The 144,179-nt window shown below is 38.4% G+C and overlaps 7 protein-coding genes and 2 pseudogenes across 10 annotated transcripts; 4 read left to right on the top strand and 5 right to left on the bottom strand.

Moving 5' to 3' along the window:
• Window positions 1-26,401: 26,401 nt before the first annotated feature.
• lipt2 (lipoyl(octanoyl) transferase 2) lies at window positions 26,402-28,814 on the bottom strand. 2 transcript variants are annotated; one of them, XM_036563059.1, is made up of 3 exons: window positions 28,275-28,814; window positions 26,857-27,328; window positions 26,402-26,773 (listed from the first exon to the last, which is right to left on the bottom strand). In XM_036563059.1, exons 2-3 carry the CDS (start codon window positions 27,299-27,301, stop codon window positions 26,520-26,522), a joined length of 699 nt encoding a protein of 232 aa, XP_036418952.1. In that variant the 5' UTR covers window positions 27,302-27,328; window positions 28,275-28,814; the 3' UTR covers window positions 26,402-26,519. The 2 variants fall into 2 exon arrangements, with proteins under 2 accessions (XP_036418952.1, XP_036418947.1); XM_036563054.1 differs by having other exon boundaries at window positions 26,857-27,331; window positions 28,275-28,810.
• A 4,789-nt stretch (window positions 28,815-33,603) lies between these two features.
• rnf169 (ring finger protein 169) lies at window positions 33,604-39,610 on the top strand. The gene is made up of 6 exons (XM_036563044.1): window positions 33,604-34,039; window positions 35,449-35,522; window positions 35,747-35,836; window positions 36,121-36,230; window positions 36,350-36,449; window positions 37,809-39,610. The coding sequence occupies exons 1-6, from the start codon at window positions 33,619-33,621 to the stop codon at window positions 39,006-39,008; spliced, it is 1,995 nt and encodes a 664-aa protein (XP_036418937.1). The 5' UTR covers window positions 33,604-33,618; the 3' UTR covers window positions 39,009-39,610.
• Window positions 39,611-42,062: 2,452 nt separating this feature from the next.
• spcs2 (signal peptidase complex subunit 2) lies at window positions 42,063-48,464 on the top strand. The gene is made up of 5 exons (XM_036563033.1): window positions 42,063-42,166; window positions 44,512-44,595; window positions 44,708-44,868; window positions 45,388-45,522; window positions 47,235-48,464. Exons 1-5 carry the CDS (start codon window positions 42,128-42,130, stop codon window positions 47,419-47,421), a joined length of 606 nt encoding a protein of 201 aa, XP_036418926.1. The 5' UTR covers window positions 42,063-42,127; the 3' UTR covers window positions 47,422-48,464.
• A 6,687-nt stretch (window positions 48,465-55,151) lies between these two features.
• On the top strand, window positions 55,152-83,607 carry abcg1 (ATP-binding cassette, sub-family G (WHITE), member 1). 2 transcript variants are annotated; one of them, XM_036563021.1, is made up of 15 exons: window positions 55,152-55,290; window positions 57,760-58,003; window positions 70,272-70,389; window positions 71,587-71,719; window positions 72,120-72,170; window positions 76,122-76,267; window positions 77,618-77,741; window positions 78,176-78,290; window positions 78,557-78,705; window positions 79,753-79,854; window positions 80,669-80,774; window positions 81,092-81,192; window positions 82,313-82,472; window positions 82,631-82,749; window positions 83,485-83,607. In XM_036563021.1, the coding sequence occupies exons 1-14, from the start codon at window positions 55,228-55,230 to the stop codon at window positions 82,699-82,701; spliced, it is 1,683 nt and encodes a 560-aa protein (XP_036418914.1). In that variant the 5' UTR covers window positions 55,152-55,227; the 3' UTR covers window positions 82,702-82,749; window positions 83,485-83,607. The 2 variants fall into 2 exon arrangements, with proteins under 2 accessions (XP_036418914.1, XP_036418912.1); XM_036563019.1 differs by having other exon boundaries at window positions 80,669-80,837.
• Window positions 83,608-88,193: 4,586 nt separating this feature from the next.
• Window positions 88,194-108,954, top strand: pgm2l1 (phosphoglucomutase 2-like 1). 2 transcript variants are annotated; one of them, XM_036563006.1, is made up of 14 exons: window positions 88,194-88,487; window positions 91,034-91,201; window positions 91,735-91,841; window positions 94,307-94,391; window positions 94,542-94,625; window positions 95,738-95,931; window positions 96,014-96,203; window positions 97,338-97,435; window positions 98,423-98,603; window positions 100,846-100,939; window positions 102,741-102,870; window positions 103,632-103,821; window positions 103,913-104,046; window positions 106,059-108,954. In XM_036563006.1, exons 1-14 carry the CDS (start codon window positions 88,386-88,388, stop codon window positions 106,159-106,161), a joined length of 1,860 nt encoding a protein of 619 aa, XP_036418899.1. In that variant the 5' UTR covers window positions 88,194-88,385; the 3' UTR covers window positions 106,162-108,954. The 2 variants fall into 2 exon arrangements, with proteins under 2 accessions (XP_036418899.1, XP_036418905.1); XM_036563012.1 differs by lacking the exon at window positions 88,194-88,487 and adding an exon at window positions 88,498-89,019.
• Window positions 108,955-110,120: 1,166 nt separating this feature from the next.
• On the bottom strand, window positions 110,121-111,074 carry LOC118826255 (olfactory receptor 1468-like). The gene has a single exon (XM_036597177.1). It carries the CDS (start codon window positions 111,072-111,074, stop codon window positions 110,121-110,123), a length of 954 nt encoding a protein of 317 aa, XP_036453070.1.
• A 6,711-nt stretch (window positions 111,075-117,785) lies between these two features.
• Window positions 117,786-118,734, bottom strand: LOC118826249 (annotated as a pseudogene).
• A 3,211-nt stretch (window positions 118,735-121,945) lies between these two features.
• LOC118827712 (olfactory receptor 4S1-like) lies at window positions 121,946-123,337 on the bottom strand. Its single transcript, XM_036599153.1, has one exon. It carries the CDS (start codon window positions 123,335-123,337, stop codon window positions 122,390-122,392), a length of 948 nt encoding a protein of 315 aa, XP_036455046.1. The 3' UTR covers window positions 121,946-122,389.
• An 11,371-nt stretch (window positions 123,338-134,708) lies between these two features.
• On the bottom strand, window positions 134,709-135,666 carry LOC118827701 (annotated as a pseudogene).
• Between the last annotated feature and the right edge of the window lie 8,513 nt (window positions 135,667-144,179).

Raw genomic sequence — 144,179 nt, 5'->3', positions numbered from 1 at the left:
TGAAACCCCTCATGCAAATATGAGAAGAATCCCAGTTATCAGCCAATTGGGTAGTATTAAGGGTAGTATTTGCACGGCTTTGGAGGAATGAGTGTTCACCCACTTAGATTCACCCACCACTTTAGATCAGATGCCCTGGAGCCAGACACTTTCAAAGTCAGAAAATATTTCCTGAAATAGCTCATTGACAACTAAATTCATGATATGCTTTTATGACAACCAGTCCCAACATGAAGTTAGTTGTCACTACAATGTTAAAAGGCTATCATTTTAAAGGACGAAGCATTTTAGTCGGGGAGAATCAAAAAATTAACCTTAACAGATTGCAACGTTCAGAGCTCTTGACAAATGGATGATGTTTGGTCAATAGGGCAATCATTTAATGTTACTGTTATTTTGAGAGTTCCCACACCCAGAAGGGGAGAGTGACTTAGATGTTAACACTGTGCCAAATCAATCCTGTTCTCCCATATGGGTATTTTAGTTGCTCTAAATTTTATTTACACAGCTAGAATTATAAATGTGTGCACCTCTTTGCTAACTAGAGGTGGAAATATATAGCCATCTCTAATAGATGTTAATCAATATTGGAGATGGAAAACCCCTTTTAGATAACATAACCTTGGGTTGTCATGGTAAAACTTGCAGTAATCTTTTTAAAACTGTGAATATTTTAAATATAAAGTGTGGTTTAGTAAAAGTAATGTATGTGCATTTAGTGGGCCACTTTTGAAAAAAAAACTCTTTCTTTGTTTATCATTAGCACAGAGGAAGCTTTTTTCCATTTCGCCAATCAGCAGTAGGACTTTCTGCTTCCTGCTGCAGTGTTGTCAGCAAAGGCTGTATTGTCTATGAATATCAATGTACACAGAGGGAACAATTGGAGAACAATATGGATTTTAGTCTGCTTGCTGGTCCCTAAGGATAGCAGGTCAACTGAGGCCAAGCTAAGAAAATGTGCTCTCAATTGCCTCACTGTGAATCTCATTAGGACCGAGACTCTGTTAGTTATGCATTTCATTGACTTCATGGCATATTGTATATTGAGCTATCACTTGAATTAGGGTAAAACAATAGCTTTCTATATTAAACTTAAAGTACAGCCTTATTAAAAAGGGTCTGTGTAGTACTGAAAAAGAATTCTTTGACTCAGTAGTGGAACCCTTTTTGTGCAATACACAAAGAGAATTTAGAAATAAAGGTTCTGTGTAGGTATATTTTCCGTTCATCAAGGTACAAATAATGTAAATAATCCCTCAAAGGTACAACAGTGGTTTTAAGGTCCAATTGTGAACCTTAAATACGTTTTACCAGGTGAAATGTACCTATTTATACCTTTTCATAACCTAATGTTTTTAAACAGAACAATAAAATAAAAGCCTCAATACAACTTAGAAAATATAATTTCAATGGATTATGGTACAGTTATGTTTCCTGACTAAAGGTACTGAGATGAATCCTTGAAGCTTCCACCCCAGTGACAAAAGGGGAACTGCCCCAGTGACAGTGTACTACCTTTATTTCTGAGAGTGTACAAAAGGGCTCCTTAAGGAACCATATACAGCTGTTTTTCATAGTAGAGTGTTCATGGTTTTATATAAAATCATGGCCTTTAATAAAGAACCATTAAATAACATTTTTTATGAGTGAAAATGATCATATTATGTAATGTACTGTAATATAATGAAACATGACTGGTACATGGTTGGTTTTGGTTTGCATTGTAAGAAAACCAGACTATTCTCATCATATTCTTTGCAAGTAATTCAGTATATTTGTCATACGATTTGAGCATGTTGGTGCTGAGAGACAGCCAGCAGCTTGCAGTGCTGCGAATGTGTGATTTTCTTTTTGAAGGGGAGGGGGTCCGTGTAATGGCACTGATGCCACAGGCAGCTCAGTTATGTCAACAGAGCTGAGATGGGATCTAATCAAGGCAATTTTCTCCACATACAAGCTTTCTAATGACACTGCAGCTGAGCATACGGCACCCAATCAACTTTAGCAAACTCAATAAGGATCGAGAGAGATGATTTTGACTTTTATGTGTCAACAAAGGCTGCAGCAGAACAAATACTCAGGTTTGCTTATGGAGGCCTGATGCACTGCTTAAATACTCTGATCAGTACCATTTCTAAACATTTGGGGGCCCTGAGCACTAACCTTCACTACTGCTTAAAAGTTTGGAATCACTCATTATATTACTAATTATTGCTATTTTACTTAAGAAAATAATATTTTTTAGGTATTTTAAGATGTTTTATTCATTATTTCAAAGATATTAATATATTAATATTAATATTTGTGAAAGTATTATATGACAAATTGAAAGGTTTTGTTCTAAAATTAGCACTGTCAAGAAATTTTTCCATGATATACATTGGCGGGAGTGGGGTTATATATAAAAATATCAATGGGCCTCAGTCACCAATCATTTCAAGAAGTTTTTTTTCTTAAATTTGTTTTTGAGAAAGGTCCTAAGAAAAAGTCTATATCAGATTCATGACGTGTCCTTAAACCACAGAACTGTTCGCACCATTGTGCTCTTGAATGTGTGCAGATTCTGTTCTTACCTAAGAACAAATCCTAAATAAGAAAACATTGGTGAATGTCAGAATCTACATAAAAACTGTGTAAGAGGATTTTTTATTTCTTTTTAAGAACGGTTGGTGAATGAGGCCCAATTCTATTTAGGATTAACACCACTTTTATGGATGGATGTATAGCATTTTGGAATGAAAATCTTTAATTATCTCCTGTAATTATTTACAGTAATTTCTCGCAGTTATCTGCCCAGATATTTGAATACCACAAGACATTCTGCACATTCACGCATATTCTGAATATTTTAGATTCACATACAGTCATTTTGCAACCATCTACAGTTCCATTCATTATTATGACTCTGATCATTAACTCAAGATACTCACTGAAAGCATTTTCAGTATAGATAGATAGATAGATAGATAGATAAATGGATAGATAGATAGATAGATAGATAGATAGATAGATAGATAGATAGAAGGAGGAGATGGTGATTTAATCGCCAGTCTCAGCCCTTTCTTCTTCTTCTTCTTCTTGTTCTTCTTCTTCAAAGCATTAGCATTAAGATCCATTTTTCATACATTTCATGTTTTTTCAGTGTTCCGTCAATTCAACCAGTGATTCACTGCAGACCGGCTAATTAATGGCCTATTAATATAAAGGCCATAATTGGACTTTTGTAAACAATGCATTCATTATACAATACAATTTTTATACATTTTTTATCATTTTTAAAAACAATTAAACGCAAAAGTTATAACAAGTAAATATAAGAAATAATATTGAAGTTTCTGTACTATTGCAAGTTCTCTATTCAAATTGAAGAAGGCTTTTGTACAAAAAATACAAGTCTTTGTACAAATTTTTTTAGCCTTATTTTTTCCATTAAAGCTTGTGTTCAGACAACTCCCAGGTGGATCTGATCTTCTTATCAGAGGCTTTTCTCTCTGTTAGTGGTCAGACTCATGACAGCTCAATGCACACTGTAATTAAAGGTGGACAAACACTAAGAAATTCTGAAATTCAAAAAATCTATTGTTCACTTAGATTGTTATTCTGATAATATACTTTGTAATGAAAAGCTTTGTATTAGATTAAAAAAGAATGCAAAATAGAAGCATTTTTACTAGCAGACTTGAGTAAAGACAATGCTACTATGCAATAAACTGTAATATTAAAATCCACTGAATTGTAACCCCAAAATGATAAGCATTCTGTAACAAGCCATTGTGAGACAGTGGCTATGCAACACTGTATAAAACTGGAAACTGCATTGTTTTTCATTGTCAGTCTCAACAGAAAGTTGTCTTCCCCAAAGACCCATGTTTGAAAAAGAGACTTGTGAGTGTGAATAACCATTTAAGTGTTTAAAGAACCTCTACATAATGTTATATACCAGTTTAAGAGTCCTTCCTTTGCATCATGTAGAGATTCTTCAGACTTTAAACTAAAAGGTTTGACACACTAATTTACAAAAATGGTTCACTAAAGACATATCCAATTGTTTTTTTCTATGACACTACACAAAGAACACTTTTTGGCACATTTATTTTTAGGAGTGCATAGCTGCCATTCTCAGTGACATTTTATTTACGTTAGATTGTTGTCTCCCTGAATGTATATCTCTGTATGTTTGCCCTGTGATGCTTGTCCGTGATGTTTCTTGCCTTCCAGCCAATGACCGATGAGACTGGCTCCAGCACCACTACCACCCCTACCACCCTCCGTGACCCAGGAAGATAAGTGGCTTTGATAATGTGTGTGGGGACATTTATCTTCAAGTTGTAATGTCTCATGTATTATTCTACTTTTAGATACTTTTAGATATGCCTATCTACAGTGTCAATACATTTAGTAATAATAAAACTATCAATATCGTAGGGCTCATACAAACTTGTATGCTTAAAGAAAAATACGATTTGATGAAATCAAACTTCAACACTATCAAACCCTTAGGTCATGCAAGGTTTCGAAACTTTTTAACATGAAGAGTGTTGTGAACTAAGCTCTGCTCTCACTCAGTTCTCACCTCACTCAGAATGGCTCTTCATTTACACTCTTTTCCCATCCCACTTCTTTTCAAGGGTTATGTTTAGGTACATAATTCATTCAGTGTGATCTGACGTAACAGCTTATTCTGGAGTAGACTTGACATTACCTCACAACAAGGCCTCATTCTCCCAGCATGCATCTGCCATTAACACTATATATTTTTAGTTTAGCAAATTCAAACTATCTTTTAACCAGTTAAACTGCAGGGACCTGTACATACTAAATAATTCATAGTCAATGAATTATGCTGTACTATGCAAAGGTCAGGGACTGCATTTCATTTATTTAATGTGTGGGTGAAAGGGCCATTAGGAGCAAGGTATACATTGTTACATAAGACAGAGAAAGAAACAGAATTCATGCAAGACATGGTAGACCATCAAAACTCTCAGTATCAGATAAACAAGCCGTTCTTTCAGAAACTGGAAAAAATCAAGCTCTTACTCTGTGGATCTGAAAAAATCCACAGGTGTTTTTGTCTATACTCCACTGTGAGAAGACAACTAAATGCTATAGATGTGAAGTTGCTTGTGTTCTAGGAATGATGAACTGACCACCCCAGAGTCCAAACGTCAACATCATTGAATGTGCTTGGGTCTACTTAGATCATGGGAACCAGAAAATGTAACCAACATCTAAGACTGAACTTTGTAGGTGTCTAATAATATCTCTGCAGATTGCTTTGAAAAACTGAAAACAAGTCCCTTCAAAAGAATGGAAGCTATAATAAAGGCTAAGGGTGAACACCTCCTTAAAAATGTCCTGACACTGAAAAATAACCTGTACTAAATGGCAACTGGCTGGAAATTAAATAAATGTGTCATGTCTCCCCCTCTGGGGAGACTCTACTTGGACTCTCCCTGAATCCACCCACTAACACACCTGCAAGTGATCCTAGACTCCCTTACGGCCTTTCATATACCCCTTTGTTTAGATTCTTTGCAAAGTCTGTTTTACAAACCTGATTTCTGAACTGTTTTTTTCCTTAGTTTAGTCCTGTGTTTTGACCCGTGCTTTATCTCTCTGGTTTTCAAATATGGATCTGCCTCTTATTTTGCCTGCCTGTGTTTTGCCCCCTGCCTGCTGTGACTGAGTATTGGACTGCCCCAAATAAAGCTACTTCGCACTTGCAAGCGACTTGCCTCCAACAAAAATAAAAGGAGATCCCTGACTTTTGCACAGTACCTACATCTCTAAATTAACAAATTAATAATACGCCTAAAGTTTAAGAGGTTAAATCATCTTACATGTAAATCATGAATTTAAAAAGTAAAATACTGTTGATCACTCTCTATCCCAGGCATGTCAAACTTGGGACCTTCTAGGCCAAAGTGCTAAGGAGATTAGCATTTACTGCTAATAATGCTCTGAATTCAGTTCATTAAGGCCTTGCTAATTAGCTGATGAGCTAAATCAGGTGTGCTTAATGAGGCACCGTGCTGAAGTTGGCAGAGTTTTGGCCTGCAAGGACTGGAGCCTGACACATGTCTATCCAGTCATTTGAAGCAATGCACATTACAATAACAATAACTTAGTTAGACATCAGTAGTGTCAATGCGCTCATTAAATGTTCATTTTATAAGTATGCATATTTATTTATTGTCCAGTGCACATACAGTACAAACTTACCGATACAGATTTGAGGAAATTTGAGAGGTCACCTAGAAACATGCACATGATGCTGTTATTTATGATTCATCACAGAATTCAGAACAGTGTATCATCTATTGATAGGTTTATTACCAAATAGCTATTATTTATATGATGGCCTGTCATAAACCTGATTTCTCGCATATTTTCCACACACCAAAAATATTTTACAATGACTATTTGAGACTGAATATATTCAAACAGTCATTATAGAATATTTTGTACTTATTACTATTCAGGCCCAGGAATAAATGTATTCCTAAGAGCGAATAGGGAAGATCATTATTCATCAGGTGTCCTTTCTTACATACATAAGCAAGTGCATTGCCATGGTTCACTGGCAGATGTGTAAGACAGAAACACTGAAGTAAATCAACCAAGACAAGTCAGCTCTGGGCCAATATGTGTAATTTCAGATAAATACTATAAAACACACAGTAGCTAGTTTGCATCCATGGTAGACAGCAGCCTGATTGAGATGCACTGCAGATATTGACAGACTGTTTTGGTACCTACACAGGTTAATGGGTTTAGTCTGTATGAAAAAGAAAGTTGGGTTTGCCAAGTTTGACTAGGGCTCATTAACCACTAGGACACCTGAAGATATTTATGCATATCCACTTAAGGCCTCAGAGCAATCCAAGGCCTGCTGAAATTGTAATCTATCAAGTGGTACACTTTTGTGGTTAATGCATAAAATATAGTAAGAACAAACTGTTAAAAGTAAAGGTTTCTAACCAGATCCTGATTTGGAAGTATGACTGTAGGAAAGCTTCATTTTGTTATTGCAACTTTGCATTCTGTAAACTTTAAAAAGGCTCTTCATGCTCACACATCTCAATTGCGAAACCAGTTCTATCCATCGAAAGGTTTTTTTAAGGAACCAAAAGTGAATGTTCTGTAGCATCACTCCAGACTAATGGAGATGAATACTGGTTGAAATTCTTGGAAGATTTGAATTTTGTCATAACTTTTATACCAGTATGCAACAAATAAGTGCACTATGCAGCATACAACATGTGAAGCATCCTTAAGTTTACCCATTAGGCTGAATGGATGAAGTCAGGGATGTTTTAGCAATTCCTCACCTCCTGCTGTGTTGTCAATTACAATCTGAGTTTCAGTTTGTTTTTGAAAGAGTGGGCAAATATGAAGAAATATGGAGAAATCTGGAAGAAAAGGACACTTTCTCTGGGTTAGCCTCTAGCTTAGCATGAACACCAGCCTGCTTCTCCAATCTCTGTGCCGCGTCCTCCGACTGGTCCTCTCAGCTGCTACTGATAACATGAATGTAATATGTAGCTAACTGCTGCAGTGTCTGATGGGTGTAGACGTAAGCAAGTATGAGGTTAATTATTTGAAAAAATTTGGACATGAACCAACATTTAGCACTATCTTTGCTGATCCCAGAGAAGCCAGTACATGCTTATTAGTATCCACTTTTTACCTTCTTACATTTAGGGCTACAAAGCAATATTTATTTTTTTCCCAATATGTTAAACCCAGCAAATAAATAGAAGTTGTGCACAAATATGTGCAGAAAATACTATATTCAAGTTTGTTCCCTGTAGAGCAGTGCTTACCAATTCCAGTCCTGACAACCCAAAACTATGCACATTTTTGAGGTTTGTCTCGTCAAGCACACCAACTCATTAACTAATTAACAAATTCCTTGTTGGTTGGGTAAGTTGTGTAGAATAGGGAAATTGCAAAAATGTCTGTCAGCTGCTGATTGGGCTGATTGTTGTTCCAGCACATCCTCAAAATGCTCGATCGGATTGAGATCTGGGGATGGGCCAGAGCAACACCTTGAACTTCTGGTCATGTTTGTTAAACCATTCTCAAACAATGTGCACAGTGTGGCAGGGCACATTATTCTGCTAAAACAGGCCACTGCCATCAGGGAATACCACTGCCATGTGGAGGTGTACTTAATCCGCAGGGAGAACATCACACTTCCTCCATTGACTTGTCTTCTTCCCACATACTAAAAAGAAAAGAAAATTTAAAAAAAAATGGAACTCATCGGATCAGACAACTTTCTTCCACTGTTCCAAGATCCAGTTCTAACGTCGGCATACCTGTTGTAGGCGCTTTTGGTGGTGGACATTGTGCATGGGTATTGTGACTGGTTTGCATCTATGCAGCTCCAGATGCAGCAGGGTGCAATGCACTGTGCATCAGTGAGCCTTTGGAACCCAACACCCTGTCAGTGGTTTGTGGCTGGACCACTTTCTGATACTAGGTACTCACCACTGCTGACTGGGAGCACCCCACAAGCCTTGCCATTTCAGAGACACTCCTACCCACTCAACTGGCCATAATGATTTGGACCTCAGGTCTTTCCGCCTGCCTATGTCTTCACATCCAACACATTGACTATGAAAACTCACTGTTTGCCTACTTACTACACGACTTTTACTCTGATTTTAGCCCCAATTCTCAGTCTGGCTGAGTCTGTGCTAGTTGGCTCTAGTCAGCAGAGTCAGTTGGAGTCGACAGTTGGAGAAAGAATTGAGTAGTGTGCAAGGGGTGCAGATTTTTGGCCTCCCAATCGCGTTTCAGACCAGTCAGAGCATATCAAACATGTTTGATTTTTTTCAACCCAACTGTGAGCATAATCTAGTACTGTAAACTGGTCAACGACTCAGTCTGAACAGATTCCTCCAACAGCCAATGAACACTAAGAGCGCGAAAGAAGAAAATACAGCAAGTAAACAAAGAAAAATGGTGAAAAGTCACTCACGTGCGCAAAGCTTTTTAATAAGCTGTGTTTAAGGCACAAGCACAATCAAGGTTATATACATCTAAAACTCTTCTTTAATATTTTGAAATCCATAACCATAACCATGTTTACCTGCTGCTTCTTCACCGTGTCAGTGCAAACAGCAGAGAAAACAGCAGCAGCAGCGAGCAGCTCCACCTTTGTTTATTTGCGTCTCCTATTAACCGGAGAAAGCGTGAGTTCGCGCGAGCTCAGTGAGCTCCGTTCGGTGCAGCAACAGCTTAGAAGTTGAGCAGTGTGTGATCCCTAATTGTTTAGTGTGTGATGCCCAAAGATTTAGTCACCCAAAAAAAACTGCAAAAACCAGACAGATAGTGTGAGATGCTTTTCATGATGTTTTTCATCGTGTAGTGTACCCAAGGCTTTACTTATAATATATCCGAGACCTTGACATACACTGCTGTTATGAGATATGATTATTTGCACCATTGTTATTTGCTTCATCTGTGTGTGGTCATATTGATTTGGCTCATCAGTGTTTATGAACTATATCATGATATATATTGAAGTCATCTGAAAGAATCCCTTTTGGTACCTTTATTAAGTGAAAGCTGCCAGTAGTTTATGTATGGCCTACGAATGTGGAGCAGAGTGCAGTGATATCACACTGTGGGAAAGCACACACTGAAGCAGGAGGCCATGATTTCCCATGGTACAAGAGCAATGAATGGAAAAATTACATTAGCTTTCCTCACAGCTCACTACATCAGTAAAGCCATTTCATTTCACATTTGTATAATGTTTTCTTCCTTGCTTGTCTGTGGCGATATATGCGTCAATCAAAAGAGCATTGCCTTGAAATAGAGGGAGATGTGCTACGCTATATTAGTAGTGGACATTACACCTTAATCGTTTCTGCATGTCACCATTTCCCTTTTGGATTGCTGCTGTTTTCCTTATCCGCTTATGATAGACAGGGGTGACACAAAGGACACGAGCGGGTGGGGGTCAGGCTCATATGAAACAAAAATGGATTATATACACCCTGGAAAATCAATAGAAGGACACAAGAAGTACATTATGTCTGCAAACTGGAAAGATCGTAGTGAAAGAGACAGGAGAAAATGTAGGACTTCAGGGGAGTAAAGTCTGAAGGCTAAAGACTCAATTGTCTTGGGGGATTTGGAAAAGAAAGACTGAGGCAGGTGAACTGTTCCAATATTTTGAGCTGAAAAGAAAGAGCAAAGCAAGGATTTTTTCTAGTATGTAGATGCCATTGTATCTAGAGGTCAGCCTAGAACAGAAATGTCATTAGCTCAGGTGCAGCATGTCCTTTTCTTCTCTTTACTGGAATCCACTCTATTAATCTCCACTGCAGAGAGGAGTCCTTCATAACAATGTTACTAGACGACTGTTTTCAAAGGACTGCCACTTAGCTTAATTGAACTGATGAGAGGAATGCATCACTTCGCTGCTGCCGCTGCCGACAAGAGATTGAGTGTTCGCACATGGACACGTGTTTTATATCTGTCTCTAGCTTTTCTCCTCCCTGCTGGTATCCATAACAACTAATGGTGTGTGTTAGGAAAATGCAGGCTTATCCATATGCACTAGGCTATTCCACTAAATTACACTTCACTCATACTGTCCGCTACTGGACAGCAAATTCACGCCTATCTTGTCTTGTCTGGCCCCAAACCTTCCTGTCATGTTCCAAGTCCTTCATTTGTTTTGGTATACCTTCACACTCTGTTAAATATGTCATGTGTTGTCTTGGTGTATTGTGAAAATACTGTTCTGTTGGGTCCAGTGATTTGAAGCTCTTCTCTTTCCCTCCTGATTTTTTTTTCCCTGCTTAGCATTCATGACTAGCTGCTAAAATACTGAGATCATTTGACTAAATGAGAGACACAAATTATATGAAAACAAAGCTTACTGAGTGAAAAAGTGATTAAGCTACCATTTTTCTCAGTATGATGTATAAAAATGTTAGTAAGATGTAACGAAAAATGTTGTTTTATGGCATTACTATTCTATTCTGAGAATGCTCGCTTTGTAGACGACAGTAAACCCCATCCATAAAAAAGCAGTCATTTTAGCTGAGCTTGAAAACAATATAAATCATGGGCCTGTGTCTCATTCTGAGGCTGGCAGCTGTTTCAGAATGTTTAGAAAAAGAACTGATACGCCATTGAACCAGTGCCAATGGGGAAGGACATTCTAGAACGGTGTGAATGGGGAAAAGTTTTTAGAACACTTCTAATGTGGAGAACATTCTAGAACAGTGTGTGTGAGGGGAAAGCATTCTATAACAGTTTGAATAGGGAGGACCTCTTATGCCAATATGGATGGGGAGAACATTCTAGAAGAGTGTGAATAGCGGGGAATTCTAGAAGAGTATGAAGAGTGAGGGATATTTTAGAAGACTGTGAATGGGGGGATATTTCAGAACAGTGTAATTGGAGGAGAACATTCTAGAACAGTGTAAATGGTGGGAAATATTCTAGAACAGTGTGAATGGGGGAATATTCTAGAACAGTGTTAATAGGAGGGACATTTAGAACATTGTGAATGGGGATTAAAATTCTAGGGGAACCATTCTGACAGTGTGATTGTTGAAAACATTCTAGAACACTGAAAACAGGGAAGAAGGAGATAACATTCTAGAACAAAGTGCATTAGGGAGACTGTTCTTGTATAGTGTGAATGGTGGGAAAAAATTCTAAAACAATGTGCATGGGAGAACATTCTAGAAAAGTGTGGATGAGGGAGAACATTTTGGAACAGCATAAGTGGGGAAAAACATTCTAGAACAGTATGAATGTAAGGGGAAACCATCCTGACACAGCATGATTGGGGAAAACATTCTAGAACAGTGAAAGCAGGGAACAGGGAGAGAACATTCTAGAACTCAGTGATTGGGGGAGACGTGCATGGGAGAACATTCTAGAACAGTGTGGATGAAGGGGGAACATTCTAGAACACTCTGAATAGAGAGAACATTCTAGAACAGTGTGAACGGGAGAGAACGCTCTCTAGAGCCTGGGTAAATTGGACATTAAAACCAGAAAATCAAGCCATGACAGAATTTCGTGGTCCACAGATGGATAAGCGAGTGTGTTTAAGGGTATTTTTGTGGGATTTGAATAATGTATCTGTCCTATTCAAGTCAAAATCATTCTTTATAGAGTGTTGTTTTGATAGCCAAGATCTAATGCTTTTGACAAATTACACACCTCACAGTTTCAGCCAGTTTCATACGGAATATTGATATGCAGCTGTGTTGCTTACATTCATATTCACAGCTTGCTGTATGTTTGGTGAGCGTTAGATTTCGAATCATGGTGCTATAACAAAATAAAGGGTAGGATTACGAAAAATTTGGCACATTTTAATGTTGTGACAGGTTCTGCTAAGGCAACGAGGAGGCAAGGGGCCCATGCATGAAATTTTCAGGTGGCCCAAAATTACTACCAGCACCTCTGAGCTGAGGAAAGTATTACTGTGCCAGAAGGTTCTATCGGACATGGCTTTTGATCCTCCAGCCAAACAAAAGGTGTGCGGAGTAGTATGTGAACAATGCTGCTCATGTAGCCACTATGTAAACACACACATACACCGTGGTTAAAATTCAATACACTGCAGCACTAAGAGTGAATATAGGAGATTAGACTGGGTGATGTCGAGCAAGAGTCTGAGACACATCAAGTCACACCACAGAATTCCATTCAAACTTTCTCTTCTGTGCATTGACACTTACAGGAAACTCTAAATGGGAGACATTCTTCTCTTTGAACTTTCCTTTACACCTCGAGACTCTCTGAGGGAAAATTCTCTCAGTAACACCTCTCTCTAGTCCTCATAGAGTCTGATTTAAGGCAGAGCCTTTTATCGATCACCCTTGAGTGAAAAAGTCTGCCTAGATTCACCAACATTAGAGAGGAACAAGATATAAACTTTCCTGCAGCAGGATACATTGCCTCTGCACTGCTCCCCCCCTCATCAGAGTCATCTCTCGCTTCATTTTCAGAGGCTGACAGACTTTATATGAGATCTACACTGCTTGACTTTTTTCAAGTAGCTGTAGAGCACCTCAATTCACTGTGACTCATGCTGAAGTTGCTGTATACTGATATATACACTAATGGTAGCGCCTAGTTTCTTATACCCATATCCATGTTTCAAAGAAACCCTCCCACAACTTTTAATCTAATCTCTATCTAACACACCAATAGCATATAGTCAAATGACACAGGCATTCAATTCATTAACAGTAACATATTTCTCTATACTTGGCAAAGAACAGAAGATGCGTTGAGTTGACAGACACCTAATAGAAATCATTGGGCAATTGCAGAATTCCATCACAAAATGTTTATGTTCGACATGCAAAACATGTCAAGTACTATTCGTATTGGGTTATTAAGGTAATTAAGCTGCTGACTGCTATTATTCACACTTTCAGAAGTGGTGAAGATAACCAGAATTGCTTCAAATATCTGCTGTTTCAAACCAGGAATTAGCAAAATTATCACACATGAAAGCTACAAAATGGAAGAAATGGATGCCATTGCTGACCATAAACAAGCAAAACAACAAATTTATTTTGACTTTGAGTTTTAATTATATGAAAATATCTGCAAACATCTGACAGCTCTTAAATAATTCAGGCCATCTGAATCGAACGATATGGCCCTCTCAGTTTATTATGTTGAATTTCTTTATGAGATTGGTCGGTATGCATCTAGCAGTCTTGCTGTTTTTTCTTGCTGTAACCAAAAAAGGATTAGACTTTAACTTAGTCTCTGCTCAAGACAATCAATGTAATTAGAGGGAAATTCAATAGAGCAAAACAAAACAAAAATATTTCAGTATATTTACTGGCATTTCCACTAAAACTGCTCAACAAATGGTTGATTAGAAATTGAAACACCTCTTAGTTAGCTACTTAGGTGAGCTCACCTTGTCTTATGTCTGAAAGCCACTGACTGCTCTCTTTAGCCACGATATTTACACGATAGATTTGCTCACCAGAGGACAGAACTACTTTTGCTTTTGAATCAATCAATTTATTTGCAATACTCTTGGAGGGCCCCCATCCAGGCAAGGCCCAGGTTAGTTAGGTCCAACATTACACAGGTTTGAAATAACTGTAATATGCAGTGTGTGTGTATTCACCTCATGCAGCCAGCTTGTTTTAGCTTACAATGACAATGGGAACACTAGCGTAGGGGTTTTTAATCATCCTTAAAAATATGTTAAAATAGGTCTATGTAGTACCATCTCATGCCCCACAGGTTGAGGTTGAGCTTCTGGGGATGTTTGATATTTATGCTGAGGGCCAACTTAATTTATCAGTTATGTAGCCTACTCTTTTCTTTGTAGATAGAAAATAATGTATTTAATATTTCAATAACTTATTATTTGACAAACAATAGTTACATTGTAAATTAATTTCTGAGCCCAAAATGACAGACTTAAAGCATTCTTAAGTTATTTAAACAGTAGAATTTTACCGATCTCCTAATTTAGCAGCAATGTTGAGAGTACTCTAAAGAACAAATTTTGGGGTTGCATCTTACAAGTGTACCTTGCTCCCCTTTTAAACACTTACAGTTACATCTTATATTCTCAGGTAAAGTCTCACATTTCAGAGCTGTAGCATATAATGTTAAAAGTCATAACCTCTCATCCAGAGCTAAGCATAGTGGGCAATAAGTCAATGGGCAAACCACAACTGCTTTGAGGTCAGTGAAGAATCAGTCATGTCACTACTGATTGGGAAATCTTGGAATTGAAGCTACACTTTGTCAACACATTACTATGATGGCACTCTTTCCACACTGAAATTCACAATTGGAGATTGTGAAGTTAAACAACCTTTAAAAACTACCGAAGTCCAAACCACGTCCAAATCACCTCACAGTAAATTACGGCCCTGACCCTGTATGTGTCAAAATTACTCTATGATAATCAACCATACAATACAGTAGCAGCAGATAGAGATCAGTTTGAAAATGCTGCAATACTTGCTTTACCATTATAAAAGAAGAGCATCTTTCTTCACTGACACTCAGAAACTTGCTAAAGTAATGATGAAGGATAAAGAACACTTTATCGGCTGGTATTGTACCTGTTCTTGCTAGGGGTATTTCTTCGGGGCACATTGTCTTAGTGGTTCATCAGAACTCACGTATTTTCCCTTTGACCTAATTTAAGCTTTCATTTTCTCAGTGAATGATAAGCTGCCACCTTGTCTGCATCAGTTTCAGCCTGTGATCCCAAGCCTTGATCCACATACCCACTGCCAATGCAGTCGAATACCGCAGGCCTACTGCTTTGACTGACAGGCCGCTCAACCCTGACCATTGCCGGTGGGCTCGGTTGCACCAGTCCAATTACTGGACCCGAGCTGACCAGAACCTTAATCCCACGGCTGGCTGATCTAGTACTGACACCTCGCAAACGTCACCTCACACAGGAGGGAAAAAACTGATGCAATGGTGGGGTCACCTGGAGTCATGGAATGAGTCCAAATTAAGTGAGACTGCACTTACTTTGACTAACTTTGCCAAAATGCATGGCAGGGCATTGCTTTAAAGGGTAACCTACAATACCAGAGTAAGGCTTTCATGACCTAATAGAAACAGAACATTGTCAACTCCTACCTGGCGTTCTAACTGTTACCTTGTAACAGACTGTGACACTCGAGGACATTGGCAATGTTGTGCTCTGCGTTATTTTGTCCTTCGTTGTGACCTCACAATACAATGTGTGCATGTACACTGAAAGTGCCCTGCTTTTCAAAACAACAGAAGCCTTATTTAGTACTAGATGAAGTGCAGATGTTATATGGACTTTAGTCATTACAAGAGCAAAACTTTGTTAATAGTAACTTTATAAGAGAAGGAAAAACATCTTAACATTAATGTGTGTTAAAGGGGAGTCCCACCAATTTTTCAAATTTGTAGGTGGTTACAATGTAAATAAAACCATTCAGAGGGGTTTAATGTGAAATGCTCCATTCTAGAGAAACTTGCCAAGTCAGCATTGTTCACAGTGGTGGTGATAAGAACCAGATGTCTGGAGAATTTAATGCCTCTAAAAGCTCCTTCACAGAACGTTATTACATGAAGTAGTTACTTAGTTACAAATATGCTTCCTGATGCCTGAGACATTGTTTTATGATAGTTTTGCAAAAAGCTTTTGGTCTAAAAGGAAATAAAAAAAAAAAAAATCCACGGCAGAGAGGTACATGCAGGACATTGTAAGGTAATATTCTTAGGCTCGGATCATCTCATGGGTTTTCTTGGCATGTGTCCAGGGACTTGAGCCATTAAGGGGGCGCTGCGAGCCATTATGAGAAAATTTACAGCTGTTTTGACTCATGGTGCGAGTAGCAATGGAAACTTTACTAGCACTAGAAAAAATGAATTAAATTAAAAATTTGCCTGCTCCATTTTCTCATTCCATCACTGCTTAACAACCATTCACCTATTTGCCATTCCTGTTTTTTTTATTTTTTTTTGCAGTGAGCTAACATTTGTTCCTTTGAAGGTACTTGAAAAGATGTTTAAAAGATGTGCCTGGGGGATCTGTAAAACCCACATCTGATACTGCGACAGAGTAGAAGATGCCCATTTCCAAAGCCAAATGTAAAGTGTCACCCACCCAAGGATGGAGGAAGGTTGTATTGTCCTTGCTGGTAGTGATGCGTGAACTGTCGTTAAAAGTAATATAAAAATGGAAATAAGCATTGTCCTTGGCTGCAGTGGTAGTGTGCTTAAGCTGCGATGCCTGACGGTATGGATTTTTAAGTTTGCTGCTTTTTTCCATCTGTATTATATACACTCAGCAGTCTGATTTTAATTTGTTCTCTTCACTGGGACAAATGTTTTATGGGGAAATGTTGCACTGGTTGTTGAGTTTATGTTCACATGTGCTCTCATTAATGTGGGCGGTTCCTTCTATTGTTTTGTCTGTAAAAAAATATGCCCTTATTATTATGTAGCCCAAAACTGGCGTTAGTATGCTGCATTCAAGGTGCTGCATAGCCCTCATATAATAACTTGCTGTGATATCTTATCTTGGTCTTCCCTGACCATCCAGAAAAGGAACCCCACCAACATTTGTGCCCAAGGGCTGATAACTTGATGATCTGGGCCTGAATATACTGCCCAAGGAAAACTCCCATCCCTCCAGTACAGTCCCAGAGACTATATCAAGGCACACTGACCCTGTCCTGGCAGCTGGTGATGGTCCAAAGCCTTACTAAAACTTATGTTTGTAATTCTGTTAGTCACCACCATACTAACTCCTATTTGCCTTGCATCACCAGCCACTTTCCAGCATTAAAAACAGCAAAGACTTTCAAAACTGAAAGAAAATAATTCAATGAGAACCACAGGATACAAATGAGGCACAGCAAAATCAGTGTGGAATATCTTCAAAAGCCACTATGTACTTAAAAACTGCCAGCAACCACTTGGCTGAGGAAAACAATACTGGCATCTGTAACTGGCACGCTCATTAAATTTAATATAAAAACAGAAGTGCAGAAACATCTCATCTGCTCATTTACGAGGAAATGCATAAAGACTCTCTGGATGGTGCTTTACTTTGTACCAAGACAACAACACAAACATGCTGCCGAGGTAACCAAGGAGGTCATCTGGGAAAAAGTAGCTACGGATTGGATGAGTCACACAAACATCAATTTAACTTGCCAAATTAGTCTGAAACCTCCCAATACAAAGAACTTAAATACCTTGTGCATAGGAACTGTACTGCAACATACACAACTTAAAGGGTCCATATCATGGAAAATGTTCCTCTTTTTTTTCAATAAAAGAGTTTAATGTAGTATGCATGGGAGAGTGGGGCACAACCTAACACATTTTGGTTTTTGTTGAATAACTTAAAAATATTTAAGTTAGAATAATCATATTGTTATACAACTTATAAATTTCACATACATAAACAAATACTCAAAACAGAAACTTTGTTTCTAGCACCTACTGTTCACTTTACAATTTCACTGAAAGTGATGGGAAGCACAGTGTTACAATTTACCCCATGGGTGGGGTTAATTGTAACAGAGGGTTAGTTGTAATACTTGCCAGAAAAGTCTGATGAATTAGTGCAAATAAAGTTAATTCAGCATAATTCTATGTTATAAGAAACAAAGATATTTTCCAACCATACCGCATTATATATCATGTATTTTTCTGTCCACTGTAGGACAGCAAATAAAGAACATCACACATCAGTAAACTATGGAACACTGTTTCTGAATCACTACAGCTTCATCAACTATTATTGTGAGTTTCATTAATATACTTATAGAAAACCAACATACTAACATCTGAAAGATACTAATAAAGTAGAAGAAAATCCCTGTTTTCAGAAGTTTTCTCTTGTTCATTTTAAAATCTGTGTAAAAACATAGAACAAGAAGACATAATTTACTTTATTTGTCTTTGTTTACTAAAGGTGGCTTAGTTGTAACGCTGTGTAACAACTAACTCATTGTTAACATGTCAAAATGTATTGTTCACTCCCCTGTCCATGCAGTCCATAATGTAAACTAAGCTGCAAAAACACCCTGTTTTGAAGTCACTGTTTCTGTGATGTCAAAACAATAACTTTCATGTGCCTATTTAGTCTACCACTGTTTAGCTACACCCATTTACATTGAAGTTACATGGACTGTTTCAGCCTGGACTGCTTTTTGAATAAGACATAATATAGGATAGCCAATCAGAACAGAGCTCATTTACATAGATCAGACTTTCAGGCAAAAACAGCCTGTTTAATAAGAGATAAAGAGAGGCTGGAAAATAATCATTAAAAAATGAATTATGATGGGTTTTGGTTTATTAGCGGCCCTCAGGGGCACAAATAAAATATAGATAATAATATATATAAAGATAAATGTAGGATATGGACCCTTTAAAGGAATACTGCAGTGTTTGTCAACCTGATCTCTATCTGCTGCAGTTAATTATTACAGACAGCAAGTTTGATGCATTTCCTGCTGACTTGACAAACGCTCATAACAGAAGCCAGTGGGCAGGTGCTGAAGTACCCATTGGCATCTGTTGCAAGTCTGTTGTGAGTCATCAGGTTTTCTGTTTTACTAAGTAAAAAATTAGCAAATTAGTGTCCATGGCAATTGGCTGTTTACTACAGAAGTGGCAGATAGAGATTTGGTTGGAAGATGCCTGAGTATTCATATATGTGAGAGAGCATAGCAACCCTTTCTTCCAGTCAGAAGGAAATTAGTTGAATTCTAAATGCGCATTTCATATAGCTATAATGCATATCTGTGTTTATTAATGTATGTGTGTGTGAGTGAGTAAGACAGTGACTCCACCGAGATGAGTCACTTGAGCCGCTCTGGCAAAAGTCCAGCAGTAAATCTGGCCACTGTCATGCATATCAATGTAAGCCAATATGTAAGGTCCATTTTTGACTGCTTCTTCCTGTCTTCCCCTCCACCCCTCCTTCCTTCCGCCACCCCGAACCCCACGGGAACCTCCTGTCAAAGTGCTGAAGCCACACTTCACTGCATCTGCAAAGTTGTTGGAAAACATTCATTCTCCTTCAACACTGCTTCATCTCCTCCCTTTTTCCCTCACTGCTGATAGGAACAGATGTTAATAGGTTTAATAGATTCTATATTAAAGGTAATGGTAACTGAAATTATTTGCCTACTGGGTTTATGTCTGGCATCTGTATGTGCTTCTGTCATGCACATGGAGTGCTGTGTGTTTAGGGTTAGCTGGGGGCTGTTTTGATGCACTGTGGCTGGATGCTGTCAGCATTAGGGGATCAATAACGCAGGCCACTCTTTCCACCATCCTCATTTAGCTCTTCAGACACAAGCTAAAACCCCCTTTTATCTCTTCCTGACTCTTGCCTCCCAAAAGCTATAGCACCACAGGTCTACTGCAGCTGCCTGCCTGTGTTCATGGGGGGACTGGGATATTTTCCCACACTCATCTCCATTCCCACTTCAATCCCTGGAACTGCTAGCTGTGGGCGATGTGAAGTTAACTCCTTAAAATCTCAGGCTTATTATCTACTAAGGCTTATTATTAAGTAACTACAGGGACTTCAATGCAAACTGGTTGAGCTATTCTTAGGTTATAGAAGTGTAATAAAACCTTGGGCCCACCAAAATAGTGGCAAGATATCCCCTCCATATTAACAATAATAACATAATAATGATATAACATGATACAACACAAATATATTATTATAATAATAATGGTCATTTTATTATGGTACGGCAGCAGTGTCCACCAGCTCTACTGGTTTCTCCTCAATTTCTTTTCCTTGGATCTCCTCTTTCACACTCATTTTAATGTTGCTCAGTTCAGCCTCTGCTAGAAAACCTTTCCCCAGAATGGTGCACAGCTGGAACACCCTGTGTTCACTCAGCAGTAAGAGTGAGGCTAGCTCTCCGACTAGATTTTGTGCATCCTCTATCTGCACCCTGCTGTGTCCTCCTCACACTTTGTTGATGTAGTATGCATACATGATACATGTTCGTCTTATTCATGAGTGTACTTGTTGGTACTATATAGGATGTCCTTTTGGCTCGTCCAAGCCCAGTATCCTAACTTGTAATGCCGTTTTTGTGGTCACTCTAAGTGGTGTAGTGCCACACCTCCTCAGGTGGTCAAAAGAGGCTCCACTGCTCTCCTCTGGCACAGGTAACTAATTCCTCTCTTCAGGCTGGGTGCAATAACTTGATCTGCAGCTGTGCAAGGGCCGGTCACATGTGTCTTGAATCCAGTTACTACATTTCATGATTGTTTCCTCACCTGCAGACTGAGTAAGAGGCAGGACAGAAGCATCCCTGCCAACTGAGCCAGATCCCTGTCAGTTTCCCCTGTCCCAGCCTGAAGGGATAAGGATCTCATGACCTGTTCTGTGAGAAGAGATGGTTGGCTATTCCAGTTTCCAAATTTCATGATGACTGGGCCAATAGAAATGCTCGAAATTGCTTTGAAAAAAATCTCTTTACATTAACTTAACATTAAAAGTAAGAAAGTTTGCACACTGTCCTGTGAAATTACTATTTTGGAGATTTTGGACTTGTTTTTCTTTGAATTGTGATGAAATGACGCCAGGTTTTTTTTTATGAAACTAAACATGTTGACACTGTTTGTACCTGAACAGCATTTTTACTTTTAGCTACATTATGTGATGACATAACTTGTTTCCTGTGTTACTGTGTTGAAATGTGTGGTTAACTGTCTTTGGGCTTACCACAGTACCTACGAAACGGCAAAATCTATAGTGCCAACAATTACATATCCGTATTTATTTTTATACCAGAAAATCTCCCGCCTCTAGTCACTACTAGGGGAGTTAGCAGTAGTGAGTCATTCACAATGCATTAATATTTACATAAACGTTGTCGGCGGGGTAGTAATTCGTCTCAGGGTCTCTAAGATTTTTTTTGCAATTATCTCAACTCATTGAAAAATTACAGCCCAGATGTTGTAGTTCTTTTGAGACAGAGAGAAACCTGCGGCCAGTGAGTGAACAAGGGTAACAGTGTCATCTCATTTACTCTGCTATATGACTGCTGCTTTGGCCTATTCACACTGCCTGCCTCATTAAATCCCTTCTGCTAAACTAACTGTCATGGTGGGCTTTTGGACATAGGCCCTATGACCGTAGGACACCACAATGCTTGTTTGATATTGAATTAGAGCCAGTCACTGTGATCGAGTGCCATTAGAAGATTCACGAGGACTGCCAAGCTACAGTAAGGTCATTTAAAATATATGTAAGGTTACTTTTTTCCAGACTACTCGTAACTACCCGCTCTAAGTGCCACTTTCTTTTCTCACGGTAACCAAAACAAAAGCCCAGATAAGACAATGGAAATACCACACAATGTACAGCTGTATCAGTAATAAGGAGCTGAACTGCTTTTTTGTCTTCAGAGCAGCTCCAGTCCCTTGTGGACTATTTTTATGGATGTTTGAACTATTTCAAGTGAAAAATTGGCCCATTCTTCACAGAAAACACACAACTGGGAGCAGCCAGTAGTTGGAAAGCTTCCTTTGGCTTTCTTAAAGAAAGCCCCCTTAAGATTTCCAAGGTATTAGCACTAGCTTTGGTTACAGGTGGCAACTCTATCATATCAGATTTATAAAGCTAATAAAGCACTGTCTGGGTTTAAAATGTAGGCTAGGAAGTTCCAGGACCAAGTTTAAAGTGTTTATACATATAAATGCCATCATGATTGAAATATACCTCTTATAGTCATATAGTCTTTGTGTTTTACTATCAGTGTCTGGCTGATGGTGTTAGTGTTGTATGATCCACAGTAAATGTTTTTGCAATACTTAAAATCTTCAATCATGGAGGTAGACATGTGAAACACTTTCAGACTAAGAGCAGTCAGCTCTTTTTCACACTATAGCTTGCAGCTGTATTTTATCCCGCATCACATCTTATATGTCTCCTTAAGGGGGCCTTCAGGCCTAAAACTACAGCTTATTAGGTGATTTGTCACATTATTGCACAGCATTACATTCCTCAGCCTCATTGGTTTGACAGAATTCATAAGTTTTCATTCATCAGTGTTCTCTCACTACAATACCCAGCATGCATTATGCAAACACATCATTCAACCATTGGGAATCCCTGCAGTATCAACCTATCCTGACAGACTGCTAGCCTAGACATGGCTCTATAGGCTGATAAATTCAACCAAGCTAGCATTACCTCTGTCACTGATTGGACAAAATGGACCCTTTTAGCCAAAGTAAAGAAGCCAAAAAGTAAGGTATCTAGATATTCAGATAGCTACCTTGCTAACTATAGCTTTTAGCTTATTTTTTATCAAAGAAGTCATTTCTGTCACTTGAGTAACCCAGTCTATATATATCAAAGCACCCCACCACTAAAAATCCCCCCCAAAGTAGTTGTAGCTTTTCAGATGTTCTTCCTCCACCTTTGAGAGACATCATCAGAAGCGGGTTTGTAGTTTTTAAAACCGGAAAATCTCACGTTAGATTCTACTGTTGCATCACTAGGCTACAAGTAATGTTTACAACAGAACTAATGATGGCTATAACTTATTATTAACTTTTTTTTTTTTACATAAGAGTTATATTCACTTGCTGAAAAGAGTCTGAAGGTTACAATTGCATCATTCTTTATGGTATACATGCAGCCTGAGTAGATAGTGTAGTAGTAGATATGCACGTGTAATAGTCACACCACATGCAGCAATGGCCAGGCCTGACCTTTAGAATTCACATTGCATGCTCAACAAGAGTGGAAAAACTCCAACTGACATTTTAGTCTTTCTCTGTTTTATTGTTTAACCACTGTACAATGGAGATGTAAAGTCTACAGCTATGGCTATTTGAAGATCAGATTATTTATAGTTTTATCCACATTGTAAAGAGTGATGATTAGTAGACAGAGGCAAAATCATAGGTATGGTTGTAGTGATACAGATTAGCTTTAGAACACCACCATCCAGTGGTTAAAGACTGTAAATGCGCACGACTGTATTCCTGTCACCAAGGTGCCACTGTTCTTTTTGAAAGGATGTAGCAATTTAACAGATGACTAGATTGTGTTAAATATTCTCAGTCTTTTATTACATTTAGTTACAATGGCAATCTGAGCCTAAACCCTATTATTATTATGCCACATGGAAAACTGCACACAGCAAGAAATATATCCTTTCATGAATTTGTGTCACATAAGTGAAGGTTATATTTTGGTATGGAATGCAGTTTGGGTTTCGTGTTCTATTTGATGACACACATCCTCTAAAAATGATGGAATATGTAAAGGACTCCAGTACTGGAGTGTGTGCTGCTTGTTTATTCTGCACAACAGCAGCCACCATGATAAAATCAGACCAATAAATCATGGCCAGTCCTGCTATGGAGCTGCCATTTCAACAGGCCTGACAGAGAATTAATCATGCTTACATAAGCAGTGCCTTTACCAAGAGCTACTCCAAGTGTAATTATAGCTCCACACATACTGCATCTCAATGCAAACTGAGAAAGTGTGGTGGAGGAGGAGCTGAAAATGCAAGAAACCTGATGGTATTAATATATTAAAGAAACTACAGATTAATATTCGGTATAGTTTATATTTTAAGATTAAATTAGCAGAGAAATAAAAACTGTAAGACTGCAGTACCAGTTAAATGAGGTGTTTGCCTTGAAAAACATTTCTCATGACATTTCATGACAAAGGTATTCCCCTCATGCAAAATACTATATAGTTTTGTAAAATGTACAGTACAGTGTATAAGTCAGTGACCCCCTTCAATATCCGCCTTTAATATCCTGTCAAAATAGCCATTTAAATACACAAAGGAAAAACTGGAATTTCCAAAACTGGAGTAAAAATGATTAAAAGATACAATGAAAATGGGACTCTTAACAACCGTGTAAGACCTGGTAGACCTGGTAGTCACTATCAGATAAACAGTGCTTAAAGCTTTCATCTTTGAGAGAGAAGAGAAAATCAAGCTCCACTCTTGCTGCAGATCTGAAAAAATCTACAGATGTTTCTGTCCATCCCTCCACTGTGAGAGGACAACTCAACACTATGGGTCTGAAAGGATGTGTAGCTGCCAAGAAGCCCTCACTGAGAAAATGAAAATAGACAAAAAACATAGTAAGAAAAAAATTTGCAAATGAAACAAAGAACTGACCACCACAGAGTCCAGACCTGCACATTACTGTGTGTGTTTTGGATTACCTGGATTGCGAGAAGCAGAAAATGCAACCAACTTCCAAGACTGAACTTTGGAGATGTGGAAAAATGTCCCTGTAGATTTCTTTGAAAAACTGAAAGCAAGTCTCCTGAAAAGAATGGCAGTTGTGAAGGCAACAGTGTGCTCACAGTAAATGCTTAAATATCTGATTATGTACTGATTGTTGAGGCTTCTGTGTAATGTGTGTAACTATGACTGTAATCTGTGTAACTGTGACTATTTAAAACTGAAGTTTTAAATATATTTTATGTTTTTTTCCTGATGCTGAAAAATGAATAACCTGTATTAGTTCATGACCATTTTGACTGGAAATTAAATAAAAGAAAGGCTCTGATTTTTGAACAGTACTGTATAGTTTTGTGCAATTAACATTTCTAGCAAACAGGTAAAGCTGTTTGCTTATAATTTATCCTATCAAGCCACATAAAACAAGTAGCACAGACGATGAGCAATGTTTGCTGAAATATATGGAAAAATTCAGTTATTCTAAAAAGCCATACAATTTTATTTTTTTTAAAACATTTATTTTCACCAAAAGCACCCTTAAAGTTTTAGACATAAAATGTTACATATATGTATATATATATATAGTCAATATGTTGCAGAAGAAAGTTTTAGTGGCAAAGTTCTCGTTTGATAAGACTAATAAATCCAAAACAATGTCATAGAAACCATGAAATATGGTTAATATTTTATGTTTGTGTTGCTGCTGCTGGCCTTGAGAATCATTCTTGACATTCTGGCCAGAATCCACGTTGTTTCTGGAAGCAGCACCTTTGTTGACCTTCCAGCATGACTGCAGACTCCAAAAAGGTGGAAGGAAAACATGAGAAAAAATACAATGTAGAGACAAACAAAAGTTTTGCAGAGTTATCTGAATGTACAAACTTAAGATCTGATTAAAGTAGTACTTTAAAAAAATGTAGGGATCTAATTCAGCCTGTTTCCTAAATTTTAGGAAACTTTACTGGTGTTATTTTTGTCAGTGAGTATTACATTAAGTATTAAAGAGCATTAAATAGATTGCCCATAATGTTGACAACAGTTTTTTTACAGGGAAAAATATTTGTGGCTTTAAAGGAGTTTAGAAGAACTGGTTTAAAATTAAAATTATGTATGGTTGCCATATATTTAGATATAACTTGAAGCTTGTTGCCTGTATTCTTATTTGCTCTTTTATACTCTACTGGCTGTGTTTATAGAGCAATCAAAGCTGGCTTTTTTCCATGGATTTTAGAGTAAATAAATAATCTGGTCTTTTCCTATCCAAATAGAAAACATTATACATTAACACAGCTATTTTGATAAATGGTCATATGCCAAATACATGAAAGACAGAAATTAAATAAAAGTAAATAAGACAAGGACCCACAGTGTCACTGAAGCGAAGCACCAAATGTTACTTGAGTGCTAACCTTGTGGAGATTCTTCAGCCTGCTAAACATGAGTGAGTGAGTGAGTGAGTGAGTGAGTGACTGAGTGACTGAGTGAGTGAGTGAGTGAGTGAGTTTTTACAAGCTAAGTCAAGGAGGTGCTTTGCATCTAAAGATTTTATAAAACCCCATTCAAAAAGGCAACAGACTATTAGTTCTACACACTAAAATGTTCATGCAGGACAGTCTGGATAAAATAGCAGTCTGTTAAGTCCATCATGATTCTGCCAAAACATTTAATCTTCTATTAAGGTTAATGACGCTGTAGTATAAAACTGCAAACAGGCCAGAATGCATGATTAGTGTTGTCACCTACAATTAAGTGGTACAACATTTATCAATGTACAGTCTGTTGTGTGTGATCACTAAAGCTCTGAGCTTCTGTCAGTGCGCAACTGAACTGTTTACTGAAAGCCTCTAATAACACTGGAGTTGCCTCTTCAATCGTAACATCACGTCCAAGCTCCCGACTGAGCGAAGTGACTCCTTTTCCCACAATGCCACAGGGCACAATGTTCTCAAACCAGCTCAACTCAGTGTTGCAGTTCAAAGCCAAACCATGAGACGTCACATATCTCCCACAATGGATGCCTGAAAAATATGACAGCAGGTACATTACAGTTCTGTTAATAAAGCTAAACTTTCAAAGGTGAAACAAGGCAAAAACAAATTACCGATTGCACATATCTTGTTATTTCCAACCCAGACTCCAGTGTCTGGAGAGGTAGAAGCTTTGATCCTGAACTTGCTGCACATCTCAATCACTGTCCTTTCCAACTCGCACACGTACCACCTTACGCTCTTCTTAAAGCAGCCTAGGTTGAGGATGGGATAACAAACCAGCTGCCCTGGTCCATGAAAAGTAATCAGGCCACCTCGATTTGCGCGGAAAAAGTCTGCACCCAGATCTTTCAGTCTTTGCTCTTCTTCAGCCGGATACTGCGCTCGCCTAATTCCGATAGTGTAAACAGGATAGTGCTCACAGAGTAGCAAAGTGTTTGGAATCTGGCTGGAAGAATCAAAATGTTGTTTAATATAATGCTGCTGTATCTGTAGGGCACTTCGGTAAGCAATCCTCCCCAAATTCACAACGCTGACTGGGGTCTTTCCAAGTGACATCTCGACTCTCAGGTTTGTACATCTGACCTGCTGTAAGTACAACAGTAAACAACTTTATCAAACCTGCTGAAAGTGGGGAGGCAGAAAGGCGTATAAATACTATACTATAAACAGGTGTATAAAAGAACATTTTAACAATTAAAACTGAAACAAATTACACTCCAATATCAGAGTATCCCATATGCAACGCCAACTTATTTGCATATATTTTTCAAAACAGAAGTCAAGTTTTTAAATAAAAGTTTTTGACACACATAAATTTTAATATACGCTGTATGTCCAAAAGTCTGGAGACACTTACTCTTCCAATGTTTCTTCTGAAAACAGGGGCATTAATAGGGAGTTTGTCCTAGTCTTTACACTAGATGCTAGAACACTGCTGTGAAAATTTGATTGCATTCAGCCACAATAGCATTATTGAGGCTGGGTAGTGATGTTGGATGATTAGTTCTGGATCACAAACGCTACTGTAACTCATCCCAAAGGTATTGGATGGTGCACAGTCACCACAGGGAATGCAGTTCCACTGTTTGACAGCCCAGTGCTAGTGGGCTTTACACTTCTAGTCGTCACTTGTCATTGAGCATGGTGACCTCAGCCTCACCTGCAGCCGCTCCACAGCGTTCTGTCCTACTGGCAATGCTTTTTTTGTGGAGACTATATGAGCTGCAGGAATGGGTTCACCTTAAAGCTGAAGTGTCCAAATACGTTTGGACACATGGTGTACATCACACATACATTTTAATTATGACAAATGTATGCATTTTTCGTTTATAGAATCTGCATTAGCATTTTCAAACTGACACTGGCTGTAAAATTTACACATAAAACTAATAAATCTATTGGAGATACAGTAAAATGCTGTACTTTGAAGAGACCCATGAACAACCCTGAGCTTTAACTCTTTACACCTTTAACTACAGTTATACACCTACAGTGGAACCATGACAGCGTTTGTATACGATCACAGTACCTGCAAGAATCAAACGCTATTTTCTTCGATCTTCTTCGTCGTGGAGAAAAAGAGACTTTAACCTGTTAACATGGAGCAACTTGAGTGAAACAGTGGGCAGCCATTTTGATCAGAGAGCTCATCAATACAGAGATTCGCAAGCGGACGAAACAACTTTGAATCGTTTTCTTGCTGCTCAATGTTGAGTAAATGTCTCTAAGTGTGGTAGATACGGCTGATACGGTTTCATTTTGTTAGTAAACGACTTTTTACACAGTCTCCGTAAATAAATCTGCATTATATTCGCTGAAAGTGTAGTTCTGAGGTTTGTTTTCAGCGCGAGTAAGTGAGGACCTCACTCTGAGTTGGACGTCTTCGTTCTCTAATATCTTGGATTTCTCTTTGTACTTCTGGGGCCGTTCAGGGCTTGTGTGGTAGCGGAGTGCCGCCTGCTGGCCTGGAGAGTGCTTTAAGGGCCAAGAACACAAAATGGCAGGGCTAAACAGAGCAAAACTCAAACCATCAAGTGCATCTGGTATCAGTCCCAGAATACCTGTTAAACCATTAGAATCCTTTACACTGTGATATCAACCCATCAGGAGAACAAAATACCATTGGTGACTATTGGACACCACCAGGAACCACCAGAAACATTTAATGATTTCTATTATTTTTTTTAGCAGGGAAGAAGGAAAAGTGAAAAAAGATGTTTAAATTCTGAATCTTACTGACAGAAAATTAAAGTTCCTCAGCTCCCAGTAGGGAGGTGCTGTTATGGTAATTGTGTTTGCCGATATCTGATATTTGTGCATATCTGCTGATGCTGATGCCAATACTGATACTGAAACATAAACATTCATAAAGTGTATAAATTGGAACTGATCTACCTGGATTAGCATTACAGAGAAATAGAACATTTCTTTCTGCAAGGTTACAAATGCAGATGTTTTAGCACAGGAACCCAGCATCATTCTGCTCTTCCAGAGGAAAATAAACACAGCAACAAATATCAGTTTGAAGTATTGATCAGATCTAAACAGCTGTCTGATGCTGATATTTTTAAACAATTATATGTCGATACTGATATGGTTTTGTTATCATCGTACATCCCTAATTTCCAATGTTAGATACAAGAGTGCGATTTTGAAAACAGTGAATGGTGTAAAACGTAACGCTGGACTGACCGTTAGTCCAGTGAAACAAATTTAATCTGCTTTCTCAGTCCAGGATGTCCCATGACTAGACTCCTCCCAAAGGAAAACCTATGAAGGTACTAAATAACATTATGCACAATGAGACCTATTCATCTCAATTTCAGTTACATGTAATTGAATTTCTGAGTGAATGGACTTCATTTGGAGCACAAGAATGTGCCCACATTAAGTTTCCTCCTCCTTTTTTTAGAAATAAGGATGCAGCAGCTGCTCAAAAATCCTGCAGCATTGAGATCTAAACAGATCTAAGAAAAGCCAGCAGCAGGAATGAACCATCAAAGGCTGATCGTTTTATGTCTTTTGGTCATGATGGTCATTGCCGGTAAGTACTTTTCTTTAAGACTGTTAAGTTATTTAATCCTCTACAGAGAACAAAATTGCAAATTTTAGTGCAATTTAAATAGAAAAAAATTAAACATACAATATAAAATGTGCCATATTTTTTGTAAAAATTTTGTTTTTCCCCCAGTGTTGCATTCAGCAAGTGAACAGTAATTGTACATTAAAATGTGCAGTAGTGTGTTCTCTGTACTGATGTATTGACTTACTTTCACTTACTTACTTTCAACAAAACATGTCATTGTCCAAACTTTTGCATGCGACTGTATAAAAGTGGTAGTGCTAAGTAATTAGAGTCTGTGTAATTAGAATGTTTTACACGTTTTTACACATCTTTTTTGAGAGCACTCCTTCACACAATGAATAAAATCATATTTTTCTGCATGGCAGATGAAGGAAATGCAGCGGTGGTGTTTCCATGGGGCTGCACGAACTACAGTGGAGTTTGCCGTCCAATGTGTCTGCCTACAGAGCTGCCCTTTGGACCTTTCGGTTGCGCAAAAGGATTTGTGTAGGTTTTGACTGTCGCTGTTGGATGCTGAAAACTGCCTGCATGTTTAATTAACTTCAGACTAAGTGAACAACATCGTTTTATAATTAATTTCCTCAAATCATCTCCTCAAACTGCTGCTTTTTTATTTCAGTTGCTGTGTCTCCCATATTATTCTCTGAAGATGGGACTATGTTCCACACTGTGATCGTTTCGTCACGTGTCACAGCTCACCTATTAATGTGCATCTACAGCAAGTCATCTTTATAGTTCAATATTGCTATGTAATTTCGCATTATAATATGTGAATATACTTCTTAATTAAGTCTATGATTTACACTGTGTTTATCACAATGCAGTCTGATTAAATCACTTATGACACAATTAAGTCAATACTGATTGATTTTCTTCATCTGACAATCAACTGCATCCATTACTTCCAAAGTAATACCTCAGTTGTCTTTGGATGTGCTAATGTTTAAAAGTATTCCCTTCCATCTATGAACTCTATTCATTCTTAAGCAACACTACTAGGGATGGACAATGATATTGAAATCATCAGTATCTGCAGATAATTGCTTCAATAATAGTGTTGTCACAGGACATATGTTTAAATTTAACCGATATTGCAAACTAATACTTGATTTATTTTATTGCTCTCTGGAGGCAACGAATGTTTAGCTGATGCTGGGCTGCTGTGCTAAAATCTAAATCTAAAATCCTAATATCTATATTTAATAAATGTTTAGGTATTGCTATTGGCAGATATGTACATGAAAATATCAGATATCAGCACCAGCCCACAATTTCTATATCAGTGCATCCCTTAACTTTACCACTAAAACAAGCTGCAGTGCTGTCTAAGTTTTATTTTACTGAGCAACTCATTTTACCATGATAGTCTACATAACTTAACGCTGTCTGCTTATCATCTCTGTCGGGCCACAACTTTCCCTCTCCAAAATGGTAACTTTTCAAGACAAGCAAAAAACATAAAAAAAAAACCAGTTGTATGTAATGCAATTCTATTTGTTGTTATTTTGGACAATTTCTATTGGTTCATTCTTCATTAGATGTTCACACAGTGTAAAGGAAACTAGCAAAATAACAAAAATATAGATACAAATGGTTTTGTTGGAATAGCAATGACATGCTTTAGCAGTTTTTTATACGTCTAATGAAGCACTGCACTCTTTTATACCAAGCAAAAGCACAAATACACTTTGTATTATTAGTGGTGGCTTTGTATTATTAGTGATCAGTGGTCCCCTGATTTTATACATGTTTTTTCCACTCCAATCCTGGGGACCCACTACCCTGAACAGTTTTCAGTTTGACTTGTCCCTGTTTCAGTTTGTCAGCCTGACCCACTGACCCCCTGACCCCAATCACCAACTAATCATCATACCCTATATGAGTTCGATTAGATGTGCTAAAGCAGGAAATGCTTGAAGCTGTGCAGGTCAGAGGGTCTCCAGACTACAGTTGAAAACCCCTGGCACAGGCAGACGGACACGGCTCCTAATCAATCAATAAATAATACGCTAGATCAGTGGTCCCCAGTCCTCAGGACCCCCCAGACAGTCCACATTTTTGCTTCAAACTAACTCACAACACAAAGGGATGAAGGAAAAATGTAGGCCGTCTGGGGGGCACACACTGAGGAAAGAGCTGAGAAACACTGCACTAGATAATACATTTTATCAGCGGATAACTGCTCAAATCACTTTATCAGTATTGTTTCAACCTGGAAGTTGCATACCTTTGCTTAAAACACACTCACATAGCAAAACTGCCATTATTTTACACACACTCTTAAAACAGATAAAAGAAAAAAGGCGTTATAAAAAACCATGAACACTCAGAGAACCCTTCGCATGATTAAAGGGTTCTTTGCATCATAAAAAGTGTTCTTCAGAATGACGGAGAATGTGCTGTAGATGTAGATTTTTGAAAATGGTTCTATGTAGCAGCAAAAAGGGTCCTGCTATTGTTACAAGCTTGACATGGTAACAATAGAAAAATGCTTTTGGGTACTACATAGAACCATTTTCAAAAAGTTTCTTTATAGGATCATCTACAGCACATTCTGAAGAACCCTTTCATGATGCAAAAAACCCTTTAATCATGCACCGTATAATTTACTAGTATTTGGAGAAACTCTAGAAAATTATAAACTTAAAAAATAAAGTGTGTCTGATAGTGAAACACACCTGATTTTCTCAATTATATTATATTATGGCCTTCTGAATTCAAAGGAACTAAAAGTTGGCATGCTAACCTCTGAGCTAGCCAAATGCCTCAAAGTGGTACCTATATGGTTACTAATGTCAAAAGTCTCTGTGTTAGAAAAATCATCAGAGATATCTAAGAGATACCTATTATGATACCTAAGAAGTTGACATTATAACTTGAGTGTGAACATTTTCAAAATGAGAAGTAAGATTCCTTCAGAGGGATTTGAATGCATTATAAATTTCATTGCCCCTGAAGGGATGGAGCTGCACAAACTCTCTTTTTGTGCACATTTTTGTGTTCATTTAATGTCAACATGTCTTAAAACAGAATAACTCATCTATGCCTGCTATTAAGGCTATTGCTTCATCTCTTGAAAATAGATGAACTGAAAATAGCAGCATAGATGTTCCCCAGTTTCTTAGCTGAGGATTTTGCTGATAGCCCTGCGGATCAAACCAACACAGACCAGCATGAATTCTATGCTGGACTAAGCTGTTTTTTGCTGGGCTGTGATGAACTGCTGCTGGTTTAGCTGGTCATCCAGCATGGTCATCCCAGCATCCAAAACATGACCGCCGCCCCAAACATATAGTCAACGCCTTTCATTTTCAAGGCTGTTTACTTCGGTGTATTTTGTCTATCTTTAACTAAAGACTACTGTATGTCTCCTCGTGTGTAAGTGAAAAAACAGTGATATGTCAGTTTTATTATAAAAAATACCCCAAAAAATACAGTTTTAAATCATGCTTGTAAAACGGGCGCTTTATGTCCTAAGTACTCGTGTGCTCGGAGTGCACTTGACTTACTAGCCAATGTCACTCTAAGTGCGCAAGTACAGTGATTGAAAACGGCCATTCGTGTTGACAGTCGCTGACTTTACCCTGCTATTTTTCCCTACCTGTATTCCGCTATGCTCCGCCTCCCTGCGCAAGGATTGGCTAATAATTCATACTCTTAAGCGTTCCCGCAGAGCGCGGGCTACTACTAGCCAATCATAGCGAAGGACGCGGGACGCGATTAGCCAATCCCAGCGCAGGGAGGCGGAATTTGTCGGAATACAGGTGGGAAAAAAACAACTTTCCTGATGCAAAAAAACTGGGCGGGGACTGTTTTCAAACCGAGCAGCGAGATACCAATGAAAATGGCGGCCACGGGGTGCGCCAAATCCACCAGTGGACTAGAGCAGAGGAACAAGCCGAGGCTTCACATACCTGTGCGGTCTCTGACTCTGGAGGAAGCCAGGTGTCCTGTCTGTCTGGAGATCCTGTTGGAGCCCGTCACCATGCCGTGCGGACACTCCGTCTGCCTTCACTGTTTCAAGCGGACAGTGGAGTTGAGCACTTTGTGCTGCCCTTTATGCCGGCTGCGAGTGTCCAGCTGGGCCCGTAAACAGTCCCGGGAGAAAAGCCTCGTCAACACCGAGCTGTGGGAGATGGTCCGCCAGAGTTATCCAGAAAGATGCAAGCGGAGAATAGAGCAGAGAGACGGAGCGACGGTTGGGGAAGGTAATGTAAACAAGCGATGTGGAAAGGTTTAAGTTTACTGTTCATGCCAGAAACACTTGCAGGTCAGTTAACGCTACACTCGCTCGGGCCCAACTAGCTAATGACTCGCTAAACATCTGACAGTGTTTTAGTGAAATCGTTACGGGTAAATGTGTCGGACAGCCTGTCTTATTTATCGCATTCGTCCGGCATATTGACGCTGAAGCAAAATATGTTTCCCAGTGTTACACTACGTCATTTTCAGGTCCTTACATTGCTGCACAGTAACGTTACACTGATGAGCCCTGAGTTAGTGGACCAGCGTTAGGAGGTAATGTAGGCGGCAACTGCTCCTCCAGAGGGCTGCTTACATCCACATTGGCCAAAAAGTTGTGACTTCAGCAGAAAGCAGGCACAGAGCCTGCTGTACTGTGGACCACTACTGGGACAATCATGTCGTCTGGCCAAGTTATGGCGTACTGTCACTTTGCCTCCTACAATGAAAAAAACACAGTGCTGATTAGGGCGCTCTTCTGAGTTTACTCGCCTTCCAAGTTGTTTTCATGGAATATGGCAACTGAAAAAATGTAACAAATTTTAACAGACATTCATGGTTAATCGCACATAAATAAGCACATCAGTCTTGGCCTACACACTTTATTCTGAAAAGGGCATTCAGACCTAGATTTCTTATATATTATTTGTTACTTGTACAGTGTTGTGTTACATTCTGTATGTAAAGCTGCACTGATGAAATCCTGACTGCTAGTCTAGCTGCTGATCTGTAGGCTGTTGGGTTGCTTAGCAGTCATGTTAGTCATCTGGCTTCCTTCTGCATTAGCCAGCTAGTGGAAAATATTAAAGCCTGAATTTTACTTTATTTTACTGTAGTTTTATTCAAGCTTTGGTTCTAAAGCCTGATCTTAAGTATCTGCCCTTGTAGTTTTTCAAAAGTTATTCCTGCCTTCAAGATACATCATCAGATAGAGGTTTTCCTAGACTTTAAACCAGAAAACCTCACTATAGAGACTACTGTGACACCAGGAGACGAGTAGGCGTGTTTACAATGGATGTAGTAGTGAGTAAATGTTTACTGCTGGCAAGAGTGCACTTTTAATTGGCTCTTCATTCTGACTTCACTGGCTGAAGCAAGACAGACTTAATGATAGTAATAAGCACATGCTGTAAATAAGCGAGCCAGCACCACTTTGTGTGAGGAACCACACTTATCAGTTTTATTCCTAGGAGGACAGTGGGCCCATTTTCTAAGCAGATGCGTTCTGCATTAGTTGATGTCCATGCCAACCCGTCAAGTTCCCCGTTTTGCTAAGTGTATTTCTGTATAGAAGCTTAGTTTGCTAAGTTTTGTTTAACCTGCATCTTTTGTATTTGCTTGTTTTTTTTAAATATGTTCTTTATCTCTCCCACAGATATTTTTCGTTCACCAACGCAAATATTTAAGGCTGGAGAAATGCGGCAGGAGTATGAAAAACAAAAGATTAAGGTCAGTTTCCAAAGTGTAAATGGAAGCATTGTGTCTGGGTGACCCAGCAGTCTCTCCACTTACACCTCAGACGCCTCAAAAATGCTTTAATAGGGAATATCCAGGGAACTAGACAACAAAAAACCTGAAGGATTGTAAAACATTGATAAAGTAATATATAGGCCAGATTATTTTGTTTTAAAATCCAAATGAACAGTATCTGAAGTAATGAGTTGTATTTCTAGGTGACTGTGGATGAAGAAACTGAGGAGAGGAAGAAAAAAATGCTTCACTGTAAAAAGGAAGAATCTGGATTGCTGCACTTCCAAGATCCTGTATGTTTCTACACTTTTTTTTGTTTCTGCTACTTTAATAAAAAACAAGAGGGTTTCTTTGTTTGGTCTACAGAGCTACTGCTGTGTGTAATGTATCCTAAACTGAGTTTTAAACTTAACAAGTCACTAAAAGTTATATATACTTAACTATTTCAGACCAAATACCCAGACAGAATATATAGAAGTGTTTGAGTGTTCATACACAGATTATGACTGTGTCAAGACTGCAAGAGACCTTTGATGTTGATGTTTTTTTTTGTTGTTGTTGTTTTTTTCCTTTTTAGTCTTTTGGAGTCCTGTCAGACTCTGAAAATGAAGAACCTATAGGCATGAGGACCAGGCATGTATCAGCATTTGTGCGGAAAACAAGGTTCTCCCCAGCGTTCAGCAGAAGGTATGCACATTTACCTCATAATCAGAAATCCACTTTAAACCAGTATTCTTTGTAAGCATGCCTTGAATTTGGTTTTGTATACCTTTAACACTCTCCACCTTTTTGTTGTCTCTGTTCAGTTTTCAGAACAGTGTTGTCCAAAGGAGCCGAAGCTGCACTGACTCTGAGGAAGGCAGAGGAAAAATCCGAGCACTATCACACATTTCTGTGCAAGAGAAGGTTTGACATAATTTAACACTTGTAACTAGTCTGCTCAGTTTAGACTGTTTTAGTCCTGATTTTATTCACATTGGTGTGTAACATGCACTATTCATATGAAGGTGGAAATTCATCTGTATCATTTTTTTAATCAGTTAGAATCTATTAGAACATTAGGATAAATTATAGTTATTTTTATTATTATATTATATATAATGAATTATATTTATATATAGTTATGACAGTATGTGAAATGCAAATGCAAAAACAAAGCAAAAAGCACTGGTTTGTAAATCCACTTGACCTGTATTTTAATGAAAACAGTACAGAGACAAACTGTGTTACATTTTTACTTTTATTTATTTAATTTTTTTTGCAAATATACTTATTCTGAAATTAATGCCTGTATGAGGTTCAAAAAAAAAGCTAGGACAAGAGCAGTTTAAGACTAGGAATGTTGAGATGATGCAATAATGCATCAGGTGTAAAAGGGACATTCAGGAAAGGCCTAATCCTTTATGAGCAAGGATGGATTGAGTCTCATCACTTCTCTGGGCTCAAGCTCATCTGAAATGGCGCTGTGGAAATGAGTATTGTGGTCTGGCCAGTCAGATTGTTTATGGAAATGAGACAATTGTGTTCTCCAAGCCAAAAAAGAACAGGACCATCCAGATTGTTACCAGTGTGAAGTTCAAAGGCCAGGGTTTGTCATGGTGTGGAGGTGTATTAGTGAACATGTTGTGGTAACTTGCACATGTGTGAAGGCACCATTAACACTGAAACATATATACACATTTTGAAGCAACTTATGCTGCCTTTTAGCTTATAACAACATGACAACGCCAAGCCATATCTTGCACGTGATTGATTATGTGTCATGGCTGCATAATCAAAGAGTGCAGGTACTTAACTGGTCTGCCTGCAGTCCAGACTTATCACCCCCCAAAAAAAACGTTTGGCTCAATCAATAATGGAAAAATGGCAAAAATTTCCCAAAATGGTTTAGTGTTTAAAGGAAAGTGATGTAACGGTGTTTTTTTTTTTGTAACACATCTTACTTTATTTTATATTCTTGTATTATTATGGTAACACTTTATTTTGAGAGTACACTGTAGATGCTTTGTAAATACTGATCTTTTCCTCATCTAACATTCAACTATTGAATGCAACTGAACTTTAAGGTAGATGTTACAGATTTTATTAATCTAACACTAACCTTAATCTCAACCCAAAACCTAACACTACACTTAACACTGGATAGTTTCACCAGATAGTTAGTAATTTGAGTTTCTATAAATGATCTATTGGGCACTGTCAGAAAAATGATTTTACATATTGCACTTTTTCATCAATACTAAGTTCTGTTTCTCCTCACTATAGGCCGGAGTTACTCATAGTTTCAACGCTGGAATCCTCCTGTCCTCTGAGAACAGTCGTTCCTTTTCAGCACCTGTTCTCCCTCTTGACAAGAGGCATCACTGGCGCTCCATATTAGCCTCTCCTGCTACCTCCCTAGTGCCTCACGCTAAACCAGAGAGATCAATCAGCCCTGAGAGCAATGATAGCATCTCAGAAGAGCTGAACCACTTCAAGCCCATCGTCTGCTCCCCATGCACCCCACCGAAGAGGCTCCCAGATGGGCGGCTAATGGAGCCCACTATTGTCAAGTCCACTCCAAGGAACCTGACCCAGAGCCTCCAAAAAACCACCACCTATGAAGCCAGCCCCACCATCCTGCAGAAGTGGAAGCAGATTGAAGTAGATCGTCAGTGCATCAAGGTCACATCCAAAGGCACCATCACCAGCCCAGTGGCAGACGATCTAACAGTCAAGCAGAGCTCTGGAGAAGAGGCGAAGAGCAAGTCCTGCAGTTGTGTTCCAGTGGAGAAGGACTTGCAAAGTCAGAAATGCACTTGCAGTCCAAATACAGATGTTCATGGAAAGAAGAAGCAAAAGTCTTTGTTGAGTAATAAACGGCGGTTGATTTTTGATCCGTGTAGCAGGGAGGGAGACACCCAATCAACAGTAAATGTAGTCCCTGCATTGATAACACTAGAGAGTTCTGATACTCACAAGTCACGCAATGCTTGTGAAACACATTGTTCATCTTCTGAACAGGGTGGAAACTTTAAATCGGTTGACAAATATGCTGGAGTAAGTCATTGTAATCAGGGTACTGAGGACCTCCGAGACTCAAGGAAGGAGTCCACAGTCAGGAGCTGTGTACCCAACAGACCTACCTCAAGAAAGGGCAAGAAGAGGAGCCAGAAGACCAAACATTTAGAATTGACTGGGAAGATAAAAATAGCCAGGACAGAAAGTTGTGACGCCTGCGAAATGCAACATGGGGAGAGTGATTTCTATGTTAGACGGATGAATCAAGAAAGAAAGGACAGAGAACTGGCACTAAAGCTACAAAGACAATATGACAAAGAATGCCAGATTATAGAAAGGCATAAGACAAGTTCTGATAAATATTCTCTACGGTCCTGGGTCTCTGTAGATGGTAGAACAGTGCATAATCCACGCAGATCAGGAAGAATTTCTAGAAGGGTCAAACACTTCAATTGTAAATCTTAAATCAAGATGGGAGAACAAAAGCAACTTGCAGAAGGACAAGTCTTGTTATCTGTAGGGCAGATATGTTTTGGAATAGTCCATGTTTGAAGACTAGCTATGCTTGTCATTTCATTTTCTCCCCATAAAATATTGCATGTTAAAAAGAGTTTATCTGAAAATTTTATATGATATGGATATAACAGGAACTTTTGCCCTCAACATATTTTGCTTCAGAGAGCTCAATTTACTGAAAGACATTAAAATCCCATCAAAAACTAGCAGTAAGATTTCCCTCCAGGACTGTTATTTTGATTTATTAAGGTCTTTGAAGAGGAATAGCCTACCTTTATGCAATATATATTATCTGTGTAAATCTAATGTTTTATTTTGTTAAAATCCAGAACGGCACTAATATGGAAATGCTGAATATCGGTTGTAATTTAACAACAATTAGCTCTTCATTTCTTTTTTTATTAACAAACCATATTTCTTAAGTGCTCAGTATGTATGATGTCAATGATACTGACTTGAATTCCTGGCCAATAGACACATACAGTGCTTTTATCCAAATTTGGATAGCACTATAAAAGCTTTATATACATTACCCAACTTGCCTCATTTGTTATCTCAGTTAAAAAGTGTTATTATCTTATGTTGCTTTAAGAGATTTTTTTTTCTGGTTTAATTTTTAATTTTGAATCAATTAATAGTTGGAGTTTTTTCCATATTGTGCATTATTTGTGCACACATTATTTGAGAGCTTTTATGCTTTTCCTTTTTCCTTTTCTTTCTCTGTTGGAACATTATTCACTACAGATGACTGTTTTGGAAAGTGCATACCATAAAAGGTTTCTGTTGTACTCAGTAAGTCTACATCCTTGAATTTTACTGAAAAAACACTTGCACTATATATGAGCAGGCTTACCTTGCTAACGATACATCACTGTAGACTGTTCTAGAAATAGAAAAATGTCTTTATGGCGTTTTGTAAATGTGCCAAATTTGCTGATCTATGCCATTGAGTCAGACCATCTAACCATGTTTTTCCCCTTCATACTTTCGAAGAATTTATTTTGTGTACACTTTGTCTATACAAAATGTACAATTAGACATTCTAGATTTCTAGTCAGTACTGTATAACAGGTCCTAAATAATACTGTTAAGGAAACTTGATGCAGATGTATGCACGGAAAGTGAAGGATTAGCCTGGCTTGTCTTGGCTTGGCCCGGTCTTTGACTGTTAGAAGTATTTGATATGTTTGGCATGTATGTTAGACTGCATTCAGAGAATGTTGTGTGTGCTTTGAAAATCATGCGAATAATAGGACCAAATGCACCCATTGTTTATTTTTGTAAACAATATTTTAATCGTTTGGTCTTTTAGGTGACAGGATTGTGAACTCTCGGTTTAGCAAAAACTATAAAGCAGTTCTGAATGACAAGCAGGAAAGAAATGTAGCATAACAATACAAGGGTTTTTTGTTGTTTTGCAGATTTTTTCTTTTCTTAATGTGCTCAAGAAAACCATGTAAGCGTTGTTTCACTGAAGAACTCAATATCTCATAAAACTTACATTATTGGTGTTGATATAAGAATTTGATAATCAAAATAATATGGCTGGTTTATGACTAACTGTAGTTCAAGATTCTTAATTAGTAATCCAGCTCGGCTGAAGTTTAAATCTCTTTTTACAATATATTTTCACATGTTGATATTTTCTTGTAACCCCCTGTCAGTTTTGTTCAAACTGAAGGAAAAGGTCTCAACGTACACCAAGAGGACTCTCTCTGACCATTTTATTCATTTAAGCGAAGTGAATAAAAGATAAATATCTAAGAAAACACCATTTTCTTACTGGTCAGTGAGTTTGTTTTCCATTACTAATTGTACACCATAAAGGTGCACAGCTCTAGTCCTGGAGGGAGGATGTCCAGCACAGCTTTGAGGTTTCTCTGTGCAAGCACACCCAAAAACCTGGCAATTAACAGATGAGTGTGACAAGGTGTGTTTGGACAGGTAAATCACCTTAACTGGACACCAGCCCTCCAGGACCAAAGTTGTGCTTCCTTGATCTGAATTAAACTGTTTCTGTGCATTTTTTCATTCAAATTATTTCTTTGAGTTGAGTAAAACCTGTTAAATTGCTTTTTACTATTACAATTTTTTTTAGATTGGATGGACAAAGCAATTTTTACAGTGTAGAGGCTTCCGTGGCATTGCTGTAGGATCTGAGCCAGCATGTTTTTGATCATGTTCTGATGAATTGTGCTACCTTGTCGAAATGTCCTACTGTACCGCATATTGTTAGGTAGTGCTTTACATAAAACTGTAGTTAGGATATTTTGATAGCCTATATCACCCTATCAGAAAATGCTACCAGCAGTGACATGTACAGGTAGGATAATGTGATAGCCTAAATCTCCTTATCAGACAACGTTACTAGTATTAAAATAATAATTAGGATATTTTGATCGCCTAAATCAGGGAGTAAGTAAATATTTACTGTACTGAATAGCATTAAAAACACAATAAAACGTTTGAAACATTAAGTTACTATACTATAGTAATGTTATGCGCAAGCTCAGTAGGGCCACTTGATGGGTAGGACAAATTGTTAGAACACCGGAGTGTCCCTTTAAGGCTGCCTCTGGCAGCAAGCGGAGCGAAAAGGCGGGAAAAGTTGCGGTTCGATGCTGAGGTCGTGCCAGATGTATTGTGTTCAACACGTCACATATATGAAAACAAAAAAAGCCATTTTAATTTTTATAAACCCCCTCGCAACACTGAGATGTCAAGTCAAAAATAATGCTACATCAAAAAGCAAAACACACTGTACTGAGGCTACAACTTTAAAATTAATAATTACTATTATAACTACAAATTATATATGAATGATAGAAGACGAGTACATTTTCTTATTTTATCGTAATTTATCCATGTCTGGTAAATATGTTGCACACGGTTCGTCTTCACGTAAACGTGTAAAAAGTAGAGAAATTCTGCTCTATTTAAGACAAGTCCGCAGTGAGAGTTCAGTTCAGGCAGCAGGCGGGGCAGACTCGGGTCCTCCGCTCGGCTGCGCTCTGTATGAGCGCCCAATCAGAGTGAGCCAGGTCACAGCAAATGACCAGGAAGGAACGATGGCTGCGAAGAATGCAAAGAATGGTTTGCTGGAAAAAGTAAGATTTATTAATTATATTGCTCAGTTTTACGGCTTTTGCAGCGGCGCGATGTTCACACGAGTCTTGAGATCTGTTCCTTTCTGATTCAAACGTTATGACCTGCCTCGCTGGGTCGTGAGAGCGGAGTAAGGTGAACTAACGCTCGGCTCGCTGACAGCCGGAGGAACCGTGTAGCTCTTATAAACCCGTAGATTGTGTGGCTGTATGATGAAGTAAAATAGACGTATTTGGATAGGATGGATGCATGTTTAAAGAGAGATTCAGCCGATTTTCTAAAAAGAAATCTGCGTAGTTCAAACCCTGAGATGTAAACAAAGTCATTCAGAGTGGTCTGGTGTGAAATGGTGCGCTAGCTAAGTTTTTTTTTCTTTGCAGTGGTGCTGGCAGGAAACAGGGCCCGCGATGTCTGCAACGCAGATAAAGCAATTTAATTTACTTTAATCGAGAACAACTAGTGCGACCTACACTTGTCTTTTGAGATTCTCTATATAACGCTGTTCATGGATAAATAGTGGCACATCCCAAACATAATTACGGGGCTGAAGCTCGGCTTCCTATCCGCCAGCCGCTTATTCGGGTTTTCCACATTAAGTGGTGCAGCAGTTGCATTGTGGCGCCTCAGGCACTTCAGACTCGCAATATATTTTTTGTTTGACTCTTTTACTATAGTTAGAACTCAGTACTTCTCAGACCTTAGTAGACAGAAAAATACGTTTAGGGCAAAACCGTAAATGTACGTCTGGCTGCTGTCACAGCTGCTGTGAACAATTCTGTCTCTGAAAAGACACATTTCACATTAAACCACTCTGTATTACTTTTTTGCATCTTAACAGTTTAATCATTTGGAAAACTTGGAAAAAAAACGCGAAAATGAATTCCCCTTTAAAGCGCTCTTAAGTGCTCAGTTCGTGTAGCTAACGTGTCAGTACCTGCGCGGGGAGAGTAGCACTAGGTTACGTGTCTGTGTGGCAGTTAACGGTTTGCTGGCTGATCTTATTATCCATGTTGCCAGATGATCCAGAGGAGGTCTGATAATTTTATTGAAAATATACGCTGATGTTTACGTTGTGTATATGGCTATCTGGGAAATGCTAGGATGACTAGATTACTACATCTTTATAATGTATAAAACGCTACTGTGAGCACGATTGGAGTGATGACCATATGTCCTACCATATGTTTATACACCTAAAGGCAGAGTATTTAAGATTCTCATTTCTGAATATAACACTGAGCTTTAAACAAGTGAACCTTCAGTTCAACAGGGTTCTTTTCTCATAAAATGCTCGGTTTTAACTTTAGCTGTAGCCTGACGGTAAAAGATTTACTTTGCAATTTGGGGTGAAAATAGCATCATTGAGTCTTTGTGCACATTGGTGACATTCATTTATAGCCTGTTGCTTAAGGCTCTGTGCACAAAAAGGCACGTAAGTTCTGTTAAGTTTAGTTTACTCAATGAATTAAGTTTTAAAAACTTTGAAGTTGTGTGGTGAGTTAAATACATGCACACGAGTAGCTATTACTCATGCTATAGTGTTTGTAAGTTTTTAAGTTGAAGGAACTAATACCTTGTAAAATGCATAAACATTCACAAGAAATAAACAGTTATACTTTATTATAATGATATGTTCACATGTAGGAGAAAAGTTTCAATAAGAAGAAAAAAACAGCTGAGCTGGCAGTAACTTAAGTTGTTACATCCAAATAAACTGACTACTAATCAGAGACACAGACACACTCATGGTTTGAATACCTGAACATCTTAAAAGGGTGTTCAAACTTGCATATAATCTAAAGGCTGTATAATGTGAAAAAGCTGTTTATGTGAAAACAGCATAGAGGGAAAAATAACTCCAACCCCATATTCTCTTGTAACTTTACTGTCTTTTCTTTTTGAGTTTGTCCTTTTCACAAAGATACACATTACAAATGTTAGTAATTGTAACTTGATTTTTTAAGTTCAAACAACGTCAGAGCTTTTAGCACTCCTCTCACGGTAAAAAGTGAATGATAAATGTCTTTTGTTGATCTTTTTAGAGTTAACCTGTGAGCAACATGTACCTCTTACTATTCCACATCCAAAGATCAATGTCTTTACATGTATGTTTAAATATCAGATGTTCAGCATTAACATTAAGACTTGCTGCACAGCTGTGTTCCACTGTAAAAGCACTTCCTGTTAACACTTTTCGGTTTCATTGCATGTGTATGCTTGTGAGTGTGGGGTGTGGAGGCTGCTTTAACAGTCGTGGCTCATTAAAAACCAATGCTGAATTTTGAAAAGTAGCTGTATTTTGAAAACTCAAGCTCACCTTAATGTGTGAATTTCTCCATGTTTTCAGTGGAGGATTGATGAAAAACCTGTGAAAATTGACAAATGGGATGGTGCAGCTGTGAAAAATTCTCTTGATGATGCAGCAAAGAAGGTAAGCAAAATGTTGTTGTTGTTGTTGTTGTTGTTGTTGTGTTGTTGTTGTTGACTAACAGTCATTTGGGGGACATTCCACTGTTTCACAACCTTTTCTTTTGTGATGCCAGGTACTCATTGAGAAGTATGGATACGCTGAGAACTTCAACCTTGTCGATGGACGTCTCTTCATTTGCACCATCTCTTGCCTTTTTGCCATTGTAGCTTTGATTTGGGACTATCTACACCCTTTCCCAGAGTCCAAACCTGTCCTGGCATGTTGTGTGATTTCATATCCTTCACAATATGTGTTCCTTATTTACTGTTTTTGTGAAAGCTAAACCAGTTTTCCTCTAGAAGATGTATTTCAGTGCAAAACTTGTCTTCTGCTCTGCACTTGTCATCTATGAGTGCAGTAGTGTTCAGTATAATTATCACTGTGACAAATGCTTGTCATCGTTCAGAACAGCATGTTTGAAGACTGACTTTAGACCAGACCTTAGCATCACTACCTTGTGATGGTGAAATTTGCATGTGTCAGGTTACATTCATTCATTCATGCATTCATTCAGCGCCTTCAATCATAATATGCTTATTGTTGCCAATTAGAGGAGCGTTAAATTGCTCTGGCATACCTTAATCTTACATCAAACCATATATCTGGTAAATATGGTATCTGGCATTCCCAATCAAAATCTGAAATTCATTCCAACTCGGTGTAATTCATTGAGTACTGCACCAGTGGAATATTTGTAAAAATGTTCATTTTTTTGTTGTCCTATTTTTTGTTGTTTCCTTAATTACGTAATACATATTTTATAATGATGGGCATCCTAACCTTGTATACTTCCTACAAAGAGAAGAACATCTTTCTCGTGGCCGTTCAAAAAGACCCAGCTGGCATGGACCCTGACCACATCTGGCAGCTTTCGTCCAGTCTTAAAAGGTATTTCTTTATTTATTTTACATATAGAAAAAGAGAAATAAGTATTTAGATACTTGTACTTAGATATTAAGGCTTTAAATGATTTGCATGTCATTGCATTCTGTTTTTATTTAGATTTGGCACAGCGTCCCAAACTTTTTTGGAAACGGGGTTGTACAAATTTACCAAATGCAATGATGTGCAAATCATTTAAACCCTCTATTTCATTGAAAATAGTACAAAGACAACAAATCAAATGTTGAAACTGAGAAATTTTGTTTTTTGAAAAATGTATGCCCATTTTGAATTTGATGCCAACAACACATTACAAAAAACTTGGGACGGGGGCATGTTTACTACTGTGTTTCATCACCTCTTCTATTAACAAAACTCTGTAGGCATTTGGGAACTGTAGAGACACTGCTGTAGTTTTGTAGGTTTCCCCTTTCTTACTTGACATAGGATTTCAGCTGATCAACAGTTTGGGGTCTCCTGTGTTATATTTTTCGTTTCATAATGTGCCAAATGTTTTCAGTGGGTGACACATCTGAACTGCAGGCAGGTCAGTTTAGTGCCCGGACTCTTTTAATACAGAGCAATGCTGTTGTAATACATGCAGAACGTGGTTTAACAGTCTTGCAGAAATAGGGCCTTCTTTGAAAAATACGCAAGCTGAGTGGTCTTTAGCCCAAAGGACACAGTCTCCATGATATCCAAAAAGAATTTCAAGTGTTCATTCGTCAGACCACAGGACACTTTTCCACTTCCCCTCAGTCCATTTTAAATGAGCTTGGGCCCAAAAAGGTGGCGGCTTTTCTGGATCCTGCTTATAAATGTTTTTTTCTTTGCATTTTAGACTTTCAACTTGCATTTGTGAATGCAGCACTGAACTGTTTTCACAGACAGTGTTTTTCGGAAGTGCTCCTGACCCCATGCAGTGATTTCAACTACAGAATCAGTCTGTTTTTAATGCAGTGCCATTCATGGCCAGCAAATACTTTTTTAGCCTTGTCCCTTGCATACAGAGATTTCTCCAGATCCTCTGAATCTTTTAACGATATTATGTACCGTAGATGATGAAAAGCAAAAGTTCTTTGCTATTTTGCGTTGTGAAACATTGTTCTTGAATTGTTGCACTATTTTCTGGTACAGTCTTTCACAAAGTGGTGAACTCCTCCTCATCTTCACTTCTGAAAGACTCCGCCTCTCTGGGATGCTCTTTTTTATACCCAGTCATGTTACTGACCTCTTGCCAATTAACAACCAGGTGTTTTTTCAGCATTACACAACTTTACCAGCCTTTTGTTGCCCCGCCCCAACTTTTTTGTAACGTGTTGTTGGCATCAAATTGAAAATGGGCAAATATTATTCAAAAAACAATACAATTTCTCAGTTTCAATATTTGATATGTTGTCTTTGAAGCATTTTCAATGAAATATGGGATTTAAATGATAGGCACATCATTGCATTTTGTTTTTATTTACATTTTGCCCAGTGTCCCATCTTTTTTGGAAATGGGGTTGTGCAAGATATTTTAACCCCAGTTCAATACAAAAGTTTGTATAGGTCTGTACATGTAGTTTAGTTTTAAATAAAGAAAAAAATAAAGTTAAAATAAATGTAAGTATATTAAATAACAGAAACAGAAGTGTCTGTATACTTGTTCCCCTTCACTCTACCTTTTTACTTTTTTAAGCCAAATATCCACTAATGGATTGAAATGTCTCCTGTAGGTTTGATGACCAGTACACACTGAAGGCCTCCTTTACAGATGGAAAAACCAAGCAGTCAAGGGAGACTGAGTTCACAAAGTCTGTTGGGGTGTTCTTTGATGAAAATGGAACATTGATGATGGACCACTATGAAAAGTGTGTTTCGCAGCTTCACGACACATTGACAAGAGAAAAGAAAACTAAGTAAAGCTGAGGTGAAGTGTGAGCGTACAAGCAGTGTTGTGACCTCAACACACTAATAAAGGCTGTAGTTGGGGTGGGAGGTTGTTCAGGCCTGTGTGTTTGAGAGGTTATTCTTCAGCTTTGAAATTGCATAAAGATCTTCATGGTATATTTTGTTGCTTGTATATTCATTGGTCCAATTTTATTTTCAGTAAGCATCACTTTTATAAAACATTCAGTTTGAGTAAATGTGTCTGACATTCTTTGTTAAGGTGCAGTAAGACGATTTTACAGAGGCTCCTTATATGATAGAATGGCGTGATCTTCATGTGTAGGGAGGGGCAGCATATTCGATAGAACATTGAATATGGTGCATAAACAAACGTTGAACCAGGATAGCAGTTGCTTTCCTTTGATAATCTGTAATGTGCATAGACAGTTTTTCTATTTTCATAGAACTGTATTACCCAGTCTACATCCATGGAGTCTATAGCTTGCTTTACACAGGGGTAGATAGTGATCTGCAGCTGAATTCCTTTTTCCCCTTCAAATTTTCTACATATGACACAACGCCTTTTTAAAGATTGGAGTGAATGTCTGAAACAAGTTTTCCTCCCTTTGAAGTTTTTACATCTAAGAGACTCCTGGGCCTTACTGAATAGGATTACTCGCTCTGACAATTGCAGATAGATATTTTTTGTTATGAATTGTACTGTGTTTATTTCTATTGGCTATAAAGGGCAAACAGTGATATAAATTATCCATCCGTACTGTGCAGGCTGTGCAGTCCCTGTAGGTCTTTACATTATAGCATAGTCTCAGGTTTAGTCTAGTGCAGGACTAAATTGCTTTAATAAGTGATCCCTAAAGGATCTAGTCCAGAGCAAACCCGTTCTTTCTGTTAAAACCAACCTTATGTCTGAAACTGTACTTCAAAGCATAAAAAGGTGTGAAGATCGATGCCCAGGAGCGCATGCTTTTGGGGTTAGTGTTTAAACAGCGTAATCACAAACACCATATTTTATTTATTTTGTAATGGTTAAACTTGTACACCTAGGTAAAGTGTTTTGTATGGACATCTGGATACTACAGAGTACTTGCAGGTTTTGTCAGTAGTTTTTCAGCTTTAGCTATCATCATTGTATGTGCCTGTTCTTTTTCTTCTTAAAAAAAAAAAAAGGTGATAAAATAAAGTTGCAAAGGCATTTGTAAATGTGTTTTTGGTGTTCTTTCATCTGATGTTTGTGATTAAAGCTTTTGTTGCTTTGCAAAACCAACAGTAGAAGTGAGAAAAGTAGTGTCTTCGACATATTTACATGAATTTCAGAGCATCTTTTTTTTTATGTCCCTCTTTTGCTTTGATGACAGCGTGCACTCTAGCTGGCATTGACTCCACAAGTCAGGTCTTTGGCAGTTGTTTTAAATGTTCTCCACTTGAAAATTATTTTCTGGACAGTGGAATAGCTGATTTCTACTTTTTTTGAGATCTTTTTAAATCTCTCTGACTCAAATGCATCTACAACCTTCTTTCTGAAGGCCTCAGAGAGCTTTCTAGATCTTACTTTGTATTCTTTAGGTGTAAGAGTAAAAGTAAAATTTGAGTACACAACTATTTTAATAAGTTTTATTTTGTACTGCAACTCTACTGTGAACTATGCTAAAAGTGAACTTACTGTTAGTATATACTGTATACTATTAGTTTGCTAGTTACATACTGTGGCAGCAGGATGGTGTGGGACCGAGCCACTTGGGCTTTGAGCCCATGGAGGTGCAGAGACGCACACATTCAAACCAGCACACATGAAGCAACATGAAGCTCTTTATTAGTACAGTAGTGAACAAAAACACAAACCGGACTAAACTTATCTCACTTCTTTCGAGCTCCTTCTCTTTGTCTTTAGATCAGACTCGCTCTCCCCTCCATGCTGAGCAAGCCAGTCTCTTAAAGTGTCCCTGCTCCTTCCCTGATTGGTCTCAGCTGTCCCCGATCAGGGAGAAGAGTGGCTCGCACTTGTGTGTGGGGGGCATAGTCATGGCAGCTCTGTCTCTCCACCCTCACAATACTTACATCATACTTTCTAGTTTATGACAGTACACATTTAAGTAGACTCTCAGTAAACTAGTTTTTATACTTCAAGTATGCTTCTAATTGTTTTTAATGGACTTAACATAATACTTATAGTTTACCACTTATGTCCTGTTCTTGTACTTTACAGTATTCTACCAGGGCTCTATTTAGGTAATATTTTTATACTTTAAATGTACCTTTAACTGTACTTTAAATAGACTTAAAGTTAACTAATATGAACACAACCAGTGGACAAAGTCAGCCATCTGTTTTTGTGAGGGCTAATAACACTGTGTACATAAAAGATCAGGTTCGGTTCCTTCTGAGTACTGTTTACAGCTATTCCATCCAAACTACAAGCTAATGTAGTGTAACAATGTATTATGCAACAATACTTAGTTATACTTTTCTTAAGTACATCTTAAATAAAAGATTGAGTACAAGCTGAATATACTTAAACTTTTCTGTATACTCATCAGTATAAGCCAAGTATACTTTGTAATTTTGTTTAGTAAATCTGTCCATTAAGTCCATTAAGGTATGCTGAAAGCATGCTTACTTATTTTCAGTCTAAAAGAAGTGTACAGCACACTTAAATAACCATCTTTTTTGTAAGGGTTCTTCCAGTCTTAAATAGTTCACTAGCAGTGTGTGCCAGTGTGAGCCTGTGTGGCCCTGGAAAGCCTCTTTTTCTGCCATCTCAGCAATGGCTTTCTTAGTCTTTCGTGCACAGTTGAAACTGAGACTTGCTTTCTTCGACCAGTGTCAAGGTGTTGTCATGTGAGCCAAGATGCTGACTCAGAAACTTGCCTTCTGATGCTGCTGGGGCTTTAGGCCTGCCAGACCTCTTCCCATCAGAGTTTCCTCCGACTGACTTTCTTTGCAATTTTGCTAAAGACCTACACCTTTAAGGGTTATAATGGTCTATCTGTTTTCTTTTGTTAATTGCCTTTTCCTGCTCATTACAATGGCAATATACTACATTCTGTAGTGCAGTATTGTCCAAATGCTGCCCTAGAGGGTCTATTAGCTCAGTCTGTCCTAACACTGCTTTAATACACACAGGGTTTGTATATGTTCAACAAAAGTTAGGACCCTTGTAGTAACTGTTTGCTTCAACTTTCAAAGCTTAATTCACTTCCATTGCTGAAGAACAGCTGTATGTTGTCAACCAATAACTTGTTCTCTGAAAAAGCCTTTTTTATAACCCTTTTTATAAGAAATTTACATTGTTTTTCAGTTCTTTTTTTTGTTCAGTCTTTTAATATTTGGCAGTTTACTGCTTATCTTTGTACCATTTCAGGTTATTCACTGGACTTGCACTGCTTAAATGTCAATAAAAACTGGAAAAATGGGGGCGTTCTAAAACATTTAACTGGTAGTGTCTGTTTTCTTGGGTTTAACAATCAGTCCAGTTACTGTCAAAATGTACTCAGTCCAACATCAGTTTCATTTCATTCTAACATCTTTTATTACAGCATTTCCTCAGCATTCAGTTGTATCACTGTTGTGTTAGTAGATGCTGAACTTGAGTTTGGTCTAATGGGTCAGTGGCTCTGCAGTGAAAGCTTATGTGGGTCAGTCAGCTTTGTTACTGTCCTGCACGTGCACAATGCAGGGCATGAGCTGAGCTGTTTTGACTGTGCTAATCCAATTACAGTACATTTGTATTATTGCAAATGTTTTCTCCCCTAAACAAAACTGGCACACCTTTTTAAACACTAATTTAAATCCACCAAACAATATATTTGGCAATTTTTGCAAAGTACAGTTCATAGTACATATATAAGTAGTGAGAGAAAGGCATGTTTTCATTACAACATGAATAAAATACAGTTAAAAACAGTTTTGTAAATCAGCACAGCATTCTGTATATGAGGAGATTAAGTGAATGCTCTTGCGGGAACCAAATTCAGGGTTAAAATCGCAAAGCACAGCACCTGGAAATAAGAAGTACAGCTGTTTAGATCATGTTTTAGTCAATTATAGCTTAAAAAGCCCTCAAACTGCTCAATTTCAACTTCCAACTCACATAATTACATAACATACATATTAATTTTAATAGTTGAATAATTTAGAATAGTTAGGTTAAGAATTGCATAATAGCCGTGTAGTTTAAGGGGTTAAATGTTAAGTGACTTTCAAAATTAGCTAACAGGGTTAGTACAGTGTGGATATTTTGGTGCATTTCTCTTTTTGTAGAGTTAATCTAATGTGGGACTGGCGGCCTGTCCAGGGTGTGTCCTGCCTTCCGCCCAATGATGGCTGGGATAGGCTCCAGCACCCCACCGCGACCCAGGGGGATAAGCGGTTTAGACTATGTGTGTGTGTGTGTGTGTGTAATGTGCATAATGTAAATCTAATCTTTAAAAGTTGTATTTATTGTATAGTACCTGTATCTGCGAGGGCAGCCATGGTAGCCCACCATGTATTCTTGGGCAAAGCAGTGCTTTCTGCAGAGCCCCCGATATCCACATGTCCAACCTTGGATGTCTATATCTTCTGCTGAAGAAATATAACCAACAAAATGTTAACAAACTGGAATTTTCCTGTTCCAAATGCTTAGAAAATAGTAGAAGTTAAGAGTAATTCTTTGTTAAAGAGCGGTAACTACTCTAGACTGACCTATGATCTGTTAATTTACTACAAATAGGTTATATCATACCTTGGCCAGCTGTCAGCAGCAGCAGCAGAGTGAAAAGGAGCAATCCCAGTGCCCTCATGCTGTTAGCCAAACTGTACCTTGTATCATCTCAGGCTTGGTAGCTGCCCACTAACAGCCTCCATTTATACACTATTACAACACCCACAGAGGGGAGGGGTAGGAGGGATTGGGCCTAGTCAATGTTGACCCCCTGCTATATGTAACACTTACAACAACTTTTGGCTTCACCCAGACATTTTATTACGTATCACTTGCTGCATTCTTACGTATAATACAGGTTGAGAGCATGTTGGCCCAAGGGTTTAGAAAGTACATTTCAGGTGAGAAAGCAGAGGTAACCGTGTAGCAAGGACAACAATACTGAAAGATTACATCCTGTTTCATGCTGACCATCAGTGTTTTAATATCAGCGTTAGAATCTATATGGTTTGGCACTAACGTCTACCTCCGCTGTCAGGATTTCACACTGTAAACCTGACTGAAGGCATTTGTTTGAGATAATGATTCTAAATGAATGTTGGCCTCCCTCCCCCTGCCCTCCATAGACACCTCATCATCATGTGAAGTATGATTTCACCTCTCTTAGCAAGTGTGTTGGCGAGTTTGAACTCCTGGATAAACATGTAGTGGTGCTGCTGTGGAGGACGAGGGGCTTTGTCAGCAAAAAAGATTCAGAACTCGCTGCAGCAACAGAGGCACATGCAAGCCCTTGTGACCAGCCCCACCCCCTCGCACACTCACACACACGCTTTTGAAAGCATCCGAGCTGGAAAGGGGGGGTGAGGTAAACCATGCTCACCTAAACTGAACTAAGAACGTTTTGGTCCTGCACTGTCAGAGAAAAGGTACAGTGTAGGTATATTTTTGGTTCATCAGAGTAGAAACAACGCAAATATACCCTCACAGGTATAACAATAGACTTGAGGTCTCACTGTGTACCTTAAACAGGTTTTTCTCAGGGGAAAGGTACATATGTGTACTTTTTCATGACCTTATGTTTTAAAACAGAACAATAAAACAAAAAGCTTGGAGACAAGACAAGGTATGTGAAATCAATACAACTTGAAAAGATATAATTGTAGTGGAATATGGCATAATTATGTAACAAGTCCTGACTAAAGGTACCTTTAAGGGGTACCACCCCAGTGACAGTGAGAGTGTACATCTATGGCTAACATGTTCATAATACTGTGTGTGGAAGAAAGAAATCAACAAATGAACTGTTAAAGGGGAATTCCAGAAATTTTCTGCATAATTCCCGTCCTTGAGAAGTCATTCAGAGTGGTTAGATGTGAAATGGTGCGCTGTAGAGAGATTTACTGACTTATATTTCATTGTAGTGGGTCTGATAGGAACCACGGGTCACAATGTCTGCCACACAAATAGCCACTTTTTTGAGTTTACTATCCAATGAACAACCAGTGAGTCATCTGAACTTTATAAATTGTTAATGATAAAATAGTGGTAAATCTGAAAGAGTTTGGGGTCTGTTTTTACTTACAAAGCCCTGCGTTTATCTGAATGTAGACCTGAATAAAAAAAATATGTTTTAGAGCAAAACCCTTTTTTTTTCAGAATTATCATAAAACAAAGTCTCAGGCATCAGGGAGCAAATTTGTGTAATAAAGCAATTAAATGATTTCTTGGAAGACATAAAATCATTTAATTATTCTTTAACTATTCTTTAATTCACCAGTTTTTCAAAATGTATGCCTAATTCAATTGTTGAAGTCATTCAGAGTGTTTTGGTGTGAAGTGCACTGTATAGAAAATCTGATTTCTTTACACTTGTGGTGATTCAGAAAATACATAGTTGTATGAACTTAATTCACTCATGCCACACATTGCCATTCTGTCAGATGGAGTCAATCTACGTAGGGGAGGGGTAGGAGGGAGTGGGCCTAGTCATTATTGACCCCCTGCTGTATGTAACACAATTGAAACTTTTCAGTGCAGTTTATTTGGGTTTTATTGGAATAGAATTGTCTTTGGATCATAATAAACAGTTTTCATTCATTGGAATATACTTTCATCAATTTTTGTCCATTTTATGTAACTTAAAACACAATTCATGTATTTAATGTTGACATATTTTCAATAAGCCATTTTTATATTAAAAAATACACTTTAGACCAAAAGCTTCTCTCAAAACTTTTCTCAAACTCTCATCAAACAATGGCAGCGTATTTCATAACCATTTTATATAATAACTTTCTGTTAGGAAGCTTCACAGACATGAATCTTTTGAATGTGTTTTGAATGTGACCACAGCTGTGAATTTGACGTGAAACCACTCTGAACAAGTTTGTTTACATCATAATAATTTACATACGCAAAAATTTCGAAAATTCTGTGGAATTCCCCTTTAGCTGGAAAGAGGGACTAACGTGATGCACGTGTCAGCGTGTGTGTGTGTGTGTGTGTGTGTGTGTGTGTGAGAGAGAGAGAGAGAGAGAGAGAGAGAGAGAGAGAGAGAGAGAGAGAGTTTGTCGCTTGTTTGTGTGTCTGTCTGTGGAGGTGAGGAGTTACTGTAGTTTATAAAAGCTTCATTGCCAAGAAAATCCACTAGAGGACGCTGGTGTGCTTGTCCCGCATTCCAGCCCTGTTGCAGTGGTTCCAAATCCTGAAGAAACTTATTATTACTGGCAATGTTTAAGCGGCTTTGCTTCTCTACAGTACCAGTAAAACACGTAAATGTCTGTGGATTAACGAATTATTTTTTTTTTCACTGCCAAACTCAGAACGACATGTACGCTATAGTCTCGAGTTTACGCCTCAAACGCAGCTCATTACCGCGAATCAAAGCAAACGTAAAGCCGTTATATTTCACATGTCAACAAACTTTCTCTCTGGCAACAGAATGAAATTTTCACAGGCACCTGTCTGACAGTCAGCATGTTCATCAACACGCCAGTAGGGGGCAGACAGTGACGTCACCCGATCAGCCGGAGCGGCTCGCTGGTAAACAGAGTGGATCTGTCTTAGGCAGGTTAGAGAGCAGCGCAGCTCCGAGACTGCAGGGATCAAACAGATGCACAAGATTGCTTGGAAGCGGCCAGCCACGCACGGTCCACTCCACTGCCTCACACTCAGAAGGAATGGCATGTCTTATGGCAGCCTTCTCAGTCAACAACACCTCTGTGACCAACTCTATCATAATGGTAAGTTTGTTTACTTCTGTGTTTTTTGGGTGTTTATTAGATCAGACCGTGTGGTACACACGTTGATGTGACAAGGGACAGTCCTTGTTTGGATGAGGTCTTTGGGTTTGTACATTTAAGTACCTTCTTATACACGGGAGCAATGCTCCTCAGAAGTTTGTGAATAGTTTCATTTGTCTCTGTCATTAAGGGGCAATGAGAGAAAAATGAGGCCCTGTAGTGTGTTATTACATAATTTACTTATACTGTTCTGTTCTATTAATTTGTTTATTTTCATTGTATATCCACTGTAGGCAGTATATGTGCTTAACTGGCAATATGACAATATTTATCACGATAAATGACATCACATTATATCACAATATGCTTTTCTGAGCATGTATATGTACTTAGAAATCACTTCCCAACTGCGTGTTTGATTACAAAGAGAGCATAAATATTCATGTTCATTTAGATTTAGTACAGCACACTGTATAATATGTTGATTATAAATGATTGAATTTATAGTTTTTGATAGTATTTTAAAATGTGGGCTTACTCTGGCTGCTCTAACTTATCAGAAAATTGTCAGCAATAATATTGTGACATATTGTCTATCATAAAAACTTCCTAAAGAATTATGATATGACATTTTGCCATATCGCCCACCTCCACTTTCCACAGAATAACTCTGACAGAACAACATTATCAGCTTGTTATCATCCTGGGATACAGCAGTGGATGCTATTCATGCACTTGTGAAACGCGACTGTCTTGAGGCTACTGCATGACTGCTTTCTTCAGACTCAGAATAAACTTTGTCCGATAGTAACCCCATCTGCCTTCTGTGGCCACAGGGAGAGGGATTAGACTGTCTCTTTAGCAGTGCACGTTCCCCTGAGTGTGTTCTGCACTGTTGTAGTATATTCCAACATGAGGAGTAGTTTGTGTTTTTAATGTTTGCTGGAAATCACAAGAAGTAGAACGTGTGAAAGTGTTCTGAAGAAATGTGACACGTACAGAATTGTAATGTTTCTGCTGTTTGTTTTATACACTACTGACAGAAAGAAGGATCTCAGTATTCAGTCCAATAGTATAGTTTGTATAAGCTTAACTTACAGCCGGTTGCTATGTTTTTGAAACTGCATGTGATTTCTGTCTGTTTTGCTGTCATCCATTTGCAAATATGTTAATTAGAGATGACGTATAAGTATTGATGGTTATCAGTATCAAGAAACTGCTGAATCAGATATCGGACAGAAAAAGATATTCAAAATTTCAGTATCGGCCTGTGTCTGTATCGACTGATACTCAGGGTTTAAATATTGGTATCGGAATAAAGAAGGGGTTTCGTGTCATGAATGCTCATCATAAAGATATGGAGTACACTCTGAAGAACAAGGACACAAAATGTCATTGATGGGAAGCACCAGTGTGTTCTACCCCATTTTTGGTTTTTATTGGTTTGTTTTTTTGCCAGTGGACATCACCATAATGCAGCTGATTTGTGTGAGTTGGGGTTTTTTAAAAATAAATAAATCAATAAATGTAATGTATTGAAGTTGAACACAGAAATATATTTCTCTAATAATAAAAAGTATGTTTTTAACACTCTCTGCTGTACTGTTGAAGAAAAGACAACATCATGGTCAGGGAAAAATTTGGGCTTCTGTTCCGCATGTACTGCCGCAACACACTAACATGTCACTATTACGTCAGTGTTACAAAAAATGACACTAGAAAGTCATAGAAAGCACGCACTTCTCACGTGTCCACAATGGTTATTTTAGCTAACACAACCTAGATAATAAGCTCAACATAATAAACAGTCTTTGGTAGTGCAGCAGGAGCACTGAATGTTCCCTGCATTTGCAAACTTAAGTAGGGATCGATTAGATCAATATACTTACAATAATGAAGGAAAGATTGGTTTGCAAATTCAAACATACATGCTGCAAACATTGGACATCCTGCTGGTCTGTCTGGATGCACACAGAAGTGCTGGTAGCCAGTAGCTCCCCTTGTGGACATTCTTGTTAAACTTAAGGAATTGAATGGGTGAGTGAGTTACAAGCCAGGTCCATGAGGTACTTCCCATCTAATTAAGGTGCCAAAAATAGTTCTTTAGAGTCATTTTTGGTTCTCTGAAGCAGTGACCCCCCAGACTCACAACACTCAGAGGACACATGTGGACATTTTGCAGGCTCTGATGATAACCACTGCTCTAAAGAATTTTCCATTAAGTAGTTTCAGTTGAGGTTTCTTTAACGTCCCATTGAAAGCTTTTTAAGTTAACCAAAAGTGGTTCTTTTTTGGCATTGATCCAAAGAACCCTTTGGCATCTTTATTTTAAGGGTATAATAATTCCTCTTTTATGTGAAAATCTCTTTTGTTCCTGTCCTTTTTAAAAAAAAATTTAGGAGCCCATTTTGTACCAAACATTTTTTCGTTGCAGTACATTACATAGCTTCTCTTCTTTTCGTGTCTCAGAATACCAACGGGCCCCCTGATCTCATGCTGGACCCAAGAACAGTGTGTGTGTCCATTGACGATGTAGTGGCCAATCACACTGGCAGCCCGCAGACGCCTCTTTTACATGGACACCTGAAAAAAGTGGAGAACAACCTGACTGAGGCCCAGCGCTTCTCCTACTTGCCCCGCAGACCAGCGGTCAATATCGAATTCAGAGACCTCTCCTACTCTGTTCCTGAGGGACCATGGTGGAGAAAGAAAGGTACCACTGAACATGACTCTGATCGGCCTAATTCACTGATAAAGTCAAATTCTCAATGGTCTTTTAAGGTCTTTGCTAAAGAGACCTTATCTCTGCACCTTCAGTGGTAATTATCAGCATGTCTCTCTTAGCAGGTACTTCTGTAACAACTATGTTGAAAAATGCTGTAGCACACCTTTTTACTGGCTCTCCAATCAGATCACAGATGTTTTGGCAAATGTCCCTGATGGGAATTATAGGTGTGGGTGGTGTGTGCCGAATTTTGTTTTATATACTAATGTTTATTTGTTCATTTATTGTTTATTTTAGGACATTTCATTGTTCAGCTACTGACAGATTTTTGTTGCACTGATCAAAAGGGGACCATAGATGTTTTTCGCTTTTAACCACTTACTCCAGTGAGTCTCTGCTTATGTCACTCAGAAAGTTACTACTCATGGAGGCTTGATATGCTGGAGTTATTTGTTATATGTAACTATAAAATAAATACTCTGAAAAAGATTTTACAGCATGCATTAAATGATGTTCTTTTTGGTTGTCCTTAAAGTGCTTATTTGTGAAGTTCTGGTACAAAATGTAAACAATTTTCCCAAATATTTCACATTAATAATAATAATCAAAATGTATAGCTATGGAGGCACACCCCCCCTGCTGAAGTAACCCCCCCCAGCTGGCTGCTTTGTCTGTGTTTGATTCAAGCCTTGTCTCTCTTCAGTTTCTAGATTTGTCAGGCGGCTTGTTTCACAGCTGGGCAGCTTTGGCCTCATTAGACAAGCCATCTGGATGTTTCCTTTTGCATCCATTAATTTATTCTTTTTTTCTTTCTTCCTCATAGTTTCTATTCTCTCTTTCCTGTGTTGTCTGCATAGCATTTATTTATTTATTTATTTGGGTCTCCTCTTCAGTGCCTTGCTGGCTGACTATGCTGAGAGAGAGAAACTTGCTTTTTTTTTTTTTAACCTAGAGGTCCCTTTGTGTCTCGCTTCAAGTCCCTCTGTGAGGACAGAGGTCATGTTAGAGGAGAAGCTTCTCATCAGAAGGATCAGTCTCGACAGACAGCCAAGAATAGCTGCCTTGATCTTGGCCCATACATTGTGGTCTTGTTTATGTTACACTGTGGCCAGTATTGCTATATTCTTATATTCTTATATAAGTCTTTCATTTTTCTTTCCAAGGCCGTTCAGATAGATAAGCATTTTCACTTGATGAGAGGTTGAGGTGTTGGGATGATACTATTGCGTTTTTTTTCCAAACCCACTAGTGCACAGTGATGTAATGCAAACTCAAAAAACGTTTTAGAGGTGGGCAAACGCCATTACATTTTGATGGAAAATTACAGGAAAACAAGAATTTTGTCTGCCAAATTATATATGATAAATTGCATTTAATATGACCAGGGAACTAAGAAATGATTTTGGTTTCGAGTTACTTTAAGCGCTAAGATATTTAGAAAGATCTTCTTTTTCTATTTGGTAATTTGGTCCTTCTTTAAGAAAGAATAAATAATAATGTTAAAAACTAGACTAGATTAAGCAATAGTGATCCTGTAAACAAGCTCCATTGTCATTCAGTTTGGTTGACAAAGGGTTTAACGAACACAGTAAACAGATTAAATGTTTGCACAATATAATGAACATTTGGTGCTTTCAGAAGATGAAGCATGGGTGTTTTGATGCGACTGGAGTGTAATGCTTTTATCATGGTATGTTAGTCCATTGCTGGTATGAATTTGTTTTGTTATAATGCATAGTCTGGATTTAGACATTGCGTTGCTGCATGCTACTGCCAGATGTTTGGAAGATAAGGCACGAACACATACATCAGGCACTATCAGTGATTTTGGTTGGCCTGCAGATTCAGACCTACGTGCTCCATGTTTGAATGTCTTTTGTTCCTGAAGTCCAGCTGTGGTTCATGTCCTAAAGCATATGTATTTGTGTTAGTCATATTATTCATGAGCACACCATGAAACATTCATGAGTGCTTTTCTGTGATTGGCTGGCTCACCACACAAAACAAGCTGACTGTTCCGCACCTCTCATACATGGCTATCGTTTTTTTCTATTTATTTATTTTTTTTCCAACGTTCCCTTCATAAAGGGTAATGACATGCTGCAGAGGCATGCAGCTGCAGAGATGTGGTTTTGGGCTGGAAACCAGCGGCCTTCCACAGAGTAGTGAACGTTGTCAGAAAATGGCCAGGAGTAGTAGCAATTAGCATGATGCTGCAGTGGATGCACATAGGTCAGAGGACCGGTTTGATCCTGTTGCATTGTGTGGCTGGAGTAGGCTTACACACTATAGAGGTCACAGTGAATAAAGCCTTTAGCTACACGCAGGCCAGAGAAATAGGACCCCTTACCCTCAACAACAAGCATGTCCTATTAGCTGGAGACAGACTTTTACAATGAGACATGATGATAGAAGCATATTAACTAACAAAAACAATTTAGCTCCTTAAACTGCACATTTATTGTTCAGTTATTAATCGTCAGATTATATCTTAACTATAAATTGTTCAGTATGTAAGTTAGAAGGCGCTTGCAGTTCAAGGGGTCAAAAACTGGGCACATACTGAGCAAATGCAATACAGTTGTTTCCTAGTGAAAAAAATTGAGCACATCCTCTATAGAGAGTGAAATTAAATATGGCGGTTTTCTGCATATTTGTGCACAGTTTCTATTTATGTTTAGTTTAACATGTTGGAGGAAAAAAAGTATGTTATTTAAAAAAATATAAAAGAAAATATATTATTTCAACACTGATATTGACAAATGAAAGTGAACTGAATACAAAAGTGTGTGGATGGAAGTTTACTCATCTGGAAATGACATACATTTCAGTCAGTTCCAATTCAATATATCACTTTTTCAGCGACAGCATTGGTGTTTTTCGGGTTAATATCTATAGATTCCTGCATCTAGAGTCTGTTTATGAATTTCAATTCACAGGTCCGTCACTATACTGTTGTATAATCACAGAACCTACATTGAAAGTAATGAACCTAACTTAATATGTGGAAAAATATTACCACATATAGGATGAGTTATTGCATTTCTCTTTTCTGGGTCCAAAAAAGTCAAAGACAGGCACCTTTCACTTGTTCTCTCATCCCTGACTGACTGCAACTGAATCCGGGGCCTGTGAGCTGTCCAACAAATCTTTGTAATCCATACTTAGTGGAAAGCGAGATCTAGCTGCAGCGATGGCCGTGGCCCTGATCTGCGCTAACAGCTCAGCCGGTTACTGTCGGTCAATAAACTGCAGTAACCCTGGTTTCTGCAGCACGGGGGCAGGACTCTGCAATCAGGATGAAATCATCAGCTGTGCACTTGTGGAGGTAAGGGCCGTGCACAGAGATGCTGTGTAGGAGGGACTGTTTTCTGTTGCCTGGTAACTTGGCGTTCACTTGGCTTGAATGAGGATTTTTGTGGCATCTGATGTGAAGTGCTACCAGAGTGCTTAAAGCTTTTAAGAGTTTCTTGTGATTAGCTGACACTGTGTCCAGTGTTTTCTGTGTTTTTTTAAATGCATGTACAATACTGTGCACAAGCCAGAGACTACCCTTCATTTATTTCCAGTCAAAATAACTATGTACAAGTTGTTTTTCAATGTCAGGAAAAATAACCTACCTTTCTTACAACTTCCACTTTTTTCAGGAGACTTTCAGTTTTTGAAAGAAATCCGAGTATATTTTTTATATAAGTTCAGTCGTAGAAGTTGGTTGCATTTTCTGCTTCCCGCGATTCAAGTAATTTCGAAGACAGTTAGTGGTGTTGAGGTTTGGGGTGGCCAGTCCATTGTTCAGAGAACATCAGCAGCTTCTTCAAACTTTCTTCTTTTTTGTTTCGTTTTCTGAGGGCTTCCTGACAGCTACACATCCTTTCAGACCCATAGTGTTGAGTTGTCTTCTCACAGTGGAAGGATGGACAGAAACATCTGTGGATTTTTTCAGACCTAAAGCAAGAGTGGGGCTTGGTTTTCTCCTCTCTCTCAAAGATGAAAGCTTTAAGCACTGTTTATCTGATGGTGACTTTTTTGGTGGACTACCAGGTCTTGCGCGGTTGTTATGAGACCCATTTTCTTTTGTATCTTTTCATAATTTTTTGAACTCCTGTTTTGGAAAATCTTATTTTTTCGCTTATTTATCTTTTAATTTAGTCTTCCTTATGCAAGTGGATGTTATATTGAATCTCTTCAGAAACATCTCCTGTAAAACCAATGTGTCATATAAAATGGCCTTTTGACTGGAAATTAAATAAATGAATGATGGTCTCAGACCTTTTCACAGTACTGTACATGTTGCAGTAACCATTCAAATTTCAAGGACTAATTTTTTAGACTTTTGCATGTATGTAAATGTGAGCATCAGTGATTTGCAGAGTGACCTAGCCTCCAAAGTTCATTGCTGCATGGTGACCTGACCTGCTCTTAAGACCAATCTGCTCCCAGGCCTCACAGAAAGGCACAAATATCACCCGCAACAGAATAAAATATACATGTGGTAAACATACACACGCACTTAACCCAAAGTGGCCTAGGGGTAGGCTTTATGTGTATGCCATTAGCACCACACCAGCTGGAAAAAAGAAGGATTAATACTGCAAGTCCTTAAGTTGAACTCTGTCACGGCTGGAAATAGCTCTTTCCTGTGGGTATGGGTCTACTCTCCAACCTTTAGTAACTCTTATTGAGCAGAATAATTTAAAAGGCAAGAACTCTTAGTTGTAGCTCGTATTAACACACAAGGCTATGTTCAGCCACTGAAGCAAGTAACAAGCTGCATCAAAGCCAAGCTGTTCAGCATCTTCTGTATGGATCTCTTTGGTGTTTTTACCCCAGCTGATCCCTCCTCTTTGAGGTGTATTCCCTGGACTAAGTGCTGATGTAAGAGCTGGCCCTGCTCCACTGCAAGGCCCATACTAGAATATTTAGACACGGCCTCAAGGAGGGTTGATAGCTGAGCAGTCTTTAGATTTGTCAGCCAAATTATGTCACACTTATTCGCAACAGATGCAGACGTGACAGCCTTTTCACCTTTCCGCTGCGTGTGGCTCACGGCTACCGTCTCCTGCAGGGTGAGATTCAGCAGACGGTCAGTGACACAGCGAGATAGATGCTGTGAATAGTACAGGAGAGAAGCAGAGAATATCCAGTGCATTGAAAGACAAATTCAGCATCATCCATTTTTTTGGACCCTTTAAGCCCAAGGCTTATTGATGCGAAGTCTAGTAAATTTTATTAATTGGTCTGGCATATGTATTACATAATTACATTTATTTGAGCTGATCACAATTATTTAAGCTGACGACAATAATTGTCCACAATTGTTAGCTTTCACGGTGAAAGTAGAATTGCACAGATTTTTCCAGTTTTTTTTTGCATAAATTAGTGGTTGAGACGTAAAACGTCATTCAGAGTGGTTTGATATGAAATAGTTAATTGTCGCTGTGGCAGGCCTAACTATGAAACTAATGTGCAAGTTCTGTAGTTGTAAGAAGTCTGAACTCAACAACAGGTTCTTAGAGTTCCGGTTCAGCACAGTTTCCCTATTCAAACACAGTTACCAAAACTGTCAATGAACAGAAGATTTGAACCAGGTGTTTTTCAACAAGGAATTCACCAAACGGTACTAGCCCTCCATGACCATTATGAATTTATTGTTCTACCCATACATTTGCAACAAAATAGAGATCTAATGTATTTTATAGTCCTACTGCATCTTCCCCTGTCAGATACAACACCATAAAAATAAGCTTGACTCTTTTTATAATTGATTGATTTATTTTGTGGCCATTTAAATTTAACCAGTCAGACCACTCTCAGCAAGGAGTTACAAGCTATCGTAACATTCTCTGTTCAGATTAAATGCATCGTGTCATCTTTTTAGCAGTGTAAGCTACGCTGAGTGACTGCTATGAAACAAATAAAATGAAACACCATAAAACAATAAACCACTGATTCTTGGCCCAACTATAAAAATACATAATGGAGAGCTCAGCTTATCAGATTGTGCTGTCACTGCTAATCACACTCCTGTATAAACTACATTCATCAGTGATAAAGTCCATTCTTGTTAGATCAAAGATGAGAACTAACAGTACATATAGTCATAATAGAAAAGACAAAAGATGAAACAACAGAATTCATGTTAATAATTATCAGTCCATAACAACCTGCTGTTAAATAATGTAATCCAAGCCAGATGTTGTCTATATCCTGTCTCTATAATACTGCCTACACTTCCTTTGCTGCAGTTCTTTGTAGACTTTGTAGACACACTTCTTATAGTTGTAATTCAGGCTTTAGTTCCATCTGTGTTATTAACAGTTATTAAATGCACTGCACTCCAGCATTTTGTAATAAATTGAAAATTAAACAATGAAACAATGATTAGTGCAGAATGTCTGTTTAATTCAAAGGTGTTTACATCTAGTTTTGGTTAACCACACTGCACTTTCTTTAAATACATGATCTGCTGACTTCAGAGGACTATAGGTGGATTTAATGTATTAATACGTAGTTTAACTCCTTACATACTTTAATGTTTGGACATAATGTCCTTTGTTTGTGCCTACTAGTAGTTTGAATCTTGTGGTAAACCCTCTGAGATCATGCTATAAAGCATATTTGATCTGTTCAACAGGAGTTATACATGGTTGACGGTATTCTTCTTTACTGTCACTCATTCACTACTGTGGTCTTCAGTGGTCTGCCACAATGTTTTCTATTGCTCCCAAATGCACTCTTGCTACTTAACAATGTACCAAACAGTTGATTGGTTGGACACACTGAATGTTTCAATGTTCTGTGTGCTTCACACATTACACGGCAATGAATACCTTCAGATTAAAAATGATATTCTACACTTTATAGTCATTGCTTCACTTGTTTCATTGTTTCAGTGCTGGAGTTCTGACGTAAAATAACAAAAACTGTATCACTGTTCAGTTAATCATGGACTGCACTATACTTTTATTCAGGATAAATTAGAGATAGAGGTAGACTGGTAAGAGAGGTAGACTCGTCAAGACTGGTGTTGGTTTGTTTTTGTTTTTGACACCCGTGAAATAAGAAGAAACTCAGCTAAATGCTGATAATAAGGGACTACATGAATGGTGATATTTGTATCAGTCATAAACGTTGGGAGAGGGCAGGGTAAATGCATGTTTGGAGTAGGGGTTATGGGATTGTTTTGGAGCAGAGGTTGTGCGCAGTACATCTCTCAAACACTGGAAGAAAGGGAATTGGAGGGTTTTCGGTCTGAATGGGCCTGTGGGCATTGGGCATTTCTTAAGCCGAGGAAAGGTCATTCTCCAGTGCAGAAGAACATTGTGAACCTTTGGAGGACGCCTCAGGTGGGGCAGAAATGAAGACACAAGGCCTATTGTTAGAAAATATGAATTCTCTGTTGTTAACATAATGTTTGTGGTTGTCTGATGGTACATCATAGACACTACTGTTCGAAATAGAATCAATGTTTTCAATAATATGAAACTAATATGACTGCAGATGGATGTATAAAATAATTATAAAATGTTAGTCCTATGCAACTTCATGGGTTTTAGATAATTAGTATTAACAAAGCTTATGAATAGTGAAATAGGAATATAATAGTAGATGATTCTAAAATGACTGAAAAGCGGTATGGCACTAATTTATAACTTATTGTTTTCCCAAAATATGCCAGCAAAATGCCCCCACAGTATAACATAGCCACCGGACCCCCTCACTATAGGGGTCGAGCGTTCCTCCGTGTACTGTTCTCTTGGAGTACATAACACATGCACTCACCCACTTGTTTAGAATATAGTAAAGGATGAAGCTCCTGTCATCCATCCCCTTATAAAGTACTCTCTTTTTAACTCAGTTGTTTTCCTCTTTTCCTCTATATTTACTGCATTACTGCATTTCATTGGCTCTGTACCTGCACTCTGCACAATGACAGTAAAGTTGAATTTAATCTGATTTAATCTAATCTATTTTCAGACATGCCACAGAGCATGGTGGGATGTTAATTGCTTAATTGAATCATGCAGTACACCTGTCTGGAATCATCTCTACTCTACTACTATTGCGTTTCTACAACTTACTAATTTTTCTTTTACTTTGTCACATGTCTGTATATATGCTCCTCTGATTATAAATGTAGTCTATCCTCGCTTAGGCCCTCAGGAATTATCAAGCAGACCCCTGTATATTATGAAACACTGTGTTTTTTTCCAGGGTCTTGCATAATCTGATCAGAATTTTCAGTCAAAGTAGGGATGACTCGCAACAGAATAACTCCTTGGCCACATAACATTCTTGGCATCTTCATCCTGGAAGAGGTTTACCACTGATCTCTGAACAGCTCAGGATATTCTCCTCTATCTGCTTTAGTCTGGGCTGGCTTTAAAACGGCTGGTCCTGGGCCAGCAGTGACTGCCCCCCCAACTCCTCCCTCCCAAAACACAAGCCTCTCTCAGGAGTGAGAGGAGCCTCTGATCCTCTGTTGACCACAACGCACATGTACTACAGTCCTTCTGTGCTTTAGCTACAGCAGCTGTCGCTGTGCCGTGACACGTGCTGCTGCGGCCTGCCTGAACTCTCTCTCTCCATCTTTCATTCTCTATCTTTCTCTCTCTCTTCAACTCTGTCATAGACAAAAAACATATACACTCAGACATGCTGGTCGCATGAGTATGACATACTGTGTAACCACAGGAAATTAAGATACTCTGCAGATATTTCCTTAAAAATGGAAAGATGTTAGGGTTTCAACCCGCTAGATTTGGCTGATATTTTAAACCAATATTTCATAACGCGTTTATTGAACTCCAGAAGAGCAGAATGTTTAGGCGATGCTGGTCTACTGTGCTAAAACATCTGCATTGTATTCATTTTACTGCATTTGTAACTTGTAATATTCCTCCGTAATGTTAATCCAGGTGGATTTAGTCCTAATTTCTACATTTAATAAATGTTTATGTATCAGCATCAGCAGATATGCAGATGAAAAAATATTACATATTGGATATATGCAATTGTATGCAAAAGTTTGAACACCCGCAGTCAAATTACATGTTTGGTTGAAACACAAAAGAAAGGAAACTTATATTGCAGTTTTTCTGCCAATTATAGTGCACAATTACTGGTTATTTGCTGAGTTTCATATATTGGGAAAACATACAACAAATAAATTGTGTCTTAGCAATTCAGCAAATAAACAATAATTTTGCATTAAAATGTGCAGAAGTGTGTTCTCTGCAGTGGATGTGTTAACTTATTATCTCATAGAAAATCATCAAAACATGTTTTTAAATTTTTAAAGGCTTCCTGGTTTGTCTTTTTCTCAAACAAACAATTCTGTAATGTTTTTGAGGTTGTTCTGACTACTTGTAAAAAAACTGTCAAAATGATTGGTAGAATAATTGGTAGAATACTTGGTAGAATACTTGGTATAATATAATATAATATAATTGATTTTGACAGTCTTGAAATAACATAATAATAACAATAATAACCAAATAAATTCATATTTAGAGATCTGATACCAGGTATCAATAACAAGTATCAGCAGACAATGCTAGATCAGATATTGGAGGGGAAAAAATCTGATTCTGTAATGAATGATGTGGCATTGCTACCTGCCTGTGGGCTGGTGGAGTGTTTGAGTAGGTTCGGCATGATAGCCTACTTTTAGATGCTCATTTTATGTGAACTTCTTCCAAAGGAAATTGCACTCATTTTAAAGCGTAATATCAGATTGGTATCAGTATTGGGCAGTACTCAGGAATTTTATATTGGCATCAGTATTGGAAAAGAAAGGTCGTATTTTGAAGTTGTATTCAGTTATATTCATTACCTTACTGCAAGGGCTATGTTACTAGGAAAGTATTAAAGTATGACTTTATATCCTAAACATGCCAAACTGTATCCATACTGACATGCCTAGTCATTTCAATTGATCATTCAAGTGCACAAGTGGTTACAAAGGATCTAAAGAAGATGGAATATTTGATGACCCGGCATTGCATATGGCAGGATTGTGTGCATGATGTTGGATTCTTAATCCACTGTTAGTACACAGGCAACGTGCCACTAACAGCTGTGTAAGACAAAGACGTTTAAGAAGGCTGCAATTATTTGAATACCGGTCCAACCTGTGTTCATTTTAATTCTGTAGAAATGTTTTTTTAGCCATTCAAATGATGGAGCCAAAACTCAGAACAAAACTCAAATCATCCCTAAAAAGAAGAGGAACACTGACCTGATTATTTTCTCTTTTAGTGAAATAGAATCATGCCAAAATAATGGAACATTTGTCCCAGACTAATACATTAGTAAGTAGTGACCTGCGTTTCATTGCACCTTAAAGCACACTTTAAAAAATAAAGGATCCCAAAGGTTCTTGTCTTGGCTGTACAGTTCTAATAAAAGCCTTTAACTGGTATAGCACCTCTACATTATGTTGAGAGTCTTTAAACTTTAAAAAGCTTCTTCATATCCACACATCTCATTTACAGAAATAGTTCACTAAAGTACCATGAATTAAAAAGTTCTTTAAGGACCCAAAAGTGGTTCTTCTGAGGAAAACCCTTTCGGCAACTCCAAGAGTGAAACTCCTGTGAACTGCTGCCTCAGAAAGCCCAGCTCTCACCACTGTTTATTTGATACATGAGGCTTGTATAGAATGAATGAGCCATGCTGTCTGTATTTGCGGTGAATCAGGTGTGGGATTCCCCTCTAGCTTCACTCGCCTATTTTAGTCCTATCATAGTTTCTTGTGTGTGGGAGTGAAGCTAAAAGAGTCCCTGCACTCTCTCTGAGAGGGACGCTGGGATCCAGCACTAAAAGAGGACAGGGAAGGTCGGAGATATTTGTGTATCGCACTGACGGATTGTGACCGCAAATCCAATTAAGCTGGCAGCCACTGCAATCAACTGGATTAGCATTTCAGCTTCAGCCATTAGATAAATAGCAGGTTACCATCGGACATATCTCTCCCAGCCCTGCCACAGTTTCTGCAGATGTTTGTTATTATTTGATCTGTATTTTGTAGTCGTCCATATATTAAGATTATTATTTTGATGATTAATTGAGCAACCATTTTATTACAAGGGTAACCAAAAAAAATTAATTTAATTGAACAGTAACTGAACAAAAAGCCCTTATAAGTACCTTCTTATTTCGCTGGTGTATGAGTTCAATGTGACACATCCACAAGCTCACAACTACAGCTTTAGTCAACCTGCCTGGAAGAAGGTGCACAGTGCACAGTGAGGAACATGATTAGAGATGCAAAAATCTCTCCAAGGATCACTGTTGCAGTTGACGGTTGTATTTTGTGGTCACCAACCCCCAAAAACTGAGATTAGAACCCACCTTCATGCCAGCAAGTCCTTGGGAACATTCCTAGGATGGCATCATGAACTCCATGAAGTACCAGATCATTTTTAATGTATCAGAGTGCCTCTGCCAAGAAGCTGCAGTCAGGTTGTGGCAGGACAGTGCTTTTCAAAACATACATAGGAATTCGCACAAAAATAGTTCAGTGACCTCAAAATCAAGACTTTCAAAAGGCCACCCCATCCTTTAATCTAACCTGTACGGAGGGCTGAAGAGAAGAATAACCTTGTCTTGAATTTTGATTCTTGAGAGGGCCTAGAACCCTGGAGAATCTGGAGAGATTCTGTGTTGAAGCTGTGTCTCAGATTTTATTGCTCTGTATTCTTTAATTAAGCATTATTGTTTTTCTTCAGCCAAGCATTATTGTCTAAGAGAAGATAACATTTAATTGAGTAATTGTGACATCCCTTATAAAATGTGTTACTCTTCAGCTTGAGGAATAGCTTAATCCTTGCCCATGAACACACCACAGAAAGGTCCTCACAAACAGACTGATCACACAAAGCCTTGGTTTAATTTGATCAAGAATGCATTGTGTGATTGGACAAAAGAAAGTGGATAGGTACAGCTGAAAAAAGCATAGGTTATAAGACTGTTGTTTGAGGACAGGTCAGTTGGAGGTGAGAATGAGGTTTCTTCTGTAATACACACAAAGGTAAACAGGAGCATTCATGCACAAAATTCCAGAAACAAAGAGGTGTATAACAAATACCTTCTTTCACCCCAATCACAAAGCAGCTTTTATGTGAAGGGAAGGTGCTGAAGGGATTGGTTTTATGCAGGGGTATGGTGTGACTTGGGCAGAGAAATGTCCGCTGTGAAGACTTTAGAGAGTTTCTCACAGAAACCCCTCTGCCTCTGTTCCCCTCTGACTTAGGTTACAAGACACTGCTGAAAGGAATCTCCGGGAACTTTACCAGTGGAGGACTGGTGGCCATCATGGGGCCCTCAGGAGCCGGGAAATCTACGCTTATGAATATTCTAGCAGGATATAGGTGACTACCAAGCCCCATCACTCATACACACATAACTAATGACATACAATATCTGCAATGTCTATATATATATATATATATATATATATATATATATATATATATATATATACAGCACCACACTTCGTTTATTTACTTTTCAGTCAAAGCGTCCACTACAATTTTTTTTCTGACATTTTCTGACATTTTTCAGTGTCAGAAAACATATTAAACAGAAATTCATACAGAAGCCTCAATAACTATATATGATTTTTTCAGTATTTAATGTGCCCACCTTTATAAGAGCTTCCACTCTTTTGAAGGAACTTGCTCATAGCTTTTCAAAGAAAGAGATATTTTTCCACATCTCCAAAGTTCAGTCTTAGAAGTTGGTTTGCTTTCTGTGCTTCCCACGGGCTCTGGAGTAGTCAGTCCATACACATCCTTTCAGACTTAAAGTGTTGAGTTGTCTTCTCACAGTGGAAGGATGGACTGAAACCCCTGTGGAGCTTTTCAGATCTGAAACAAGAGTGGAGTTTGATTTTCTCCTCTCTCTTACAGATGAAAGCTTTAAGTACTGTTTATCTGAGACTACCAATTTTGGTGGTCTGCCAGGTCTTGCACGGTTGTAAGAAATCCCATTTGTCTTACCCTTTGATAATTTTTAAACACCAGTTTTGGAAACTCCTGTTTTTTCACGTTTTCTTTTGACTTTGCCTTGCTTATGCAAGTGGATTATCTTATATCTAATTTCCTCAGAAATATAATTTAAAAAATGAAAAATTTGTACTCAAAGGCCATTTTGACTTGCAATTTATTAAATGAAGGGTGGTCTCTGCCTTTGCACAGTACTGTATATCTTGAACAGTTGTATGTATGTGAGCAAACTGTCACAATAGTGTTGTTATGTCACCCAGCAAACTTTTTATATACCTTCTTATGGCATTCATCAAATGCCCTTCAACTGTAAAATTTATTGGAAATAAATTACAACTCCATACAATACATTACTTTGCACAGTACAATACAATATGTACAGTACAATTTGAATCTAGAATAGAAAATAGCAAAATGAACCTGCTTTCAGTCCTCACTGAGGACCAGAGTTTTATAAAACACATTTTGATTTAGTGCCAGAAAACACCTTCAGAAGACACCCCAATTCATATATGTTCACTTTCAAATACATATTTTAAAATGTGTGCAATTATCTTGCAGGGAAACAGGAATGAAAGGAGAAATATTAATAAACGGCCAGCCCCGAGATCTACGCTCCTTCAGGAAAGTGTCTTGCTATATTATGCAAGATGACATGCTTCTGCCTCACCTCACAGTGCAGGAGGCCATGATGGTAATGAGCTAATTCAACATCAGTGTTTTTAAACAGCTCCTTCAGGAAGCTCATGTAGCTGAAACTCAGCCATCAGTGCCTGAAGGAAACATAAGGGAATAAACCATATTCTTACAGCACATGATCAAGGGATGAATGATCAGCCTCTCCTCATCATTACATTCTCAGAAGATTTTCACAGATAACCATATATATCATGGCTATATATATATATTATATCATTAATTACCTACAACACTGTAAATGGGTCATAAGTAGCTCTCTTAGCAGTTTTATTTGTAGTACCTTACTTGTTATCTTAGTTGTTGACCATAAGAGCATGCAAATCCTGTTGTTACCTTTAATTCTACTTGTTAATGCTTGGTGCACACAGTCTAAATCCCCCCTTTAACCTCCTCAGGTGTCGGCTAATCTCAAACTCCAGGAAAAGGAGGAGGGCAGGAGAGAGATGGTAAGAGAGAACCGTGTGAACTTCTTCACTCACGATATACGTGCAGTTTTTAACATAAGGTGCAGCTGTAGGAAGTACAGCAACTGGTTTTGTTATTACATCATCGGTTTCTGGTGGATTATGCAAGATGCAGTCTGGAAAAAAACAAGGCATTTTAAATGAAATATGCTTGTTTTTTTTCTGAACAGAGGAGTAGATTAGTGTGGTTCTCCATGTGGTTCTGCTTGAGGCAATATTGTTAGCTGGACATTGAGTTATTGATTAGTATACACAGTACCCTTTACAAATGTTGGCATCCCTGGTAATCATGAGCAAAATGTGCTGTCAAAAATATTCTTAATTATTATTGTTTTGGATCTTTCATTCAAAATATTAGCAAAAATCTAAGTATTTTAAGCCATAATGATACAAAGAAAAACCTCTTGTGATGAAACAGTATTTTTCTTAAATCTATGTGTGCCACAATTATTTGCAACCCTAGAATTTTTTAAGAGTGATATTTTATGTTTTTAGGTTCACCTGAGCATGTAGGAACACTTAAATAGGCAACCATGACTTCCTGTTTTAACTGGAGAATATGTATGAGATGAAACACAGGCCTTATTCTCTCAGTCATGCATCACTATGAAAAAGACCACAGAAAACAGCAGTGATGTGTGACAAAAGGTTGCTGAGCTTCACAAATTAGGAAATGGCTACAAGAAAATAGCTGAACAGTTAAAAACTGCCCATTTCCAATATCAGGGCAATAATTAAGCAGTTTAAAACAACTGGAAATGTTAAGAATCTGCCGGAAAGAGGATGTATGTCTATACTGTCCTCACACACAGTGGAGAGGACGGTTTGAGTGGACAAAGAATCTCCAAGGATTACAGATGTGGAACTGCAGACATTATTTAGCTCTTGGGGTCAGAATGTCTCCCAAACTACAATCAAACCGCAAGTTGTTTGGGGTCGGGGTTTGCCAGAAGAAAGCCTATGCTGTAAAGAACAAACAAACTCAGGCTCCTACAGTTTGCCAAGCATTACTGGCACGTTGAGTGGGACGGTGTTCTGTGGGCAGATGAGACCAAAATAGAGGTTTTTGGCAACAAACACCAGAAGAGAGTTTGTCATGGACACAAAGACAGTCATGCAAAGAAGTACCTCATCCCCACTGTGAAGTATGGTGGTGGATTGGTGATGTTTCGGGGCTGTTTTTCTTCCAAAGGCCCTGGACAATTTATTTAGATACATGGTATCACAGACTCCATCAAGTACCAGCAGAAATAAAATCAGCTTAAACTGGGCTATGGATGGGATCTTCTAGCAAGACATTAATCCAAAGCACACCTCAAAATCAACATAAAAATGGTTCACTGACCACAGAATTAAGGTTTTGCTATGGCCACCCCAGTTCCCAGATGTAACCCCCATAGAAAACCTGTGAGATGAGCTTAAGAGGAAAGTCCACAGTGTGGACCTCAGAATCTGAAGGATCTGGAGAGGTTCTGTATGGAGGAATGGTCTCAGATGACTTGCCTTGTGTTCTTCAGTCTCATTACAGGAGAATTACAGCATTACAGGACTGTTATATTTGCAAAGGGAGGCTGCACAAAGTATTAAATGAAGGGGTGCCAATAATTGTGGCACATCCAGATTTGAGAAAAATATTTATTTTCTGATAAGATTCAGTTTTTTTTAAATCAGTGTACTTCAAAAGGTTACAATTTTTATTAATATATATAATGAAAGATCAAAAGGATAAGTAATAAAGAATATTTTTACATCCTGTTTTGCTCATGTTAACCAGGGGTGTCAATATTTGTGGAGGGCACTGTATTAGTGTGAAGCAAGTTATTCAATGTTTAATGGAGGAACTAAGGATTTCTGTGAAAATACATTAAAGATTCAATCATTAAGGGTCAGTGTCCTGTACACACTTAAAAAGCTGGTTCTTCAAGCGTTCTTTAGTAAAAAAATTGGTTCTATATTAAGCCATGAACACCCAAAGAACCCTTTGCATGTTTCCAGGGTTCTTTGCGTAATGAGAATGTGCTGTAGATGGTTCTATATAGAACCTTTTTGAAAAGGTATTCATATAGTACCAAAAAGGGTTCTTCTATTGAGATTGGCATTGTGAAAAAAGAAGAATTCTTTTATGTGCTATATAGAACCTTTTTCAAAAAGGTTCTATATAGAACCATCTACAGCAGTACTAAAGAACCCTTGAAGAACCATCATGTTTATGTGTAGTCTTAGCCTTTAAATGTTTGTTTGGGCTATTTACAGGCACTTTGACCCATCAAAATGGTGAAAACACCTGCAAATATCTGGCAAGACTGACCTTCGTTTCCATTTTCCAAATTTGCTTTAAAAATGAATGTCTATCTTGTGCTGCTGAGCTAATCAATATAAATGAGTTACAGAGATTTTGATGAAATCTGTTTAACCACCATAGACAGATCAAAAGAGTACACATAGGGAGAGGAGGCATATTTTATTGTACATTGTTATTAGTTTACATAGTTATGATGTAGCTTACATATCATAGCATAATATGATATGGCCTACATATTGATTTGGTTGTGAACAGTTTAGAAGTAAATTCTTCATAATTTTGATACATAACATTATCTAACATTCTAATATTTGTAACTTGAATGATACTAAATGATATATTCTGCTTTCCAGCGCACTTCGCATGTCATGCTTCTGGCTTACAGTACTGTGCAAAAGTCAGAAACTGCCATTTGTCAAAACAGCCTTTAAGTACAAAATATTAATTTTTCATCAGTAAAAAACAAACAGAAACATATTTTAAACAGAACAACTAAATATGAAAATTGATTCGGTGTTTAGTGTGTCCACTTTGTCTTATCATAGCATACATTCTTTTCAAGAGACTTGCTTGCAGCTTTTCAAAGAAATCTGCAGGGACAATTTTCCACACTTCAGTTCAGTCTTAGAAGTTGGTTGCATTTTCTGCTTTTCAAAATTCAAGTAATCCCAAACACATTCAACATCCCAAATTCCACACCTCAGATGTCCAGTTTGGGTGTTCTAGTGCTAATTTTAGCTTTTTTTTATTGATTTTCTTTTCTCAGTAACAGCTTCTTGACAGCTACACATCCTTTCAGACTCATAGCATTGAGTTGTCTTCTCACAGTAGAAGGATGGACAGGAACACCTGTGTATTTTAATCAGATCTGAACCAAGAATGCAGTTTGATTTTCTTCTCTCTCCCTTAAAGATAAAAGCCTTAAGCACTGTTTTTCTGACACAGTGTTTGAGTGATGGTGTTAGAGCAGTGTTTCTCAACCCTGGTACTGTAGGCCCATTGTCCTGCCCATTTTAGTGTTTTCTTTGCTTCAGTATGTCCACTTCAGCTCAACAGGGGCTTGTTAAAGAGCTGATTCGTTGGATCAAGTGTTTCAGGAGCAGGGTAAACACTAAATATGCAGAGCATTGGGCCTCCAGGACCATGGTTGAGAAACGTGTTAGAGAGCACAGCAGTAACTGGTTGGTTATGAGACTGGAAGGATGGAAGAGTTAAAGTGGCAGTAGGGTACACAAGAGTAAAGAATGGACAAAATTACATATTGATAGATTGACAGAATAAACTTAGTGTTGGAAGCTGTGCAATTTTTGGTTGAATGTATGTTTCTTGCTTTTACTGACACTGAATAATCAATAACTTGTACTGCATGGCTGTTTGGACTGGAAACTAAATATATCAATGGGGGTCAATCTGACTTTTGCACAGTACTATATTACCAAAAAATGGAAAAACAATTCCTTCTTAAGTTCATTCATATCAAACTTCTGCTATAGCCATTTTAGACCCAATAATCAGAATGGGAATCTGGAGTAAGCAGCAGAATGCAGTAGAATAGTTAAAAAACCTAAACTAGTCTATGTGCTTTGGAAAAGAGTCGAATGCTTTAATAAAGGCTGCCTCTGTCTTTGTAGGTCAGGGAGATCTTGACTGCACTTGGTTTATTGGAGTGTGCTAAAACACGCACATCTAACCTCTCTGGCGGCCAGAGGAAACGCTTGGCCATTGCCTTGGAACTTGTCAACAACCCACCCGTCATGTTTTTTGATGAGCCTACAAGGTGAGCCTGTTAACACACACATACACACATGCCCTCAAATGACATAAGGATTATCACTTCAACCTCTTCGTGAAGCAGACCACGCACTTCTCGTGCCAAATATAGCTCTCGGAAAAAAAGCAAAACAAGACTCATTGCCCATGAGGTTTTTCTGTCATGTCCTTGTAGTGAGGAGTGAAATTGAATTATGGTCTACTAGGCTGCTTCCAATGGGGGTGGTGAGGGGTATGATAACTGTCTTGGGACAGAGGTCCCTCAGGACCCTATTAGGCAATCGGTTTGCTTCTCCCCTCGGCTTTCTGTTATATCCCCCGAGAGATTACCTCTTGGAACTAAAACAATACTGCCCTCTCTCTGCACTCAGCCATTTTAACATACAGCACGCAAAAGAACATATATGCATATCCTCACTGTCACTGAAGACCTTGCTCTGAAATAGTAACTTCATCAGAGAAAGAAAGCACTTTTATCTTTAATGAAGAGTGGTATGCCAAAGTTTGACCCATTGTCCACAGAGAACCCACTTACATATGTCATTTTTCTGCAAATTTTAGTGCTCAATTTGCTGATGGTTTTTCCAGTGTGTTAATATGTAATTTGGCTGACTGCATTTACTGTATTCCAGATAATCTGGAACATTTTAGTCAGTGTGAAATGGTCAGACAGTGTAAACAGTAGCTGCCATTTCCAAATTATACAAATAAAATAAAACTACAATGGATAAAACATATGTTAAAAGGTGTTAATATCACTGTGGTGATTTGTAATGTCAAGGCTTCAAGGCTCAATTGACTTTCTTAGTGCATTTATTCCTGCTCTGTCCTCCAGTGGTATTAAGATGGACACTTCATCCCCTTATTTGTCCATTGTCTCTGTCGTCTCTGACAGATTACAGCTGGCAAGCTAAGCAGACATCACCTTGATGGCCCAGCCTGGAGCACAGACATGACTGCTCAAACAGCTCTAGAGTCATTTTTGCATTGATTGCACTTGTTAGAAAATCTTTTCTTATGTCAAAAATGACATTCATTTTTCAATTGATTACAGTTCTTTAGGGGAAATACACGACTGTCATAGCTGATTTACACTGATTCTATTGCACATTGTTTAATGCCATTACATTTTTGTAAAGTTTATTGTGTAATGATTCTTCCTTCTGTCACAGAGAAGACCTTTTAAGCCTGTAAGCTTTGATGGTATACATACAGTAATTGGCATAGATTGTATTTGAACTGATCCCAATGGGAAAGCAATAGATTGGTGCTGACAAATGATCTCCTCTTTTATCTGCACTAATAGATAAGTTAGGCTTATATAAAGTGGAATGCTGTATTTTGTTTCCCCCTACAGTGGACTGGACAGTTCGTCCTGTTTCCAGGTGGTCTCACTGATGAAAGCTCTTGCACAAGGTGGTCGGACAGTCATCTGCACCATCCACCAACCCAGCGCCAAAGTCTTTGAGCTCTTTGACAAAGTAAATTCAGCATTATATGCTCTTAAAATATAGGCTCCTAAATAGTTCTTGGCTTGAGCTTACGGTTCTTGGAAAAAGCTTTGTTTGGAATAGAACCTTTACAGTATGTGGAGGTTCTTTAAATATTCTTCCCATTTATATTTACAAAATTTAAAGAGCAAATCACTGAAAAGTTCTGTATGTCCTCGTTGATCATCTTTTTCCAAAGAACCCAAAGGCGTATAAACCTGACATACTAACTTAATGCTAACATCATGTGCTATATATACAAATTGCAGCTAATTTCTAAGGAGACATATTCTGTTTCTTCACAAGGGATTATATGAGCCAAATCTGACATTTTGTGGCCTCCTGAAGTGAACACAGTATAGATATGTTAAAATATGAAAAAAATAATCATTTAATTTGACAGCTTTTTCTTTATGGTTTCACAGCTCTATGTTCTGAGCCAAGGTCAGTGCATCTACCGGGGAAAAGTATCCAACCTCATCCCTTACCTGAGGGAACATGGACTCAACTGCCCTACGTATCACAACCCTGCTGACTTCAGTAAGAAAACCATCCTCTTTGCTAAAAAAGCCTGAAACCAGTGTGCATCAGCAGGTGCAGCTGCTGAACGTTCAGATATGCATAGTCATAACAAAATCTGGGAAATGCTAGAAATAGATGTTTTTCTCAGTGTGTTGGGTTGCAAAACTCAGTTTGACTTTGTAACCAAATAACCTTATGCTGTGAATAATGTCAGTCTTTTTTTGGGTTGTACATTGTCTGAAGAGTTGGAGTTTAGTATATGTGAACTTTTCTTTTACCCCCAGTAATGGAGGTGGCTTCTGGAGAATATGGTGACCACATGGCTCGGCTGGTGAAGGCTGTTCAGGAAAGGAAGTGTGAGAAAGATTACAAGAGTGAGATGAATACAGATGGAGCCCTGAACCCTTTTCTGTGGCATAGACCATCTGAGGAGGTACAGCTTTTCTAAAGGCACTTATATACACTTTTATGTAGCCTATTGTAGAATAAGATGTTGTTATTCTGTGTGACTGTCATAGTTATTACAGAATCGTCTGAATGCTGTTAATTTCCAGAGTTGTTAGTTTTCATCATGTGCATAGGGTGTTTTTTCATCTGTTGGGTTGAGGCAAAAATACATAAATGAAAGAAAGCAGAAAACCCTTTGAGACACACTATGAGTCTTATGAGAAAAAAAAAAAGTTCCAACTTCTGACTGATGCTAAAACACCTTTAGAGGGCAGCAGTGAGTAATGTTTATTTTTTTTGAGTAGATGTTTATGTCTTTGAGACAGAGCTACAGTTGAGAGCTACAAAGTAGGAAGTAAGATAGCTAATCAGCTATTATTTCACTAATTCAGCCTCTGCTTGTACTTAAATAGTTATTAACAAAAATTACACAACTAACCAGAAGACAAATAGTTACTCACAAATATAACAATTCCCATCTAAAATGTTAAGATCATGACAGGCCTAGTGATTTTAAACCTTAACATATAGTTAATCATTCCTTTTTTAATTTCACTGTGTTACGTTGGTGACAGCCCCTGTACTGCTTTGCGTTTGGTGACACTGTTGGCATTGGAGCTTTAGCATTTTATTTTAGAGCAGAGGGGTCCCAGAGAGAAAAACGGAGCCTAACAAACTAGTCTTCGTACTTCTACTCAAGTTTGTTTCTAGAAAGTTATTTTACCTTTTACTCCAGTCATTATTTCAGTGACAATATTTTCACTTGAGTGCAGGTTTAGACCTCTCTTCCCACTTCTGGTCAAAGCATGTTTAGCTTGTGTTGCATAAACATTAGCTTGTGTCATATCATTCCCCATGCAAATATTTTTCTTAAGCTTTCTCTTTTAAAATTCAATTCTGTTGTGCAACACCGTAAAATTTGGAAAGGGGTATTGCTTGATGTATGAGCTAATGCGGGCTGCCTCAGTTAGGGCTCTTATCAGAAGGTTTAACTGTTAATTAGCATTGTAAGAAGGACATTTATTCTCTGTAGGATTCCTCTTCTACTGAGGGCTGCCACAGCTTCTCTGCCAGCTGTCTGACGCAGTTCTGCATCCTCTTCAAGAGAACCTTCCTCAGCATCATGAGGGACTCGGTAAGCAGCACTGCCACTCACTGGACAAGTGTAGTAATGCATGTAATTAATGCAGAAAGCGGTCAATTACGGTCAAGGGATAATTGTGAAATTCCCACAGCTACAAGTAAATAAATATAACGTATAATAAAACATTAAGTATCCTTGTGGAACAAACACAGTTACTTACTACATGGAAATAATGTAAACTAGCTAGCTTATACTCCAACTATAGAAGTGTGAGATGGACGCCTGGGCCCAATATTTGCACATTGACATTGACCAGTTGACAGTGAGGACAGGTAACTACAGCTGCATGCAAAAGTTTGGGCAACCCTGGTTAGTTTACATGTTTTGTTGATTTCTTTTAAGTGAACATAAGTTCACATTGTCTACAGAGAAAACACTTCTGCTCATTTTAATGCACAATTACTGTTTACTTGCTAAAATTGAAAAATTATAGCATATAGCAAACAAAGCATAAAATGTGGCTCGTGCAAAATTTACAATATTTTAGATTTTGTTTTACTTTTTCCCAATATGTTAAATTTAGCAAATAAATAAAAATTGTTCTCACTAGTATTTGCTTGGGAAATCCTGGTAGAGCCAGAAAGAAGAAAGTTTCTTGCTCTTATGTCCCTGTCTGTGCAGAGATGCCTACACTTAAATAATTCAAATAATAAGTATGACAATGAGACAAAACAGTGAAGAGAAGATACAGTGTTCACATCCTCTGAAAAAGTGCTACACTGAATTGAATAAAAAGTAATCATGTCCACATTAACATATATAGCCAAAAAATCATAATAATTATTCTCTTCTTTTTTTTAAACAGGTGTTGACCCACCTGCGTATCACCTCTCATATTGGCATCGGGATCCTGATAGGACTTCTGTACCTTGGCATCGGCAACGAGGCCAAGAAAGTCCTCAGCAACTCTGGTTTCCTTTTCTTCTCTATGCTCTTCCTCATGTTTGCTGCTCTAATGCCCACTGTGCTCACCTGTGAGTGTACTAAATTACTAACTATCTATTCATCTTTCTGTCTGCTTATAACTATGCCTAGAAACATGATGTTTTCAGCTGAGTTTTGATGGGCCCTGATAATCTTTACTGCCTCTAACATGAGTGTAGCTCTGTAGCATGAGTAACCTCTCTAAAATATTAATATCTCCTACATCTCAAGCTCAATATGTCTCAATTTAATACTGTATGCTTGTTGGGTTGTTAATTAAAAGAACTTTGCTTTTTTATTCTAGTTCCTCTTGAAATGGGTGTCTTTTTGAGAGAACATTTGAATTACTGGTATAGTCTGAAGGCGTACTATCTGGCAAAGACCATGGCTGATGTCCCATTCCAGGTAAAACCCCTGTTATGCATGGATAGGCCTGTCACAGTTGTTACATAATCACCTGATTGCAGTTATTTCAGCTGATCATTCTGTTCCTGGCCTTGGGTACTCTAACCTTTGTCAGTCGAGTTGATGTTGCAACAGACAGAATGTGAATTGGGTGCATTTTCATCAGTTAGGTTGAGGCACATATGTAAATGAAAGAAAGCAGAAAACTCATTTACTGAGACACGTCATGGGTCTTTAGACTTGATGTTATAACACTTTTAGAGAGCAGTGATGGGTGATGTTTGTTTATTTGAGCTCTTATATGTTTGTTGTCAGTTCTAAATGTGGACAGTTATAAGGTAAGACAGCTAATTAGCCAAATAGGCCACTTCAGGCTTGTACTTTAATGGCTGCATACAACGAACCAAAAAGACAGTTAAATTGTTAATCACAATTATTTATATGGCAGTTACAATCATGACAGGCCAACATATAGAAAGCACATGCCTTATGAAGACCAGACAGTGGGACTAAACTAGGAATTCCTAGGTCCAAGACTTAAAGGTTAAAGATCAGATTTTCACTTAGATTTTCACTTTAATTAATCATGTTAAAACAGAAAGGACAGATTTGAAGCTATGATGGCACAAACATGCTATAGAAGCTCAGAAGGGATTTAGAGCTCAGGTCAGAGCAGGGTTCTCCCAATTTAGCCAAATCCCACAATAACATTACGTAAGCAGGCCATGCTCCCTGTTAGAAAAGCTCTTCTCTGAGACCAATAATGACTAATGGTCCACACCGCTATAAAAGTCATTTTTAGCTGTCATTTTGTTATATTGTCTTAGTTTAGTCACTAGAATGCAAGCTTGATTTCAAGTTGAGGTCTGAGCTAAAGTTTAAGCTAAGATGGTTTATTAGTGAGTAGTTTAATTAATGAATATTTTTTATATGTTTTATTTGTTTAAATCACAATGCGCAGTTAAAAACATGAAATACTGAAGAAAAAAAAATCTAAGCATTATTTTTAGTAAAGTCAAAGTTCAAATTGGAGTACAGTGCTGGACTTTCTGCAATGGTGTACAGCTCACTGAAAAAACAGAGTGCAATTACAAAATGACCTACATTTTCTTCTTCATAGATAGTATTTCCCAGTGGCCTACTGCAGCATCGTTTACTGGATGACCTCTCAACCATCAGACGCTGTTCGTTTCATTCTCTTTCTGGCCTTGGGGACTCTGACCTCTCTGGTGGCACAGTCTCTGGGCCTGTTGATTGGAGCAGCATCTACATCTTTGCAGGTGATTCTAGGTTTAAATGCATTGTACAGAAATACTGATAATAATCTAATCAATTATTCATGCTATTGTCAAAACGATTAGGCTCTTTTTTTTTAATGCTGGCATGTTTTTAGCTTGACTGGGTAGCTTTTCTGATAATGTAATATTTTGTTTTCTAGGTGGCCACTTTTGTAGGTCCAGTGACGGCAATTCCTGTTCTGCTTTTTTCTGGCTTTTTTGTCAGCTTTGACACCATCCCAAAGTACCTCCAGTGGATATCATACATTTCATATGTCAGGTAATAGATATTTTTGTTAGTCCTTGATTATAAAACAATTCTGATAATAGCTGAGGTTGTTATCTAAAAATACATAATAATAGTTTTTTAAATGAATAGTTTAAATGAATAATTAGAAATCTGGTTAGCACTTTACTGAAGGGCAGTATTCATAAAGCTACACAATGCATACAGCTGTGTGCAAAAGTTTGAACACCCATTGTCAAATCACATGTCTAATGTCCTACAGAAAACATTAAATATGCATTAAATATAGCAATTTCTGTTAATTTTGCTGCACAATTTCTATTTATTTGCTGAGTTTAACATACTGGAAAAGGTATACCTAAAATGTGCCATAACTATTGCACAGGCAACATTTTATGTTTTTTTTTTTCTCTCAAAATGTTAAATTAAGAAAATAAACAGTAATTGTACATTAAAATGCGCAGAAATACGGATGTGTGAACTTATTTTCTCTTAGAAGATAAACAAAACATGTCATTTGACCAGGGCGCCCAAACTGACATATAGACATTATAGACATATAGACATTCAGAAAGGCTCATTTCAATCTGCATAAAAATTGGCAAAAGCTTTATTATAACTGAAACTTGTTGGAGCCTTTATAAACGTTTACGCAGGTTTCTGTCAGTTGTGATGAAAGGCTTATGTAATTGTACAGCCAGTTAATGCAATCATACATCTAATGTCTGAGTTTGTATCTGTGTGAAGCAGCTGTCTCTTGGTTTTCAGGTACGGCTTTGAAGGAGTTATCTTGTCCATCTACGGGCTGGACCGTGAGGACCTGCACTGTGACAAAGATGAAACATGTCACTTCCAAAAGTCAGAGGCCATCCTGAAAGAGCTGGATGTTGAAAATGCAAAGCTGTATCTGGACTTCATTGTGCTGGGCATCTTCTTTGTCTCCTTGCGGCTTATTGCTTACTTTGTCCTCCGCTACAAAATCAGTGCTGAGCGGTAGACGGGCAGAGGAGATGGTGAAGGGAAGACTGGCAAGACTCATGCATAGAGGACAACAGAGCGGGCTATCTTTCCTTCCAACTGCATAAAGGACCACCCATACAGGACAGGACTGCCACTGTGGTGGCCTAAACTGAAAATGACACTGCAGACACTAAGCTCTGGTGCATTACATAGTGAAAAAAAATACAACAGCGTAGATGTGGACACTGCATTTTAGTCTCACATCTGCATGAACGGTCAATGTAACATCCCCCAGGTGAAGAGAAATCACAACTCAGGACGGGCTGCGCTAACAAGGACGAGTTTCTGAGAAAATAGTAACGTTGAACTTTTTTGTGCCAGTTTGTTTGAACATTTGTCAGAGAGCTGGACTCATGTTTACAATTAAATGTAGATTATTTTTTTAAATCTTGTGTTATGTTCTGCTATGTAATACAAATGGTGGGTGGGAGCTGTTGACTTAGCCATTCCCTCTTCCCTAATATTGTGACTGTTTGCGTGTGGCATGGCTTTTCTCCTTATCTGTAGGATCCTTTTAACTAGGACAAGTCAGAGAGGAGCTTATACTTTATATTTCAGGGTTTCACTCATCTAAGAGCTGGTCTCCATGCAGTGAGCCTAATACAGTAGTCTGCTTTTCGTATTTTGCTGCTTAAAGAAGAGAAACTGTCTCATTACTGATAGAAAACTGTGTAATGCATTTTAATATTTATTACAATATGACTTTGTGGTAACATTTTATAATAACAAGACCCTACGAATAGCAGCTTAATCATTAGCTACTAGTTTGTTAATGATTGATAATAATTATATAATTGTTGTGCATCTTGTGCATTAATAAGTGCTACCAATTTATTTATTTACTTAGTGACATACAGTAATTATATGCAATGTAATATACATTATTTCATAAATTATTTTATACAATATTTAATGTAATCTTTTCATAATTGTATTACGTTTGAATTATATAAGTAATAAATCTATAAATAGCACCATATATCTTCTTAAATACACTGTAAAGTTGCAACTAATTATAATAATTATGGGGGGTACAATTAATGATTATTAATGTTTTAAAAAGTATATAATAGTCAGACTTAGTAAAGATTAACTAAGCTGTAAGGAAATGTTTATGAATCACAAAGTAGCAAGATAGTAAATAAGTACAAGATGATCATGAATTTCCGAGTATCAAATCACTAAATCATGATTAACATAATGATTAACTATAATGAATGACTATCATCAGTTTGTCATCATAGTAGATCATCATACATCATCATACATTCTCAGAAAAAAGGTACTAAACTGTCACTAGGGTGGTCCTCCTCTTGTCAGGGGGTTGTACCCTCAAGGGTACGTCTTATGTACCTTTAGTTGAGGAACATAACTGTACAATATTTCATTGAAATTACATTTTTTCAAGTTTTGACTTTGCACACCAGGTCTTGACTCCAGCTTTTTATGTTTATGTTATTTACATTATGTACAAATATGTACCTTTGCCTTGTGAAAACATCTTTAAGGAACACAGTTGGACGTTAAAACCACTGCTGCATCTTTGAGGGTACATTTACATTGTTTGTACCTTGATGAATGAAAGATGTACCTGTGCAGCACATTGTTTTTTCTCATGAACCTTTAACACCATGCAAAGCTAATGTGGTTCTCATATAGTGCATAAAAATAAATAATTACCAAAATGGAGAAACAAGGTTTTTGCATGACAGTGATGATGTGTAACTATTATATAAACATTAATAGTCAGTAACAAACTATTAAACAATGATTAAGATGCTGTTTATTAAGGCCTGTTATTATGAAGTGTTACCGAATTTGTATAATGTGTTATAAGCACTAGCTTTATAAAGTGCTCTAATGATGGAAATGTAGTGACCTGCAAACTACAGGGTGTTTTTATCTGTTCACTGATGCAAAATGTTCACAGTCAGAAAACTGAAACTGTGCTGTTAAACCAGCACTATTTTTAATGATCATGATTTCTGTTTATCAAACTGTCATGATGTTGATTTCTGGCCAAACCATCCATAATATCCATAATGATGCAGGTGAACCTGTCTGAAGTGGCATTTTTACAGGTTATGTGTTTGTTGGTTCACTGGGACCAAAAAGCACAGTTTCAGAAGTTTTGCTTTTTTTTATGAGTTTTGAATGTACAGATCTAGTTATTATAAACAACCTGGTTTCAATCAAGGTTTCCAAGTCCATATGAAACATGAAGCACAGCTGACTTGCTGTCAGCAATGGTTTTCTGGTATGTTTGTAATCATCTGTACGATTTATAGTGCCATGTTCTCTTGAATGACTCTAATACAGGCAGCTTTAATGTAAAACATGGCTTTTGTTTACCATAGTAAGCCAAATGTATCACAGACATAAGTAGTTTAGGAATCAAACCGAAGCAAATATGAGCACAGCGCATCTTACCTTCTTTACAACTTCATCCCTGTACATTTCTTATTATGTTAAATATTTAGTAACACTGGAAAATCTCATAATGAAATCTTGTGAATTATCTTTTATTTTCATGAGTGGTTTATAAGCTTTCAGTTGTTTGTATTTGTTTCACTGTTAAAAGCCTTTGATTGCCTGAACTACAACTTCATGATCCATGAGGCCACAAAGAGAAAGAGGATATCATACCCACTTACCAACTGTGAGCTGTGCAGTTCTGGGAAATTGGTGCAAATGTGGAAATGAAAGCTCAACCAGTTTTCTTTTAAATGTTGTGTATCAGTAGTTAGTTCCTATTACTGCCAGGTACAAGAGCATTACCTACTAAATATTGCTTTATGGGAATGCTAAGCTTTAACATAAGTATTACAATGATGTTACATATGCACATAGGGCATCAGATCTTTGCTGTGGATCTTGATGTCAAAATGTTTATGCATTCCTGGATTTTGAACATTATCAGGTAGATGTAAGATCTTACTGTAGATTGGTAAGTCTGTCCAGAATGCTCTGCAATTGTCTCTTTTGCTTTTTGTTTGTTTTTTCTTTGTATGCTACCTGTATATTACTTTATTCATTAGTGCTCCGTTCTTTGAAACTTGCACACACTATCTGAAGTATGGAAACATATAAGTTTTCATTGTCAAGGTCATTAGGGCTGTATTTTATTCGTCGTTTTCATTTTATCAGGGTACTACTACTACATGTTCAATCAGTTGTGTTTTTTCTGTAAAGAAAATGTGATGTAATGATGATAGAGCCGTAATAAAGTTTTGTTATTTTCAAAGTCTGTTTTTTTTTCAGATTTAGTGTACACCTTAGTAATGTTAAGCAAAATTGTTTTTGCATTCAATCATTATACAAACAGTAGTCTATTGATACCATTGATCAAATTGGTAAAACTATCATTATATCTTACATGATGACCAATTTTTTTTTAGCTCTTCAGAACAAATTAGATCACTTGGCAGTCATGAGCTTTAGTGAGAGTTTATCATGAACTCTTACAATCAAATCTTTACTGGAATGGCTGAAATTCAAACTCGTCTGTAGACTGACAGATACTTAAGCCAGTTTCTCAGATAGATGTGTCCATAACTTCCCGAGATGGTTCTGTAGCAGCAGGGATGCCCAGTCCTGGTCCTGGAGATCCACATCCAGGACAGTTCAGACACAGAACACCTGCCGCTAATGTTCAGATGCTCCTGAAGGCCTTCAATAACTGGATCAGGTGTGCTAGATCAGAGTTTGAGCTAAACTCTGCAGGGTGGTAGATCTTCAGGAGCAGGATTGGGCACTGCTTATTTAAAGCATGTCCAGAACTATTTACATGCAGGTTGACTTCGTAGTGATCAAACCATTTTTATTTTTGTGTATTTATCTGGGGTGGAAAAAGTACTAAAACTACTTAAATGAAAGTTTAGATGGAAAAATCTAGGTCAGATTAAAAAAAACATCAGATACAAATAGAAGTATGGAGGCAAAACTAAACGAGTGAAAGTAGAACCATTTCTGCATTCAAACATACTGAGCACACTTGAAAATTATAGTTCTTCAAGGGTTCTTTAGTAAGGAAAACGGTTCTATACAGAACACTCAAAGAACCCTTTGCATGATTAAAGGGTTCTTTTCATAATAAAAGGGTTTTTCTTCTGTTATTATGATATTAAGCTTGTATCTCTATCAATCTGAAGAACACTTTCACGATGCAAAGAACCCTTTAAGCATGCAAAGGGTTCTTTGAGTGTTAATGGTTCTATAATACAACCATTTCCTTTACTAAAGGACCCTTGAAGAATTCATCATTTTTAAGTGTGTAGGCCTATATAAAAATGAAAGGTAAATGTTTTAACTAATAATTTTTTGTTTGAAAACAAATGTATTTTCAGATATTCTGCGCAGAGAAAGAAACAGACCGCTTTGAACTGGATATTTCTAGCAAAGTCTGTGGGATCTTTGAACTCTCGCGATATTATCCGAATCTCGCGCTGCCAGGCGGCGGCTGTTCTCCGGCTAGCTGAGCTGAGGTGCAGAAGCTGGAGAGATATGTGTGCCTGGCTACCTGTCCGGTTTAAGTCGCTGAACCCACCTGGTGTCCCCGAATCAGCCAGTAACGTGTAAAGTAACGCTGTAGCCGAGCGTATGTGATCACGAAGACCGTATATCAGCGTATCGTTGTATCTGTAGCTAGTATGTGGTCAAATGAGGACCTCAACGCTAACACCGACTGTGTGTTGAGCACTGGAGATCCCACTTTAGACAAACTCATCAGCCAGTGGATCTCCTGGGATAAGGTTAGTGTGATTTCTGATTTCTGAAGTTCTCCTTTTGCAGAATTTCCAGTTAACCCGGGTTACTGTATGTCTTGTGCAGTCTGTGAGCCCCACTTCTTCTTTCACGCACTGCAAGTTCCCTTTAAAAGCAGCATTTCTGGAGAGTAACGTGAATGTTTTGACGGTTGGCGAATCAGCACGGCGCTCCTCAAACGCGCCCTGGCTCAATGGGTCGGTGTCAGCACTGCAGCTGTTTGCTTTAGCTTAGCTAGAGAAATATATGACGTTGGACCTTCTCAGTTTGTTTTAGAGTGACATTTAGAGTTACTTTATGGCAGATAGCCCTTCAAAAGAGGATCTTACGGATATTTTGACCTGCGAGAACATTTCTTACCCTTCTTGGGGCTCCTTGAGAGCCCATTGCTTATTTCTCAGAAACGGTGTAAAAGGAACAGCTAACCTAACCGTTAGGTCTAGGACATGATCTGCACAGCTGAACTGTAGCGTAGCTTCGCTAACCCAGGCAAAGTTCTGGATGAACCCCACTGTAAAGGTCAGTCTCACTAATTTAGTGTATGATATCACCCCCATTTTATTGTTGCTATTTCTCCACTACTGGACTCTATTTTGTGCAGAATAGTGGCTGCTGACTGTTCCTGCATGCCTGTAGACGCCTGTGTGTGAATTTGAAGGCCTCAGCATGTTTTAAAGTTCTTTGTTCTGCTTTTTTCAAGTACGAACACATATATTATCAGTTCTCAGGACATAGTAGGTTTAAAGGAAGAGCCGTGTACAGTTTGTGTCAGATGGTTCACAAAAAAATACAGATACAGATGCTTCCTGTCAGGAGAATATTTTACTCCACAATGTCTGTTTTTGGAGCCAGTTTGAATGTCATTTCCTCCCTTTTGCTGTTGACTAAGCAAATTAAGTAGCTGCATTTTATGTAAGATTTTTCTTTGGAAACCTTTTGGTGAATCTGTCCCGAGACGTTTATGAACAGTTGACAGTTTAGACTTTTACAAAGTTACAAAACATCATACCCATCAGATTATCTTGTCCATTTAGGTTGTTAACCTGATAGCGCTGCTGTACTAGGAGAGGTGTATGTCAAAACTGTAAGGTCATGATGTAAGGTTTTTCGTGATGTGCAGTGTGTTGCAATGTTTATTTTTTCTGACATCTGGTAAGCTGGAACAGATAAAGTAGTGCCACATTTAAGAACAGAATGGAAGGCATAAATACAATTATCTGTATTCAAGATTTTACCTACTGTGCTGCAGTGAATCTTATTAAATATGTCAGATTGTACTCTCTCTGTATTTATACATGCAGTAGAAAAGTTGTTTGGAAGTTGAGAAATCTTAATGCTATAACAGTATCCTCAGAAAAGCATATTGTGACATATTTTAGTGTATTTTATCACAATAACAATAAGTATCATTGTATTGCCCAGCCCTCTGTACTATTATGGTATTAAATTTGCGTTATAATTGAGGTGATTGGTTTTCTGCTTGCTAAATTTTCGTATTTAGTAGGCTTAAGCGAGCTCTGTGGACAGTGTTATAGGACAGAACCAACAAAGAGAAATCCAGCGTAATGGCAGTTAAGATGTTATCTGAGTCATTCAGAGTGGTTTGAGCTTAAATATTCCATTCTGGGGTAACTTACAGACTCAGAAATTGTTCATAGAGATGTTGATAGGAACCAGACATCTGAAGTGTTTAATGCCTCTAAAAGCTTCCTCACAGAAAGCTATTACATGCAGCTGTTACAAATTTCCTGCCTGATGTCTGAGACATTATTGTTCAGTAGTTTTGAGGAGCTTTTGGCCTAAAACATATTTTTAAAATCCATTCATGCAGAGAGGTGCATGCAGTGCATTATAAGGAAATATTTCAGATTCAGCCACTATTTTGCCTTTATCAACATCACATATAAAACTCTAGGTACACTAGGTTCGCTTGTCATTAAGACAATTACAATTACTAACTTTTTGTTGTGGATATCGAGACCTCTGGTTCCTATCACCACCACTGTAAAGAAAACCGAGTCTGTACATTTCTCTACAGTTCACCATTTCTCAGCAAACCGCTCTGAATGACTTTGAATGACCATTGACTAATGCAGACACTTTGAAAAATCTGTCCTCTTTACAGATGCATTTGCAGTCCAAACTTTCCTTATATCCTTTCGCATTTAATGTGATTGCAGTGTTCTGTTCCTGTGTGATACCTAATACCTGCAATCAAAATTCAGTATAAAGTTTGTGTTTGTGAAATCCATTGTGCATTTTGCTACTTATGAACCAAATCTACTTGCAGTACTCCCATTACTGCTGACTCACTGCTGACTCATCTTACAGAAGAGCAGATCAGTGTGTCTCCTGTGAATAAATAAAGGGGAATCTTCTTTTTCTGTTATTCTCTGTGTTGCTGAAACAGCTAGCAGTAAGGAAGTAAAGGATTTTAGTGATTCTGTGACATCACAACAAAAATCCCTAAAAATAGGTTGCTTTACCAGAACCTTGTGAGAAGGGCTGTGTTTGTGTTTTGTGGTGGTTTTAGAATGGAGCAACCCGAGAGCAGATCAAAAGCCTGGTGCAGGAAGGGCGGGTTGAGGAACTCAGGAGGAGGCTGTGCTCCAGGATGACTTTTGGAACTGCTGGACTGAGAGCAGCCATGGGGGCTGGCTTTTCCCTTGTCAATGATCTCACAGTCATCCAGTCAACGCAGGTTTGGCCTCATTTACAGTTTTGTATGTACAACAGACTTCTTAACATACTGCTAGATATGCAGAGCCCTTCATAAGCATTTATGAAATACAGAATACTGCATCCACCTTTTATCACATTTTTCTCTTCTGTAGTATGATAAATACTTAATCACATATCTGTCAAATCCTATAATAAACTACGTAATCTAATAATAGAAATTCACATACCTTTTCTGAGAAAGTTACAGTTATTACCACCTCTGAAATTACTACCTTGTGCACCTGCCATTTATGAGAATAACAGCAGTTACTGGATGGTTTGATGAGATGTGAAAACACAACAATGGATCTGAGACCATTGCTTCATACATAATTCATTTAGATTGCTAATGTCTTTATAGCAGGGGTTCACCTGGTCAGTCCTCAAGATTCCATACTGCGCAAATTTTCTACCTTTTTTTTTAGAGCTTTAAAGTTTCAATGTGCAGTAGTCTCTTTACACAATATCCTGAAGACACTTTACATGTGTATAACTTTCTGTATTATGTTATAGGGGATGTATATGTACCTGGCCAAGTGTTTCCCTGATCTGTGTAGCAGAGGCTTGGTGGTTGGCTATGACACAAGAGCAGAGGAGTGCAGTGGCTGCACCAGTGAACGGTAGAGCGCTATGCAAAGACATGCTCAATGAACTTTATATATTTTATCTTTAGTCTTTTACGTTTATGGATATTTGATGTCAAACTTTCATGATTAGAATTGTACATTTCTCATTTGTTTAAATATTTTTGAACATACTTGCTGTTTTTAACATTTTACACATTTTGCATAGTAGTGACTGTAGTAGCAAAACAAAAATACATACAGTACATGTTGTTAAGAAAACATTGTTCAGACATTTTTTTTTCATGTCTTTAAATGTTCGGTATACACCGATCAGGCATAACATTATGACCACCTCCTTGTTTCACCTCATTGTCCATTTTATCAGCTCCACTTACTATATATGTGCACTTCGTAATTCTAAAATTACAGGCTGTAGTTCATCTGTTTCTCTGCTCACTTTGTTAGCCCCCTTTTACCCTGTTCTTCAGTGGTCAGGACCCCTAATGGACCCTCACAGAGCAGGTACTATTTGGGTGGTGGATGATTCTCTGCACTGCAGTAACACTGATGTAGTGGTGGTGTGTTAGTGTGTGTTGTGCTGGTCTGAGTGGATCAGACACAGCAGTGCTGCTGGAGTTTTTAAACACTGTGTCCACTCACTGTCTACTCTTATTAGACACTCCTACCTGGTCAGTCCACCTTGTAGATGTGAAAGTTGGAGACGATAGCTCATCTGCTGCTGCACAGTTTGTGTTGGTAATCCTCTAGTCCTTCATCAGTGCCCACAGGACGCTGCCCACAGGACACTGTTGGCTGGATACTTTTGGTTGGTGGACTATTCTCAGTCCAGCAGTGACAGTGAGGTATTTAAAAACTCCAGCAGCACTGCTGTGTCTGATTCACTCAGACCAGCGCAACGCACACTAACACACCATCACTACATCAGTGTTACTGCAGTGCTGAGAATCATACACCACCCAAATAGTACCTGCTCTGTGAGGGTCCGTGGGAGAAACAGATGGACTACAGTCTGTAATTGTAGAACTACAAAGTGCACCAATATAGTAAGTGGAGCTGATAAAATGGACAGTGAGCTTAGAAACAAGGAGGTGGTCATAATTTTATGCCTGATGGGTGTATATTTATTCATCAGATGTATATATTCATCAAATTATGCCTAACAAAGTGCTAGATTGTACATGGAGTTTTTACACACCCAATGAATGTGGAGCTGAAGCTAAGCTAATTTCTAGGAGTTAATATGGCTGTTTAACTGACTAGCCTGTCTTAACTAAAATGTTGCATGGTCTGCTTTAGCCTTTTGGCAGTGTTCCAGTTTGGGACACGTGATTATGTTCTTCCTCTATAGAAACCTAACATGCCAACTTATTAGCATCAAGCACTTTGGCTAGAATGCTTCCCCTTTAAAAATGTTATCAATTGGTTTTAAATGAAACAATCTGTACAGTGGGCACAATGCTGTGTATTTTGGGAATGCTATAAATGAAATTGAATATTGCAGTTGTGGAGCCTGTGGGCTTTGATCTCAGAGCTTCTTTGGTCCTCTTCCTTTCGAGTATTATCACTCATGCTCACACTTATAAGGCTTGCATGGCAGATGTCTTCTATTATCTACTCTGTAAAAGCTGCTGTTGTGAGAGCTACTGTTATGCTTTATGATAACTTTAAAAAGTTACCACAATAAAAAAGAAAAAACAAGTCAAGCAGCATCCCAGAAATAAAAGTTACATAAATAATTACTGGCCCCATGTTGATAGACTAGTTTAATGTTGGATATCAGAAAATACTAAAGGGCACAAATAGTAGTGTCAGTGTTCATGTAGGAGATACAACTCCAGAAAAGGCACAAATGCTATTTTTGTTTTATTTATGTTGTTGTTGTTTTGTTTGTTTGTTTGTTTGTTTTTTGTTTTCCCTCCAAAGAGCACAGTTAACCATTTCTTCTTTGGAAGTTAAGGGTAGTATAGTCCTCTCTTCCTACAACTGTGGGTGTCTTACACTGAATTGAAAAATAAAACTACTGTCAGGTTATAGTTAGAGTTCAGCTCTCATACAGCTGTTCTCTGTGGCATAAATTTAATTCCATTTAAGATGATATAAACCACTGACAGCAAATACTTTTGTCAGTCTGAATAATGAAAATCATTTCAATAATAGTCATATTGTCATGCATTGTTGGCCATCTGATAACTACTAAAAATAAAATAGCAATCATCATGAAAGCAAGATTTCCTTTTTTTCTTTTTCTCCTTAACACTGAAATTGTGTTTGTTTCCTTAATTATTTCCATCTCACGTCATGATAAGGATATTCAGCAGCAAAAGTTATGAGCTGATAACAGAGATATGATAGCTAATCCTGCTTAATTGTCAAACAAAAATGTATTTAGCACTTATTTACACTGATAGTGAACTGTGTGACATCAGATTCATTTACTTCATTGCAGTGTTTATGCTTATCTCTCTTGGTTGATGTGATACTTTTCTTTGTGTATGCAGGCTTGCAAGGTTGACTGCAGCCGTCATGCTTTGTAAAGATGTTCCTGTTTATCTGTTTTCTACTTATGTGCCTACCCCATTTGTGGTAAGATAATGTGATAACATCATTTATGAAATTTTCTCAAACAAATGTTTCTCACTACATCTTTTTTTATTCTGCTTTTGTGTGTCTCATGAGACTTTTACCTAGAGGTGGATATTTAATTCGGTGTAACTTGTTTCCTTTGTCCTGTAGCCGTATGCTGTGAAGAAGATTGGAGCTGCTGCAGGTGTGATGATCACTGCTTCTCACAACAGAAAAGAGGATAATGGATACAAGGTGAGGAATGATCCTTTACTCTGGACTGTATAACACATGGATAACGACATTAAAGAACAGCTCATCATGTCCATGTGTTTTAACTGGGGCTGCCACAAATATTCTATGATGTCTGATAAGTTTGATAATTAATATTCCAACATGGAAAAGCCATTTGAATAACTGAGATGATTGCTAACATACTATTATGGGGAAAAGTAATGTTTGTTTATCACGCCAAATACTAAGTTAGTGTTATCACCAGTAGAATGCAGTTGGCAGCTCTGCATGCCGAACTCACTGGAGATTGTGATTCAACACTATCAAGACTCTGAAAATGCAAGATGGCAGTATCGGTCCCAAATCTCCAAATGTAGTTTAAATGAGTTTCGTACTGCTGTTGTACACTGTCTAGCTAACATGTCCTCAGTTTCATTTTTTACTGAGAATGTTGGGAAATTGTTTAGACAGCATTGGATATTAATGCAGCTAAGCTCATCTCCTGGTATGAAGTTGTTTTTGAGCGGAGTAAAAACTTGCTCATTCCCCTGTTCACTGAAAAGACCTAACCAAACAGTTCCTTAAGATAATGGAACCTTAAGGTGTTGAAAATATGCTCTTTTATCTGCTTTCCTGCATGTTCTGCTGTTCAAACAGAGACCGCAACCTGTTCAGGGTTGCCAGATTGGGCACGATGATTAATTTTCAGTGATGTTTTATCATTACCTTGTAGCATTAAAGCTACGTCCAATTAAAAAGCAAGATAAAGAAATAGAATGTTTGCAGTAGTGCAAAAAAGTAAATATTTACAATAGTAAAATATTTACAATTTGTAATAATAATTTATATTAATAGGGATAATTATTAACAAAACATACCACTATTTTTTCCATCAGTTATTAAAGTGAAACATTTTTTAAGCATATGATATTCTTACAGAATATTTGAATATTCAAAATAATATTAAACAGAATATTTGAATATTCAGAATAATATTAAACAGAATATTCAACAGTGAAAATATTCAGTAGTTGCTGGCCTATGTTTAATTCAAAGTCAAAGTAAATTAATTTTCAAGTAGAGGTATGTACTAATGTGATAGATTCATAATATGTTAATGTTCCTCCCTGTAGGTGTACTGGCAGAACGGGGCTCAGATTTCTTCACCACACGATAAGGAGATCCTGCGGTGTATAGAAGAGAATCCGGAGCCATGGGCTGAGTCCTGGAATGAAGACCTGGTTGAGAGCAGCCCGCTGAGGAGTGATCCACTGGAGGACGTCTGTCGCTGGTACATGGAGGAGCTGAATACTGTGTGCTTCCACAGGTATACTTTTACAAAACTGCTGAAAGAGTGTGCACATACTGTATATATCTTTACATATAGAGTTGTAACTCTTTCATTCTAGAGAGCTCAATGCAAGGTCTCCCTTGACGTTTGTGCATACATCCTTCCATGGAGTTGGCCATTCTTATGTCCAGCGGGCATTTCAGGCGTTTGGTTTTCCACCTCCTATCCCTGTGCCGGAGCAGATGAATCCAGATCCAAATTTCTCCACTGTCAGCTGCCCTAACCCAGAAGAAGGAGAGTCAGTTCTGGTGAGGACATAAAATCTTATAATTAATTCAACAGGAATGAAATTGTCAAGTCTGTTTTTTGCATGTTTGACTCTTTGGTTGAAGCTCTTTATGCATTACAGTAGTTGTTCTCAACTGCAGCAGTGGACACTGCAAAATTTCAAATATTTTTTGCCTAAACACTCCTGATTCTGCTTATCATGTAATTATCAAGTCATTCATGAGCTGGATTAGGTGTGTTGGAGTAGAAAATACTTGAAACTGTGCAGGACAAGAAGATATTCGGTCTAGATTGAATTTAACCGTTTATAGACGGTATTCAGTTCATGTCACACTTATCGCCGGCGCCACTGTATTGTTGACGTACCACTGTACAGTGGCTCTACAAGCACTGACAGCAGTGACAGCAGCTTTTGATGGTGTAGTTGATAGTACAAAAACTGACTTTTCCACAGAGGAAATAATTACATGATTCTAGTGATTTGTATGCTTTTAGCTCCTCTGCTGTGTTTGCTGATAAATGTGTTGGTTTCTGTCATACCACAGGAACAAGACAGGCTGTTTATATAGCTTAGTTTCCATATGTGGATTGAGGAGTTAACTTTAACAGTGTTTGAATATTGCATCACCACTCTTTATTATTTTTTTAAGTCAGGGAAATTAGAATTGGACGTAGTATTACTAAGTTAACAGAACAAAAGTCTGTGTCTTACATTCTGTTAACTTATTTGAAGTTCATTGAACTCAGAATTTTAAGGCAGCAAGTTCTTGAAAATAATTTGTTTTATTTTTGTCTGTACAGCTGACAATAGCAAAGGCTAGAACTAAGAAAACATATATTGACAAGATTACATTCAGTGCAGTCAGTGCAACTTGGGCATTCAGTGAATATAATGAGATATACATACAGCAATCACAGTTCTTACACACACCAAAAATCAATCATTGAAACCAAGAAAAAAAGAACATAACTCCAGTACAACATGTCTTCCCAATAACACCTATCATGACAATGTATGCAGCACAGATTCAATATGAGCACACTCTCCCAAAAAAATTAGAGGGTAGTGTATATTTTTGATGCCACATCACCAACCTTATCACCATCTTTGAAGACGTACGTCAAGTTATATTTTTTCCTACTCCTTCTTCCAGGAGCTGTCCCTTCGCCTTGCAGAGAGAGAGGAAGCCAGGATCGTGCTGGCCACAGACCCTGATGCTGATCGACTGGCTGTTGCAGAGCAACGTGACAGGTCAGTCATTTGTTTAGGGATGCACATAGTAACATGCAGTACATTATAATGATGTTTATTTAACATGAATTTTAAAAATTTTCTTTTGGTGAGTGCTGTTAGAGGGCTTTTCACAGACATTCTATGAATTCATAATTGCAGCAAAAATTTATGTAATTAATATTCAAACAAAACGTAACAGGTAATGGACCACTGAATCTGTTTCTGGAGGGCATATTTCCCTTTTTTATCTAACCTAATATTAGATTACTTAGGATGGTTGTCGCTAGAATATTTAACAAATGTTTATAGTGTTGATTTAAAGACAAATGTTTATGCACTTGGTCACTGTTTGTGTTTCACCACCCTGTGTAAATATTACAAAAATACGTTGCTCAGTGAACCCAAAAACATTGACTTTGTTCATAAAAAGGTGTATTAAGACATGTTATTACAGAACAACTTTGACCTAGAAAGCAGGTACTTAGTCAGCAGGTACTGTATAGAACTGTAAAGAACTTACATAACCCTTCTCAGGCTGTGTGTCTGGGTTCAAAGTGTCTTTATCCCTCCCATCAACTAGTGACATCTGGCAGTACTGATTAATATAGAGGAGTAAATTAAGCGTACTCAGGCCCTCACAGTATAAGTTTCTTTAAGATACAAGTTGCCTAGTGCTAAATAAGCAATATGTAAATAAATCTTTGAACTGGAGAGTTCATAAACTTTTTTTACTCAAACAAGCTTTTTCAAATTCAGGTGCCAGAGCCCTGGAATGAACTTTGGAAGCAATGTTAAGATATTATGAGATATTTATGAGATTCTTTTCATTGGTAATTGTTGATATGCACATTTTACTTAGGATTTGTAAGCTGACTTGATATTATTTCCCCCATATGTTTCCCCCATATTTCCCCCATGTGTTATTTAAATGTGTTGTATCATCTGGTTTAGAGCTCTTGAGTAGGTACAGTCTTGTGCTTAGTCTTATATATTTTGTGTGGACAGGTGTGGTTGGAAAGTGTTTACTGGGAATGAGCTGGCTGCATTGCTGGGCTGGTGGATGCTGTTTAACTGGAAGGAGACTCACCCAGACCCAGCAGAGACCGAGAGAATGTACATGCTGGCCACCACAGTCTCCTCCAAAATACTCAAAGCTTTGGCACAAATGGAGGGCTTCCACTTTGAGGTCAGTTAAAACCTTAAGAGCTTGGACATTGGTATGTGATTGGAGACTTCACTAATTTAGGCATCAAAAACGTCTTACCTTTGGAATACATCTGATGTACACAAAACAACCTGTACAATGCCCTGATTGAGGCTCCATACAAAATCTCGAGTGCTTTTTTACTATAAAACGTATTGATACAAATAACTAGGTCATTGATGTGAAATGCTGCATTATAGAGACACTTACCAGACCAGATTTCTTTATAATGGTGGTAATAGGAACCAGGAGCCATAATGTCTACAATGCAAATATAACCCTTTTATTTATAGTCCAAAATGTCCTGTGAGCCTACATGTGTCGTATGAGTTTCTAAATGTACTGTTGATAATGGTAAAATAGTGGTGCCTTACCCTGATCTGCTATGCTCCCTCATCTGCCATGAATGGATTAAAAAAACAACACATTTTATGCCAAAATTGTATCTCAGATTTATCGCTTTTTCACTATCAGGCCAAATGGTTCTCAGGGCTGTACTGGGCCATTATGCGCTGGTCCGGACTCGTGAGACTGGTTATGGTTTCTGTTTCCATCTGTTGTACCGCTAAATCAGAACCAGGAAATACCCAAGAAAACTACACAAATGAATTGCTAACTCCTAACAGACTAATAGCAACATGCACACCACCCACCACAAACACATTTGATACCATCTGTCACTCCAACGCTGTTCTCTCATCATGCTCTTATCTTGTCTTTCTCTAAACAGGTGGTATTTGAGCATGAGATATTGAAACAGACTGTAATGTGGTGGATTTCACCTGTAGCCGGATAACTTGCTACATTAGCATTAGCGTCACACAGCAGGGTACAACTCAAAGCGCCACAGAACAATTCAGTTTTTTTATCTGTCACTTCAATGCCAGTCATTTGAATTTGTGCTCTCAGATACGAGTCTTTATCCTCTAAACGGGTGTTTTTTAAGCATCTGTTCGCTAGGACTGAGCCAATACTGCAGTGGGAGGCACCGTACACTCACTTTAGCTTAGCCTAGCAGGTCCGATTTCGGCTTTCTGTCACTCCAACACCGATCAGTTGACTTTCGCTCTCGCTATTTTAAGTTTTTATCATCTTTACTTGATAGATAGAAGAGCAGTTAAGTTAGTTGAATCGAAGGTGCACTGTGGTCTTTGGATCTCTTTAGCTAAGTTAGCTAGGAGAGAAGAGCTGGCTAGCATTAGCTTAGCTAAGAGGCTCCAGCTTCAGACACCAGAGAAGAGGTTAATTTCAGCTTTCTCTCCCTCTAACATCAGACTTTGCTTCCTTAGATACGAGTCATTATCATCTAAATTAGTGTCAGTAAAGCTTTAGTTAGTCAGAATCTAATCTGTTCTGTAGTGAGCAGCGCTGACAGCATGCTAACTAAGCTAACGTTAACCAGCTCTCTCGTCTAGCTGGTTAGGCAGCACCGTTTACCATTTAGAAATTGGTTTTAGATTGAAGCTTTGATGTGTGTTGAATGATGGATTTAAAATCGTGCACTACTTTCATTTATTTGAGCAAACTGAATTTATTTAAACGCTTTCGGGTTTAAAATAGTGCAGCAGGATGCTGTGGCACAATGCCAGTATAAACATAGAACCAATCAGCGGACAGCTATGTCGTTACATCATCCCACCGAACGGTTCTGTGGCCCTGAGTAAGGTTAGCTAACCATGTAAAAAAAAAACAAAAAAAAACGGGCTGAGCCTGGTTTTTAGGCATTTCGTGTCAAACCATGTCAGTGTGGAAACGCCACTGGAACGGTTACCCTGCAGAACTGTTCGGCCCTGCAGTGGAAAAGGCCAATTTCTCAGATATCAGGTGACATATTTGTATCCATTTTGTTTGATATCTTTCTCTGAGGGGGCTTTTAGGAGCATTAAATGCTTCAGATGTCTGGTTCTTATTACCACCGCTGTGAACTATCCTGACTCTGTAAGTTTCACTCTGAATGACATTATATCTTAATGATTCAATTGTGCAGGAAATTTGAAATGACCTCCTACATCAAATGACATGTAATTACAAGTGTATCTAAAATCACTTGTAGTATAACAATGTACGTAACCGGTGAGTCAGTTCAACAGTGAAATCACTAAAACGTTTAGTTTATCAGTCTTGGTTGATTTGATTCATACTTGTTAAATCTTTGCGTTCTTGTTGATTGAAAGGCTGCCTGTGTCCTGTTCCATTTGTCCTGTTTGACGTTTCCTCATCTCAGGAAACACTACCTGGCTTCAAATGGATTGGAAATAAAATCCATGAGTTAACAAAAACAGGAAAGGAGGTCATTTTTTCCTTTGAAGAGTCCATTGGTAAGTAAAACTTTTGACTTATTTCAGGAATCAACAATTATCTGTCTGTTAATTCTGTTTTTAAGTTAATCCGTGGTGGTTTTCAGAATTATTTGCATCTTTGACAAAGATGAGCCAAAAAATGTCTATATAATGTCTTTACTGTTTATCAGCTTGGTCTTTAACTGAAATTATGAGAGAAATCTAAACTTTTAGTAGTGACTTTCAGAATGTAACACATTGTCATCAGTGTTAAACATTTAAACAACACGTCACACAGTTCCCTCAAAACATTTAGAATTTTTCTAAGTCCTAATCAGTATGTATTGTTTAAAACAATAACATGGAAGATGCCAAGTAATCATTGCAGCCCTATCATACTGAATGTTCAGGACTGATGCCCTTAAAACCTCTCTGGTTTGCATTGATTTTGGTGATCATAAAGATACTGCCAGATGACAGTAATAATGACAACACTTCCCATCTAGTGGCAAAAGCTGGCATTACAGCATGTTCATCTTAGAAACATGCAAGTTCTGTAGCCTAGTATGTGACAGAACTATCGCTCAGAGCACAAAAGTGAACAAAGACATGAGTTTAAGATGATTTTGCATAAATCTGTGGCTCATTTGATTTTGATTGTTTTGTTAATTGAGTAGTAATGCTTATGAATATGTGGGGGGTAATTGTTGTTATACTTGGCGTGTGACTGTGGCATATGGCATGTGGCTTCTAATATGTTCTAAAAAAAAACCTGACTACTGATTAAAAGCTTGGACAAGCCTTGTAAAACAGATTCATGTTCACTGTTTTCCGTGTTTTAAAATAATAGTGAAGACATCAAAACTATGAAATAACACATGTCATAATGCAAAAACAATTCCATTCAAATCCATTTTCCCTTTTAGATTGTTTTAGGAATTGGTCATTCTCTCAAGTGTCTTCATGAGATGCTTGAGGGCTGTTTTTGAACAGCAATTAGAAATGTAAAAATGAAAAATGTGTGTGTTGATAATAACTTCACATGTAGGAATCAACTTCACTGCTTATGCATAAGACAGACATTAGAAAGACATTTAAACCTTTGAATCAGATTTCCTTTAAGATCATGACAAATGGATATTCAGTTAGGTGTGTCCAAACCTTTTAGCTGGTGGTGTATGTGTGCATATTTTCTTTTTAGTAATGTTAAATACACTCACTGTGCTTGGAATATAAACATATGATTATATTGCAGCATTTTCAGATTTCATTTTGCATTTAAAATAGTTGTAAAGTGTTATCCCCTTTCCCCTTTTTCTTTTCATCTCCCCTTGTTTTTAGTCTTAAACACAAAGATAAACTTTTTTTATATTTTATAATATCTGATTTTACAGTGTTTGACCTGACTTTGGATTTGTATTTACCCATTCAACCTATTCTGCTTTATTAAAAAAAACAAACAAAAAAACAGGTCAGAGATCATGCACTCTTAATCCACAAGTGTGATGGATTTTAGGGAATAAAAGGGTTAAAGATTACATAGTGGCAAAATCCTGAAACATCTGAAAATTGAATGAGAGATATGACTTCTGTGGACAGTGTCTGTTTTATTTGACTAAATGAGTCTATTTGACTAGCATATTGGAGGCAGTTTTTTTTTTTTTGCATAAAAGCAGACTTTGAATTAAAGTATTGGTACAAGTGTTGTATCTAAACAGGCCAAAATCTGCAGGCAGTCATTAATGTTATTAAGGTTATTGGTCAAAATTGTCATTGACTAGTCATCAGTTGCAGTGGTCAGTTTGGTCTGTGGTTTTTCACCCATGTCCTGTATGGTCAGGATTTCTGTGTGGAAGCATGGTGCTTGACAAGGATGGAGTTAGTGCTGCTGCTGTTGTCGCTGAGATGGCAGCATATTTACATACCAAAAATGTAACTCTTAACCAACAACTTCAAAACATCTATGAAACGTGAGTGTTGCTTCTCATTCTTCCTGTTTTACTAATCTGCTTCTTGCCATCTTCACACACATGAACCTGTTCGTCACAGTCCACCTGCATATATCAATAATGCCTCTGGGGTTTTTGCAATTTTCACTTGTTTTCATGCAAAAACTGCAACCATCTTGCTGTAATCAGTGGGTCTCTCATGAAAAAGCAGCAGATGGGTGAAAATTCCTAGACATTTGAGAGTTTAGAATAGTTAATTATTGCTGTATGGTGCTGTGAGGTGATGAAAGGGGCTGTCAGGTTATGTATACTGTAGTCCAGAGGCATTTCTATAGCAACCAATTTAGTGGGAGGGATATTTTTTTGATGATGACGATTATGATTTGGGTGGAAAAAGAGAATTACAGCAAAAAGTCAGACTCAACTTACACATATAGTTGGAATATAGTTAGCTTAAGTACACTCATAATTGTGCATAATTTCTGAACCAAAAGTGGGATCCTATGGTCCAGGTTTAAGGTTCCTGAAGTGTTAGCATAGTAAGAAGCCTACAGAATATCAAAGCTTGGCAAAGCTTGGTAAAGTGGTGCATAGTTTGCCTGGTCGGAATGGTGATAAATACTTGCTTTTTTAACCTTACAGAATGCTAGTTGGTCATTGTAAATACAAGCATGCAAATGTTGGTTTGAGGATTTTTAAGATTGACTGTATTGGGCTGAGTCTGTGTGGATGTTGCTTTCTATGTGATGTCAGTCTGCACCTGTTTCACTGCTTTTCTCTAGTTATGGCTACCACATTTCCAGAACCTCCTATGTTGTCTGCAATGACCCTCCCACTGTCAAGAGAATATTCAGCCGCTTGCGCAACTTCGAAGGCGAGGGCGTTTACCCAAAGACATGTGGAGGATACAGCATTGCACACATCAGAGATGTGACTACAGGTTACGACAGCGGTCAGCCTAACAAAAAATCTGTATGTATCTTCTCTACTGACACAGCTGAACTTCAGCAGATACAGTGTGTGGTCGAGTAATCAGGAACATTTGTGTATCTTTTTTATTTAGGTTCTCCCAGTGTCCAAAAGCAGCCAGATGATCACATTCACATTTCACAATGGCATTGTTGCCACTCTTAGGACTAGTGGGACAGAGCCCAAAATCAAATACTACACGGAGTTCTGTGCACCACCTGGAAAGAGGTTTGTGTTTCACGGGTCCTCAAAGGGGTTGTGTAGCGCAGTGGTTCCCAACCCTGGTCCTGCATATTTTGTTGTTCTCTCTCTGCTCTAATGGTCCAGCTAATAAGCTAGTAAGTTGAAGTGGGTGTTGGAGCAGGAGCAACACTAAAATGTGCAGAACTGGGATACTCTAGGACCAGGATTAGGAACTCCCAGGCTCATTCTCTCCACATCAAAAGACCATTTTAACCAGAATGGTAACTACATACGAAGGGCAATTTGAAATCAGTTTTTCTCCTTACAGCCAAATATTCAGGGAACAAAATCAGATATAGACTGACTTTAAAAAATTTCAGGGTGAAAACATGAGGCCGGTCATGGTTACATAATTAAAATCGAATACTCGATTAGAAAAATAATAACAATTTATTGAAATGTATGTTATGGTAAACCGGCTTAGTAATTAGTTTGCAATTTGAAGAGCAATACACTGAAATTCCCAGTTAGAACTGAAATTCTGTTAGGGAAAATTTGTAGTTATTGTAGCAGGGGTACACAGGCTACATTTACACTAAAAATATACAGCAGTGTTACTGCAGTAAATCATATGCATGGCCAGGAGAAGCTTAAAGGTGCATTATAGATTTCTTAAGATTACATTAAAAATGACTTGAAGTGCATTCGATTTGATGATACCTGCAGATATGCTGATAAATCTTGTATACACAGATTCAGCCACCTTCCATGTTTACTCGTGACTTTTTGCAAAAAGAGGATGCTTTGTCCATGTCCTGAGGGCATTCTAACACTTTGTCGTCTAATTCCTTAACTGTTGTGGTCCTAATTTAAGTAAAGGAAGTGTCATGTTAGGCACAATATTCTATTAAAATATATTCCATCTTCTAAATAGTTACCTTATTTAATTTTTCATATCTACTTGTAATCCTATCATTGACCTTTTTGTTATGGATTACTGTAGTAGTCACTGTATTTTAAAAATATAACCCTATTACACTTTTGAGATTTGTAGCTTGAATAAATTAGGTTTAGGAATATAAGTTTAGAGCACAAAGCTGTAGTTTATTCTGTGTGTTGTATTTTCTACATACTGAAATGTATGAAACATATTGAATGTTAAAACATGCTGCTGTGAAATTTACAGTTCATACTTGTTAGCATTGGGGGGGGATCAGTATTTGTATATGTATGTATGTCATGCAAGTCCTACATTTGCAAATCGAGAGCTAAATTCCAGAAGTGTTAAGATTTCACACCTTATTTTAGACTAAAAGCAGACAATTAAAGATTGCAAAAGACATGCTCTTTGTTATTTGAAGCTTGTAGTGGACATTAACATATATTTTACCTTTTCAGCAGTTTTACAGTGACTCCCTGACTAGAGGGAGGCCTAGAGCTGCCACTGTTTTTAATTTCTAACATTTAAGTGAAATGCATTCGTCAGGCTACCACTTGTATTTACAGTTAGTGATTTATCTAGGACTTCCAGAAGCCCTGGAATAACTGTTTTTCTTTTTTTTTTTCCTCACAAAATTGGTCCTACTCATTAGAAAACAACATGTGATTGGTTGATTCCATCATCAGTTCCAAGTTATGTTGGTGATTAATCTGGCACGTCGGGTTAATCTGGCACATTATTTCCTGTGATGAACACTCTTCTTGCTTAGGCCTTCAGGAGCTGAACCTTCAGTAGAGGACCCTGCAGGTTGACCACAGGAAACAATGTGCCAGATATATTAATTGTGGCCTCCTCACTAACTGAATATTATTTTATCTATTATTTATTTATTGTAATATCTGTTATAGGGTGTTTTTAGGTAATAGTGGGTCATGATTGAAAAAAAACTAAATTAATTTCAGGTCATGTTCTTGTTTGCTGATTGGCTGCCCAGACCTTGTTTCAGGGAGCAATCAGGAGGGCATGTGTTTGCATTTCTGAAAAGAAATCAATTCTAGACTGTCTTGTGAAAGAATGCTTAAAAAGAATTGAAAATAACATTTTGTTTGCTTTACAGTGATATCTCCAATCTTGAAGAGGAGTTAAAGAAAGTGACCTCTGCTCTGGTGGAGGAGTTTCTGGAACCTGAGAAAAATAATCTGATTCGCAGATCAGTGTAGAAGTGTCTTACTTACAAAGATTGTTGTCCTTGTGGACATGCTTCATTCTAATAGACTTCAACAATTTGAATGTTATTTCTCACTGTGAAATGATGTCCATTGCTGCAAAGTTCTTAAGATGCAGATCAGTGCAGAGTAAATAAGCATGCTTGGTTCTGCCTTTGTTGTTTATGTATTATGAGTATTACAGTGGCATAGAGTGTCTGGTCAATCAAAATAAGCAGCAACTTTTTATTCCTCTCCGTGATGTTTTTGGTTTTGGTTAGTTATGAGGAGATTGATTAATTGATCATTTTCCACAGTGTGGAATGTCCCATCTTGTGTTATGATCTGTGCCCTTATGGATGTGATAAGAGAAAGAATGGATCAGTGGATCAGAGCTCACTGCCAATTCGACAGTCCATGAGAATATTTGCTATGATGTTCTTTTCACTTCCTTTCACATTATTTTCTGCCAAGAAATTCTGGCTAGCATCAGAAGATCTCCAGGCATGTCTTAATATGCAAGAACCATTTGAAAGACTTTTCACAAAGTTGTCTATCAGCATGTAACCTGATGGTTATCCTTGGTAAAAATATCTGACAAATTTGTATAGAAGAAGGAGGATAATACAAAGTAATATTTACATGTGATGTTTATTCTCTTCTCCTGTTATTGACTAAGCATTGTTAGGGCATTATTGAGCCATTAGAGTACTCTACAGCAGATTTCTCATTGTATCTGCTGTAGGTTTCCTAGATTGTGATATGGCCTACCTGAGATCAATTCTGAGCATTTTCTGTAGAGCTTAAGTGTCCCAGTAGTTTAGATAAGTTATAAAATTCTGAAAATAGAATACTTCATAGTTTCCACTGCTATCTTTAGCTGAATTCCAGAGCACCGGAAACTGTCATGTTTTTTGTGAGCCAAAGTAGTGATGAGCATGAAGATTCTGCACAAAAGAGAGCTATTTGCACTCAAGTAGCTTTTGTGTGCATCCCTGAAAGGGAGGAAATGATGGCAGTTATTTCAAAAATACCCAAAGGATTTAGCGTTGCTCAGTGTTATTTAATATTGACTTTCTTTTAATTCATTAATGCAGAAATGTCTGCTCAGAAGTGATTGAGAAATTTAAGTCTCTAGAGTGTTAAGCATTCTTGAGTGTTGTGCAGTGGATAGGCCAGTCAAGGGTTGTTCTGAGCACAATTCCAGACTGGCAGAATGTCAGCTGTAAAGCCTGATGGGGTGGCATTACAGTTAAATGCTGCTTGGCTGTTTAATGGTCTGGACAGCTTGTTATCACAGAACCACGTTATGTGTTGAAATGTACTAGAGCAGTAGACCTCAGTGTTTGTCCTGAACCACCACTGCCCTGTACAATTTAATATTTCCCTTATTTCCCCTCCTGTAACACCCAGTTCAAAGCTAGAAGCTAGGCTTGTACATTAGATTAAGGTTTAGAATTAGAGAGAAATTACAAAAATGTGCAGGGCAGGGGCACTCAAGGACCAGAATGGACAAACGCTGTGCTAAACAATGCTTGAGCTGTGTGAAAACTTCTGTCAGGGGAACATGGTGCACTTGAGAAAGCCATCAAACACTGCACAGATAAAGCAAATCTGTGTATAGTAGTGGACGAAAGGGTTGTTTTCTACTGCAAGAAATGTATTTCTTGCTGATTTAAATTTTTAGTTAATAAATTCAAAGTGTAGATTTTGAATGCGTTAATTATATCATATTGATCTTATTTTGCCATCTAAGTTGGTTTGATTACATTTACTTAAATTCATGTGTGCATAATAAGTCAAGAAGTAAGTATATAAATAACATAATACTTCTCCACTCCCACATTTACCTATAAAACTAAACAGAAGTACATCAGCGCTCTAATAAAAATTCATTGTTTACTTGGAACGCACAGTGTGGTGTCAGTGGTGCACAGAATCGTAGTCATTGCAGAGTAGAAGTTAACAGTAAATACTACATGATTGTTACTACTTAAAGACTAGGGGCAGTTGTGTATTGTCACAAATTTAATTCACTGTTCCAAAGTCAAAGTAGGGTTTTTTTTTTTACATAGAGGCAACAATGGAAATTAACTATTTAGTCAGAACCACTTTGCTAACAATTCAGAACAGGGGAAGAAACCAAAAATGGATGCTGCAGTCAAGGCTGCTGTTGAAATTTAAGTTTTCTTGTTAGAGAACGCTGCTTTGCTTTTCTCCTGCTGGGTATAACAGTTGCTACTTGTGATGAGGAGACACCTCCTTTACAGCTGCGCAGCTACTCCATCCATTTATTTATCCAAATATTTAAGCAATCTCTTTTGTATGTGGTGTTCTGTGAATCTTGGTTGATTTGTGGTTTTGTGTGCCTGTGTACAAGTGGCTTGCACAGTCGTTCATTACAAAGGAAAACATGCTGCTCTTTTCTTATTAAATTAACTCCTGCAGCAATGCAGGTGTTCATTGTATTTTTTGTTTTAGACCGTGTGATTTATCATTGTTAGCAGGAGATGGTGAAATATTTATTTTGTATGTTCTTAACATTACACCATGTATAACTTAAGTCAGGTAGGACATGACCTGGATTTTGAGAAGAGGTTATGAAAGAAAGCGCTTAATGTTGGTATATAAAGTAGTGCAAAGAGAACAGAATATATTTTAGATAAATGAGTTTTGAAAACCAAAGGAAGAATATTTTCTTTACAGTATTATTGTGTGTAAATCTAATATTTATTTGTGGTGATACTGAAGCTATATTTCATGCATTGCATTTGTTTTCTTGTACCAATAAAAGTTTGCTTTAGCAAATTGATGTAATGGATTTCTCAAAGAAAGAGATATAACAGCGCACTTGAGGAGCAGTTTCATAACCAAATCATTCCTGTCTAGCCATTCTTATGACAATTTAGAAAGGAGCTTTGGAAAGACAGCATTGAAATTTAACTTCTTATTTCTTGATATGTGCACAAAACGGTGAACAACAGCTACCAGTATTAAAATAACTATACAGTCGTGGGCACCCCTGTTTAAATGTCCTGTTTTGTTAATTTTCCAGGTGAAAGTAGGTCAATAACCCTCTACAGAGAACACACTTCTGCACGTTTGAATGCACTCTTACTGTTTTTCCACTGAATTTAACATGTTGGAAAAAATAAAACAATGTGTGGTCTGTGCAAAAGTTATGGCATATTTTACACACACACACACACACTATCTAGGCCGCTTATCCTTCTGGATCTCTGGAGCCTATCCCAGCAGTCATTGGGCGAAAGGCAGGAAACACCCTGGACAGGTCGCCAGTCCATACGCGGGGCAGACACACAGACATATACATTCACATCTAAGGGCTGTTTAGCATCTGCAGTTCGCCTAGCTGCATGTCTTTGGACTGTGAAAGGAAACCCATGCAGACACGGGGAGAACACGCAATCTCCACACAGAAAGAACCTTTCACTCAGCTAGGGAATCAAACCCAGGCACTTCTGGCTCTGAGGGGCACCAGTACTACCCACTGTGCCACCAAGCCAGCCATTGCACGTTTTTTAGATTCTTTTTTTCAATATGTTAAACTCAGTGAGCGTGTGTCATATTCAAGTCTACAGATCTTTGTAGAGGATGTATTAATTAATGTCACTTGGAGAATCAACCAGATACATTATTTACAATACATCATTTTTTGGTCAACATTTATTTCATGTTCATATAGTGGCTTGCAAAAGTTCAGCACCCTCTGGTTAACATGCACATGTGAATTTCTAAGAACACAAAATTAATCTGCAACTCTTTATTTCTTAAAGCATAATTACACATTTTTTTACACATTTAAAATGAACAACCTTAGAATTATTCATTAGGTCATTTGTGATGCAGCACAACTTGTAGTCTTATAATGGTAGTTTCAGAGTTCAGCATCTCTATACACACTTCATAAATTCTTTTTAAAAACTTTGTAAAAAAATAAAAATCCACAGGTTCTACCCTTGGTGTGCTACTGATGTAAGAAAATTAATTTTATGGCTGTACATTTTTACAAACCGGCTGCGAAACTGTGCCATCCTTATTCCATATATGATTGGGTTTAGGAGAGGAGGCACAACAAGAAACTCCATTCCCAAGATGTTACGCAGAGACTGCAGTCCCTGACCTTGTCCATAGCGAGCACACAAAGCATCAGACAGCAAAGAAATAATGTAATTAATGAGGGTGATTAAATGAGGCAGACAAGTCTGCATGAATTTAACCCGCTCTGTCTTAGAACGCAGAGAAGCCCTGATAATGCAAAAATATGAGACAGTGATAAATACAGATTGGGAAAAGTGAGAAAATATTAGAATATACCCATAGACATTGTTCAGAGTGACATCTATGCAGGAAAGCTTAACAACATCCCAGTTAAAGCAGTAGGTCTTCTCAATGACGTTACCACACAGAGGTAGTCGAGCTGCCAGTGCAACCCCAATAATTGTTTCTAGAAAGGAGAAGAACCAGGTAAAAACCAGCAAATTTACCACCTTCTGGGGTGTCATGATGCTGTGATAATCCAAAGGTTTACAAATGGCTACATATCTGTCATATGCCATGACTGTGAGACATGTGAATTCACAGAAAGCGTACCAGAAAACCATGACTATTTGTAAGAGGCACCCTCTGTATGAGATAACATAAGAGTCTGTAAAAAGATCAGCAAGAATCTTTGGATAGAAAGCAGAAGCACCACATAGTCCATTTACATACAAATTGCATATAAACAGGTACATGGGTTCATGAAGCATTTTTTCCAGAATGATTGTGATAATCAGAGTCAGATTCACAAACAGAGTCACAATATAAACAACAAGACCAAACGCAAAGTAAATGTGCTTGTTTGTCCTTGAGTCATTCAGTCCACGAAGCACAAACATGAACTCTGTAGAAGAATTTTCCATCATTTCTTCTCAGTACTTTTGAATTCAAAAGCAAATGTCAGAGTTTTAAAAAGTCTTGAAAGTGTCATTTCTTAGAAGAAAAATCAGAAGTCAGAATCCAAAATCAGAGTCAAACATCTTTATGTGACTTAAAATGTCCGGAGTGGTGTTGTCCGTTCCTTAGCCAGCAAATTTCTACACCTGGTGTTCTTACTTATATACAGATATTTGTCTGTACGGAGTCTGACATATGTTTACAAATGATGATGTTAGAAAAATCTCTGAGGATACAGCACTGAACAGCTCACCAAGTGAGTTTATACCTCCTCAGTCCACTTTAAATTAACCTTTTGTTATTGAACATGTTCTCTGCTGCATACTTTCTGAACTCTACCTGGACTTTTGCATGAATGGCTCCTAAAATATAAGAGATTTGTTATAATATTTTTATATAATAATAATGAAGAGACTTTTAACATATGCACTAATTTACATTACTAAATCTAAAATGAACAAATGGTTGAAACAGTTGAGGTCATTGATGAAAAAAGTCAGAAAACATTAAATAAGCTATGTTACATATTACATAGATTTATATGCCTATATAAATAACATCTCTGAAATACAGGAAATTTTTCGTTTTTTGCTTAAGTCTGTGCTCCTGATGATAATATCAAGGCCGTGATCCTCGTGTCCTCAGATGGCACTGCATTAAAAACAAACACGATTCTGTAGTGGAAATCACTGCATGGGCCCAGAAACACTTTGACTGTCTGTCAACACAGTTAGTCGCTGCCTCCAAAAATACAAGTTAAAACTCTACCATGCAAAGAAGAAACCATATACAAACAAGATCCAGAAATGCCACCGCCTGAGCTCATTTAAGTCATGGAAATCATGGATGCCGCAAAGAGGGACCATCTGGCTTATTATCAGCACACAGTTCAAAAGCCAGCATTCATAATAGTATAGGGGAGCACATAGCATGGGTGACTTGCACATCTGTGAAGTCACCATTAAGGCTGAACGATATATACAGGTTTTGGAGCAACATGTGCTGCCATCCAGACATCATCTTTTTCAGGGAACGCCTTTTTTTTTTAGCAAGACAATGCCAAACCACATTCTGCACGTATGACAACAGAATGACTCCGAAGTAAGAATCCAGGTGCTTTTTTACTGTTTTCAATTAAATATAGGGTTTAAATGATTTGCACATCATTGCATTCTGTTATTATTCACATTTTGCACAGCGTCCCAACTTTTTTGAAAACAGGGTTGTAGATCCACTTCAATGATTAATAGTTCACAAGGTGTTCTTTTCCTCAAATGCTGCTCTTTTTTCTGCAAACATAACTTTGATGATTTTAGCTCATGAGTTCAATTTTTACATGTTTTGCATAATTCAGACTTTGACTTTATGAGGAAGCCGCTGGTAAGGTTTCCTTGTGATGGCTTTTCCATGCAAGCAACACTGTACAGTAGAATAGTGCACCACCCTGCTTGTGTCAGCTGAACCTTTCTGCAGGCCCTTTACTGTCCTACGGAGGTTTGCTTTGCCTTTCTGGCAAGCATACAGGCGGATATCTTTTTATAGCCTTACCCTGCTTTGTAGAGGTCAATTAGCTTCACTTTCAGGGCCTCATCTAGCCTTTTAGAGGAGTCCATGGTTGTTGAGTGTTAGCACACAGCTGGAAGAGTCAGATAATTTATTACACACTGCAACTGTCATTAGTTGACAATTTCTATAGGCAATTCTTGACCTAAATAACCAGCCCTAAAGTGTCAATTAAGGCCGAACTAGTTCTGAGACATTGCAACTGGAAGGATATACAAACTTTTACCTTTTTTTTCTATTTTTTAAGTGAAACAAATATAATGTAACTGTGCTTTAACATTTGGTGGTGTAGTGAATGAATATGCAAAGTATGCACTTGCATATAGGCCCATGCTTTGAGGGGCCTGTGAATTGCTTTGGCTTCTTGTGTTTTCAGTGCATAATAGCCTCCGGTTCTGCAGTGCAGTTCCCAAGCCCCACTTCACCTCGTCTTGCTCTTCTTTTTGGAGCCCATGTCACGAGCTTAGAGCATTCACACAGACTGCTCGAGCAGCATGGCTGAGTGTCCCAGAAGCGACGTGGAATCGAGTTTATAGGTGCGCCATGCAGAAAAGTATGGTGATATAAACTATGAAAACCAATGAAAATGGAAGAATAAAACAATGAAAATACCAAAACATTCCAGAATCCAACAGTTCCACATTCCACAGTTCATGGCTATTATCAAACAAAATACTAGTTAAACGTTTCATGCACCATACACATTTTCTGGTAGATCTACAGGCTTAGAACGATTGTCTACAAGTCATAAAACTGTCAAAGGAAGTTTGGAACATGGTAAAAAACATACTTGCAAGACTGCAATATATATACACGTTGTAGTTTTTATCTACAACGTTCTAGTTTTTACCCATATCCAAGCCAAAACAGATAAAAAAGCTCTGGATTTTTCTGTAAGGTAAACCAAACACATTAAACAAAGACATTTCATAAATTGTTTTAGTCAATTACAGTGACATTTCAGTGATGTTTGCACTATCATGCAGTAAAATCTATAAACCATTATGATAATGACTTTGCCACTGTGCTGATTTTGTGTTACTATGGCTGGTCTTTCTAGGCTTGTCTCACGATTGTTGTATTAGGTCCAAAAGCTTTGCATACAGGCCCAGGGATAATTTGTTACATCACAATACATATTGATATATGTATATGTGAATATTCATACATTGAATAGATCAATACAGATTAATGCAATGTATATTGCATCTGTTAAACACTCATACAGAAAGTTAATTCGTTAATTTACCTTTATAAAATATGATAATGTTGAGGGTACAAAGTTTTCTTATGTAGGTCTGTCGATTTTATTTTTCATGTTTAATTGGTTGGTTTGTTTATTCACTGGGATGACACATTTGTTTTAACCTTACATCCTGATCCCCATTTTCCTTAAAATCCACATTCTATTGAGGTTGAGGTTAACCTTAGTTTCTTTGGTCAAATCCTTCACTGCCAAATGCTCACAGCAAATGACATAATGTCTCTTTGCAGGCAGAGGGAGACAAAGTCATGATTAATGTGCCTTTGTTGGTGTGCAATTAGTGCAAAACAATATATGATATACACATATTACATATTTACAAAAAATTCTACTCAGTTTGCAGAGCCTCATCATGCCTTTTGTGATTTTCAAGGACTTATTGAGCCCACATTGCAGGCTAAATGCAGTCTGACTTGTGGAGGAAAAAAATTGACGTATATAAGACCTATCGCAGTGAGCTCAGTAGTTAAATGTTTTCTTGCAATAAAAAAAAAATACGCAATGGACCACATGCAAAATGCAATTTATTTAATACTTTGATATATAACACAGATTATGCTGATTCTTACCATGCTGAATTTATTCTTACTGAATTACTTACTCTCTTCTTAGCATATGGCATGTGATTTTAGGACTTCCCTCATTAATCCAGCTATACCTACAAAATAATGGTCAGTAAAACAGTGTTTCATTATGAAATGCAATACAGGTAACACCACAAGTATGCACATTGGCTTAAAATGCACACAGGGTGTTCATGCAGGACAGACTCCTTCTTTACAGACATGGGTTTCTGCCTCTCTACTCATGGGCCCTCACAAGAAGAAGGGCGACAGAGACCAATGGCTTAATTTCATGCAGCTATTGAATAAATGTACTTCCTACATCATAAAATCTAAAGCAGATTTTTTTTTCCCTTTAGATATTTTCAAATTCATCTTCAAACTTCTTCAAATTCTGGAAGACAGTTCATTTGCTCAAAAACAAATCAATGCCTATTCCAACTCATATTGTTATTGATGATCAACAGATTTCTGATCAGAGCGAGCTCTGCTAAGCACTTAATAGTCACTTTGCAGCTGCTGGACAATTATTTGATAATAGTAATATGGAAGCACCTCTCAGTGAAATTGATACACCCTCTGATGTGAGACAGGCACAATTTACCCTTCTCTTCTTGTATAGTAGCTAAAGCCCTTAACACCAGCAACACTAAAAAAAGTACAGGAGAGGATAGTTCAGTTTTTCTGAGGCTTGTGATTATTTCAGAACACATTACATATATTTTAATCTATCTATTTTATTCCCATCTGGAAAACAGCACATGTAATTCCATTTCACAAAGGAGATAATGCCTCAGATCTTAATATAGATAGACCCATCTCAAAATTGTCATGCATAGCCAAAGTCTTAGAAACTTTAGTGAATGATCAACTTAAGACATTTCTCCATGTCTTGACATTTCTTGTCAACCCAATCTGGTTTAGAGAAAAGCATAGCACAATCTCTGCTGCTGCTCTCATCTTAGACGATAAGTGTCATCAATAGAAAGAAGTATTGTTCAGTAATTTTCTTTGACTAAAAGCTCTAAAGCCGTTGATTATTCCCTATTTTAAAAAGTCTACAAAATATTGTTTTTGACCACAGGGATGGACTAGAAATGATCTCCGATAGACAGCAATGTGTGGCCTTGGGACAAAGCTACTAAAATCAGAGCTACTACCAGTAACTAAGGGAGTCCCTCAAGGTTCGCTCCTCAGACCAATATTGTTTAATGTCTATATTAATGATATCGCCACCTCAGTTGTCATATGCAAAGTACATTTACATGCTGATGATCACCATCTTGACTATATTGGTGCTGCAGTGGAAAAACTGCAGCATTCTTTTAATGCCCTACAATTGGCTTTTTACAATCATAAACTAGTCTTAAATGTTGAGAAAACTACATTTATGCTGTTTACCAGAGCCTCTAACATTGATTTTAACACTTAAAATCACAAGCCTGAAGGGATCTAACATTGAAAGAGTTAGTGAGTACAAATACCTTGGCATATGGCTAGAAGACAAATGCACTTTTAAATATCATGTTAACAAGCTTACACATAAACTGAAGCAAAAGCTTGGTTTCCTGTATCGAAACAAAGTACTTCCTTCATATTTTTTAAGATTGTTGCAATTTTTTTTTTTTTTTTACTATTTAATGTATTATTATGAGTATTATTATTGCTTTTTTCAGCGTTTTACATGTTTTTACAATCCATTTTTTTTCAACCTCTGTGTATGGGCTTGGCCACATTGTAAATGAGGGTGAGTTCAAATAAAGGTTGATTGATTGATTATCAATTGAACTGTGTAAGAATTCTAGCTTGAGACCCCACAAGTAATACAGTAAGTACAGTAATTACATTAGTTAGTTAATATGTATATGTACATAATTATATATGTATAGTAATATAGTAATAATGATAACAAGATATATTACAATAACATACAACCTCTGTCCAGCTGGTGGCGGCCTTCGGTCTGGCTTGCGTAGATCATTCATATTGCAGATGGCTCACATGTCACATCACATTTAATTGTAAAGAATTGTGGGTAGAGTGGCTGGACTGTCAGCCAAAAATTGGGATTGTCTTTGGAAAATCTGAAGATCTCTTCTAATCTTTTTTTTTATTATTAAAATTTCTGCATAATTAAATAATTGAGATAATTCAGTGGTTTATTGTGAAATGCTCTGTTATACTCACATAAGTAATCCTAGACTAAAAATAATTGCCAATGCTGATTCCCCACTGGCACCACACATGTATTATTTATCTTTAATTCAAATTTCCATAAGTGGTAGTATTTTAGGTATCATCTGCTGTTTCCTGTATGACCAAATGTCTAGCCAACCATTGAACTATATCTTAAAATCACAAAAAAGCATAGAATAAATAAAAACCATTTGATGAAAGTAAACTTAAGCAAAAGTAAAAGAGGAAAGAGGCCATATTAGGCCTCGTGATGAAAAAGAATAAAAAGAAAAATGTGTTTTTCATATAATTTTATTTCTTTAAATCTTTATTTCAAAATCAGGTTGAACAACTATGTAACTTCAGCATTAGCAACTGAGGACACAGCAGACAGGGTAAAATCACTGTAATCTACAGCATGATGTTCAGTGATGCAACTAAAGAAGCTGCAAAATTTTATCTGTCATTTTGGTCAGACTAATAATATCAATATACATATATCAATACCGTTCTACATTTTTAGACATCTTAAGCTTAACACAAAAGAATTATAAATGTTGATTATGGGTTTAACAATATAATTCACTATAGCCTATGATTAAATATCATACTGGGTTCATGATTTATTACTGTTGCGATATTTCAAGCAAAATTCAAATGAAGGAAAATGACTATAATAATGTTGTTGCACAACTTGCTAATGACAGTAAAGCTGGTGGGCAGGAGGACTGCCGGAGTGAGTTGTTGGTGCTGATCATTTGTAAGCTTTGATTTTCAAACAATGAGGTTGCATTCAATTGCAATTAATAGAATGTCCGTTCCCCACAATGCATTGTCATCACAATGTTTTCACAATGTTCACATTGTTATACCCCTAATGTTGATGCTTATTCTTCCATCCAGGTTATATCACATATGCCAGACGTAAATGTTTAATTCTAAGGTCTGGAAACTCCCAGAGAAAACTGCTCTTTAGTAGTGGACACCTCCACTGCTGTATTCATATCTGAAATGCAGCTGTGTCATGCCATTCATATCAGATCTGTTCTTGTCTGAAGAAATTGATATCAAGGTTCCTCTACAGGACCTGCATTAAGACAACAATCTGTCTAGAATCAATTTAAGCTCTGTTCCACTGCTTTGAGTCTGTAACTGTACAGTTGCATAAACCGGAAACGTATCTGATTCATTTTTAACCCGTATATGATGGGGTTTAGGAGAGGAGGCACAACAAGAAACTCTATTCCCAAGATGTTGCGCAGAGCTTGCAGTTCCTGACCTTTGCCATAGCGAGCACACAAAACATCAAATAACACAGAAATGGTGAAGTTCATGAGGGTGATTAAATGTGGCAGACAAGTCTGCATGAATTTAACTCGCTCTGTCTTGGACTTCAACACAGCCCTGATGATGCAAATGTATGAAATAATTATGAAACACAGCTTGAAAAACCTGAAAAAACATTACAATGTATCCATAAACATTGTTCACAGTGACATCTGTGCAGGAAAGCTTAACAACATCCCAGTTAAAGCAGTAAAGCTTGTCAATGTCATTACCACATAAAGGTGTTTGCACTGTCAGTACAGTTGCAACAGATACCTGTAGTAAGGAAAATAGCCAGATAAAAACCAGCAAATTTACCACTGTCTTGTATGTCATAATGTTGTGATATTCTAAAGGCTTACAAATGGCTACATATCGGTCATATGCCATGGCTGTTAAACATGTGAATTCACAGAAAAGATAACAGTAAATTATGTACATTTGTGCAATACACCCTGTATATGAAATAACATTAGAGTCTGAAAAAAGATCAGCAAGAATCTTTGGATAGAAAGCAGAAGCACCACATATTCCATTCACATACAAATTGCATATAAACAGATACATGGGTTCATGAAGTGTTTTTTCCAGAATGATTGTGATAATTAGAGTCAGATTCACAAACAGAGTCACAATATAAACAACAAGACCAAACGCAAAGTAAATGTGTTTGTTTGTCCTTGAGTCATTCAGTCCATGAAGCACAAACATGAACTCTTTAGAGGAATTGTCCAGCATTTTCTTAGTACATTTGAATACAAAAATTGATGTCACGCTTTTAAATGGTCTTAAAAGCATAATTGTCCTGACCTAAACTAGCATAAAATAAGAACCACCTGACTGATTTACAGCAACGTCTGTACAGTTTTCTGTTCTTGACATACAGTGTCCACAGCAGGCTGATAGCAACTGATTGGACATTGTAAGTGGTGCGGTGTGTCCCTAGCCAGTCACTTTCTATGCCTGGCATCATTGCTTATATAGATATTTGGAGTCTGACAAGTGATGTTTACAACTAATTTTAATATAAGATAAAGACAACACAAGTAAACAAAAAATTCAGCTTTTAAATGATCATTCCATTCACTCAAGATAAAGATTTATTTAAAACCTATATCACCTATGTAAAAAAAGTTATTGCCCCCAAAACATAATAACTGGTTGTGCCACCCTTGGCAGTAACAACTGCAATCAAATGTTTGTGATAACTTACGATGAGTCATCGCTGTGGAGGATTTTTTTCTTTCTCTCTTCTTTGCAGAAATGTTTTAATTTAACCTGCCACAGCATCTCAATGGGATTCAAGTCAGGACTTTGACTCGGCTACTCCAAAACCTTAATTTTCTTTTTTTTTGAGCCATTTGCTTTAGCTTTATATTACAAACTGACTGGCGGACATTCTCCTTCAGGATTTTCTCATAGAGAGCAGAATTCATGGGTCCATCAGTTACGACATCCAGGTCCTGCAGAAGCAAAGCCACCCCAGACCATTACACAACCACCACCATATTTGACTGATGGTATGATGCTCTTATGGTGGAATGCAGTGCTAGCTTTGTAGCAAAAGTTCCACCTTCGACTCTGTAGGCCGCAGAATATTATCCCAAAAGTCTTGGGGGTCACCTAGATGTTTTTGGCGAATGTGAGAAGAATCTTTGTGTTCTATTTGGTCAGCGGTGGTTTGTGCCTTGTAATTCTCCCATGGATGCCATTTTTGCCCAGTGTCTTTCTTATTGTGGAATCGTGTACATTGACCTTAAAGGGGAGCTCCACCGATTTCACAAAATTACTCAATCATTCAATGGTTTAGATGTAAACAAAATCACTCAGAGTGGTTCAGTGTGAAATGCACCTTTCTAGAGAAATTTACAGAGTCAAAATTGAGAACCAGATGTCTGAAGCATTTAATGGCTCTAAAAGCTACATCCCATTAAGTTATTATACAAAATGGTTATGAATGTGTTGCTTGATACCCGAGACATTGTTTTGCGATAGTTTTGTAATAAAGTTTTGGCATAATTGTATTTTATATATAAACTATTACTCCAGAATCACTTCCGTGTTTCCTCTCAAAACCACATTCTCACCTGAGATCAATGCGCATGAACGGAGGTCTGTTTCTAAAATGTCATAGAGCCATATCGATTTGAACCAGAATACACAAATGAGTTGCTGAGGCTTGAAGAAGAGAGATCAAAAAAGGAAGAGAGAGACTGATCTCACCGGGGCTGAAGCAGAACAACCCAGGGCGAATGGAGACTGGTGGTGTCAAAAACAAACTATGTGCTACTCTGTTTACCAGTTTATGAGGTAGGAGAGCGAGGCAGATAGTTATTTTATTGTGTGGCCCACTTTAGACAGTCTGTTGTAAGCTAACGGCTAACACTGATATGTGTACGGTGGCTAACAATGACTAATTTATTTCACTCACAAATGTTTCTCACCTTGATTCCAGTTTCTGTAGTGGAAAATACAACAGAGGCCACAGCAGATTTCTTTAGCAGCCCACATTTGAAGAAATCTGCTTTGCATTTTTTTTTACTGGTCTTGAGTAAGTTAGTCTTTGTCAGTGAAGTTGTTCGACTTTGGTATTTATGTGTAGCTTCAAAACAAGTAGCCACAACTTTAGGATTTCTGGTACTTGTAACGGCAACTGAAAAAAATGCACCGAACTGTGTTTCTCCATTTATTTTTGCATCCTGGTACGGCGCAGTTCACCACCACTCTGAACAATAAACCAGCAAGATCTATTGCAGCTCCTCTGATGAATAACGTTACTCACATCAGCTGTGAGTTTTGTTGACACTGTGTAATGCCGTCAATCCAAACAACACAAAAGGTGGAGAGGTACATGCAGGGCATTGTAAGGAACAAACAGTACCCAAAGAAAACATCAATTTTGAACTTAGCACTGTTTTACCATTATCAGCGTGATTTATAAAAAAATTAAGACACATTTAAGTTCACTGATCATTTTGGATGGCAGATAAAATTATAATATTTGTAGTGTAGACATAACAGTGTGGTTCCTAGTACTAAAATGGTGAACAATTTCGACGTGGTAAATTTCTCTAGAAAGGCACATTTTACACCTAACCACTCTGAATGATTTTGTTCATATCTAAACCGTTGAATGATTAAGTCATTTTTGCAAAATCGGTGGAGTTCCCCTGAAACTGAGGCAAGTGAGGCCAGCAGTTCTTTAGATGTTCGTCTGGGTTCTTGAGTTACCTCCTGGATGAGTCATTAATGTGCTCTTGGTGAAATTTAGGTGGGCCAGTGACTCCTGGGAAGGTTTTGACTAATCTTAGACTAAAAATAATTGCCAATGCTGATTCCCCACTGGCACCACACATTTAATATTTATCTTTAATTCAAATTTCCATAAGTGGTAGTATTTTAGGTATCATCTGCTGTTTCCTGTATGACCAAATGTCTAGCCAACCATTGAACTATATCTCAAAATCACAAAAAAGCATAGAATAAATAAAAACCATTTGATGAAAGTAAACTTAAGCAAAAGTAAAAGAGGAAAGAGGCCATATTAGGCCTCATGATGAAAAAGAATAAAAAGAAAAATGTGTTTTTCATATAATTTTATTTCTTTAAATCTTTATTTCAAAATCAGGTTGAACAACTATGTAACTTCAGCATTAGCAACTGAGGACACAGCATGATGTTCAGTGATGCAACTAAAGAAGCTGCAAAATTTTATTTTGGTCAGATTAATAATATATATATGATATATATATATATATATATATATATATATATATATATATATATACATACATTTTTGGACATCTTAAGCTTAACACAAAAGAATTATAAATGTTGATTATGGGTTTAACAATATGATTAAATATAGCCTATGATTAAATATCATACTGGGTTCATGATTTATTACTGTTGCAATATTTCAAGCAAAATTCAAATGAAGGAAAATGACTATAATAATGTTGTTGCACAACTTGCTAATGACAGTAAAGCTGGTGGGCAGGAGGACTGCCGGAGTGAGTTGTTGGTGCTGATCATTTGTAAGCTTTGATTTTCAAACAATGAGGTTGCATTCAATTGCAATTAATAGAATGTCCGTTCCCCACAATGCATTGTCATCACAATGTTTTCACAATGTTCACATTGTTATACCCCTAATGTTGATGCTTATTCTTCCATCCAGGTTATATCACATATGCCAGACGTAAATGTTTAATTCTAAGGTCTGGAAACTCCCAGAGAAAACTGCTCTTTAGTAGTGGACACCTCCACTGCTGTATTCATATCTGAAATGCAGCTGTGTCATGCCATTCATATCAGATCTGTTCTTGTCTGAAGAAATTGATATCAAGGTTCCTCTACAGGACCTGCATTAAGAAAAACAATCTGTCTAGAATCAATTTAAGCTCTGTTCCACTGCTTTGAGTCTGTAACTGTACAGTTGCATAAACCGGAAACGTATCTGATTCATTTTTAACCCGTATATGATGGGGTTTAGGAGAGGAGGCACAACAAGAAACTCTGTTCCCAAGATGTTGCGCAGAGCTTGCAGTTCCTGACCTTTGCCATAGCGAGCACACAAAACATCAAATAACACAGAAATGGTGAAGTTCATGAGGGTGATTAAATGTGGCAGACAAGTCTGCATGAATTTAACTCGCTCTGTCTTGGACTTCAACGCAGCCCTGATGATGCAAATGTATGAAATAATTATGAACACAGCTTGAAAAACCTGAAAAAACATTACAATGTACCCATATATATTGTGCACAGTGACATCTGTGCAGGAAAGCTTAACAACATCCCAGTTAAAGCAGTAAAGCTTGTCAATGTCATTACCACATAAAGGTGTTTGCACTGTCAGTACAGTTGCAACAGATACCTGTAGTAAGGAAAATAGCCAGATAAAAACCAGCAAATTTACCACTGTCTTGTATGTCATAATGTTGTGATATTCTAAAGGCTTACAAATGGCTACATATCGGTCATATGCCATGGCTGTTAAACATGTGAATTCACAGAAAAGATAACAGTAAATGATGTACATTTGTAACAGGCACCCTGTATATGAAATAACATGAGAGTCTGAAAAAAGATCAGCAAGAATCTTTGGATAGAAAGCAGAAGCACCACATATTCCATTCACATACAAATTGCATATAAACAGATACATGGGTTCATGAAGTGTTTTTTCCAGAATGATTGTGATAATTAGAGTCAGATTCACAAACAGAGTCACAATATAAACAACAAGACCAAACGCAAAGTAAATGTGTTTGTTTGTCCTTGAGTCATTCAGTCCATGAAGCACAAACATGAACTCTTTAGAGGAATTGTCCAGCATTTTCTTAGTACATTTGAATACAAAAATTGATGTCACGCTTTTAAATGGTCTTAAAAGCATAATTGTCCTGACCTAAACTAGCATAAAATAAGAACCACCTGACTGATTTACAGCAACGTCTGTACAGTTTTCTGTTCTTGACATACAGTGTCCACAGCAGGCTGATAGCAACTGATTGGACATTGTAAGTGGTGCGGTGTGTCCCTAGCCAGTCACTTTCTATGCCTGGCATCATTGCTTATATAGATATTTGGAGTCTGACAAGTGATGTTTACAACTAATTTTAATATAAGATAAAGACAACACAAGTAAACAAAAAATTCAGCTTTTAAATGATCATTCCATTCACTCAAGATAAAGATTTATTTAAAACCTATATCACCTATGTAAAAAAAGTTATTGCCCCCAAAACATAATAACTGGTTGTGCCACCCTTGGCAGTAACAACTGCAATCAAATGTTTGTGATAACTTACGATGAGTCATCGCTGTGGAGGATTTTTTTCTTTCTCTCTTCTTTGCAGAAATGTTTTAATTTAACCTGCCACAGCATCTCAATGGGATTCAAGTCAGGACTTTGACTCGGCTACTCCAAAACCTTAATTTTCTTTTTTTTTGAGCCATTTGCTTTAGCTTTATATTACAAACTGACTGGCGGACATTCTCCTTCAGGATTTTCTCATAGAGAGCAGAATTCATGGGTCCATCAGTTACGACATCCAGGTCCTGCAGAAGCAAAGCCACCCCAGACCATTACACAACCACCACCATATTTGACTGATGGTATGATGCTCTTATGGTGGAATGCAGTGCTAGCTTTACATCAAATGTAGCAAAAGTTCCACCTTCGACTCTGTAGGCCGCAGAATATTATCCCAAAAGTCTTGGGGGTCACCTAGATGTTTTTTGGCGAATGTGAGAAGAACCTTTGTGTTCTATTTGGTCAGCGGTGGTTGTGCCTTGTAATTCTCCCATGGATGCCATTTTTGCCCAGTGTCTTTCTTATTGTGGAATCGTGTACATTGACCTTAAAGGGGAGCTCCACCGATTTCACAAAATTACTCAATCATTCAATGGTTTAGATGTAAACAAAATCACTCAGAGTGGTTCAGTGTGAAATGCACCTTTCTAGAGAAATTTACAGAGTCAAAATTGAGAACCAGATGTCTGAAGCATTTAATGGCTCTAAAAGCTACATCCCATTAAGTTATTATACAAAATGGTTATGAATGTGTTGCTTGATACCCGAGACATTGTTTTGCGATAGTTTTGTAATAAAGTTTTGGCATAATTGTATTTCATATAATGGAATTATGACATAACTAAAGTTTGAGGAAAGACCACGCCTAAACTCCTCCTTCCCAATTTCAGCTTCCTATTAATACCAGTCCTTCACTCCTCCTACTCGTGACGAAATTTCACACCCCTCCTCCTCCCCTTCTCCTCCACCTTGTCCACGCCTGCACTTGATCTTTGATAGGGGGGTCGGCCTTCTCGTGATCCACAGAAGCCGTTCTGAACTCCAGCCCAAAATTTCCTCAGAGTTCCCCTCCTCTCATTATCTCACTTACCAAGGCATGGTCTGCATTCGCAAATAAACTATTACTCCAGAATCACTTCTGCGTTTCCTCTCAAAACCACATTCTCAACTGAGATCAATGCGCATGAACGGAGGTCTGTTTCTAAAATGTCATAGAGCCATATCGATTTGAACCAGAATACACAAATGAGTTGCTGAGGCTTGAAGAAGAGAGATCAAAAAAGGAAGAGAGAGACTGATCTCACCGGGGCTGAAGCAGAACAACCCAGGGCGAATGGAGACTGGTGGTGTCAACAACAAACTATGTGCTACTCTGTTTACCAGTTTATGAGGTAGGAGAGCGAGGCAGATAGTTATTTTATTGTGTGGCCCACTTTAGACAGTCTGTTGTAGGCTAACGGAAGTGCGATTCCCGCTCGCTCAGAGCCCCAACATATGGATAATTAAACACTAGTCTGTTCTATAACTATATTTCAGATCTTTAATAAATCTGATTGCTTGTTCTCATCAAAGATGCAAAATGAAATAAAGTTCAGTCAAAAATAAAAGAAAGTTGAATAAAAGACTTCAGTCGTTGAGTTCTTTTTGGAGGAAGGAAAAGGCCCTCTTCTTTTTTTAAGCTTCAGGTGGCAAGATGGCTTCCGGACAGCCAAATGCAAAGTACATTACAGAAACATCATTTTATTTTGATTTATATTTGCATTTACATTGATTTATATCCTGTTTCTCCCTCTCACCTTTTCTCATATCATTTTGGTTCCCATTATTTCTTAAGTCTACACTTCAGTTGGAAACCCTTATTTCCATCCGCACCTGTCCTTGATTTTGTAAAAACTTTCCATGCTCAGCTATCCAAGCTGCCCCCATCCTTTCAAGGCTACCAATTAGCTCTAAACTGGTTCCAAAACTGATTATGACTAGTTCCCTATCAGCTTACCTCACTCTTTGGGGGTAAGCTTGCCCTCACAACAAAATACACTAGCTTCTAGATGCTTCTGAACTTCAGGGACTCTCCAATGCAAAATCCCCTAACCTACACACAGCAAGGCCTATCCTTAGTGAGAGGATTTCTTGCGTCCTTCTTCGTTAGGGCCGTGTCGATGAGCCTCTCCAGAAGTCAGCTAGTCCTGTAACAGCATCTCTAGTGTAATTAATGAATCGCTGTTGGTTGTAATAGATGGAATTGATCCAGTCTACATTCTTGTTAGTAGTAGACCACCACAATAAAACTGACTCAAAGCCTGCTGCTATTTGATTTCTCGCTTTGAATTCATCAGGGACCCCTCTAGGGACCCCAATAGCATAAATGTAAATGGTGTTGTCAAAACTGCCAGGAACAGAAGCTGATCTCTTGCGTCTATGGTGAGCTGTATTGTCATGTAAGGTGATTATAGCTACAGACATAGTAAGTACTGCAAGGGCGCATGTGCCCTTCCAATTCTTGGGCAGGGTAGGCCTTAGGGTGGTTGTTTTACAGTACCACCAAACATCTGCTCTAGCAACTAACATAGTGGAAAAATTCATAGTTGGGATATCAGTCGTATTGTAAGTGAGTGCACAGTGGGGAAAGCGTCCTACGTCTTTACCATCTATATCATGTCGAGTGAAACGTGTAATTCCCTTTACCAGGTTCGAACCGGGGTGGGATATGTCCCATCTTTTTTACTAGTGGAAATTTCCAATGCATATCAGCACAGTCAGAGTCGTTTGGAAGTACCCTACTAGACAGTAAAGTCAACAAACAAAGTGTACAGTTATAGTCATCTATCAGTGCTGGAATGGTGATGATGTCAGCAATGGCTTAGCTGTGGAACATGCATAGCAATTTTTTGCACCTAGGGTGAGTGCAGTGTAATGTATCCAATCAGTCCATTTATTTGTATCTTTAAATCCAGTGTCTACTGCTATCACATCATCAGAGTCTCTAAAGGAAAGAGTCTTGATTTCTGGAACAACTGTAGGTGAAGTAGTGGTGTTTGGCTTAAGCACTACAATTTTAAATCTACCTATTGGGTCTCTGCCTGAGACATCCGCTCCTAGGCCGAACGTCCCATTCATCAGTGCAGTCGCATAGTTAATGGTGAGATATAGTGGATTACAGTTCTTTGAGCATGGGTGTGTGCTACCACCTTGAATAAGGCTATTCTGGAATTGTTTCCATTTGGATGTAGACTGTCTGTAAGTGTAACCATTAACACCTGTATTCCACCATACTTCATCCCATCGCCTACAGACCCAAGAAGGGTCATGCTGATATGTAGGGCTTACACACATATATTTATCTGCAGTTATCAATTGTTGGGCATAAGTAGCATCTGGGCCCTCAGTAATTGTCAACGTTAACACCGTGCAACTGATAAGGGATGTGATGGCTAGCAATGAAACTGAAATCTGCAACATGTTTGTGGATATGTATGTGCTAATGTGTGTGTGTGTGTGTGAAAGATTCTGGCAAGCAGGGGGAGCATTTACCCTTCTTGTAGTATATTGGTGCTCAGAGTGCAGGCATGCCCTATCAGCACTCTTCCCACCTCAACTGGGCTCCTGCACACCCTCCTTTGTCCTACCTTAGTCTGTGTCTGGTGAGTCTGGTTCTGACAGTGGATCTAAGTCTTCTGGCTCAGAATCCGGGCCGTCACTGTCCTCTCTATCAGGAGGCCTCAATTCCTTGCGGGCTGCTGCACTGGTTCGCGGTCTTGAGAATCCACTTGGTCCTTCCCCTGCAGAGTCGTCTTGGCTGTCCTGTCCCTCTGGCTGGACTGGTTCTGAGGGTCTGAGTGCTATTGGAGCAGCTGAACAATGATTCAAGTGAATTCACACTTTTCGGCCTTCCACTTTAACTGCAGTTGGGGTAGCAAGGATCACCTTGAAAGGACCTTCACATCGTGGTTGTTGCCAGCCTTTTTTGAAGGTTTTTATATAGACATAATCACCTGGAAGCACTTTTTTCAGTTTCTCCTCTCTAATCTCTGATCTTCGTCCTTCAGTAGCACCTTTAACGTCACGAAAAATCTCCCTATGAATTTTAGTCAAATATGTAACATAATCGTGCAATTCATCTCGCAATTGCTCGAGCCGGGGACCTTTAGTAGGTGCCCTCAAGTAAGTTACTGGCATTGGCCGTCCAGTAAGCATCTCATGCGGAGTCAGATGCGTATTACAATTAGTCGACATTCGCATGCTCATTAGGGCTAATGGTAAGGCATTTAGCCAATTAATTTTCTGTCCACTCGCCTCACATAGCTTAGCAATTTTGGCCTTAAGAACACCATTTTGGCGTTCAACCATACCCTGTGATTGTGGATGATAAACACATCCAAGTCTATGCTTGATGCGTAATGCCTGTGTGATTGTTGCAATAACTTTATTAACAAAGTGTTTGCCATTGTCAGAACTAATTTTATGCCATATGCAAATCATGATCCATCCACAAACAAAATTAACTCACTATTTGATAGTGGTTCACTATATAAATCTTCTCTAGGCTTTAAGAAGGTTGTGGTTAACTATTCACAATGATGTGGTATACCTTGATCAGGCGTAGCATTGTTATGGATGTTGCTTTCTCATATGTGAATGATGCCGCTTCTAAACCTGATACAATACCTTTAATTAACAAACTGAAACGTGTTACTTCTTTCTTTTGTTATAACTTGGTTGATGTGTTTCCCATAATATATTTATTTTCCTTTAATTAGTAAAATAATCTGCATTGTAACCTCTCTGTGCAGACTGGGAGCTGCCTGTGTGTGTGTGTGTGTGTGTGTGTGTGTGTGTGTGTGCTGCAGCTGTACTAGATTAATTGCTGTCCTTGAAGTGCTTGTGTGTGTGTTATCTCATAGTCCGCTGCTAAGAGCCCCCCCTTCCTTGCTTCTCTCTCTCTCTCTCTCTCTCTCTCTCTCTCTCTGCTGCAACTTTTTACCTGCCAAGGCGACAGGTTAATACTCATACATTGATAATTTCCCTTATTTTCCAAAAAATCCTCTCATTTTCATTTACTTTCTTTTATTTTTACATATCAATCACTATTTGAATTCCATCTTATTTTCCTTTCTTCTCTCTTTCTTTTCTTCTTTCCATTTTTCCTTCTCCTTATCTCTGTTTCTCTCTCTCATTATCTTTCTATCTTCTCTCTCTCTTTCATTCCATCTCAGTCTCTTCTTCTTTCACTTTTCTGTCTTCTCCTTCTATCTCTTTCTCTTATTCTCTTATTCTTTCCATGTTCTCGAATTCTTCACCAACCATGTTTCACACACAGCAATCTTTTTTTTCCAAGGGAAATCTTTAAAGTAATCTCCTTTAAACAGCTCATCTCTTGAACTTCTAAATACATGTTGCACTAGCGTTGAGTTAGGCCATAAACTCTTATGCAAGGGGTCAGTTTCTCGTAATTTTATCCAGTGTAGTGGAGCGTGCCATCCTAAAGTAGCTGCCTTTTCTCTCTCCCACAATTTTTTCTTCCGTTGAACCTCTCTTTTTTCGACAGTAAGGTGTATCTCAAGCTCTCTGCATCGCTCAAATTTAATTTCAGCCACTAAAGGGGTTTGACTATTTAATATTGTATTTAACAATGGAGCTAGATGTTTTTTGCTCCAAATCAGTTTAATTCTCCCTTTCAACCTATGGAGAGGAACACAGTTTGCACTTAATCCCGATTAAGCCACTTGGGTCAGCTGCCATAATTTTTCACTAATCAACACTGATGATTGCCAACTCTCTGCCTTCTGCATCTTTGTAAGTTTTTTCAAGCCAAAATTGAGTTTGAACACCTTGTGTCTCCATTACAAATTGATTATTCATAAAATCACTGTGGACAATATTTTAATACAATCACTTTACTCTCTATTGATGAACTGTGAGCTTTTTTTTTATATATATACTTCGTCAGCCACGCTTTATTTATGTAAATCAAAGCAGGTCCTATCCATATCTCAAATAACTTCCATTATATCATTGATACGGCTGTTATTGTCAGTTGCTTATATTTGACCTTACTTTTAAGTTTCATCTGTATTTTTAAGTTCTCCTATATTTCAGTCATTTAGTAGTTTACAGTTTCCTTTTTTTTTCCAACAGCAATTTTTTATAGCTTTGAATGACAGCACTGGCACGTACTCACGCACAAGTGCGGCTGGTATTAAACTTATCTGGTCCTCTCTAACAGATCTTCTCAATGTTGTAATACACACATCTACACTTATGTAGAGAAGGAGCCTGTCTCCTAGTTTTCACATACCACTGCAGTCATATCTTCAGAAGTTTTTCTATATTTTTTTCTTTTTACGATTTTTTGTATGGCCACACTTTCAGACAAAACACACAGACATACACATAACATTTATCTCTCAGCGCTTTTCTCTCTGTAGCATGCTTTTTGTTCTCACTTTATCTCAGTCTCTGTATTTCTCTGGCGCGCTGTTTTTTGTCAACCAGCGGCTCGCTCCAATCACTATATTATTTTCACACACAACATAAAACTACTTAATTTGTCCACTCTGTCTTTTCTAACTATTACTATCCTTTTTATTATTTTTTCTTTTTTCTTTTACATTTTCTCCCTTCTAATACGGCTCACTACTCTTATCACTCTATTATCTCTTCAACACAGTTAAAAATCTGTCTTTAAAATATTTTCATTTAATATAAGCGACCACATAACCCAGTAAGCAAAGCCTGTCCACACATATATAGCAGAACTTTTATAACAGGTGTCTGCTTACTTTTTTCTCTCAAGCGCGCGCTGTGGACAGACTTTTGTCACAGAGTCACATGGTGGCCCACGATGGCAGTCCTAGCAATCTGGTGCTGATAACGATCTGTCAGGTTTATCACTGGTACCCGTAACAGGGCCGCCAATTTATGTCGGGACTAAGCGCGATTCCCGCTCGCTCAGAGCCCCAACATATGGATAATTAAACACTAATCTGTTCTATAACTATATTTCAGTTCTTTAATAAATCATATGACTGGTTCCCTATCAGCTTACCTCACTCTTTGGGGGTCAGCTTGCCCTCACAACAAAGTACACTAGCTTCTAGATGCTTCTGAACTTCTGGACTCTCCAATGCAAAATCCCCTAACCTACACACAGCAAGGCCTATCCTTAGTTAGAGGATTAATACACTTTTGTTAATCAACTTTTTAGCATATGATTATAGATTTCTTATTGATTATAATAGTAATATATTCATTACAATACCACAGTGGCTAACAATGACTAATTTATTTCACTCACAAATGTTTCTCACCTTGATTCCAGTTTCTGTAGTGGAAAATACAACAGAGGCCACAGCAGATTTCTTTAGCAGCCCACATTTGAAGAAATCTGCTTTGCATTTTTTTTTACTGGTCTTGAGTAAGTTAGTCTTCGTCAGTGAAGTTGTTCGACTTTGGTATTTATGTGTAGCTTCAAAACAAGTAGCCACAACTTTAGGATTTCTGGTACTTGTAACGGCAACTGAAAAAAATGCACCGAACTGTGTTTCTCCATTTATTTTTGCATCCTGGTACGGCGCAGTTCACCACCACTCTGAACAATAAACCAGCAAGATCTATTGCAGCTCCTCTGATGAATAACGTTACTCACATCAGCTGTGAGTTTTGTTGACACTATGCAATGCCATCAACCCAAACAACACAAAATGTGGAGAGGTACATGCAGGGCATTGTAAGGAACAAACAGTACCCAAAGAAAACATCAATTTTGAACTTAGCACTGTTTTACCATTATCAGTTTTATTTATAAAAAATTGACACATGTAAAAAAAAGACACATGTAAGTTCACTGATCATTTTGGATGGCAGATAAAATTATAATATTTGTAGTGTAGACATAACAATGTGGTTCCTAGTACTAAAATGGTGAACAATTTTGACGTGGTAAATTTCTCTAGAAAGGCACATTTTACACCTAACCACTCTGAATGATTTTGTTCATATCTAAACCGTTGAATGATTAAGTCATTTTTGCAAAATCGGTGGAGTTCCCCTGTAACTGAGGCAAGTGAGGCCAGCAGTTCTTTAGATGTTTGTCTGGGTTCTTGAGTTACCTCCCGGATGAGTCATTAATGTGCTCTTAGTGAAATTTAGGTGGGCCAGCGACTCCTGGGAAGGTTCACAACTGTTACAAGTTTTCTCCATTTGTGGATAATGGATCTTAACGGTTCCACCTGGCCTGGCATGGTCTTCCATTTATGGGGCCGGTAGAGGGCATGTCTGTACCTAGGAACTACAACAGTCCACTGCCCCACCTGGACCCAATATGCTTCTTAGCCTAGGCGTTCTTTTGCCACACAGGGACACAATCAGGGTGACTGATGTACAGACTGTTGTACAGCCACCCTCACATTCCAAACAACAGCGGTTGCACTTGACAGCGCAAGTCATATGCCCATTTCTGATGGGCACTGGCCTTGCCCTAATGCCCCGTGGCAAGCTGGTTTACTGCATAGAGACAGTATTGGAGAGCTTGAGTGAACCCAGATGACTCCTGCACAATAGAAAGGCAAGCCTGCAGGACCATGGGCAAATGTCAGTCCCAATTGTACTGGTGCTGGTCAGTGACGATGGCCAGCTGAGTAGTGAGTGTTTGCTTAAAATGCTTAACAAGACCATCACCCTGTGGGTGGAGCAGTGTGGTCCGGGTCTTCCTGATGCCCAACTGGTTGCAAACCTCAGCCATGACTGTTGACTTTAACTTGCATCCCTAGTCATTGTAACGTTTCTCTGGCATGCTGAATTGGTAGAAAACTTGTGGCTGCACTCTGGTCCAGGACCACATACACCTCGCCATTCAGTGAAATAATGCATGACCATGCATGTCGCGGTTCCTAGCCTCAGTGATGAGAAAGGGTCCTAGGACATCCACGGCTACTCTTTCCTTTGGGAAATGAAGCACTGGAGCAGAAGGACTTTAACAAGTTGTGCGATGGCTATAGGTTGCAGCAGTGTACATAGTGCTTCAAGTTCAGGCAGCAGCCCAGCCAGCAGAATCTCTTCTGGAGCCAGTTCAGGCTCTTGAGCAGGCTAAGATGCCCCATGCCAGCTCTCCCATTCACTGCACTCAACACTGCTTTATGCAGAATGTGCAGCACCAGTCACTGCCAGACACATTTACCGAGCACCTGCTCCTATCACATGTGGTATAACAGCCCTTCACATAACCAGAGGCTGTCCCAGTCCACTCCAGCGTCCATGATGGTGGGTCCCTTAGGTGTTACTTCTGTCCATTCTGGTGTTTGCCCCTATTAAGGCACATTCACACCAAGTATATATATATATATATATATATATATATATATATATATATATATATATATATATATATATATACATATCTTTTAACAAAACTTAAAACTTTTTTTTTGCTGCATACACTGGGTGCATCCCATTCTGCAAAAACATTAACATGGGGAGTTCCACCACCTCTTACAAGAGCTAGATGAAGCAGCATAATGAGCTATTCTGCAGGTATTTCCTTGTTTCAGTGGGGGAATTCGAGGCTCTGCTCCTGCTTGTTGCTCCTCTCATCAAAAAGGATAGAATGAACTATGGTTATATACAGGTGCTGTAATGTACTCACCGTCATTCATAGCTGTGGTCTGCCACATATTTTCTTACACATTTTTTAGTCAGCATGCGCTTGTCATATAAGCTTTTATGCTCGGCTACAAGCAAGATTAGCTGTTCTGCCACCATCCCGTGCAATTTGCTCTCTCTTTCTGATGTAAATATTTGTATATTAGCCAGTGCACATTAAATGAGCTGTCTGGATTCGCTTTTAAATGTGTTTTTACATAATCTGAAAGTGTTCATTCATTATTGGCTTTTATGTAAAAAGAATATTGAACAGCAAAATAGTTTAAGCATTTAAAAGGCAGAGGAAACAACAGGCTATCAACCACATGAATAAGATGTAAAATCACTCTAATCCATTTCATGGTATAGCATGATGCAAATAAGACAACTGAAAAAGTTGTTTTTATCTGACATTTTGTCAAAACCAACTTGATAATATAGACATGCTGGTTACGCTGTTCTTTATATTTGTGATCTAACTCTGCATTTACACTGCTCAGGCATGTTCACACATGTGAATGCATATTCCCTCTGCAGTCGGCTGCATGTGGGTTTTACAAGAGAGTTCCCTGTGAAATTCAACTGAAATGTAATCTTGCTAAGGCAACATTTATATGATTAATGCTTTTTTAAATTTTATTTATATATATATATGTATATATACATTTTTAATAATCAGAAAGTCAGCATAATATGGATCATTTAACCAAAACCTAATTTCATGAACAAATAAAAATCAAACTTGGACAGATTAATATTTAGGTCATTGATTACAGTCAACATCAAGTATTTCAATACATTAACATCCAATCATTTTCCTGCTTGAATTTCACATTTCTGGGGTAATCAGTCACTTTTAAATATATGAGCTATTGCCGGTGGTCTTCCATGTTGTATGGAAGTATTTGAAAAACAAAACTTTATTGATCATGCACCAGAATCAATGCTTCCCCCTGAAAACAAATGTTATTTGCTGTGGTGCATTGATGTGCTGGAACAAAGCAAATACAGCCTTAGACATCTTAAGGTTTTTAAAGTTTTCCCTTAATGCTGACATCTAGTCTCCTAATCACCCCTGATCAGATAGATCAAATGTAAATTTTCAAATTTATAAGGTCTGTTTAGCAGTGTAAACCTCGACTTTCATTCTCAGATTTGCAGTATTCTTGTGTCATGCCAGACCCTGAATACTTGGAAAAAAAGAAATGAAAAAAGGAAACGACCTACATGAAGATGAATTATTCTAGAATCAATTTCAGTTCTGTTGCACTGCTTTGAGTTTGTGGCTGTACAATTTTACAAATTGCCGTCGTATCTGGGTCATTTTTAACCCATATATAATGGGGTTTAGGAGAGGAGGCACAACAAGAAACTCTATTCCCAAGATGTTCCGCAGAGCTTGCAGTTCCTGACCTTTGCCATAGCGAGCACACATATGATCTAATAACACACAAAACATCAAATACCATAGAAATGGTGAAGTTCATGAGGGTGATTAAATGAGGAATGCAAGTCTGCATGAATTTAACTCGCTCCGTCTTGGACTTCATAGACGCTCTGACGATGCGAATATATGAAATAATGATGAACACAGCTTGGAAAACATGAGAGAATATCACAATGTATCCATAAACATTGTTCACAGTGACATCTGTGCAGGAAAGCTTAACAACATCCCAGTTAAAGCAGTATAGCTTGTCAATGTCATTACCACATAAGCGTAGCTGGCTTGTTAGTACAGTCCCAACAGATGTTTCTAGTATGGAGAAGAACCAGATAAAAGTCAGCAAATTTACCACCTTCTGGTGTGTCATGATGTTGTGATATTCCAAAGGTTTACAAATGGCTACATATCGGTCATATGCCATGGCTGTTAAACATGTGAGTTCACAGAAAATATAACAGTAAATGATGTATATTTGTAACAGGCACCCTGTATATGAAATAACATTAGAGTCTGAAAAAAGATCAGCAAGAATCTTTGGATAGAAAGCAGAAGCACCACATATTCCATTTACATACAAATTGCAAATAAACAGGTACATGGGTTCATGGAGTGTTTTGTTCAGAATGATTGTAATAATTAATGTCAAATTTACAAACAGCGTCACAATATAGACAACAAGGCCAAATGAAAAGTAAATGTGTTTGTTTGTCTTTGAGTCATTCAGTCCACGAAGCACAAACATAAACTGTCCGGAGAAATTTTCCATCACTTCTTCTCAGTACATTTGGATATAAAAGCAGTTGGCAAGGTTTTAAAACACCTTAAAATTATTACCTTAACTAAATCAATCCAAAGCAAAATAAGAATACCCTGAATGATTCCAACCTTCTCTTGTGCAGGTATCCCTTACTGGTTTAAAATGTTCACAATCAGCTATTTAGCAATTAAGCAAACATTGTAAATCATGTTGAACATCCTTTAGCCAGTTTCATTCTATGCCTGGCTTTTTTACATATATACAGATATTTGAAGACTGACATGTGATGTTTATAAATGAGAAACTGGGGATGACTCCCTAAAGGCACAATATCCTGAGCACAGTTTCCTAAACAACTCACCAAGTGACTTTACATCTATTATAATATGACCTCTGTCAGTGTCCTATGTGAATTTACAAGGTTACAGTCTTCTCAGTAATGTCTACACTCACATTTTAATTAAGTAAATTAAAAAGGGACTTTTGCACAAATTTTCATACATATTTATATATGTACAAAATACAGTACATGTTATACTGTATATTTATTACGATAATCAATGATACTTTTTTCCCAATCAGTATTTTAATTGCAAATGTACATACTCAACTGCTCTAACACTTTTCACTGCTAAGATAAGGTTTTTTGTATCTGCAACAACAACATTGTAACAACTTCGGTAGATCCACCTTCCCTAATAGCAAGAGGATAGTGGACCACTGTCTGCCCGCTATCGGTAATTCACTGGCGTTTTGCTCAGTGTTTCTGGGCGGCCCACAGATGTTTATTCAGAATTTTATGTTCTGAATATTCAGGTTTTATGTTCAAGATGGCGCCGAGTATGGCTGCCGTGTTGCGAGCTCCCGCTTACTTTTGCAGTTTTTTGTTGTTTTTGTGTTTGTTTTTCACTCTTTTTGCACTAAATGTTACTGGTTTTATCACCTACGACCGACAAACACTTCTGGAAATCAGATCGTCGATCACTCACCGGAAACCGGACTTTGAGTTCCATAACGCCGATCCTTTGTTTGCTAACACTGGAGAGGCGCCACTCATATGGGCCGCCCGGCCACGCACCCGTCGAAGACGCCGGAAAAGAGGCAAGAGAGCCGGCGTGCTCGTCAGACTCAGACGACGTGCCCATCGGCCGCCTCTTCCCACCATATTACTGGCTAACGTGCAGTCCTTGGAAAACAAGTTGTGTGAGCTTCATGCACGGGTCGCCTTCCAGCGAGAGATCCGGGACTGCAGCGTTATCTGCCTCACAGAAACGTGGTTATCCGATGAGGTCCCTGATAATGCCGATAGAACCAAGCAGCTCTCCGGGAAAAGCAAAGGAGGAGGTGTATGTTTTCTGATCAATAACGCTTGGTGTGATCGGAGGAATGTACATTTCATCGAGTCTTTCTGCTCGCCGGATTTGGAATATCTCATCGTGTTTTGCCGGCCGGCGTGGCTGCCCCGTGAGATAATGGGACTCTGTCTGGCCGTGGTGTACATCCCCCCGCAGGACCTCGCGCTCGGGAAGCTACACGAGGCTATCAGCAAGCAGATGACCGCGCGCCCGGAGGCTGCACTTATTGTTGCGGGGGACTTTAATCGGAATAACCTGCGAACCTACTGTCCGACATTATTCCAGCACGTAACATGTTTCACTCGGAAAGACAGGATTTTAGACCATGTTTACTCCAGCATCCGGAACTGTTACAAATCCCTCCCCCGACCCCCGTTCGGCAAATCAGATCACTCCTCCATCCTGCTCCTGCCCACCTATAGGCAGAAGCTGAAACGGGGGCCGGTCACTACCAGGGAGGTGCGCCGCTGGTCTGACCAATCAGACGCTATGCTGCAGGATTGTTTTGATCATGTGGACTGGGAAATGTTCCGTGATTCGTCGGGCAGCGTGGACGAGTACGCAGACACAGTCACCGCCTTCATACGCAAGTGTGTGGATGACGTAGTGCCCTGCAGACAAGTCTGCGTTTACCCCAATCAGAAGCCCTGGCTGAACTGTGAGGTTCGCTCCGCCCTCAGCGCACGCAGCGCTGCATTCAGAGCGGGAAATACGGAGGAGTACAAGCAATCCAACTACGCTCTCCGTAAATCCATCAGAGCAGCTAAACGTGCGTACAGAATGAAAGTGGAAGCACAGTTCAACACAGCCAACACACGAAGCTTATGGCAGGGGTTAAATACAATCTCTGACTATAAAACTGCCTCTCGCACTCTGCCCAGTACCAGCGCTGATCTGCCGGATGAGCTTAATAACTTCTACGCTCGCTTCGACGGAATTCCTGCAGCACCACTGGAGAGCACCCCGCCCACCGCTGATCCCAACCCCCCCTCCGTCTCCGTAGCTGATGTGTGCAAAGCCTTCAAGAGGGTGAACCCACGCAAGTCAGCAGGACCAGATGGCATTCCCGGGAGAGTGCTTAAAGCCTGCTACAGGGAACTAGCAGGAGTTTTTGCAGACATCTATAACACCTCACTGTCTCTCTCGGTCGTGCCAGCTAGTTTCAAACTAGCCACCATTGTGCCAGTTCCAAAGACAGCTAGTATTACCTGTCTGAACGACTGGCGACCTGTTGCCCTGACCTCCATCGTAAGCAAATGCTTTGAGAGGCTGGTCAGGGATATCATCTGTTCCTCACTGCCTGCCACCCTGGACCCACTGCAATTTGCATATAGGCGGAATAGATCCACCGACGATGCAATCGCCCTGACCCTGCACACTGCCCTCTCCCACCTGGAAAAGAAGGACACGTATGTGAGAATGCTGTTTGTAGACTACAGTTCAGCATTCAACACAATCGTTCCTTCGAGGCTCGACTGCAAGCTCCGGGATCTGGGTCTGAACAGCACACTGTGCAGCTGGATCCTGAACTTCCTGACGGACCGACGGCAGGTGGTAAGGATGGGAAGTATCACATCCTCCTCTTTGACCCTCAACATCGGAGCCCCCCAGGGTTGTGTGCTCAGCCCGCTCCTGTACTCCCTGTACACCCATGACTGCACTGCTAGACACAGCTCCAACGTCATCCAAAAAGCCAAAGTTTGCTGACGACACAACAGTTGTGGGCCTGATCTCCAACAACGATGAATCGGCCTACAGAGAGGAGGTTAAAATCCTGGAAAACTGGTGCCAGGAGAATAACCTCTCTCTAAACGTCAGTAAGACCAAGGAGCTGATCGTGGACTTCAGGAAGCAGGAGAGAGTACACCCATCGATTTCCATCAATGGGACTGCGGTAGAGAGGGTCAGCAGCTTTAAGTTTCTCGGTGTTCACATCAGCGAGGACCTGACATGGGCAGTGCACACCTCACAGGTGGTGAAGAAGGCCCACCAGCGCCTCTACTTCCTCAGAAGGCTGAGGAGGTTTGGCCTGAACCCCAGCATCCTTAAGACCTTCTACACCTGCACTGTGGAAAGCATCCTGACGGGCAGCATCACCACCTGGTACGGGAACTGTACTGTTCGTGAGAGGAAATCTCTGCAGAGGGTGGTGCGGACAGCACAGTCCATCACCGGGGTTCAGCTCCCTAACCTATTGGATTTATACACCAGTCGCTGCCTGAGGAAATCCAGAAGGATTATGAAGGACCCCTCCCATCCTAGTCACTGTCTGTTCTCTCAGCTGCCGAGTGGTAGGAGGCTCAGAAGCTTAAAAGCCAGAACCAGTCGGCTCAAAGACAGCTTCTTCCCCCATGCAACCAGGCTATTGAACAGCCAGTAATCACTGCTCTGCCCAGCCCAACCCTTCCCATTACACGTACGTGCACACGTGTCGGCTCAAAGACAGCTTCTTCCCCCATGCAACCAGGCTATTGAACAGCCAGTAATCACTGCTCTGCCCAGCCCAACCCTTCCCATTACACGTACGTGCACCCACTGTACTCCCGCACTTTACTTGCATAGCTGGACTTTGAATACCTATCCAAAGACAATACTCTCCCCCTGCGCTTCCACTTAACTTCCTGTACCTTGCACTTTACTAAATACTCTGCCACCTACTGTACCATCTTCTACCTCCACACCTAGCGTGATTATTTGCACATCCACATAGCATTGTAATATCCATTACTATATATAGTATATAGTTGATTACACCCACCCTACATTCCCAGTGCAATATTATATGTCGCGGTGCAATATTATTATTTTTAAGTTATTGTGTAAGATTATATGTATATATTTTAGTTAAATTGGTTTTATCTATTCTTCTATCCTATCTATAGTTTTGTTTATCTATGTGTAAATACTGTTCTCTGCATAATTTGTGGAACTCGCACTCAAGTTTTTCACTCACCTGTGTCCCTGTACTCTTGTGATGTGACAATAAATCTGATTTGATTTGATTTGATTTGAGAATATTAGACAAAATTCCACTTATCATCACTCATTTTCCACTCACAGTCCAGTTTACTGATTTTTCCTTCCTTCCTTTTTTATACTTTGTACATTATTTTAGTAAATAATTTTAATGTAGCACAGTGTCAGCAACAACATTTTCTATCAAATTATTTTATTTCAGGCTGAGTCATTATTTTTATCTCACAATTGTTTGTAATATTTGTCTAAGTTTATTATCTAAAATAAAAGTCTCTGTGCATTTAAAAATCTGTTTGAGGAGATTAAAAACTAGTTAAAGTTTGTATGCAGGAGAGTAATCTGGGTGGTCCGAGGGTGGACCAGTAATGGCAAACAGTCAGCGGGTTCCCGACATTATCAAGCCAGCGGAGCGATACATGCTCGCTATCTGGGCTGTAATAGTTGCTTTGAGCCTTGGGTATGATTGTACCAGCTTTGAACACTGTTCCTATTTTTTTTTTTTGGCAGATTTGCAGCATATTGTTCAAGTTGGTTAGATGAAGCTTTAATGGATCATGCGAAGGCTGCTGTAGCCCTTTCTTGGCCATATGTAGGTTGCAGCAATATAGTGCTCCAAGTTCAGGCAGCAGCCCAGCCAGTAGAATCTCTTCTGCTGCCATTTCAGGCTTTTGCCCAGGCTAAGATGTCCCAGGCCAGCTGCTCTATGCTGTAGCGAACACTGGCTGAAACGAACACTGGCCGAAACATGACCTCAAGTTGAATGTTTACTTAAACTCATCAACAACCAAAAGCTAAAAGCCTTTTGGCTCCAGCGAGTCTGGAGCTGGAGGTGTAAATCTGCCACTTATCACCCCAACTCCCAAAATCAGTCGATTTACGGCTGAATCAAGGAGCAGCACCCCTCTCTCCTTTGACCTGGAGAAAAACAGGACCCTTCACTGGAATGCAGCTGCACGGCTCTCCAAAATCCTGTGGACAACTTCTTATCCTAAGTAACAGAAAGTACATTTCTAAGGTACTTGTCCCCTCCGAACTACCACCATTCGTTTGAACTCTTTTTAACTAAACTAGACATACCAAAACGGAATTTGTACGACTTTGGACGGCAAAATTACAACTTTCTAAATTCCCTAGGGATCTCAAGCACGGACCCACAGCACCCCCAAGGGGTGAAAACGAGAATTACTATGCCACCACCTAAGGGACTGTTACTCACAAAGGACTCCAGGAAAACTTATTGATATGCATGTTTGACTATCAACCTTATCTAATTTACAAGTGATGATGCTGGTATTTTTATACTCAGTTTCTTAGTGTGTATTCATCCTTTCTTTTACCAGATGTTAGGAATGTGTGGGATAACCGTCTGAAAGTTACCTAAATAACCATTTAAAGTAGTGATTTTAGAACACTATGTATTTAGAACACTGAAAGTATGCACCTAGGTTTCCTTTTCACTTGTTTTATTTAGCCTTCTAATTTTTTACTCTTTTCATTTACTTGATTGTCATTTGAAGTAATGATTTTACTGTGTTGAAAGTTCCTGCAATGAAAAGACACCCAAGGATTATCTATAAGATTGTTTCTGCCTTTGCCATAGTTGTTCTCAGATAATGTGGGTAGAAACTGCACGTAGATACCTAAATGTTAGGTTTGTAGGTTATGGATTTTACTAACCTAATTGATCTGAAAACTGTTTTGTTCAATCGAATTAAACTTTTAAACCTAGAAGGAACAAAGGAGGGAGTTCCCTGGTAGGACAGAGAAACCCCCACCAATCAGGACCAAGAATTAGGAATAGCTAATTACCCGTTAGGTGAGAGAACCTATCAACACCTGGGTTCCACCCCTGAAGGGAAGGGCCTCCAGCTGAACAAAACCAGAGTGCACCGCAAAATTTGGGGACTTCCTGCATTCGCAACAAGTTTCTAAGTTTGTGCCGGCCTAGGTCAGAAAGACAGATCAGAAGTATTGGAACGCTAAATTCTCAGATCTGAAACCTTGGTTTGTTTTGTAACTCGCCTGTTCGTCTACACACCTTAAGGTTGAACCACCCTCAGAGAAGGAAGGTGGATATTGCCAGGGAGGATATATCCATAACTTTCAATTCTGCTAAAGAGAAGTAGTTAGTTAAATTGGTACCACCAGCCTCAGAACCCTGATTGCAACCTGAACCTCGCCAGCGGAGTGGGAGCGGTTCTGACGCCACGGAGACCCAGCATCGCACCCAGAGCCACGCACTGATCTGTGAACAGATCAACCCTCCAAAGGCCGCCCAAGCTCCACTGTCAGACGGCCACAAGACGCCACTGACGGGAAGGCGTGTGCCCGCACGAAGTTGCAGCATCCACGGCCAGCGAGGAGAGGAACCACCGCGTGAGCTCCAGCCTTCGATCGAGTCTGTCCTGAGACGACCCCTCCTGAAGTCAGCCCCCGACTCCAACGTAAGCTGGAACCATCAATTTGCAGTCAGGGCCCTGACGCCAATTTATTTAATAAGAGAACTTTTATAGGTACATCCAGCCATATAGTTCTTCCCGTCCAGGCTTAGGTTAATTCACTAGAGGCTCTCCCAAGTGACTCCCCAAACCACACTGCCTCATACCATTTAGCCGTGAATCACTCTAACTTACTCGAGCTATTTTGTCTTTCATTACCATCACTTTGTTTTGTTTTGTTTTCTTGTTTTACTTTATATTGTTTATTATTGAATGTAGTCCAAAAGTAGTTTGATATTTAGCCAATAAATTCTCTTTTCTGAAGCATCCTTGGTGCGAGCGTTTCTCTCTCTTGCCCTGGTCTGTAGACTTCAAATAAATCCGGGTTACCTCACACCCTCACATAAGGTTCTAGCAATAATAATATTAAAAATTGCAAAACCCGTTACAATGCCATGCACCTAACACTAGTTTATGGAGGCTGTGCGGCACCAGTAACTGGCAGACACGTTTACTGAGCGCCTGCTCCTCCCCTAGTGATATAACACCCCTTCACCTAACTAGAGGCTGTCCCAGTCCACTCAGAGCGCCTCTAGGCTACGTTTACACAGCAGGTAAAAATGGTCCAATTCTGATTTTCTCACCAAATCCGATTTTTTTGTTTGGCTGTTCACAACATCTTTTAAATGTGATCTGTATGCTACATTAGTCTGAACAGATCAGCTCCTAAACCGACCCACATGCACAAAATAACAATGCTTCACGTTGCTTCACAAGGCTCATCCAGAGGTAACAGTCATGACAATGAACGAATGCCAGTCGCTACCGGAGCTTTCAGTTTCATCTTCACAAGCATCACAGAGGCGATCATGAAGTTCCAATGGTTGTCAGCTGGGCTCATCACCCAGAATGTGTTCGAGCTCACCATAAAAAGGCCATGTTATATGCTCAATTCTTTGGTTCATGTTCTCAGATTCCTTAAACATTGCTTTCAGACTTTTAACTGTTCTTTGACGCTGCAGCCTCGGTCTCCTTCGGCCATTTTTTTCGAAATCTCTTCAAACACTGAGCTGTTGCGATAAGTCTCTTCTAATTTTTTTGTACAGAAACATCAGCCTATATGCTTATGAGGTCTCAGCAGCACGAAATTATGACGGAAGTAGAGTTGGATTTACACAAAAGTCACATAAATTCCGATTTGTCTGTTCAGACTGAGTTGCATTGCTGCAGATCAGAAACGTATCAGATTTCAGTACCAGTGTCTCAAATCAGAATTGAAAATGTCAGATTCAATGTGTTTTTTGCAGTTCACACTGCCACACAGATCACACATCTGTGTCACATATGAAGAAAAAGATCGGGTTTGGGCCACTTTTACCTGCTGTGTATACAAAGCCTTAGTGGTGGGTCTCTGTGGTTTTACCTCTGTCCGTTCTGGTGTCTGCCCCGACTGGAGCTAACTGCATGCCCAGTTTACAGTTTAGCATCTTCCTCCTGGGCACAACAGAACTCCTTGGGGCTTACGGCATCAAGTCCGAGGCTGCAAAGAGCAACGGCTGTGGCCTTGGTACACTTTGCTGCTGTTTCTGCTTTTTTCCTCAGGATGCACGCAGTATTGACATTCCTCAGCAGCACAAAGTGGGACAAGACATCAGCATTACTATGCAGGGCCTGGCACGGGGCTGAATGGAGAAGTCATAATCCAGGCTCTTTGAACTGCATGATCCAAGTCAGCGAGTCATGATTACCGTGG

The sequence above is a fragment of the Colossoma macropomum genome, unplaced genomic scaffold (genome assembly GCF_904425465.1).
Source record: "Colossoma macropomum unplaced genomic scaffold, Colossoma_macropomum, whole genome shotgun sequence".
NCBI lineage: Eukaryota > Metazoa > Chordata > Actinopteri > Characiformes > Serrasalmidae > Colossoma > Colossoma macropomum.
This window is presented reverse-complemented; position numbering and strand designations above follow the sequence as displayed.

Excerpts from the sequence above, each read along its gene's own strand:
- lipt2 (XM_036563059.1), bottom strand. The coding sequence starts at position 27,301 with ATGTCACTTGGAAAGACCCCAGTCAGCGTTGTGAATTTGGGGAGGATT. Across the intron at positions 26,774-26,856 it reads TAACAAGATATGTGCAATCG|GCATCCATTGTGGGAGATAT; the intron begins GTAATTTGTTTT and ends CATATTTTTCAG.
- rnf169 (XM_036563044.1), top strand. The coding sequence starts at position 33,619 with ATGCAAAAAAACTGGGCGGGGACTGTTTTCAAACCGAGCAGCGAGATA. Across the intron at positions 35,837-36,120 it reads TGCTGCACTTCCAAGATCCT|TCTTTTGGAGTCCTGTCAGA; the intron begins GTATGTTTCTAC and ends TTTCCTTTTTAG. Across the intron at positions 36,231-36,349 it reads TCCCCAGCGTTCAGCAGAAG|TTTTCAGAACAGTGTTGTCC; the intron begins GTATGCACATTT and ends GTCTCTGTTCAG.
- spcs2 (XM_036563033.1), top strand. The coding sequence starts at position 42,128 with ATGGCTGCGAAGAATGCAAAGAATGGTTTGCTGGAAAAA. Across the intron at positions 44,869-45,387 it reads CTGGCATGTTGTGTGATTTC|ATATTTTATAATGATGGGCA; the intron begins ATATCCTTCACA and ends ATTACGTAATAC. Across the intron at positions 45,523-47,234 it reads CTTTCGTCCAGTCTTAAAAG|GTTTGATGACCAGTACACAC; the intron begins GTATTTCTTTAT and ends TGTCTCCTGTAG.
- abcg1 (XM_036563019.1), top strand. The coding sequence starts at position 55,228 with ATGGCATGTCTTATGGCAGCCTTCTCAGTCAACAACACCTCTGTGACC. Across the intron at positions 71,720-72,119 it reads CAGTGCAGGAGGCCATGATG|GTGTCGGCTAATCTCAAACT; the intron begins GTAATGAGCTAA and ends TAACCTCCTCAG. Across the intron at positions 81,193-82,312 it reads TGGCTGATGTCCCATTCCAG|ATAGTATTTCCCAGTGGCCT; the intron begins GTAAAACCCCTG and ends TCTTCTTCATAG.
- pgm2l1 (XM_036563006.1), top strand. The coding sequence starts at position 88,386 with ATGTGGTCAAATGAGGACCTCAACGCTAACACCGACTGTGTGTTGAGC. Across the intron at positions 88,488-91,033 it reads AGTGGATCTCCTGGGATAAG|AATGGAGCAACCCGAGAGCA; the intron begins GTTAGTGTGATT and ends TGGTGGTTTTAG. Across the intron at positions 104,047-106,058 it reads TGTGCACCACCTGGAAAGAG|TGATATCTCCAATCTTGAAG; the intron begins GTTTGTGTTTCA and ends TTTGCTTTACAG.
- LOC118826255 (XM_036597177.1), bottom strand. The coding sequence starts at position 111,074 with ATGATGGAAAATTCTTCTACAGAGTTCATGTTTGTGCTTCGTGGACTG.
- LOC118827712 (XM_036599153.1), bottom strand. The coding sequence starts at position 123,337 with ATGCTGGACAATTCCTCTAAAGAGTTCATGTTTGTGCTTCATGGACTG.